The following is a 142,891-nucleotide window of genomic DNA, read 5'->3' on the forward strand; positions in this document are numbered from 1 at the left end:
AGAGTGAAACATGTTTCTTTTCTAAATGTTCTTTAAATATTATGATTAATTAGCTTGATAACAAGACGCGAGAAAGAATAATTGGCGGGGATAATAAAACCATTCTTCAAATAAAGCCATGTTAAAAAAGAAAAACGACTTAATCAATAAACTACTGCAACAAATAAAAGTTACACGGAACACAAAACCTGAACACTGCGAATCCAAACAAGAACGACAAAATTTAATTACATAATCAGTCTCAAAAAGTATCAATTTCCCCAGAGCATCAATAAACACAATTATAGAGAGCATTGGCACGTGTCTTCCTTATAGATGATTGTAAAGCTGTATCAGAGGGTAATAAGCTATAAAATATTTACTACATATACTGTATTGTTCGCTACAATTTTCGCTGCTATTTAATTAGAAAAAAAACATAATCCAAGTTTTAATTGCTTTTGAAGGTAGTGCAAATGAGCAACACGAATTAATTAATGACAAACAACTATACATTTTTTGCACATTTTATTTATGCAATATATCGCATGATCAAATTTTATCGAATCAAAATGAACCAACGCGAACACTTCATATTCTTAGTTTGGCTTTTGTTAAAAAGGAACAGTTGCAATCAGTAGCGACATACCTATGAAAAAAATGCTTTACTTAATAACTGCATTAGTTTGTATAATTTTTACACAATTTACTGCATGTTTTAGTTTAAAATCGCAAATGTTCCACATAGAAACGGAAAACCGATTAATTGAGCCGTCAATGAAAACAATAAAAGTCAGTTCAAGAATCGAATGCGCCTTGGTTTGCTCAAATGATAAGTGCTGCTCTAGTTCTTATGACACAATTCTAGAACATTGTTCATTATTTCGTGATTGCTGCCCTTCTAAGGATTTTTCAAAGGAATCACAAACATTGACGAAGATTTCAGGTAAGGCTTATACCTGCTAGTTTCATTTTTTTTATTTCTTTTTTTTTTAATTTGTTTATAGTTAGCATAATTTTCTTACATTTGCCACATCAAAAATTGATATTTAGTATTTAGTAAAAGTAATAAATTTAAATTAATACAATATCGAAACTTTTGAATTAAAATGCTTTAGACATGCATACAACATTTTCCACAGAAAATCTATGTATCAGAACCTTGATTAAGTATAGCTTTGTTACTCTAAGACGTATACCATAGGTAGCTTGATATGTTCTTTTTGTTTTGCGTATATCTATCGTTTGATATGATTATGATTATTGAATTGGTGTCGCGAAATGATAAGCACCGCGTTTACGTGAAAAAAGACACGTCTACTGTTTATAGATTGTCATCATATCCTGAATACAATGACCTTACAAAACAAATGATAATATTCATCTAAACTTGATGACAACATGGTCATTGTCGGTTGACATATTGACAATTACAGTTAATGTTGTTAAACCACTTATAGTATATATCTTTTTCTGCACAAATAAACATTTCAAGCATGTCATTCTGTTATTCAAATAATCAAATCAGCACCAAAATCTACCATTTTTCACATCTCAGACTGGCTCAAGTATAACAAAATTATTTAACCGCATCAAAGAAAACTTACCACTTTTGTATCTAACAATATATAGCCTCATAGTAAATCAATTATATTTTCATGTCAGGATGGATTGTATTATAATGATGGCAGCAATATTGGAAAACAAAATGACTACAGAATGTTGTCCGAATCAATTTAGAGTGGCAGCATATCCTTTCTGTATCCATAAAAATGGCCCGTCACTAAAGTCAGTAGATCGAGATGGTTTGTATTCAAAACAAAACTATTTAACAGCGTTAGCCATCATCCGACTCTGACATGACTCATTCCATTCGTACTTTATATTGGAAGTATGAAATGTTCTTTTCTAGGAATAGTATACTTTTAGTATATTATGTCGGTTTATTGATTTTTCAAGTTAACTGGAGAGTCTGGCAACATCATTACTAAAGTTAGAGATGAGTTGATACGATCAGATAATGTTCAAGTTTCCTGAAAGGGTTTCCATGCATGTTGACGACTTTTGAAACGCAAATATAGAAAAATCTATTACTTAAATTGATTGGAACTTATTTTGTGCAATGCATAAATGCTATTACTTTGAATAAAAATTGTTTTTAATTTTCTTGGTTTTAAAAACATATACGTAAAATATTAAGATAACAGTCGTTTTAACAAAATAAAATAAATGTACTAATGTACACAAACGTTATTCAATAATAAACACAATCTGTAAACGCGAAAAGAAAACGCGGGTTTACTTTCAAGTGCACGTAAAAATACACTTGTGAAATATATAGCTTTTAAGTGCACGTAAATATAAACTTGTGAAATCTGAAGTAAACGCCCGTTGACACGAGTAGACATTAGCAATTTCCATTTTGACTGCGTTAATGTAATAATCGTTAACGCGGAAATAGAAGATAGCTAACGAATTATGTGCACGCGGCGTTATCGTGCGTTTAAGTAATGTAATATTTGGTCTGTACCCAACTGTACGTAAACATATGAAACATTGATTATTTGGATATTATTTTATTTGTGTCTTTTTGTACGTATTTACTATTGAATTACCAATTGTGTACATTTGGTACTTATTATGGTGTATTCAATGAGGACATCTTTACAAAGTAATTTGATCGTATCATGTAATCCAGAATAAAGTACTTATTTTTTTAAATTTCAAGCCCTCTTGATTCACCAAATATATAGAGTGTTAGTTTCGTACTTGTATATAAGGTATAGTTCAAATAATTATTTCTTCTTAATATCAACACCCTTACAGATATTGATAACTTTTAATCACTATAGTTCTAAATAAAGATGATGCTCTTTCAAGAAGTTTCTTCATAAAGAATACAATACATCTCTGAATATTATTTTCTTTCGATATCAACCAAATTGGTACAATTTTATTCTATCGATAGTTAAGTGTCTACTTCGTAAAACAACAGTATTTGAAAATTATATATTAAACAAACAAATGCAAGCTGACACAGTTGACTATGCATTTCGTTGTTCTTTCCGTTGTAATAAACCCATTGTTTATATGTATGATTACGCTTTATCATGTTTACATTCTACAAAATTTACTATTTGGTATCATTTTAATGTTTAAGAAAAGTGAAACTGATTAATTAAGTAAGAAATAACATATCATTTGTTAATCCAGAAAACATGTTAGAAATGCATTTTAAATCGATTTAAAAGGGAGAATACACTGTTGTTTGTTTTTAATAGCAAAATATAATACACAATCAATACGTTTTTATCTAAATTGGAAACAAACTTTTATGTGAAGTTGTAATCATGATTTCATTGATTTTGCTAGAACAGTTTTCTCAATGTGAAAAGAAGAAACAAATAATTGATATATTTGTCTTGATAAATTTGTTATTTTTTGCACGTACATTTCAAGACTAGAATTGAAAACAAAACAACATAGACAATAATTCAGATAATCCCTGCAGGCAAACGTCTATTCTGGCAGTTTAAAAAGATATCCTAAATAAAGGCAACAGTAGTATACCGCTGTTCAAACTCATAAATCCATGGACAAAAAACAAAATCAGGGTAACAAACTAAAACTGAGGAAAAAGTATTAAATATAAGAGGAGAACAACGACACAACACTACAATGTAACACACACAGAAACGGACCAAGCATCAGACAAAATCCCACGAAAATAACAAATATAACATCAAAACCAAATACATGAATTTGGGATAGACAAGTACCGTGACACGTCTTATCGCAATGTGAATTTACACTCAAAAATAAGAGAAAACAAACGACGCAACGTTAAAATGTAACACACACAGAAACGAACTATAATATAACGATGGCCATATTCCTGACTTGGTACAGGACATTTTTAAAGGAAAAAATGGTGAGTTGAACCTGGTTTTGTGGCATGCCAAACCTCCCTCTTTTATAGCCATGTGAAATATAACATTAAAATGACAACTCAACACCACAGGACTACAATATAAATAAATTGGAGAACACAATTGACAAAGAAACACACGAACAACAGCCAACAAAAGGCAACAGCTTCAAAATTTTAATACGCGTGAAGTGCATTTTGTCCAAACAAGATCTACTAGTGACGCCCAGATACAAAAGTTTGAAAGCCGAAACAAGCACAAAGTGGAACAGCATCGAGGACCAAAAGATCAAAAAAGTTGTGCCAAAAACGGCCAAGGTTTTCTGTTAGTTACCAGAACATCCCTATTATTTAGAATAATTTATACTTTTGCAAACAGTAAATTTATAAAATTATATACAAAAGATGTACATGATAAGACTGAAGTATTAACTAATTACAGGAAACAATTGAAATACATTACATAACCAGACATTTGTAACACAAAACTTCTTTTAACTTATTTTACTACCACCGATGAGTCCCATGTGCATTTACAACATTAATCATAACAAATTGTAAGCTTTATATCTAAGATGAATTTTAGCTGGGTCAATGTATCTGCGGATGGTTTGTAACTCATATATCGTATACAGCGGACTTCTACTGTTACCTTTATAGATGTAATAGTAGCCTGAGAGTCCATTATTTTGTACATATTATATATGTCGCTGGATTATTAATTCATTACCGTTTACTAAACAGCTATAATCATTCATAGAAGTTTTTGATACTTGAGAACTACAAGGGATAGAACAGTAAAATGTGCATTTAGTTTAATGACTATTATTCCAATGTAAAAATATCTCTATGTCTCTTTGCTGCTTTTTTGTGTAATTTTTTTGTTTGTTTTCTAATGAAATGCATCAATTTGATTTTGATATTTATTAGTTTTGTATTAACATATATGGAATATCCGTCTCGTGGTTATATTTGCTGTTGGACTACTGTCTCCTTGACCTATATATACACCACATCTCCTTTGATTTATAGTTATAATACAAGACAATGTTAAGATATTTTAGATTTCGCCTGTTATTTTGTAAGCTTTCATTATTAAGATATAAGAAGATACAACTCTCCCTCACAATTTGTAAAAGTAAACGATAAGGTTTGATTATTTGTTGTGTTAACATTGTTACAGAAGCCAATACATCGGTTTACACTTTTTTAATGTATGGTTAATATTCTTCTTCTTGAATTTGTAAAACAGTTGAGATTATATGTACATGTGTTCAGACTCAATATCTTGGTTTAGAGTAGTCAACTTAATACATGTACACGGACAAAACCCTGAAGGCGTAACATACAATTCCTACAGTTGGTGATCGTTGTTCACGTGTTAATTCGGGTTTTCTTATAAAAGTTTTAAGACATCAATAGCTTTCTCAAACCCTTATACATTTTATAAACATGGACAGATGTAATCAAAAATTAAAAATGATTTTCTAAAACTGTTCTTTAAATTATAGTACATAATCAACAGGGAATTTAAAATATACTAGTATTGATACAATGAGACACCTATTCTTCAATCAAAAGAAACAGACAATTACAGGTCAATGTATGGACCTCACTTTGTGTTCCTGTTCGTTAGAATATCTAAAGATCCCAGTATGACCAAATGTAAAACTGTCCAAAAACGAAAATCATCGTCCCAATTACTTTTATGACTAGGAACACAAAAAAAAGTGTTAATGTTAAACGTCACGTGCAGCTTTGACTAAATCAGGATAGTAAAGTGTTGTACCGCAAGTCGGAGTATCATGTACGGTGACCTTTGACAATCCGTGTCAATTATGATAGGATTATAACACACCTCACCAGGAGTGTGAATCCTTAAACACAACCGCAAAATTGAAACATTAGAAATCACTGTACAATTCCTATGGCTGCTGGTCGCCACCTAAGCCTCAAAAAATTAATATGACAGACAACCTCAGCAACACTCACTGATTTTATAGTTTTCGAGCCCGTCAAACGTGCTTAATGTATATGTGTCATTTTGGTCTCTTGTGGACAGTTGTCTCATTGGCAATCATACCACAACTTCTTTTTTATATTCAATATTGATCAATCTACCAAATAGTTAATAATTTTCCCGATTTTTTTTTTCAATCTTAGGGCTAAATCCTGCACCGAAGGACTGTAGCGAGTTACCAGCTGAATCATGTAGTGGAGTGTATGTCATACAGCCTGAAAACGGACCCAGCATGACAGTTTTCTGTGAAATGGGTATCGATAATGGAGGATGGACTGTAAGTTATATGCTTCGAAACAATGGTTATGTCGTCTCTGCTACGCGCCACTGTTTCGGATTTTGTTTATGTCATACATTTCTATACTAAAATAGGACATATATCATAATTAATTACCGAATAATTTGCTTGAAGCAAATACTGTATAGCGGGTTATTTTGGCGGGGTGCAAATTTTCACTTATTTTCGCGAGTACAACAAAATTTCAAGCCGCACATGCAAAGGTATATAAAAAAAAAATAACCGCCAAAATATTTCGAAAATCGCGAAATTTTCCACCCGCGAAAATAACCTGCTATACGATACATACACTACAAACCATTAAAGTCTGAAATGGCCTATATCTGTACTCGACTGTACTGATTTTTACTCGACCAGTCTGAATTGGTCTGACTGTTACTTGACATTACTCGACCCCAGTCTGAACCTTACTCGACTGTACTGAATCGTACTTGACCCTTATCTTTGTCGTTGAAAATAGTCTGAACTATTACTCGACCAGTCTGAAACAGTCTTAACCCATTCTTGACATGTACTCGACCTATTTTTCCAGTCTAAACCATACTTAACCAAAGGTCTGAACAATACTCGACCAGTCTGAACCATACTAGACCAAAAAACCTCTACTTTTTTAGCTGTTAAAATAAATTTCTTTTTAACTGACATATATAACAACAGACAACAAAATTTATAAAAGATTTTAACCTTATAAAAGAAATATATCTCTGATTATATTAAGGATAACAAATATATATTATATATAACTTATATCAAAAAGGGATAAAATTAAATAAATAAATGAAATTGTTTTTCTGATTAGTGGTGAAATATAAAGTATAACCTCTGCTTGGGGGCAAACTCATAAATAAGATCACACCTGGTCAGAGGTATTAAATTCTAAATAACATTGATTCAAAATTGCAACATCCTGTTTAAATTAAATAACAAGGCCTTTCGAATATACATGTATGTACTAGATAAGTAATACACGAATTTAAGAAAATAGGGCTTTCTTTTTACCTGTAAAACAGACATGTACTGAGACAATTAGAACATATTAAAGTGCTTTATGTATGCCATGTTATTTGACAAAAAAATGCTTAAATTAATTGAAATTTTTTTTTACTGTTACTTTGGAATACATTTCCTTTCTTAAAAAGTTTATCAAGGATTGCTATGGAAATTCTATTATAATGATTATATTAAATTTTTGGTTTAATAAAACAAAACAATTAAGCTCTCATTTTTTTTAAATTTATTAAGTTGTTTTATATACTATTTTATATATATCTTATAAAAAACAGTGCATTATTACCTGAACTCAACTGACACCATAAATCTATACTAGGCTTAAGTTAATGGTGAAAATAGTCCAGTTACCATAAAATGCTTCCGAAATATTAATAAAATTTTGAATAATATTGAAAATATTAGTCACAATTCATTTTGTTAGATTATTTGATTAGCTTGTTTTATTTATATTTTAAAAGTTGATATATATTATTATGTAAGTGCTGATTAATATTGAGTTCAAGTTATATTATGATTGATTATTGTGAAATTTTAATTTCAATACTGTATTGAATACATTTTTAATTTCAAGTTGTTGTTCAAATTTCATTTTTATTAAAAACAATTCCTAAATTGATAAAACTCAGTTGATAGATACAAAGAATAGGTCTAGTTTGGTTAAGACTTGGTCGAGTATGGTTCAGACTAGGTCGAGTATGGTTCAGACTATGTCGAGTACGGTTCAGACTAGGTCGAGTATGGTTCAGACTAGGTCGAGTACGGTTCAGACTCGTATAAAACGGTTAAGTACTGGTCAAGTACACATTCAGACTGTTAAGTATGGTTCAGACTTCAGTCGAGTATTATCAAGTAAATCTCAGACGAATTCAGACTGGTCGAGTAAAAATCAGTACAGTCGAGTACAGATATAGGCCATTTCAGACTTTTAATGGTTTGTAGTGATATAAAAGGCATTTTGAAGTCTTTTTAAATACTAGTTTTCTAGACAATGATCAATTAAAAAAAAATTAAAATTCTTTTAGTTATATGCACCACTATATGTCTATTTGCAATTGGTGGGAAAGTTATGCTTGTACAGCATGATATGCTACTGTACATGACCTGTCAACGGTGGTAGCACTATTGTATGAGACAAAAATAGTTGGGAGGTTATGCGATTCGATTTGGTTTTACTCCCGTCTTCTCTTTATACCTTACTGGATAAGACAAATGTAATACCCTTCAATGTGTTCAGAGGATCTGAAAAGGCCATACCCATTTAGTTCGTTCCAGAAAGTTACTGCAACTCTGTTCTGGCAATACAAATGCTTATTAGATTAAAGCTAAAAAGAACATTAGGACATAAAAAAAAATATCTTCATAAGTGTTTACCATACTCTTTGTCTGGCTTTTTTACAACTATTCTAACTGTGTTTGTCGTATAGGATATCTATGTAATCAATATTTTCCATACATTTTATTTTCAATAATTAAAATGTTGAAACATGATCTCTAAATAGCTATGTATCCAAAGCAATATTTTGCATGTATTAGCCACTAAATATTGCAAAACGGGTCATAAAAAGTCAAATACGTCCCACATTTAGATGAAAAATAGAATTTCATTACCTTAAAATCACATCTTTTCTGAACCGTTGACCTTTGTCTATCAAAAATTAAGGTTTTTTTCCCTCTTTCTTTTTTATAAAAGTGCATCAGAAAAAGGTGGAATAACTTTAAGACCTATGTGGGGTAAGACCAACACTTATCTAAAGTATACATCATGGTCTCGATCGATATCAATTCAGAGTATTACTCCATTAGGTACGAATCGTTAATTTATATCAGTAAATAAAATATCGGGTTGTTGATTTGTACAATGCTACAATAGTAATATAGTTTTCTTTATATTTATACTAACATTACTATTGTATCTTATTAGACTGTCCAAAGAAGATATGATGGAACTGTTGATTTCTATAGGTTATGGGATGATTACAAAACCGGATTCGGGAACATTGCTGGAGAACATTGGCTTGGTAAGTTTATACAAGCAAAACATTTTGTCATGCAAATGGGTGTTTTTTGTCCTTTTTAACATTTTTCAACAAGTTCGGAATTTGTTTGACTTTTCATTTTTTATATGTGATATGTTAAATGAAATTAAATACATGCATTTCAAAACTAGTAAATAAAAACACTTCTTAATAAAACAAGATAAAAACGTATGCTTTGTCAGTATTTGATTGATTAACAAAAACAAATAATATTGTTTTAACACTTCGCATAAAATGCCAAACTGCTATCTAAAAAATATAAGTTATAGTGTAAGTTATTCGTCTTAAAGAATTTGTTGTATTACGGGTTTACATAATTCAAAGGCGCACACTAAAACTAAGAATCATTCTAGTCATTATATATGTAATCTGACTAGCGTAGAAAATATGAACATATATTATTCCACTGCATGTGGATTTTGATAGCGAAAGAAACATCTGATTGGTTAAAACTATTCCACGTGACGTCGAACCAAACTTAAATTCCCTTCTGAGTATCATATTCCCCTCTGAACGTCGGGATTTCCTTAAGCGACGTTACCCACAGTTAATGTTTTAAACTTTGTTAATGATAGTAAAGTTATTTCGTTTTTAAAACTATTTCAGCTCTAAATCAGACATGAAGGAATAATTCAAAACGTTTAATCGGTTCTTGTTATCATTTTGTATGTTGTGTTTAGTTATAGAAAAACAAACGGATAAGAAAATAATTATGTAAACTAATATTTTATGTTCAGAAGTAAAAAAAAAGTATGAAAGTATAGGCAATGGAGAAAAAACATGCATTTTCCTTTGCTTCGGGAGATATGAAGATTTCCTCACCCTCGCAAATCTTCATATCTCCCTCAGGCACGGGAAATAAATGTATATAATTACAAAAGCAAGGGTCCGTAGTTAAGCCAAACTAATAACGTTACACGCATAACTTCAAAACATTGAATAATAGTTTATATAAAATGCATGCAACGTACATGTACTTAAGATTTGATGAACAGAAATATTTTGTGACCAAGAAATTAAAATAATAAATACTGGAAAAGATTTGTCCAAACTTACTTATTAGCGTTTGAAAACAAAAAATGTTAATCAATACGATAAAACTGATTTAAGCTGTTGAAAATTCTCTTTGTCCTCGAATATAAACCCGTATGTCAATTGCATATTTGTCTTTATTTTATACCAATGTTTATCAATAATACGAGATCCCTTCTGTGAATGCAATCTGAAGGGTTGTTAAACTTTAACAAATATATGTCCTGTTAATATTCAACACATATTAATTACCAATCTTACAGGGAATGATAATCTACATTTCATACTTCGACAAAGATCCTACCAAGTCCGATTTGACCTTGAAGATTTTACAGGGGTTACAGCGTATGCTGTATATAGTAGAATGTATGTTGGCGACGAGAGTGCTAACTATAAACTCAATCTGACCGGTTACAATGGAACAGCAGGTAATCATTATGTAACAAATAGTTACCAAGTTTCTTTTATGATATTTGCGATTTCTTAAATCCTTGGGTCATAGTTTAAGTTTTATTAAGATCATATATCAGTATCCAATCGGCTGCTAGCAGTCACTTCAATATTTAAATTTAAATGAAAATTATAAAAAAAAAAAAAAATTGATAACATTAAAAGCATGATTTTTATAGTTTAGAGGAGTAAAAGACACATAGGAAATCGTTTTATGACCCTTTCAAGCTGTTGAAAATTCTCTTTGTCCTCGAATATAAACCCGTATGTCAGTTGCATATTTGTCTTTATTTTATACCAATATTTATTAATAAAACGACATCAAAGAATTAATTTTATATATAACATATATAACAAATCACTGTAAAAACATTTAAAGATAGAAATAGAAATATGTATGGAAAGCCCCTCTACCCCCAAAAATGTACAGTGAAAACCTATCGGAGACCGCTTAAATGACTATGAGACCCCCTGGTCTTTCATTGTCCATAAAATTAGATAAAACCGTAGGCTCTATATATATATATATATATATATATATATATATATAAAGGTTGTATCAAAAGGATTTCCCAGAAAAATGTCATCTTCAATATCTACGAAGGGCTTAGATTGTCATTTTTCAAATAAAAATTGTCAAAATTACAGGACACAAGGCACGGGGCAATGGAGAGAACCCCTGATGTCTCAATCTCCCTCATATTTTGCACACAGTTAGGTAATATGTAGATACAAACTTGATTTTAAGGACTTTGGGTACACTTCATGTCTCCTATGTTTAAGGAGGGCCCAAATTACCAGTTGGATATTCAAAATTAATAGTGAAAACCTACCGGAGACGGCTTAAATTACGATGAGACCCCCAGTCTCTCAATGTCCATAAAATTCGACAGAATCATAGGCTCTGGATATATAAAGGTTGTATCAAAAGGATTTATGTTTGAACAGGTGGTCTCACCGTCTCACATTCATGTAAGCGGTCTTAGGTAGGTTTTCACTATATATTTAGAATATCCAACTTGCACTTTGGGCCCTCCGTAAACATGGAAGACAGGAAGTGTACCCAAATTCCTTTGAGCCATGTTTGTATCTGCATATTAACAAACTGTCTGTTTGATATTAGGCAGAGTGAGAGATCAGAGGGCTCTCACCATGGCCCTGTTTTCAATCACTATATTACTGGAAACTGAACGTGTTTCTTTCAACTAGATTCCTATTGATCTTGCTAGAATTTTTACGGTTCACTGACTTAGGTAAAACGTACACATAATAATGTTGTATCATGTCGTACATGCTTTACAGGTAATGGTATGTTGAATTATAGAGGATTAAGTGGTATGATGTTTAGTACTCGTGACAGGGACAACGATAAAGGTACAAAAAATTGTGCTGTCAGTAGAAAAGGCGCCTGGTGGTATCGCGCATGTGCTGCGGTCAATATTAATGGTGTATACCAGTACTCAAAAGAGAATTCTTACTCGGCAGTTTATTGGAAGCCGTGGAGAGATATGTCTGGACTCAAAAAGACAATGATGATGATCAAACCAAAACCTTGACATAAACAGTTATCAGCGGTCAACATCACGGAATATTGATCGATACAATATATAGGTGTCTCAACTCTCTGTGGTCTCAGATCTTTATATACCAGTTTCGTTGACTGACCTTTAATTTTATTTCTTTTATCGAAACTCTACTACGAGATTTTGAAATTTGGACATGGATTTACATGTTATGTGACTCGTGTATAGCGAGAGAAACTTACCTTGACGACGCACCCGGTATGGCTCCTTTTACATTTCCTGATATTCTCTGTGATTGTTTGCTTACCTTGATTCGTCTCTCTGTATCCTATTTACGTGATTAGAATATTGGTAAACTACTGCTAACTGAATTACAAATATGACTGACAACCAATCAAACAGTTTACATGGAAAGATTATATTTTACTTATGTTAGTTTTCGTTTGAAAACACGACTTAAACTGTTTATGACGCTTAACACTAAACCACTTGCATGTGTACTGATTGATATGTTTTCTTGGAAAACATAATCGTTGTATAAATTGTAATTGGCTTATCTGACTTTCGATAACTTCGACTTCTATTTGATAGGTACTTTATGTCGTTTTTTGTGAACGGATTTTTGGGTTTTGTGCTGACCTCATGAGTCAACCTCTATCTTATTTATATGTGCATTTTTATAATTATGAAACTCTGTTTCACAAATTACTGTAGATTCGAGTTAGAATAGAGTTTATCGCTTAAAATCATGCTTCAGTCCTCCAGATTCTTTACTGGCTTTTCCCAAGTTGGAAGCCTATTCATCGATTGTTATTGGGTTGTTTTACTATCTGCCATTTCATTTCTTTCGTTTATTATTCTAGTATAGAACATGCCATTGGTTTCATTGGTAAAATACATTTGTTTTGCTGGTATGTTTTTTGTTAGCTTATTTTACGGTATAAGTTTTTGTTAACGTCGACGTACGGTAATCTATTGCTACACACATCCATGGCCTAACGTCGACGTACGGTAATCTATTGCTACACACATCCATGGCCTAACGTCGACGTACGGTAATCTATTGCTACACACATCCATGGCCTAACGTCGACGTACGGTAATCTATTGCTACACACATCCATGGCCTAACGTTGACGTACGGTAATCTATTGCTACACACATCCATGGCCTAACGTCGACGTACGGTAATCTATTGCTACACACATCCATGGCCTAACGTCGACGTACGGTAATCTATTGCTACAAACATCCATGGCCTTTTGTTTCTGGTGGATGGTTGTCACATTTGTAATCATACCACTTATCTTTGTTGATTAAGTTATAAATGTAGTAGTGCATCTGAATAAATATACGAGTCACATCGTATTGCAGGAATTGTATATCAGAATATTTATGCTTTTAATGTCATTAGTTATCAAAGGTACCAGGATTATAATTTAGTACGCCAGACGCGCGTTTCCTCTACATAAGACTCGTCAATGACGATCATATCAAAATATTTATAAAGCCAGACAAGTACAAAGTTGAAGAGCATTGAGCATCCAAAATTCCAAAAAGTTGTGCGAAATACGGCTAAGTTAATCTATATAGTTATCAAAAGTACCAGGATTATAATTTAGTACGCCAGACGCGCGTTTCGTCTTCATAAGACTCATCAGTGACGCTCATTAATCTGTGCCTGGGATAAGAAAATCCTTAGTTTTTCGAAAAATTCAAAGTTAATACGATACAGTTTTGATCCCACTGGATTTTTTGACGTAAAATTGTATACAAACTATTTTTCTCGTAGACAATCCATATATGTAATACAACAATGTATCTTGACATGCTTCTTTTTTTTATGTTTATAGGGTACAAAAAAAAAAAAAAAAACAGACATACCCCAACTTTTGTTATCATTATTTTCCTTGAAATAGATGTTATTATTTGGTAAAGTTTATTTTATTATATTGATTATTGTGAATTATGGGGTTTCGTTAATTTGAAATTTCATTTGTAGATGTCTATACATTTTTATATATAACTTACTAAAATATACCTTGATATGTGCCATATGATTAACTGATGATAGATGGCAAGTATTTCACTTTAACAGAATTTCCTGTCATATAAAAAAGGAGATGCAGTATGATTGGAAAGGAGATAACAATCAAATAGAGTCCACACAACGTTTATTTAACAATTTTAAGTCATCGTACGGCCTCCAATAATGAGCAAAACTCATTCCGCGTAGACAAATATAAATGGCCCAGCAGACATAACAAAATGCGAAACAATTGAACAATAAACCAACAGTCTAATCTCTTACAAAACAATAAAAGTAAAACCGATTAGATTAAAAACCAATTGTTCAGAGAACACTTCAATGGCTTTCCACCAAAACATTTTTTTTTAAATGAAAATATCCGCTTTGTCAAACCTTTATTGTTGTTATAAATGTCGCTTAACTTCAAGCACCTTTAAAAACTGTTTTAGTTGGTATATTACGTAGAAATCATTAATTTATGGGCATTCAATATCTTAAATAAAACTATTCTAATAAGATATATTTTCATCTGCTATTGAACGGAAGATGTTGGCCTTTTATGTAATATAAGTTACGATTATTTTGAAAAGTGTTTAACGCTTATTAAACAGCCAAATAGAAGCACAAAAGTAAAGATAGGAGTCACGAATTCAATTGCATACAATATATGCCCAATTTTATTGATTTTGTAACATTTGTTTCAAATATGACCAACTTTTTATCCCAAATCAATAGCACAATGACAGGACCCACCAGCACAATGACAGGACCCACCAGCACAGTATCAGGACATGAATAAACTGAGAAAACGCATTTTTTTTATAAATTACACTGGTTTTTCACAAAACAATTTTGTCTTGATGATTTGGGTATATAAAGCGGACTCCAAAAGCATTTTTGCTTTATTTTTTCAGTTCTCGATTTTCTGAAAATGAGCATGTTAATTTGTGTTATGCTAACTGAAACAGTTTAGAGGGTCACAATTTAAATAATTTGCATATGAACCCATAAAAAACATTATCAAAAAATCTCAACTGTTTCCTCCCATTTTTTATGAGAGAAAACGTCAAAAATCATATTTTTTTTCTTTGTTTACATTTTTTGAACTATCACCATCACCCGTCAGGACCGAATCACCAGCACAGAACGTTCTCTCGCAGGACAACCTTACCCACCGTGGTTTACAAATGCGTTTAAAATCAATAGTCATTAAAAAAAAATGGAAATGTACAGTTGTTAATTCTATTAATTGAAAAATTTAAATTTTCTAATGCCAAAATACAATTGACTAATTGATTCAACATTTTTTCAGTGATAAACATTCTAATTGGTACACGTAATTTTTAAGACAAGAATTTAAAAATCAACATAAACCAGAATTCAGAGTAACTCTGAATGAATTCCTTTATTCTGGCAGTCTTACATTACGATCTTCACATATGGGTCAACATTTTTAATTAATTCTCCATAGGCGACAATGGTAACGTTTTCCTCCATTGCTCAGTCCATATCGTTTACTTGAACATGTAGGATGGCTCATATCGAAGCTGATACATTTATACATGTTTGGTTAAATTTTCGGGGTGGCAAGTGAGATTACTTTTTTCGCAAATTGCTGGACCCCGGAAGATGGTGAAAAATGTCACTCTCCACATGAAATAATCCCAAAATTCTGATCATAAAACTCAATAAAAAATTGTCCTTTCTAATAATTTATTCCAGGTCAAATCTACATATTTCTTTTCGCATCACATCAGCTCTATAAAACAGTTCTTATTGTTCATTTATGTCCATTTTTAAAATCACAGCATCCACAATTGTATCGCGGACTAATATTGTTTTTTAATTACGTCATCTGAGTTCCTCATCTCAAGGTCTATTAGGGACCCTGACCCATATTAGATCAGCAAATGTCAGATTCCACTTGTATTGCAGAATGAATTTCTTCGGTACACCTTTTCGAACAATTCTGTGAAGTTTTTTTCCGCATCTGAAATAAAATAAGTTAATTTTTAAGTAAGCATGCTTATTACTGTTCCTTATATCTTTTAGTAGAAAAAAAGCACAAAATCCATATGTTATCAATTCACAATTTAGACATTGATTAAGACTCTTCATAGCTTAAAGTGCCATTTAACAAACCTTCATTACCTAACTGACTTTATAAAAATCATCATGTTTAGATGATGAATCATGAAAATATTGTGTTTTTTACTGTAAATAAGGTAGATTTAAGGATTTTTTCACTCAGAAAATAATGTTTTTGATATTTATTTCTTTCATAGAAGGAATAGAACATTTTTATTTTTTAATAACTGTTAAGATCATTCACAGACAATTCTAAAACAGGTTTTAGTTTTAAAATCCATCAAGTAATAACCATTTTAGAGTTCTTTTTGTGTGAGTGTTCAAATAGGGAAAAATGGTGCTTTTCTTTAGTGAAGATAACATTGTGACGTCATCGCTTTTGTGACGTCATGACTTTATGATGTCATAATTTAGAATTATACAAACATAACAGAGTGTGTATTTATTCAATAATGAAAGGGAAAAGGAAAAGAAACCAATATAAGGTTGGTAAGCAAGCCCATCTATTGCGTTGTGTATCCCTAACAACAGATCAAGGTTGTAGTGTTATTAATGGTGTTGCTCCATCTACAGCTCCATCTACACAGGTTTTAAAAAATTTATCTATGCAAGTTTTACCTGCACCACCTAAACTTAAAATTTTCTAATTCCACTACAGATTTGACTCCTAAAAGCACCACAGAATCTGTCTGGTTACCCCGCCTTACAGAAAAGGAATTTAAGCTGTACTCAAAAGAGAGTTACGATAAAAAATCTTATGTAGCTCCCCAAACTGAAAAATGTGCGACTACAGTCAAACTACTCAGACCGCATAAATTGTCAGATGATTATTTAGATGAATATTTAGAGGAGAAAAGTACTGAAAATAGAACAGTAGATAGAGATCTTAATATTTTAATGATCAATAGTCTTATAATATGTCATTTAAATAAAAGTCCAAAGTGTGTTGTTCCACATTTTGAACTGGTACAAGAGACTCAATGGGGTCTTGGTTGGATTTGGAAAATGAAGTGTACCAAGTGTAAATTTATTTCAGAAAAATATAAACTATTTAGAGAAATTGACACAGGACGTGCTGGTCGCAAGAGTGCTACAATTAACTATGGGTTTCAGACTGGCGTGATAAACTGTAATATTGGTAATGATAGCGCGCGACTACTTTTAACTAGATCATGTATTCCTCCTATGTCAAAAGGAACAATGCAGAGAATAAAAAATACTGTTTGTGACAAGGTTGTAAAACTTGCGGAAAATGAAACCGAACAAGTGGTTGAGAGTTTCAGAAAGAGAAATGAAACCTTAGGGTTAAATAAAAATAGTCCTGTAAAATTACAAATGGATGGTACCTATCAGAGCGTGCATATAAAAAGTAGGCATAAAATGGGACAAAATGCATCACAAGTCATTGGTATTGCCTGTGAAAATGAAACTGACAATCATGATATCATTGGTTTTCACCTTGTAAACAAACTTTGCTGGGTTGGTGCATGGTTACGCGGTAAAGGTTATGACATTGAATGTCCTAATCACGAGTACTGCACATCAAATACAAATAGGTATGATCCTTTGAGCGAGAAGGATCTTGGGTATGAAATAGGTAAAAAAATTGCTAAACTTGATTTACTTGTGGACTATTGTACTACTGATGGGGATGCAAAAAGTGTACAAGGTCTACAAGAAGCAATGCAGGAAATATTTGACCCTTTATGGTCAGTAAATAGACTGGCAGATACTATTCACCGGGGTCAAAGTCAGTTCCATGAGGTATTGCGAGCAAAATTTAGTGTCGGTATGTTCCCTGGAGCTACAAAGGCCCAGAGGAATGATATTAAAATAGCTTTTGCCAATGATTTAAAATTACGTTCACATGGTATAATGAAATGTTTATTTGCAAAATATAATGGTGACCGACAACAAGTTTCAAAATGTTTGCCACGCATTGTTAAGTCTGTTGTGAATTGTTATAGTGGTAATTGTAGCGATACGTGTAGATGGAGCATAACACTATGTAATGGTGGTATAAAACTAGTTGGTGGTACAAATCTATTAACCTTAGCAGTCATGGTTTACAAAATAGGTCTTTGAAACCAAATAAGACTGACAAATTATTAATAGAATCATTGTTAGAAATGAAACTGTCTCAGACCGCATTAAATCAGATGCAATTTTTCAGCAATACAAATAAGTGTGAGTCCGTCAATAGGACAATTTCTACATACCTACCGAAGAATAAGAATTTTTCTCGCAATGCCTTAGGCCGTGCATCTGCAGCAGTCTTGAAAGTCAATAATAAACGGGATGTTGCATTGGCTAAGACCCTAAAAGCTGTAGGTTGTGGTCTGGGTAGAAAGTCTCGTGCTGTAGTGGCTCTGAAAAAAATACGTAAACGTGAAATATATGATTGTGCATATCAAAAAAGTTTACGTGTCAAATTAAACAGGTTAAAAGCTCGTAAAAAACAGGCTATCGATTTTTTGTTAAACAAGAGAGTGCGAAACAGGTTGATTAGTGGATATAAAAAACATCAGTTAGAACCAAAGCTATGTCAGAATTCAAGTCCGAAAGAATTCGTTCCACAGCCAGGTTGTAGTTCATGGCCAGATTAACATTTATATTAAAAGGTTACACAATATGGTTTTCTTTCAGCCTTTCAGGAAGCATATGTAGTTATTTATTTATTTACAGAGAATACTAAACATCTTATATTATATTAAAACAAACACTTTTCAGGAATATATGAGCATGATATGAGTTAGTTGTGTTTTTCTTTAAATTAAAAAGTTTGTTTATTTTAAGTTTGTTATGAAAATGGGATAATGGTCCAAGACACTGAAATAAACCTTGTATCAGACAAAAAGACCACTTCATATTTCCCAATGCATGCATGCATGCATGCATGCATACAGCCACAGTACATGCATTTCTTGGAAAACACATACCTTGAAACAAAATTATAAACAAAATAAAACCATGTAAAATGAATATTACAACATTAGGTCATTCACAGTTTGCCTTTGTAACTCGATGTCATATTTGGATTTTTTCCTTTCTGTTATTTTTTCTTTTGTTTTTTGTTAACTTATTTAATTAATGACTGTCATACTTTGTTCATTGATTTGTCTCTATGTTTCACTTTCATTTAGTTCTCTACCGCATGTTTACTGCCTGTGATCACCTGTTGATTGAATGACCCAGTTTTCTGACACAGTAATGAAACCATCAAGAGTTACTCCCCTTGCACTGTAAAAATTAGTAAACACTGGCGAAAAAAACCATATAAATGTTTGACTGAGCTTATAATCTTGCATAAACATGTTTGCCATGTTTGTTTCAGTGTCTTGGGGGTATGAGGGTGGGCTTTTTTCCCATTTTCGTTTTTTACTTGTGTTAAAAACTTGTATTTTCAGAGATGATTAATGTGGAGGTAAAATGTGCAAGATGCATATGTTTACTACAAAATCATAACAAACCACAATTTCAGATTCAGCATGCAGTTAGTATAGTTTGTGCCATGCACAATATGTGTGGTGCATTGGTGTGCAGCTACACATATTTTTCTTTGATTGTTAATCTCCCGAGGTTCTAAAACAATATGGTCTGTATTTACACACAATGCATTATGACAAAGGTGTGAAGCATCTAAATTTTTGGCTAAATCAGTAGATTTCAATTGCAAAATTTTTGCTAAACGTGCAACATTCATTTTAGTACGTTTGGCATTTGGGTATGTGACATTGATCATCCCTACAATATAATTATTTCTCCTCTGAGTGGCCCCCGTCCAAATAATGCATGCCCCATTTCCTGCCTCTTCACTGTTTATAAGTATAAAATTGGTATATTTTTGAAAAAAATCTAAATTATTGGTAGCCATTTTGTATTCTTTTTAATCAAATAGCACTAAAAGAGTGTAACTGACCTCGATTTCAGCAGCTCCCATCCGAAATTGTGATCATTGAACCATGAAACACTCCAACACCTTTGAAATAATAGTTCACAATTTGGGTCAACATTTTTAATTAATTCTCCATAGGCGACAATGGTAACGTTTTCCTCCATTGCTCAGTCCATATCGTTTACTTGAACATGTAGGATGGCTCATATCGAAGCTGATACATTTATACATGTTTGGTTAAATTTTCGGGGTGGCAAGTGAGATTACTTTTTTCGCAAATTGCTGGACCCCGGAAGATGGTGAAAAATGTCACTCTCCACATGAAATAATCCCAAAATTCTGATCATAAAACTCAATAAAAAAATTGTCCTTTCTAATAATTTATTTCAGGTCAAATCTACATATTTCTTTTCTCATCACATCAGCTCTATAAAACAGTTCTTATTGTTCATTTATGTCCATTTTTAAAATCACAGCATCCACAATTGTATCGCGGACTAATATTGTTTTTTAATTACGTCATCTGAGTTCCTCAGCTCAAGGTCTATTAGGGACCCTGACCCATATAATTCAGACACCTCTTTATTTTTGTAGACCGTTTGTTGTCCTTTATGTCTCATTGTTGTTGGATTTCTGTCTCCATGACCGATACACCACATCTACTTTTATTGATAGTTATATTATAAGACACTGTTTTGGTGATACACAGAACTGATATTATAGTGTTAGAACTGCTATAATAGTGTTATTATTTCTAAATGTTTTGGTTTCCATCTTCTAAACCAAAGAACAAAACACTTTTTTGTCAATGTAATATGTCACTTTCAGTTACTTTGACTATATCCGGTCGGCCTTCGAACGAAAAAAATATGACAGACACAACAGCAGTAAGCACTGACTTTAAAGTTTTCGGTGCCTTTGGACATGCTTAAATCGGATTCAAACTTCCAAATAATTAATAACTGTTCCTCTTCTTTATAATCTAAGGGTTAAATCCACCACCGAAGGACTGTAGCGAGTTACCAGCTGACTCATGTAGTGGAGTGTATGTCATTCAGCCTTAAAACGGACAAAGCATGACTGTGGTCTGTGAAATGGACACTGATAATGGGGGATGGACTGAAGTTACAAACTCCGAAACAATGGTGACGTTGTATCTGCTACGTGCCACTGTTTCGGAGTTTGTATATGTCATAAATGTCTATACAAAAATGGGACATAAATGAATATCATAATTAATTTCAGAATAATTTGCTTGAAGCATATACTGTATAGCGGATTATTTTGGCGGGATGCAAATTTTCACTTATTTTCGCCAGTAGAACAAAATTGCCATACTAAATTCCGTCAATTTCAAACTGCACAAGCAAAGTATAAAAAAGTTTTTAATCCGCTAAAAATAATAACTGCCAAAATATTTCAAAAATCGCGAAATTTTACACCCGCGAAAATAACACGCTATACGGTATACATGAAAGGCGTTACATTATTTTGAAGTCTTTGTAAATACTAGTTTTCTAGACAATGATTAATTTAACTAAATGCCTACTTTAAGTTATTGGTTGTGATAGGCACCACTATATATCTTAGTGGGATATTATTATGGAAATAATTGTGCAAATCGTGATACAAACAAGAAATTTGATATATAGGTTGGCTAAACGATAATTTAAAAACATCCGCTGTATCTGTTTGTAATTGGTGGGCAAGTTATGCTTGTATAGCATAATACGTTAATATGCATGACCTCTCAACGGTGGTAGCACTATTATATACGACAAAAATAGTTGGGAGAATATGCGATTCGATTTGGTTTTACTCCCGTCTTCGCTTTAGACCTTTCTGGATAAGACAACTGTAATACCCTTTCACTTATTCATAGGATCTGAAAAGGCCATACCCATTTAGTTTGATTCCGTTCGTACCAGAAAGTTACTGCAACTTTGTTCTGGCTACACAAATGCTTATTAGATTAAAGCTCTATAGAAGTTTAGGAAAACGAAGATATCTTAAAATGTTTTAAACACACTCTTTGCCTGGCTTTCTAAAAATAATCTAACTGTTTTTGTCTTATTATATGATATCTATGTCAACCATATTTTCCATACACTTTATTTTCAATTATCGAAATGTTGAAACATGATCTCTAAATAGCTATGTATCCAAAGCAATATTTTGCAGTCAATAGCAAATAAATATTACAAAAAGCGCATAAAAATGTCAAATAGGTCCCACATATAGATAAAAAGTAGAATTTCATTACCTTAAAATCAGATCTTAGCCTAACCGTTAACATTTACTTATGAAACATTAAGGTTTCTTTGCCTCTTTTTGTTATAAAATTGCATCAGAGAAAAAAGTAAAAACACAAAAATACTGAACTCCGAGGAAAATTAACAAAGGAAAGTCCCAAATCAAATGTCAAAATTAAAAGTCCAAACACATCAAACGAATGGACAACAACTGTCATATTCCTGACTAGGTACAGGCATTTTTCTTATGTAGAAAATGGTGGATTGAACCTGGTTTTATAGCTAACTAAACCTCTCACTTGTATGACAGTTGCATCAAATTCCATTATATTGTCAACGATGCGTGAACAAAACAAACAGACACAATATGAAAAAATGTTAAAAATAGAGGTACAGCAGTCAACATTGTGTTATTATCTTAATCACTATAAACACAACAAATGTAACGAAGAAACACAAAAAGGCATACATCAAATTTAACATTCTCATTTTGCTTATATTATACGATTTTATTTATCTATGTAAAATCCACCCATAAAGAATGGAAGGTTTAAAAGTACTGGTGTAAAATTGCGCGTTTGAAATTCGCACAGGTAGACATAAAATAATTTTGTCGTTCAAAGTATGACGGGATACATAAATACAAAGTCACGTAAAATAGATATAACAAAAACAGACTTAACAATAATAAATAAAATAATTTTCTAGTTCAAAGTATAACGGGATACATAAGTACAGAGTCACGTCAAATGTATATCACAAGAAACAGACTTAACAGTAAAAGTAGTATTAATAAATAAATGTGGAATAACTTTAAGACCTATGTCAGGTAAGACCAAAACAAATCTAAAGTATATACCATATTCTCGATCGATATCAATTCAGAGTATTACTTTATTAGTTAATTTAAATCAGTATATAAAATATCGGGTTGTTGGTTTGTACAATGCTACAATAGAAATATAACTTTGCTGATAATATGAGGCAGGCATTACCTGTGAATGGGGACGAAGTTTGTTTAAATTATTTTTTTTGTAACTTTAATATTTGTTAAAAAAAAGAAACGGAAATACCGTAACGTTTCCGATTTTGGTTCTGTTGTTAGGGATTTTACTTGTGACGTTATTTAAGTTATGACGTCATGTTCAATGTAAACATATTTTACTAGACTAATCAAAGTCTCACGACACCAAGACCGGAAGAAGGAAGTAGATTTATGTGTTCTGCGCAGATCCGGAAATTAAAAAACGCGACAAAAAATATTGAACGATTTTGAGTTCATTAGTACAATGAAAAATTCGGGAAATTTTCCCGATTTTTTTTTTTTTTTTATTATTGAATTTTCTACTGTAATAGGGGACTTCGTCCCCATATTAACACTAACATGACTAATGTATCTTATTAGACTATCCAAAGAAGATATGATGGAACTGTTGATTTCTATAAGTTCTGGAATGATTACAAAACCGGATTCGGGAACATTGCTGGAGAACATTGGCTTGGTAAGATTATGACTTTCCGAATTGATTTTCTTCTGAGTTCAGTATTTTTGTGATTTTACTTTATAATACAAGCAAAACATTTTTTCATGCAAGTGGGTGGTTTGGTATGCAAAAAAAAATGTTTTACGCACCATTATGTTCGGATTATACCTGTACTAAGTCGGGAGTATGGCAGTTGTTTACCATTCCTTCTTTTGGTTGATATAGTCTTACATTTGATTTTTTTTTAAATTTAATGGACTTCCTTCTTTTTAAAACTACCTTGGAAATCGGAATTTTTTCCTTTCCAGTTAGACGTCTCGTCTTGCATCTAATCAACCGTTCCATAATTGTTTTACCTTTTCTTATTTGGATAGGTGATCTTCTAAATGAAACTTTAACTAATGTATTTCAAAACTAGTAAATAAAAGACACTTCAAAATAAAAAAAAAAAATAAGCCATTGTTATACTGACCTATGTTTTATTAGTACTTTATTGAATAGCAAAAAGAAATATGTCTTTACACTTTGCAAAACTGCATTTGTTAAAGTGTAAATAGTTATCAACGTTACTAGGCTTATAATTTGATATATCAGACGCGCGTTTCGTCTACATAATACCGGCGTCACTCATCAACACTGCCAATACGCTTATAATTTTGACGCATTTAACTTGTCAATCATATCTGTCTCGTGTGAACAACGAGCTTTAAGCTAGTTAATGGCGTACTAGAAGCGTACACAAGCGTTTATCGGGAGTTCAAATAACGTATGTAGGCGTTTGTTTGCGCTTGTGTAGCGTAGATGAAATGCACGCAACGAAGGAAAACGTCACATGAACGTATTTGAGAAGCATACAAGGACGATTATCCGTACTTTCGGCGTGTCTGGAACATAGAACTATTTAAAACAATTCATTTGCCACCCAAAGGACGAGGCAGAGGTAAAACAGTTCTTAGTCGTTGCCTGGGCGGTGGGGTGATGTGAACGTCAGGAATAATTTTTTTTAAAGAGAGTGCAAAGACACTGATACATGCAACTGTAAATGTTAGAGCAAGTTTCGTTGTATGTTAGAATACGTTTTTGATACGCCACAAGTGTGGTTTATACCTTCGTGGAGCGATGAAAATAGGCCAGTCCTATGTTACAAACACATACGTCCAAAAAAATAACTGAACGATCTTGATGCGTATGCAACGTGCCCTACACGTGTCGCAAACTTAATTTTCTTTTAGTGTTTTTCGCTTGTAACGTATGCATTACGTGCGTGTAGCGACCAGGTATATGCTTGACAAGCGCTAGAGCTGGATGAGAAATTGATGCTGCATCCAAATTTCCTGGATTTATAGTGTTCACCAAGCGTAAACTTTTGCATTTCGACGAACTTAAAACAATTTAGCCTGTACATCTGGTGCACGTCGGTCTATACGGCAATGTGTGACGCCGGCATAAGACTCATCAGTGACGCTCAGATCTAAATAGTCAGACAGCCAGCCTAACTTAAAATTGAAGAGCATTGAGAATTCAAATGTTGTACCGAATACACTGTAGAATCATTGATAAGAAATGCATACAACGTACTTTGGATTTGATAAATAAACATGTTGATACAAGGCAATAATGAAAATTAAGATTACTGGAAAAGACTTGTTCTAACTTGATTATTGAAACGATAACACTGGAGGTGTATGAAATGTTCAATTTTAACTGCTCATATTCTACACATAGTTACTAATCTTACAGGGAATGATAATCTACATTTCATACTTCGACAAAGATCATACCAAGTCCGATTTGACCTTGAAGATTTTACAGGGGATACAGCGTATGCTGTATACAGTACAATGTATGTTGGTGATGAGAGTGATAACTATAAACTCAATCTGAAAGGTTACTATGGAACAGCAGGTAATCATTATGTAAACAAATAAGTAGTGTAAGATCTAGGAGCCAGTTTAATATAAAAAAGAAGATGTGGTATGATTGCCAAGGAGACAACGCTCCACGACACAAAAATTAACAACTATAGATCACCGTACGGCCTTGAACAATGAGCACATACTGCGTAGTCAGCTTTAAAAGGCGCCGAAATAACAATGTAAAACAATTCAAACGAGAAAACCAACGGCCTAATTTTTTTGATAGCATTATTTGTATATAAAATTTCCTGAAATCGTAATTATTAATCTTGCTTATTTGTCCATTGCTTCAATAAATTATTTGGAATATGCCAAGGGGACATCACAAAACCCATTAAACATTAAACTGACAACAACAAGGAAACACACAAATAACGATGTACATGTATCACCATGATCACATGACGACTGGTACGTTCCAGTTGTCATAACCTTTATTCCGTCCTCTTTTCATCGAATGAGAATAATCACCCGTTCGTCAATCCTCGATAGAATCCGCTACTCTCCTTCTAGGAACGGAATCGGACGAGTTGAGACGAATGAATAATCACCGAGTTTGTACTTACATGAGCAACACAATATGCCAAATTTGAAGGAATAATTTATCTTCTTATTCTTACAGAGCACCTGGCCTTGCGGTCATTAAACTTTCGAGCACGATTTTTGTACTCAGAATCAAGAATCAACCTATCAAAATACTGGATGTTGTGTTTCGAGCATGATTTTTGTGCTCCAAGCACTGAGCAAAGTTTTATGACTTCAACCCCTGATATCACCCCAAATTTCTGGTGGGGTTCGTTTATACTAAATTTAGTCCTGGTATCTATGATGAGTTTATTTGCTAAGTCTATAGATTTCTTTGCTGTGTTTAGAAGATTATTTTATTGGTCGTTTGCGCTTTTTGCCATGTCGTTGTCAGTTGTGAGTTTGGATGCTCCTTCGATACCTATTGCCTCTCCATAGACGAAGCAAAAACATAGAAGTACACAATTCATTATTAATTTAAGACTGATCAACACTAACCCCACCAAAAACAAGGATTGTTCTCATTACAAAATCCTGTTTTATCAGTGACACCCGTCGTGACAAAAAGTACAATCTCTATGCCTAATGACCGTACAATTTGCTCAAAATGACATAACATGTAAATTACTAATTTTTAAATGCGTTTTTAAAGTTATAAAATGTTGACCTTACCGTGTCAAATAATTCTAAAACCAGTAACAATATTGTACCCACATAATAGTAACTTTACAAACATGACACATTTTTAATTGGAAATACTTTTTTTCTTTGTTCAAAAAACGAAAATTTGTTTTACTTTTAACTGTTTTCTGTCACTAGGATCATACATGTATTCATTCACCTTGTCCAAAACATTACCGGTTCACTGACTGATGGTCAACATCACGCTTAATATTGTTATGTAATGTATATCATGCTTTACAGGTAATGGTATGGTGTCTGGGTCTGGAATTTCATTGGATGGTATGATGTTTAGTACTCCTGACAGGGACAACGATGTAATGGTAAACTATAAGTGTGCACTCAGAAAGAAGAGTGGCTGGTGGCATGGTTCGTGTTCGTATGCCAACATCAACGGTGTATTCTCAGAACAATATTCTGGGCAGTCAGTTTTGTGGAAGTCGTGGAAACTTTCTGGACTTAAGAAGACAATTATGATGATCAAGCCTAACAATAATGATGATTAAACCAAAGCATGAACAAACACAATTGCCATTTGAATGATGTGATGTCATACACTTATCAGAGAACAACCTTCATGCCGATAATTTACTCTTACGAAACACCCTTATCGTGGAAATGTGTAGGTGTCTCAATATGTTTTGGCTATCTTAAATCTTGAAATACCATTATAAAAGTCTCAAATTTTACTAATTGTTCGTCTTTTTCCCAATGTTAATACTTTGATTTGGAAAAGATTCACAGAGAGGGTGAATTGGTCATAGAAGGAGACGCTTATCATTGGTTTCGCACCTTTTGGGATTTATGCTATTCCTTCTGTTTTAATTTTTTTTTTTTTTTGGTTCAAGTAAGACTGTTTATGAATTTTTTTTTAAACTTTATCGTTTGTAAAAAAATTCAAACGAGAAAACTAACGGCCTTATTTATGTAGCCTATATATCAATGTTTTTGTTGGGTCTTTCATATTTATTTTTCGCTTATTGTTTAAAAATAGACCAGGAAATTGGTTTTCTTGTTTTCTTGTTTAATTGTTTGTCATGCTTATGTGTGTTTTAGCTTATACGGTATACATGGGTTTGTTGGTGTCGTACAGTAACGTAGAGCTGCTTTACACCCTTGTTGTTTTTGGTTTCAGAGAAACAGATGTGTCTTTCTTTTTATATGAAGTTGTATATGTAATAGTGCGTTCAGCCCCGCTCCCCTCTAAAACAAATACGAAAAACTAGAATATCAAAATATTTATGCTTCTGATACCAGAACATTAGGGTTAAGGAATTTGTATATGAATAACCATGTACTGATTTGATAAATTTTACTAAATTTTTGCTTATTGTGTTGATTAATTGTACATGTAGTTGTGACGTGTCGTTTAATGGAAATTACAGAAGATTTCTATACATTATTATATATATATATATCGAATTAAAATTATACATTTGTTCCATATTTAAGGTGGCAAGAATTTCATTTTGATAGTCCAAATAACGTATATTTAAACAATTTTATGTCACTTTACGGCCGTCAACAATGAGCAAAACCCATATCGTCAGCTATTAATTACCCGACATTACCAAATGCGTAACAAACAGATATCAGTAAGTAGGTTTTCTTTCCTCTTTATGGACCATGGTCTAAATAGTCGAACTACTGTATCATTAGCCTGTCAACGCTGTGGCGAGTTAGAATGCCGGACGTGACAGGTTCGCTCGATCCAATCTTAAGTGACTAGGATTGTTAGTTTCCCTACCGAGGATCAGTTATTTTCTCTGGGTACTCCGGATTCTTTTATTAATAATAACTGACCACTAAGAAACAGCACAAGAATGCTTAAAGTGGTCTAAAACTTTGGTAGATATTTGAATTGTGTCATTGGCAATCACACCACAACCCCTTATCATATTGAAACTAATCAATCAACCAATCTTTTTTAAATGATAACGTCATTTGGTGAGTTTACAATTTATGAAAGACATTGTGACACTGTGTTGACTGCTGTACCCCATATTTTGATAATTTAACCTATTATGTCTGCTTGTTTTGGTTGCCAATATAATGGACTTTGATTAGGCTGTCATAAAAGTGAGAGGTTTAGCACATTAAAACCAAGTTGAATCAACCGTTTTTTACATAAGACAATGCGTGTACCAAGTCAGGAATATGACAGTTGTTGTCCATTTGTTTGATGTGTTTGTGCTTCTGATTTTGCCATTTGATTAGGGTCTTTCCGTTTTGAGTTTTCCTCGGAATTCAGTATTTTTGTGATTTTTTTTTTGTAGGAGGCACACCACTAATTCTTGGTCACATCATTCCTTTCTGTTAAAGATTATTCAATTTCAAGCATTCATAAAATTGAGAATGAAAATGGGGAATGTGTCAAAGAGACAACAACCCCACAAAAGAGCAGAAAACAGCCCAAGGCCACCAATGAGTCTTCAACACAGCGAGAATATCCTGCACCCAGAAAACGGGCTTTAGCTGGTTCCTCAACAAAATGTGTAGTAGTTCAAGGGAAATGAACGTCTCACTTAACTCCGAAACATAACTGAATTAAAATTAAAAAAAAACCATACAAGACTATCAAAGGCCAGAGGCTTATGACTTGGGACTGGCGCAAAAATGCGGCGGGTTAAACATGTTGTGTGAGATCTCAACCATCTCCCTATACCTCTAGCCAATGTAGAATAAACCAACAAAAAGCAATACGCACATTTTAACTCAGTTTTAAAGAAGTTTGAGTGCGATGTCTGAATAGGTAACAGAAGAAACTAAGCAAAATGACAATGATGCATACATTAACAAAGGGTTACTAGCAGTTACTGACATGCCAGCTCTAGAAATCAATTAAACTGATTGAAAGATTATGTCTTCATCATATACAATCCCTCTCGTTTGGGGTTTAGTATCAAACCATCTTAAAATATGTGAGAAGAACACAACCCGTATCATGCCAACAACTGGTATTAGAATATGTTTATTTCCGATGCAAAGACCCTATGAGTGAATCACTATTAATTCTAAAACACACCAAATTTAATGACCTGACAACAGTATCGGAACTATATCCCTTCTGAAGTATGTTTATAGGTTTGGTTAGGGTTTGAGGCGAATGAAGACATCTTTGTGCTTTGTATAGAATATTACCATAAAAGATTGGATGTAAAATACCTGAACGTATATAAGATGTCTGCATGATGATTTACATTTACGACTGATGTCCTTGTACCGATGATAAGATTTAGTAAATGTTTTGACTAGTTTATGATATCGAAAACCCTGGTGCAATATTTTTTTTCGTAATACAGACATTTCTTTTGTTATAATCAAATACGTTGTTACATACACGAGCGAATCAAACAAGTTGAAAGATATAAACACCATAAGATGATGACAAGAGAACATCTAAAGATGGAAAACTAACAATGGGAAACGAAAAAGCATCTCTTTTGTCTTAAGGTGAAAGGTACGTAAATCAGTGCTTCTAACGGATATCGGCAAAAATTACGTTTGCTGTTATGAGAGTTATTTTCCTTGGAAAAAATATTTATTTCTGCCTCGTCGGAAAAATAGACAATTACGGTGGAACTGTACTCAATGCACTTCATCAACACTTATCAAAAGTGTAGTTATTGTAAATGAAATTCGTTGTCCTAGTGAAACAAATCTTCTCTCTCAAGAAAATGAAAATAATTTAGCATGACGTGGTAGATAAAGAAAGATGTTGTATGATTACCAATGAGACAACTCTCTATCCAAGTACGCGGTCTCGGAAAAATATATATTTAAAAAAGGTTTCGGACGTATCTTATATATTATACCGCAACTGTCCCTACACTAACTTATAAACACTGAAAACGGATTAGGGACTTAAAAAAATAATTCCATTTTGATATGGGCCGTGAACACAAAATGCATGAAGTTTAATTATAAACACAAGCATATCAAACACATGCATGTACACACGCAATATAATAAATTAAAGCATATACTATAAATAAGGTTGGGTATGTTTTATATTTTCATTTCATATATTCAAATTCCGCAAGGCAAATACAATTGCATAATAAGAAAGGAATTCATCTCTCAAAACAACTGACACGCTTTTAAATTTTTGACATTAAAAAGAAAAAAAAAAACTTTTATGGCATGCTTATTTCTGATATTCTTAATATTAAATTTATGCTAGATAATCACTTTCCAACTTACATTTGGAAGTTCAAATTTTCAAAACCGTTGTTTACACCCCCCCCCTTTTTCCCACCACCCCGGTCGTACTTTCTTTCACAGCCGGAATGCGGTCTTTAATTAGAAGGAGAAAGTACTAAGCGTAAAATAAATTCAATTTAAGTTTTGAAACTTTTTTGCGGGCTTGGCATAAACTCTGATAACATTAAGTCGAAATAACTAGATTAGTGTAAGATAGGAAAGGAGAAAAGAAACCTAAGTCAGGAATCTGATGTTCAGTATCTGTCGTCTGTTTATGTGGTTCCTAAGCAAGGTTGTATCGTTTCTCGTTTTTTATATGGATTAGACCGTTGGCTTTCCCGATTGAATGGTTTTACACTAGTTATTTTTTGGGGCCCTTTATAGCTTGCTGTTCGATGTGAGCCTAGGCTTAGTGTTGAAGACCGTATCTTGCCCTATAATGGTTATAACTTTTATAATTGTAACTTGGACGGAGAGTTGTCTCCATGGCACTAATACGACATCTTCCTATATCTATCATAAAAGAGGAGAAGGGGCCTTAAAACTGTAGTAAAATGACATGTTCAAGATGGATAACAAATATTGATGTTTTTTACCAATCTATACGAAATATGGCCAATACTAATCTTCAAGCAATAAACGATAGATTATTATGAACAAATCAATTGTTAATGATATGTCAGTCATTGTAATATAAACAAAAGATTGTACTATTTTTTTGCAAAAGTAAAGCTTTTTCAAATAATTAATTAAAACTGACACCATAAACATACTATCATATATATATACGTTTACTGGTTGGTAGATTCTTATAGACTCTATATATATATATAGAGAGAGAGCCCAGGTGGTCGTGTGGTCTAGCGGGACGGCTGCAGTGCAGGCGATTTGGTGTCACGATATCACAGTAGCATGGGTTCGAATCCCGGCGAGGGAAGAACCAAAAATTTGCGAAAGCAAATTTACAGATCTAACATTGTTGGGTTGATGTTTAGACGAGTTGTATATATATATATATATATACTTATCATATATTTAGAAGTGAATACAGTAGTTATTAATATTTGATAAATAGCCTTCTGTTTAATCCATATCGCGCAACTTTGATGTGCACCCTTTACCATACCCTTTATCACACCCCTACCCTTTATTACACTCTTTATCACACTCCTACTATTATCATTTTTCATTTTTACATTAAGTCCGTTTTCACTGATGCAAGCTTCCCAAGAAATATTTTTCCTCAAAATGGGTCCTAAATGAACTGTCATTCGGACGTGACTCAATTTTTTGAATGACGTCAGTGTTAGGCATGTAACGTCAGAAACGTCGAGTTTTTATATTTTCTGGCACATGAAATGGAACTATAAAAAAGAACGCAATGAAATACTATACAAAACACACATAAAAATTACAATAAACAAAATATTTTAAAAACAACAGCACGCAAATTGCTTCGGATAAGTAATTGAGCAGTTCTTTTAAAGATTTTAAAACAAGACAAAAGTAGACGTGAAGGTAACCCAGGTGCTAGGGATCAGACAGTATTTCATATATACTCTCCTGTTGAAATATATTATAAAGCGTATAAAACATGGCAAAATCCGTCTCACATGCCGTATCACCCTCGACCAATATCATCCCTCGGGCCTAAAGGCCCTCTGGCTGAAATTGGTATCTCGGGATGATACGGCATATAATACGTATTTTGCCATGTATTATTCTCTATATAACAGACAAGAGTCTGAGCTTGTTTCGCTATATGTTTAAAAAGAAGATTGACGAAAAAAAGTCATCTATTAAAAATCATTAAACGCAAAAAAATACAACCCTGAGGGTTCACGCATATTAGTTAGTTAGAAATATAGTCTATGGAGGAATATTCAGAACATTAATTATTGCTCATTCGGAACATTTATTCTTCTTATCTGTATTAGTTTCCTGCAATTAAGAGCATCTCCATACGGAACATTTAAGATATCTTAAACTTGGCAATAAAGAATTTTAGACAGATCGCTTACTCACTTGTATGCTTTATGGTGATAACACATATAGGTGATAATCTATATAGAGAAAAAGAAATAGAAGCAATACTTATAATTCTTAAAGAATAAAAAGGATTCAAAACATCGACACATGTACCTCTATCAGTCTTTCAAAAACCCATTAAACTTATCTAAAAAATGATTAATGACTGATCATCAATAAGTGTAAAAGAGGGACGAAAGATACCAAAGGGACAGTCAAACTAATAAATCGACAACGCCATGGCTAAAAATGCAAAGGACCAACAGACAAACAATAGTGCATATGCCACAACATCGAAAACTAAAGAATAAACAACACGAACCCCACCAAAAACTAGGGGTGATCTCATGTGCTCCGGAAGGGTAAGCAGATCCTGCTCCACATGTGGCACCCGTCGTGTTGCTTATGAGCTAACAAATCCGGTTAATAGTCAAATTCGGTAGATCACATGTATGAAAGGGAAGGGGGTTGTAGTTACGACGTAAGAAACATATCCGATATCATTTGTGAAACGGTTATTCCATAACGGTCAACCAACTCGTGATGGCGTCCATAAAATTTACGAAGAGATGATTTCAACTTCACCATTTGGAACTTTTGATTTAATAGTTTCCCTGTGAGCAACAACCTTCTATTAAGAAAATCATGATAGGAAATGCAAGCAGGGGAATATCGTATCAATTGGGAGATATATACACCGTATGCAGGTGCTGCTGGAATGTTGCTACTTAGAAATGGAAAGTTCACAATTGGAAAGCTGAAATCATCTCTTTTGTCTTAAAGTTTTGTTTTCAATCGACCCTCATTGTCAATTTCGAGATGTAAGTCAAGATATGAGGCCGACTTAACTGTATCTGTTGTATCCTTTATCTCTAGTTCAATGGGATAGATGCGTTCGACATAGTCAACAAATTTTGAATTATTTAATGAAAGAACATCATCTATATAGCAGAAAGTAGAGTTAAAGGTTATTGCATACTTCTTATCTTCCTAAGAAGTTCCTGTATGAAGTCAGCCTCATAGTAATAAAGAAACAAGTCGGCAAGAAGAGGGGCACAATTCGTTCCCTTGGAATACCGATAGTCTGTTGAAAAACACGTCCTCCGAACGTAACAAATATGGTGTCAATCAAGAATTAATAAACTTGTCCTGTGGTCCGAAAAAACCTTCAAGGGGGCCTTCAAATGCATTTTAATGTTGTTGTTTTTTTTAGGCTTCTGCATACTTTTATAGCCTAGAGCATTAACGAAATCAAGCATCTTAATAATGTCAGTTTCAGAGAATTTTATGTTTGAATCAGAGTGATCCTTTACAAAGTAGGATTTATCCCTTCCTAAGACAAGATACTTGTATCTTCGTTGGCCATTCTTTTTAATGAAACAAAGCAATACCAGCTCTTTCAATTTGTCTCTCAGTTTGGAATGTGGAATACTTGTATCAAGTGTAGAAAAGTCAAGTGTTTTAATACTTTTACAAGATGAAAGAGAGTTAAATTGTATATACTCTAAAAGATCTTTGGAATTTTTAAGTATCCACATCCGATTCACGCCACCTCTAGAATAGGCAGTTTCACAATAACTTTGAAGCCCGACTTTGATTGCTGATAAATTAGATGTTAATAATTTAGAAAGAGGTTTCGTGGAGCACTTGGAAGACCCAGCATTATACCGTTATTTGTAAGGACACTTATGGAGTTTAGGTTTCGTATACAGTGATGAAAGATCCAGTTCATCATCTTTGGTTGAAATTCCAAAGGAACAAAGCACAGACCTATGATTACCCAGGATTTCCTCTTTGGTAAGTGTCGTGAAGGTATATGTTGGGTTTCCAAGTGAATTGATAGACCCATTCAGTTTCTTAATTCTGATTTGTATCAACGACCTCACTGCCTTGATTCAATCAGAAAGAGTGTCTACGTCTTCCTTCTCACGCTTAGCCCATTGCCTGGCATAATCTTCGACTAAATCCATTAAAATTTTAAAGTTGTATTTCCAATTGATGGATTTCGGCTCACGATATTTTGGAACTTTCGATAACACATTTCGTAGGGAAGTGTTATTAACAATGTGGTCAACGGTAATAAATGCATAACATGGCCCGCCGGATTATCTTTGAATTGGGAAATAGCACAATCAATGCATTTGAGTGGGGGCATGTAGTCGGATCCCCCACCTTTTTAAAATGGATGGATCCGCCACTGAAAATGTACACAAATATGATTATTGATCATTTAAAAGAAACAGTTATCAATGAAAAAGAATTAATTGACACAAAAGAACATCCTTTCAAATATTTTGGCCACGAGCATCATTGAAGAGACATGTATTGTCGAAATGCGCATCTGGTGCAGGAAAATTGGTACCGTTAATGTTATTAAACATTGTAAAAGATTCTTAACAAAAAAGATGAAACTGCATTTGTTTAATTGATTCTAAGAAACAATAAATTTGAATTCAATGAAAAGTTATACAAACAAGTTATAAAAGAGCCCCCTCCATATGTGGTATATTTTCACCATCATGCAATGGTTTATTCCTTGAATGCCAACATCCTTTGATCTACCAACAATTTACCTGTAAAATTATGCTTGCGTTCGAGGAATAGATGCAAGTAGTTATCAAAACAAAAGTGCATGCTTATCAAAACAATCATACTAATTGAACAGATAGGTAATTTCGAGGTAATTCATCATGTTGTGAAGTTGTATAAAATCACTTTTTCATGTTTCTACTATAATTTTCTCTTAAAATAAAACTTTGAAAGTTGTTGCATCACAAAGTCAAAAAAGAGAGACGAAAGATATCAGAGGGACAGAAGGACAAACAATAAAACATATGACACAACATAGAAAACTAAAGAATAAGCAACACGAACCCCAACAAAATCGAGGAGTTATCTCAGGTGCTCCGAAAGGGTAAGCAGATCATGCTCCACCTGTGGCATCCGTCGTGTTGCTCATGTTATAACAAATCCGGTAAATAGTCTTAATTCGGTAGGTCACATTCATGAAAGCAACATGTGCAATTCAGGAATTCCAGTTTGCACAAATTCTTCAATAAACTCAATGAACTCTGGACTTCGATGGTTTTTTTCCAATATTTCTCTAGTTGTGTGTGCTGTTATATCCTCATATATTACTTGGTGAAATTTCTCAAAACTTTGGTCAATTGAAAAGTTCAAAAAGATATTAACTAATAAACTATTCAAAATAATATGGAAGTAAATAAATCTTTAATATCCTTTAATTATTTTAAACAAATTGTATTTAACTAGTATTTCATTAAGATTTCTGATGTGTCTCATGTTAATAAATAATTCCATTCTCAAAAACATTTTTTTTTTAAGAAAGTATTACAATTGTTTTAATTTTATTTATTTCTTTAAAATTCATAATAGTTTTAACCCGAAAAGTCAACACGTGCATGTTGTCAGGAATGCCATGCTATAATACATACTCCTATATTACTTGATACAATTTCTCAAAATTTTGTTTCTCGTACACGTGTTATATAAAAATATTTAATTTTTATCAGTTGTTTCGGATATTTTTCTTGTTTATAATATTATAATATCCTTTTTTATTGTAAGTGTTTCATAATAAATTTTTAAAGGGTTTGCTGTGTTGGCAACTCATCATTCTTGTGTCCCTTTATCATGGATTTCTTGAAATTTTGTGGAGTTTATGAAACAAACTCACTACATATGTGATCTGATAGTAATTGTTGAATATTTTATACCATCGATTTTCACATTGAACAACACTATATTACTAACGTAAAGTTTAATTAATTGTTGATCATTGTTCTATTGAAAAAAATCAGATAAATCATATTAACTAACAAAATATTCAAATCATATGGGAATTTAAATCGAAAATCAATGTAAAAAAAAATGTTAGTTTTTTTTCATTAACAGCACAAACAATATACATAATTAAAAACCAATTGTTCAGAGAACAATTGAAGGTCTTTCCACAAAAAACAATGTATTTTAATATGAAAGTAGTAAAGTTAAGTTTAAAATGTCATTTCAATCGTCAAATGAAAGCTTATTGTACGCTGATTTAAAAAAATATATGGTTTCTATATTTTTTAAATAAGGGAGATAATTTGTTACTTCCGGTTTGAAAAATGTTACTTCCGATAATATTTGAATATTTACTTGACACTGATTACAAACATATCTGGTGTTATATACTTTTATATTAATAAAGTACAAAAAAAAGCTACTTCCGGTTTACACAAGGTCACTTCCGGTTTTTTTTTCAAGGTTAAATGGTTTGATACCTATTACCAAAAGTCTCATGGCTTTATCATGTATACATATGAGGTAAGAGCAAAGGTCAAAATATATAACATCAAATTAAGCTATGACCTTGAGATCAATTTCAAGGTCATAAACCAAGGATCTCAAATCAAAAGACCATAGGTCTGAATTATATTTGGTTAATCAGTTATATCACCATACGCATATTTTTAAATACAAGAGGGGAGAAAACTCCCTTTTACGTTCAACGTATCCTTGCAATCAACATTAACTTGTTACGACATGTCGCAACTAACAATTTAGTAAAAATAATTTGTTGAGGGAATAAGTGAAAATAAGCCAAACTCAAAAATAAGAATATGACCTTGACCTTTGACCTTGACCTAATTATCATTTTTTTGGACCAAGGACCTCAAATCAATAGATCCTAGGTCTCTATCACTTTACAAGTTAGAAATGCATAAGGGGAAATAATGGAGTGTTCATATTGCTTCGGTAAAAATAGACAAATCATGCGAAGGATATAACGAGCAATTTTATAAAATAAATTTGTCGTAATCTTTTACGGTTGTGAAGGAGTAGTGGACATAAGGAAAACAGTGTTTGGGGAGATAACTCCTACAAAGTAAAGTTTTCGGTTACGCAGGGTAAATTTCAAAGGCGCACAAACTGTTTGATATCATATACCAAATATCTAAGCGACATATTGCGAAACAAATATTTATGGCAAGAACAAAATTAGGCGGAAGAAAAAAAATAATCAGAAGAAAAACAATAGGTCTTTCCACAGAAAAGTGGAAAGACCTAATTAATTGCAGGATTGGCTCGAAACAGTCGTAATAGCTCGCTAGTACTCGCAATACATCTGTTTCTTAGCCTCGTACTAATACAGCTGATATTTGAAGACACTAAACAGGTATTGTCTATGTATATGTGTATGTCAACAGATTTACATGACTTTTTGTATACTAAGTATGTTGCAGGTTTCTTATACTGTAATAGATATTCAAAATCTATTTGATGTCTGTAAAGGATTCGACAATTAATAGTTACCAATAATGAATTTTAAAAAGGAAAGGGATTTAAGAAACTTTAATCCCCCCCCTTTTCGTCTCTCTCCCACCAATAGTCGTTATTTTGTTTTGTCTCTACATCTTACCTCTAACATAGATACCATGTATCTAATATAGTGTATCAGTGCATTAAAATCAACAATTGTTCCGAACATCATAACCCAAGAAAAGGAATAAATATAATATTTATTACTAGACACACCGCACATGTCGCTATGCAATTCCAAAGCTAATCAGAGTCTTCCTGAGTGATATTGATATTTTATTTATATGTAAATAGGTATTTTTTTTAGCAACAGCTATTCATATTTTATACATTCTAGGAATATCACAGTCGGATTTGCATGACCTTTTTCGGTGTTTTTTTGTAATGCGATGGTAATTTATCCCGAGCTCTGTGTGTAACCTGCAAAATATGAAAAACACATCTTAAAATACATTTTAAATGTGTACATACATATTTTGAATAATGATTATAACTGTTGGGGTTTTACATATGTTTGTAGGTACACTGCTCATTTTAGATATGCATTACCCTTCTTAGAATCGAAATGATACGCGTACACAAAAATTATTTCTGAAAGCGAGACCCAATAACCGTATTTGAAAATACTACCATTACTTTAACAGAATCTGAACACATAATTGTGGATTATTATGCTATTTTTAACATATAATAACCTATGATAACGTCGTCTTTTATCAACATCACTCATAATATCAATTGATATATGTTCCATTGTACTTTGATATTCTCTTTCAGAGCGAACGGTTTTACTATCTGCAGTCATTAAATACAAGACAGCTAGCATTTTGCGAGAGTGTTGAAATTGATGCAACGATTTTTCTGATATTGTATAGACAGAATGAATGTCAACATTTTTTTCATTTGTTGTCTTGTACAAAAATCATGCATTTAGTTTTCTTGTCCTAATTGTTATACAATTTGTTATTCCGGATCTTTTATTGAGTGCTATGCAATATGTGATGGTTATTGTGTGAAGGCTGTAGAGTGACCTCAAGTTGTTAACTTTCTACATCATTTGATCGCCGATGGCGAGTTGTCGCATTTGCATTTAAACAACATCTTATGTAGTATGACATGAATAAACAAAAGCATGTGATATACTGAATAATTTGTAAATTACATCTTAAGTGATATTTTTTATTTCTTATAGCAGTATATATCAGTTTCCTAATATTACATAATGATATACTTGGACAAACAACACAATTTGACAAATCACGAAAAAAATGATCATTCTCTTTCAACCATAATACATCATCATGAACATGTTTCGATGATTGCATTTCAAAACAATGTTATAGAATCATGATTCAAGTTAAGTTGATCTGTTTACATAATGCATATCCCTTATTTTCTGTGATCCATAAACTATTTTCTTATATGTATTGTTTGACTGAACCGTAACAAGATGTCCATTGCCGAGAAAAATCATTTACACAGTGTTATATATTGTCGGGTATATCCATTGTTGAGAAACCAATTCGAGGCTCACAAATGTGTTTTGCCGCGCTTTCATACGTAAGATACATGCATGAGCTTACGTTATTGATATGTAAAAGATGTAGAATAAAAAAAATGAACAACCAGAGAGGGGAGTCCGAAGTAAAACAATTTTATCAGATAAAAAGATCAAGAACAACTTTTTTGTTTAACTTTTGTAGGATACATGTAAAGAAATAAGTTTATGTCGGTATACGTCTCGCTGATGATTCGTATATCATCACACATTTCAAATTTATACGGGTGGCTAAACGGTATACATGGTAAGTCACATTAAAATATATTGTCACGTTTGTTGACTGATAAAATAAAACAAATACAGTATAAACATGATAAATGAAGAATATATAAACTTTAATTTTGATTTTGATACCGTGAATTTGTAAAGATAGTGGTGTTGAAAAATACCTGAAATTTGAGTAGTGTATTATGATCATTGTTTTGAATGGGCAATCAATGAAATAATGGATACATGTTAAGCAGATTCACTACTAGAAGTTTGATTCGGTAACTTAGACCACTTAGTCAAAATGATTGATACCCATTAAACAAATATTATAATTGCGAAGACAAAGGATGTAAAATGGAGGCGATATATACCAAAAAAAAAGTTTTTTGTTTTATAAACTGGTCCTCACACTGACAAAACAAAATAAATAATTTGACTATTTTTCATATTTGGTATATGAAACTTTTTAGTTGCTTTGACCCTGAAACACATCAAGTATGAAACATGTACTGTTAAAAGTTCACAAATATGTCTATGTTAATAAACATCATCAGTAAAAATGCGAGGTAATTCTTAAAATCAATGTTGACAATATGGGGAAGGGGAATGGTATTTCCAATAAAATCGTGTGAAAAGATTGGTTTATTGGATTCATCATTTATTTAACAAAGTTTATCATACAATGTACAGTGGAGATTAGTCTTCAACAAAATATGTCTTGACCCAATGTAGGCAGTGTTTAGGTGTAACTGTAAGCCTAATCAAAATAAAGCACTCTTATGTGAAAAGACGAACGTTACCACAGAGATATTCAACCTTAATTAGCCGCTAATGCCAATTAAAAAAAGATAGTTCAAAAATGTTTTTGGTGTTGTAATATGTGTAAGTTCTAAAAGGTACATATCTTTGTAATGCAAGTTGTTTGATATTGTAAAAGCTTTACTTTTAATAGGTGGCATTTCTATTGATAGTTCATTACCCAATGATTTAATAATTAAGAATTGAATACTTCTTTTTGTAAATTCATTGGGGTGTAAAATGAAGAATGAAGTCCGGAAGCGCTTCATTCTAAAAACATACGCACGGTCAACGCTTTTACAACCCTATGAAATTACTAAAAGAAGCATTCAATACTAATAATTACATCTTTTAGCTATGATCATGAAAACACGATTATTATCAAGCTTTTCTTTTTTTATACCTGTGCACGTTATTGTGGAAACGAGTGTCATCATGTATGTTACAATTCATGCAATTTATTTTGAAATGAAGAATGACGCGAGATTGATGTTTGCCAATCAAAAATACGTATAACAATGAAACATACATCTAATGTAATTATTTAAAAATACCTGCAGCTTACACGTTTGTCAGATTCAGATATTTAAAGATCTTATGTGCAAGTTGCAATCTCATTTAATGACACAATCATCGGCAGATAAACTTCAAATTGTATTAGTATATATATAAATCATTTTATGTCAGTCATCTTACCGTTAATTTTTTTTCTCACCCAACAAACAACAACCAAAATAAACATCATGAAGACTGACATGAACGTCGCAAGGATTATGGTATGCTCTAAAATAATGGAGAAAAAAAAACTATTCTTATAAAAGCATACAGCTGTTTTGGTGGTCTTTGATGTTAAATCATACAGGATTAGAATAAAATTGTCTCTTGTTTGCATCCGAATCCATGTCTGTCTAATAAAATATCAGCATGCAGTATATCGATCGGTGTCACATACACCTCAGGACCCACCACATTCTTATGTAGCTGTGTTCGGTGGTCATGTCGATTGATAACACAACTCTAAGTTTGGAGTCTTGTTCCAAAATACGCACTAAATATTGATATTTTGCAAGATTTTATGGATTGCAAATTATTTTGTATCAAACCTTCTAATATAATAATGATGGAAATAGCAAACATTGAAAACATAGAAAATATATAATATCAAGAAAATAAAATTTAAACAGCGTTTCTTGCATCCAAACAGTTTCTTAAGTTGTACTTATTGTCAGATTGTAAGTATTTACTTGTTCGTGCCAGCTGTACTATCATTGACTCTTTTGAAAGCGATTGCTCATTAAGTAGTACTTACCATTGTTACCTATTTCTGGTTTTACCGTTTCTGGGAATTCCATACTTTGCAAATAAGAATGAGTATCCATTATAACTGATAAAGATAAATAATGATAATAAGTGTTTGTATATAATCTGATATTGTGTCTTTATTTTCAATGTTTGCTTAAAAAAGAATAAAATAAGGTCAGCTATAAACAAACATGTATCTTAACCTAATAATCATCTAAAGAAGATTCCATAAGACTGTAACGATCACCTTGATGTTTTGACAAAATAGATTGATAAAATGCAACTGAATTTTGTGTCTAAAATGGCAGCTTTGTAGACAAAAAAAATGTCTAGTCGATACTTTCAAATTGACCAAGTTTCTATAAACTCATTGTTCCTAAATGGTTATAAACAAAAATAAAAACTTTTCGAACTCAAATAAAAAAAGAGGAATGGGTCAAAATTGTGTGAAGCTTCTGCGATACTTGTGTAACACATTTGTTATTCGTTCATTATAATTTTTATTAACTATGTATTTACATTCAGGTATCACAGATCAATGAATTTATTCGTTCATTGTGTGTTAATATGGGTTTTTTGATTGAGTTAAGCCTTCCAATTGATATGTTATAGTGTGTCATTCTATGTTGTGATGTTATACTATTGTTTCAGAAAAGGGAGAAGGTTTGGTACCATTAAAACGTTTAATCCCCCTGCAATTGCGTGCACCTGCCCTAAGTCAGGAATCTGATGTTCAGTGGTTGTCGTTTGTTCATGTGGTTTATAAGTGTTTCTCGTTTCTCGTATTTGATATAGATTAGACCGTTGGTTTTCCCGTTTGAATGGTTTTACACTTGTAATTTTAAGGCCCTTTATAGCTTGCTGTTCGATGTGAGCCTAGGCTCCGTGTTGAAGACCGTACCTTAACCTATAATGGTTTACTTTTATAAATTGTGACTTGGATGGAGAGTTGTCTCATTGGAACTCATACCACATCTTCCTATATCTACAATGTTGTAAGTAGGTCAGGCCATTAGTTGTTTCATTCGAAATTGTTTTACTATTATAATTTTTCGGTATTTTTATAGCTGACTATGGGGTATTGGCTTTGGTTATTGTAGATGGCCGTACGGTGAACTATAGTTGTTATGTGTCATTTGGTCTCTTGTTGAAAGTTTTCTCCTTATCAATCATACATAATCTTCTATTTATATTTAATATACAATATACTACTGCATCTATCTACGGTAATAACGTTAACGTCTTTATTTTATTTATGATATGTTCGTTGAGTATTTAGAACGTTTTTAACAGCATTTTATACCCTGAATCTCCTATCATTTTTAACATTTATGCAAATTTAGCCGGAAACATACATCACTCAAGGGCAATAAAAAAACATGGATTATTTTCAAGTCTCAATTGTGTTGATGTATGTTTACTAGCTATGTGATTAATTTGTTTCCCTGTATGCTATTGTGTCAGCAAAAAAGATTTTACGTCAAGGGTAAGTCCTTTTTTGGAAAATAATTCGATAAATTCCGCCTATTAATGGTTGAGTTAATTCTTGATGTCGACGTGCAGGAAATCTTTGTTGTTTACTGTTTTGTCTCCAATTATAATTCTTAGAGAAAACGAACCAATAATCAATTAAAATCGTCCTTTAAAGGCAAAAAATCCTAATAGGGGTCGATGAACAAATAAGGCATTGTTGACTTGTGTGTGGATATTATTTTGCTGAACACGATGACATTGTTTTGTTCCGTTTTACTATGTTACGTTTTTTCAACTTTGTTACCAACATCAGTTAAATTATAAAAAAAACATGTCACGTATCTTTGAGGGGCAATAACATCGATATGGGTTTGTCGAATTTTTCCAAAATTATACCATACCTTGACCTATAATGGTTTACTTTTATGAATTGTGACTTGGATGAAGAGTTGACTCACTCATACCACATCTTCCTATATCTATTTACCATGTTGACCTGTTGAACATTTCTTATTCGTATCATATATCATGAATGATTTCCTAATTGAAATGAATTATTAGATTATCTAAGAAGACTCATTTCTTACCTGTGTTATTATATGTTCGTGCTAATACGCATTTAAATTTTCCGAATCGGTTGGTTTTAAATTTCATGTCCACTTCAAATGTTTTCAAAACATTTGATTCACTACCTATATGCCACCATGTAAAAGAGTAGTCAGTATATGAACATGAGCATTTGTCGGATGTGCATTTGGAATCCTTATTGTGGCACATCTTATTACTAAAGCGCAGAATATCTATACTTTTTTGATTCAAATAAAACTGCAGGATACCACCAACAGGTAATTTGTACATAGTACATGTAAAGTTATACAAAGTTGTTTTATCTGATGCAGTGACAGCACTGTTGAATTTAGGCATAAGTAATCTTTCATCTAAAATTACAAATAATATAAATTAGAATGTGTTGATGTCATCACCAAGTATTATTATGGTTTTTGTAGAAAACATTGCCTGCAGTAAAAAAAAACTAGTTTTAATTAATTAAGTAATTAAGATACCGGTATATGCCTAAACCTTTTACATATTCCTTTCAACTATCCTATAAATCTAAAATGTCCCTTGCTAGAAATCACTGGATTCTTAATTCAACATCAGTTTCACTAGACAACAAAACATTTGGAAGTATTATACGTCAAGAGTTCTAAGGCATCAGAAGCAAAATAAAAAACAAAACCAACCAAACAAACAAACAAACAACAAAATGTTTAGTTCATCTTTCTATCCACTACTTACTGATGAACAATACTAAAAACAATTTAAATAATTTGAATTTGAAAACCTGAAGCGAGGCTCGTATCATGTATATAGAATAGTTATCAAAGGTACCAGGATTATAATTTAGTACGCCAGACGCGCGTTTCGTCTACATAAGACTCACCAGTGACGCTTATATCAAAATATTTATAAAGCCAAACAAGTACAAAGTTGAAGAGCATTGAGGATCAAAGCTCCAAAAAGTTGTGCCAAATACGGCTAAGGTAATCTATGCCTCGGATAAGAAAATCCTTAGTTTTTCGAAAATTCTAAGTTTTGTTAACAGGAAATTTATAAAAATGACAGTGTACATTGAGTAACAATAGGTTTCTGTATCTGTATATGTACAACTAGTGATGATAAAAATGTGAAAAACAGTTTCGAATGCATGTACACATTTTCATTATAAATGTGATATACACACATGTATGACTTGTCAATTTCAATTCGTACATCTAGTTTCCTTTTTTGCAATCAGTTTCAAACTGACAGCAATTACAGTATTCTATTGTCAAAGCAGAGAAAAGCAAAACTATTTGATTTTGCAGATGTCAGTACTTCATTGAATATGAAGGTCAGATCATTCCATATAAAGGTAAAATCATCACCTTTAAATGTATCGTAAAATCTTAAATGAAAATAGATAAAAGCCTTCCTGTTATCGTCAAAGATACCAGATGTAAGTAAACTAGGTACGTAAATATCTGCAATGGTAGATATTCTAGAGGGGTAGATCCTATAAGAAGGTTTTTTATTGTAATATCTATTGACGAAAACCATCGCCTTGTTTTGTATTTGTGCCTGTTAGCTATTCGATTAAAATTAAGAAAAAAATGATGCAAGCTATACTTTATGGTAGTTTTAACATGGGTAGGCATTATATTCGTGATTATATTCGCCCGAGCGTTAGTGAGGGCTAAAATAACACGAATGTAATGCCTTCCCATGTTAAAATTACAATAAAGTATAGATTGCATCATGTATGTCGATTCTGATTAGGACAATTAAGGTAATTTCTATGTCCGATGTGTATAAGGGTAGAGCGTTTGTATAAGCTCTTCCATGAACCTCAATTTTTTGTTTGTAAATGAACAAATGACTGGCAATATGATTTTTCAGAGGGAGGAGTTTTGAACAGCCAGGATGAACGGTTGTCGTATCTAGGTCAAATATGTCAATTTCGAACTGCAACACATTACAGTCATGATAAATGAACTAGTAACAACATGTGCACCATATAAGAGGTTGGCAGTGTTTAAAGTTAATCAAAAATACTAAATGCATGCCTATTTGATAAAATTCATTGTTCTACAGTAGTCAATATACGCATGTGCAAACAAATTTTATTTGATTTAGAGCATGGGTTTATTCACAGAGCGAATGAAGCACGTCATATTAGAATAGTATATATGTATTGTCCTCCGTTCTTTTCTGATTCACAAGTATCATTAGGTTCTACGACCACTCGTTCAATCCATGCATGTAGCACGTGGATAATTTCAGACTTGGAACTCAAATGTATATACATGGCGCATCTTATATTGTAAATACAAAGTCATAACTATATCTTTATCGCAGAATACTCGTCTCTGCATTTCATGTGTTGGCATACAAATAAGTGAAAATGGTCGAAATTAAAAGCATTCATTAAATTAAGAAACTAAGGTTTCAACTCCCTCAGGCAAAGTTGGCTTTAGATGAATTTGGCTATTTATGTTTGGTATTTTTGACACATAGCTCTTCAACGGTTTCGGTGCTTATACATCTTCGGATTTCAAATGTTTGGCTTTGAGCGTTCCTGATGAAGGTAAATCCAGAAAAGCGCTTCGGACGCAAAAATTATTAAACGTGTTGTTTTCATTTTTTAATTATATAATTGTAAACCTAATGCAATATATGATCTTAAATGCGATACATGCTTTTTGATGTTCGGTTTGTGGTTTATTTGTTTATGTGAATATGAAACTTCACAATTAAAAAATATATTTATCATGTTTGTATAAATTACTCATTGTGTATAACATTTTCCATAGAAATTTATCAACTTATGTTGATATATAAGTCCACGATAACCTAAACAATGTAAATCAACTGCAGATCAAAATGATTTTAGAAAATAAATGTTTGGATAGAAATCGGATTGTTATGATCAAAGATATCAGTTAATAATTTTGTACGCCATACACACGTTTTACAAAATTTATTAACCAGGGGTAATTTAATACTTATTATAACATGTATAACTAAATGTTTACTGTGAAGATAACTAACTTGACTTTTGACATATTTTTGTTCGGAAGTTTTGTTTAAAGAACAGTGTGTGTTTGGAAGTTCTTGATTTATGTTCCTTATAGTTAACCATATTTAATTTAAGAGTACCAGAGGGAGAAAATCTCATTTTATTTAATTCTTGAAAATTGTTTTATGTTCGTCGTTACCTTTGATTATGATTAAAAAAGCGCATCAAATGAGTAAACCTGAATTAAGTGTACAATTGAACAAATGTCGCTTGTTTATACACAAATATTAAGTAATATTTATAGCTATACAAAAACACAAGGATATCAGAGAATTTGGTTTCTATGATACACCAGAAGTTTAAATGGCATGAGACAAAATAAAATAGATATTTTGGATGGATAATGATTCATCTTAAAAATCAGAATGTGTGCTAAACAATTCCAATTCTGTCGATTATATATACGGGTTTTATTGTTATATAAATTGGGAACACGACGGATATTATTTAAAAAGTAAACATAGTGACCATACTTACTGTTCAGGCCTAGTACACATTTTGTCAATATGAAACATAGCAATAACATCTTTCTGCTTAAGAAATCATTGGTCCTGAACAGAAAATGCAAGGTGATCTATTAACCTGTCAATATACAATTGTTAGACAACTTGCGATCTTATATATCTTACTTGAAATACAGTATCTTCATTTAGTACATAATTATCTAAATTAAGCAATAATACGAATACGACCAAAACAATTACATGTATATATATATATATATACGAGTGATAAAAATAATAAATCACATACGAAAGACTTGATTATTAATTGAGCATAGCAGATGATAAGAATACCTATAGTCATACGAAATGATATAAAAACAAGATGTGATATTATTACATTTCGACATCTACTCACAAGACACCATGTGGTACTTGTAGACATAAGTAACGGTAGGTCACTATATAGTCGTCAAAAATAGTCACACCATCTATTTCCTACATGACATATATAATGCATTTCAAACGAGAAAGCCAAAGACTTATGATACAAATAGAAAACGAAAAACAAGTATACCAATTAAAATGAAAATCACTGAATCACCGGCTTCTGACTTGGGATAGACGCAAACACTTGCATATAGTATAGTACAGTATAAGTGAAGGATATTATGGGAGACGTACGGTGACCTATAGTGGTAAACTTCTGCAAACATTTGATCTGTGGTAGAGAGTTGACTTATCGGCAATAATTCCACATCTTCTTATTTTCAAATTACGAAGACGTGAAGTCCGTACTTCCCCATTTAATTTCTGAACGTTCAAATATGATATTATCATTCAATATAACAACAGGTCGAAATCTTTGAGGGTATGCTATTAGTCCTTTAGAATATCATCCGCACAAATGGTAGTGATTTGGTGCTGTAACGATTTTTATAACGTTTCTTTTCTAAAATTATCCGTTGGTAAACTAAAAAAAGTATTAAAAAACTAAGTCACAAACTCCCTTAGGCAAAAGGACCTTAGGTTTCCGTCATTATACATGTGCATTTCTTATTTTAAACTCCGATTTTTTTTTTTATGTAATCGCTTCACATGAAGATAAATAAAAAATGAGCACTTCTGACACATACACTTTTAAAGGAGATCTTTTTTTCTTTTTCTATGCCTGGTTCTATATCACTGAACAGATGTACTTTTATTTCTTGATGATGTTATCAGCTTAGTAGTCAGTGATTTGATACCGTTTAAATATCTTCCGTCAATATTCGAAGGTACATTTTAGTTATTCAGTTCTTAAGCTGGTACGGGTGTCTTTAAACTAATTCTAATTTAAAAAAAAACGGAGAACCTAAGTTCCAGATTTCAAATTGTTAGCAAATTTGATGCAGGGATGCAGATAGCGAATGTGAATTTTCATTTAAAAGAACAAATTTATAAAATTGTAACTTATAAATATTAATAGTTCTACAAGTGAATATTTTTTTGCTTTATTTTTAATGTTTTTAAATTTGCATTTTAAGGAAAAGTCACTCTAAAACAGTGCATATCTGAAGGAATCAACATATCAAACATATTATGCATTTTAGCCAGAAAAAACGTACGATGATCGTATCTTTTCTTTTGATATTCTCTAACCCTTTTCTAAATGCTATCTCCTCGGTTTTTTTTTATTTTACAACTCTGTCATTAAGTTTAGCTTCTAATCACATAGTGATGTTTTTATCCTGTATAATCCATACAAAATGTTTCATTTTGTCCCAACCTGTAGCTTGAGAAAATACGTGATGGCTTACCATATTTATTAAATTTTTGACCATATATTAATACATACTACGTTTTGGCAAAGTGTGAACAAATTCTATAATTCTTTATTTATACTCCCGTACCACCTTAAGATGTTTCGGTACTTTAACATATTTGGCTGTCAATGATTTGGCTTTGAGCATTCCTGATAAAGTTTAATTCAGGATTGTTACAAAGAAGGCATGCAAGTATATAAAAAGTAAAATCACAAAAATACTGAAGTGCGAGGAAAACTCAAAACGGAAAGGCCCTCATCCATAATGGCAAAATCAAAATCTCAAACACTTCAAACGTATGGATAACGACTATTATACTCCTGACTAGGTACATGCATTTTCTAATGTAGAAATGGTGGATTGAACCTGGTTGTATAGCTAGCTATTTGATAAACCTCTCACTTGTATGACAGTCGACAAATTCTATTATATCGACATGACGAGTGAATAAAACAAACACACATAATAAGTTAAAATATTAATAATAGGGGTACAGCAGTCAATATTGTGTTATAATCTTAATTACTACAAAGGCAAACAAAGTAATGTGTTCGTATTCATAATTCTGTGATTTATACAAATATTTTAATAAAACATTTTACCAAACTACCGATAAAACTATATATATATAGTGCATAATACCAATGTAAGTGCGTTACTGCTACATTTAGGTTTCCAAATATCCAAATATAATCATGCATTTAAAAAAGAATATAACATAGTATTTTGTCCTTAAAACGTCAAGGTAGCGTATACACAAGCAATATATTATTCTTTACACATCATATATAACTTTAACAAATAGTTTCGAATTTCGCATTATTCATGTTCAATGAAAATCATTGTGATTTTCTAGATGTCTTTTAGATTTTTCATTTTGTCAGATTTATGCTTAAATACAATGTTATTTTTCTTTTATATAAATTCTTACCGTATTGTGTTTCTTTGCGACAACATGTTCGACATTCAAACAAATTCCACGAATTTGTACCACTTTAAATTCTTTGAAAAGGCCTTTGTTAATTTTGTCAGTCATGTATCTATTAATAGTCCTGTATTTTGTGTTCATACACATACCTGGGGGAAAACGGGGATTACCCTTTTACGTCTTATAAAGTAGAAACGGGTAGTATCTTATTGCTGCACATGCGCAGATAACACAAACACATACATATATATATATAGATATCTTTATTTATATATAAATATGTATTCTATGTTTTGAAATTGGATAGAGAAGCAATAAAGGTATATAGTTTATATAATGATTGCTTAACATTTGTTTATATTTACAATAAGGTTTCATTTTAGGTATACTAATTATATATCACAGTTGATTAATACCATTACTTTATGTAAAACTATCGACTTCTCAAACAATTATGATTCATTCGAAAAAGTAACGATAGAATAACTACAATTTATTTAAGCTTTCTAAAAATACCAAACCCGTTTGAATTGTTGTATATTATAATTGAATGCGTATCGTTACTCAATTTTCGCATTTAAAAACTAACGACGACTTAATAAAGATAGTTCAGCCTTAACATCTTGATTTGTTCTATATTTAAAGAAAACAGAAATTGTAAGCTAAACTACTGATAGTTGAGAGAAAGTAATTACAATTGATCGTGCAAAACGTATTATAGTATAACTAGTTAATTATAAAAAGAAGATGTGGTACGATTGCAAATGAGACAACTCTCCACAAGAGACCAAAATGACACAGAAATTAACAACTATAGGTCACCGTACGGTCTTCAACAATGAGCAAAACCCATACCGTACAGTATTATCGTTCGGAAAATAATTATAGGGTTTATAAAAAATGAACCAGCTAACAATAGTAAAATATGAGGGAACGGTACCAAAAAACATCTTACGTAAACACCGAGTTTCTTGTTTCAGCTTCATAAGTGTTGTAGAATACTACTACATGAATTTAAACTAATCTATTCACAAACGCCCACACTACAACTTGGTACAGCATATAAAAGTGTGTTAAAAAATGTGCAATAAGCCATTTATTTGCCCTCTTCGACAAAAAATCCAATAGTACAATTTATTTGTCAAACAACATCCTAGTTGTATATCAGACAGTGGTCTGTGAGAAATCAGAATTCATATTCTCGAAATGTGTCTTCATATCATCTCCATTGAAATTTTCTTTTGAAATATCAGTAATTAGATAGCAGCTCGTAAATAACCTCAATTTCAAGGGGACGGCTTAAGTTTCAAAGCATTGTAAAACCCAATTTTTGGAAGGATTGGTGTTGCTCAAATTTTGGTTGCCAGTGATAAGTTTAGAAATTGATGTTTGGCTTTTCGTCGTTTTTAATTTTGGCCATGGTATTTTCTGTTTTTGACTTATTATTTTGATTGCCCACTCGCTCGGTATAGTTTCTCTTTCTGAGCTGCATGAGCCAATGTTTGAGATACTGTAATTGACATTTTCATATGACAAATGTTGTTTTCGCATTAGGTTGTGACAAACAGAACAATGAACTTATAACTACGAAATGACAGATCAGGAAAATAAAAACGGTTATAGTATTCATCTACTTGAAACTGACATTCAAATTCATATAAGACAGTCACCAAGAAATATGTTTAAGCATACCGAAAGGTTAATGTTATCTTAATATTTTTTTAACATTTTTGGAAATCAATAAAAAAAACATTGATTTTCACTAATTCTATTGATAAAATCCTTGAAATTATAAAAGTTTGATAAAATTAAAAATTCTTGATCAGCTATGATAGTCCTAAATTTAAGGATGATTTGATTATTCTACAATATACAAACTGCTTGAATTATGTATTTGTCCTTATTAATATCAGATGTCAATGCCATTAGAGAGTACTAAAAGTGTAATAATGTATCCCGAAAACTTTCAAGTTATCTTTAACTAATAAATGACACATATTATAGATAAATTAAAAGAACAGTCTTGAAACTAAATGACTGATATGTAATTTACACTCAAAATTCGTATAAAAAAGTTAGTACCAACTACATAATTTTAAGTTTTGTCATCGGAATAGAAATTTGGAAAACAATAACTGCAGCTCATAAATATTACTAGTGTGTTCAAATGAGGTGTACCTTAAAGTTTATTTTTTAACGAAATATTAAATGTTTAATCATAACTCCTCTCACACACTTCAATTCCGTTATTTAAGGTGGAACATATCACAGTAAAAATCAGCTGAACGTTTCAATCACATGCTATTGTTAAGAAATTATTAATCTTTCCAATGATCAAAATGATTGTTACATACAACGCATCAGACACGTCTGGCAAAACTAATATTTTTTGCATGTTAGTCAATCAATGTCCATAATACAAGCGAAGTCTAGCTGGCCGTATACGTTACAATAAGAATGTTGTTTTATGAAGAACATACGAGTAAAAGAAATGTTTATTATAGATAATATAATTTGAGATTACTAAATGAAAGTTACTCACCAGGTTTAGAATCTATTATTTATCATTTGTCTTCATTTGAATCAAATCAGAATCACTGCTTTGCAAAATAAATGTTGTACTGTTAAATCACTGTCATAGGTTAGAGGAGGGTTGGGAGCTCAAACACATGTTTTAACCCGCCACATAATGTGTGTGTCTGTCCCAAGTCAGGAGCCTGTAGTTTAGTAAAGTCGTTGGTTAATGTCTGTTATATTTGCTTTTGAAAATTTCATACATTGTTTTTTTTATAAATAAGGCCGTTAGTTTCCTCAATTGAATTAGTATTTCATATGTTTCATGTCAGGGCGTTATATAGCTATACAGTTAGGGCTTTCCTCATTTTTGAAGGCCGTACGGTTGCCTATAGTTGATTACATCCACTGCATGTAAACTTTGGTGAATAGATGTCTAATTGGCAATGTCGCAACGTCACCTTATATTTATTTTGAAGTTATATAAGATACTGTATCTACATATGTGCTGCTTGCTTAATGTTAACGTATATTTTTAAATCTTTTTCAATCAATACTATGTGTTTACGTTTTCATTGGTGCTTTGATATCACAGTATTATAATTAATTATTGTGCGAAATGATTCCTTTATCAATGTATTATTAATAAGTACTCTTCAACAAAGCTCCTTGTCATGAATAGTTGGCTCGCTAATCGATTATATTATTCATTAAATGTTCAATTATTGAACACACTGTACCTTATATATATATATATATTGCTGTCTCCGAGGACGCTGATATCCCTTCTTTCGAGTATTAGCTTACGGTTAAAGTCATACGCAACGGTCAAAAAGGAAACTGGAGAAATATTTTGTGTTTTTTTTTTATTTTGGTTTTAAACACGCCAAATTAACCACAGCGTTGTATAAGGCTCCTCTGATGTTTAATTTACAATGATATGACAAAATCAACAATGTTTTATCCATATGATCGAAAATTGAGTTTCATTTTAGACTTTCTAAGATGAACTTGGCTGTCAATAGAAGTCCCTGTTGGTCATATAGACGGGTTTATCTGTAATTGACCTAGAAAACATGGGCGCATCCATTAACCTCTCACGTGACCGATCCGCCATTACAACCGTGAAAAATAACGCACGTGTATTGATCAAAACATTATCGATTTTCTGATTACATTTGTATTTCCTTTATTTTCCTATTTATTTCACTATGGATACTGCCGAAAGTTATAAAAAAGGTGGAGGCATTTCTTGTGCAGTTAATAGTTCTACGAAAAATCGTAGAAAATTTCAGATGTGGAAAAAATCAATAAATAAGTTGTGCCGACTGCACACAATCCGTTTTTTTTTTTTAAATAAAATTTGTTATAAAAGTAAAATTACACTGGCAGACGAATGTTGATACGTCGTCACAGGACTGTAAAAAAAACTTAAATTATCTATGAAAATTAATCCGATGACTACAGTGCATCTGCCTCTGTTTGTATAGAAGATCTACACATCAGAATGCGGATCCAGGATTTTGAAAAAAGGGGGGCCGCGGGTCCCCAAACAGAACACAATTTGTAGAGGAAGCGGTTAAACAGTCTGGATTAACCACGAATGAAGCTTCATAAGGGAGCCCAGGCACCACCCCCCGCCCCCTAAACACGTTCCTGCAAATTTCTTTAGATAATAACAATGAAACCTACCCCGATGCTACATGCATGTAGTTAGAAAAAGGAAGCAAATCAACCAAGTATGAAGATCCGAACGTTTTTTAATACATGACGACTATCTTTATGCTGCAAAATGGACAGACGTTCCGACAAAATTAACTCGGACAAACAAACATATTGTTAACAGAGGAGAAAGGAGTTCAAAATTGAATAAAATGGGGAAACCACGCCAGCGTATAGACATATTATGAATAACAGTTACGCCTTATTGTATACTTATGTAACTAAGTTTGCTTTACTTTAGTGGAATTACCGGTCATCCCGGCATTGCAGATCAGCTGTTGATCGATCGTACTAGCTGATGATGTTAACACTTAGTTTGATTATTTGGATGGCGCTTTCATATTTCGAAAAGTAAGGCTTGAAGTTGTAAACTATTTTATTCCTGGTTGCCAGTTCTTGCTGAAAAACTTAAAGGTTTTACAAACAGCTGTATCCATAGACAATTCCCAACAATACTTACAATTAAGGGCACTTCTCTATAAACCTCGTCTTGTTGGTCCATATATGAAGGCATGTGTGCTTAAAGTAAATATTCACTTTGCTGTTTTTATACGACGTATACAGTATTTTCTGTTGAAACTTGATTTGAACTTTCCTCAGTTGATTATTCTGTGCATTAATTAGAAAATCATATTAGAATTTTTTTTCAAAGGTCTTGGTAATCAAATAGTTTACTAGAACCTATGGCAGCGTAGCCATAATCCGACAACCCGAAATTTCGACATTTCAGTAGTCCGTTGGTCCAATGTACATCCCTAATGTAATACTGTAATACTGTATTTCACTGTATTGTAGAGGAAGCGGTTAAAAAGTCTGGATTAACCATGAATGAAGCTTCATAAGGGAGCCCAGGCACCCCCCCCCCCCTAAACACGTTCCTGCAAATTTTTTAGATAATAACAATGAAACCTACCCCGATGCTACATGCATGCAGTTATAATAGGAAGCAAATCAACCAAGTATGAAGATTATACATCGGGGACTTATAAAGGAGTCTAATACAGATTCAGGATGAAAATATACCGAGACCTCTTTTTTGGGGTGGTGGGAAGGGGGAGTTGGCATAACACTAAATGACGCTTTTAAAACATAACTAAGCATTGCTTTTAATTACACGTTTGCGTCTTTTGTGGTTTGATGACATTCATTTATTTTAAGCACGGGCCGCAGCTTGGTGTTATACTACGCATACTAGTTGTTTTATGTCAAGTAATTTTTCTGCAAAAGAAATTGGAATCGAACACCTATATGATAACATGGGCCGTGAAAGTTCAAAACTTCTTCGAAAAGTTAAGTCTACATATGGCCCGACGCACTGATAGCATATAGCGCAATTCATGCGGATACAAAAGTGATACGAAAACGTCACTCAATTTTGCACCTGGTTTTTCTGATATATCACATTCGACCCGGCAAGACAATTTATTTTTATTTATGTATGTGTTTAATGATCAATAATATGATTACCAAATGATTATAATCGATATGTAACCTGGAATTAGTATTCGTATATATTACTGATGTCTCGGGTGTAACGTATCAAATACCGTGAGCTATATTTTAAGGACACATCACTTGGCCGGCAATACACTTATAATTGTAATGTCAATTCCTTATCTAATTATTTTAATATTTATTCTGTAATTTTGCCGAGGTCAAGTACGCTTGACATTCGTGTGTTTACGTTAATTGTATGCGGTCTGGGAAATAGATGTATATCTTGTTTACATTTTTTTCACGGTTGTAATGGCGGCCGTTATTACGACGACGCCTAGGAGTCGCACCATAAACCAAGGCAGATAATTGGAAAAACCTGTCTATAGTTCCTCAAGTATTGGCGTACATTCTAAGTTTTCAAATTCGTAATTTTTCATATTACGAAATATGTACCTGGGTACAATTATCAAGCCCAATGATTACACCTATTGTACCAATTGTCACATACATTTTGTAATACTTTAGAATACATAGGTTTGAACATAATCATTCATTGTTTTTCAGTATATGAAAGATCGGTGATGTTTGTAATAGCAATACATTTTTGTCTATTAGTGTTTATCAATCTTGCGAAAGGTAAGAAATCATTATTATAATTAGATACTACTTTGATCAATGAACAATGAAGAGTTCAATAAACATAAAACATTTTTAATACTAACACTATGTTTTATCAAGTCATACTTATAATGTTTAGATTGCTCAAGTCCACCATCCCCATACAAACAACGTCCCCCAAGTAAGTTTTACTTGGGACCTTGGCACTAAAATGATACAAAACATAAGGAGTAGTTTGCAACAATGTGATGATTTCAAATTCCTGCCATTTTAAACAAATTAAATATATCGAAAAAGAGCTCCGTGACCTATAAATATGTCTAACCCATTGTGTTCTCTATATAATGCTCTCCTGACTTTTAGTATCAATTTTAAATTCTAGACTTTTTTTATGCCCCACCTACGATAGTAGAGGGGCATTATGTTTTCTGGTCTGTGCGTCCGTTCGTCCGTCCGTCTGTCCGTTCGTCCGTCTGTCCCGCTTCAGGTTAAAGTTTTTGATGAAGTTGAAGTCCAATCAACTTGAAACTTAGTACACATGTTCCTTATGATATGATCTTTCTAATTTTAAAGCCAAATTAAACTTTTGACCCCAATTTCACGGTCCAGTGAACATAGAAAATGAAAGTGCATGTTTCAGGTTAAAGTTTTTGGTCAAGGTAGTTTTTGATGGAGTTGAAGTCCAATCAACTTGAAACTTAGTACACATGTTCCCTATGATATTATCTTTCTAATTTTAATGCCTAATTATATTTTTATCCAATTTCACGGTCCATTGAACATGGAAAATGATAGTGCGAGTGGGGCATTCGTGTACTTTGGACACATTCTTGTTTTAATTTAATCTAAGTACACTCTCTCTATAGCGATCGTTGACAGGAATTGGACAGCAGATATATTTCCTTTTATCATTGGATCCATGTTGAATATCACTTGTATTTGAATGTTTTAAATTTAATGCCTATCTTATGATTTTTTGTTTAGGAGATGATTCTGTCAATTTCGATATAAGGCTGATGAAATGTGTCGATGGATTGGGTACTTTAAGCCTTACTTGCACTGTGCAGCATCTGAATGTAATGAAAATACTTAAAAATGGCATCGAAGTTTCACAGTGTTTAACGTTCCCCGAATATCCATATACATATTGTGAGCACAGCTCTCCACAAGATGGAAACGCCAAGACAAATTTATATAACTTTTCTATGACTTACACGATTGAAACAGCAAAAACTGATCTTCTCCCAGGAAACTGGGCTTGTCAGAATGGAGGAGAAAATGATCCAAGAACAAATATGAAAATCTCAATATTCACTTGTAAGTATAAAATCGAATATATGTGTTTTACTTTACGCTTCAAAGAAGTTCTTAAGTCAAAACTATTGTTTCATCTTTTATGGTGCTGAGCTGCAATGTTAGACGATATCATTTGTGGATTAAGACCGTTTGTGTTACGTTAGTAAATACCAATTCGGTGAATTCTCAATCGATTGAACATTGATACATAACCGAGGTCAAAGCCTAATATGCCAAAGATAGTTCATACCTGTCGACCTACATTGTACTAACAATGGCGTTCGTAAACTTTCAATTGGATGACTTAATTTTGAGCATTTGGAAAGCTTGGAGTTTGTGCTTTTTTTAAAACAGAAACTTTATCTCGAGAAAATCAAGATAAGAAACGCTACTTCTTTGACGACTTTTTCTGCTTGTTTAATTTTGTTGAAATATTTACCATGCGTGTTTCCTCAAAAACGCAGGCAATCGGCACATTCAGTTGGCGATTGCATTTATTTCACTAAGTTTACAGTTTGATGCTAACGCATATAGATATTCGAAACAACTTGGTATTTAGCGGTGAAAAGGTCTACTGTTATGACAAATACTAGTAATAAGCGTTTTTACATTTGCAACGCAAAAGGTAAAATTAAAAAAAATATCGAATTCACAGGAAAATGCAAGTGCATATTAAATGCTCGAAAAAAAAAAAAAAACGAATAGCTTATTCCGAAAAAGTTAAAAAAAACTAATGTATAACATATTTCAAAAGAGTAGACAAAAACCTCGAATTATATATGACAAATAAGTGCATGTACCTAATGTTCTGATATTTCAGATTAATGTTGTTTTACGACGAGGGTGTCAGTGTACTTATTTGTGAACATTGGAAATCTTGCCGTGATTTCTAATTACATTTTTGATATATGGGTTTTGAACATCTAGAAATATCATAAAATCTAATATAGCGATCATAATTCACTTCAGATCGTTTTTAAACTACAGAACCATACCAAGACAGGTAACGAAATCCAACACATATCTCCTCTTTTCCTTTTTATCCTTTTTTATATTGTCCAAACAGTTCACTATGATATCATATATCTAGAGAATAGAGTTGAAATAATACATGTAAAAAGGAAGTCAGACTAACACATGTGACTAAATTCTAGTATGCTCTCTCTGAAACACATTATCAAAATCTGGGAAAAATTCTTGAACTATTTGTACATGTTGTATTCATACTTTGTTATAATTCTATTGCTCGAGGGTATCAAGTACTCTTATCTAAAAGAAACATTAAAGATTTGATGAAAAAGAAATGATATCTAAAGATTGTGGCATATTGAAGAGAGAGTTCTTAAATAATAATACTACAACATAAGACATTTGAAATTAACTTAGCACTAATCGATTAATCAAATCAAACTTATTAAAACTAGTATATCTTCAAAGATTTTTAACAAGAGATATAGAAGAGGGGCGAAAGATACCAGAGGGACAGTCAAACTCATAGATCGAAAATAATATATAGACATATATGATCAAATATTATATGCATTTACATTATTGTCATTTATTTAATAATGATAATACAGAGAAGTGTGATGTCCAGTAATGGGTCCAGAGTACTACACAATGGACCATAATTTGTCTTTTTATTATTATTACAAATTATTTAATATCTAATTTACTTTGATATTTTAAATTTTAATTAATCAAAACTAATCATATTGTATTTTGTTTAAGGTATTAAATTTTCTATTTTTCTTTGATTCTTTGTTTGAAAATTATGTGACAGTTACTCGGCTCATTTTGGACGTCATGATTGGCAAATTTTAAACGTATTTGTTTGTTTGTATATGGCTATTAAGAACATTTTTAAATATCATCTATGAAATAAGTATAATGTTGATGAAAAACAACATCGAAATAGGGAGGCTCTTATGTTTCTACCTTGTGTTTATGACATCCCGTTACATAATTTCTTTAAGAAGAAATATCAAACGATTTCAAACTGAACAGCCAAATATCTCCGGTAGTGGAGGACTGTAACATTTTCTAAATATGATGCATACATTTTCACTGAACGTATGGTAAAATATGAAAATATACATAACATTGCCGGTTTAAAATTTAAAAAAAAATTACGTGTCATTAACTGTTCCTGTTAATTTCAAGTTGAAAACCTAATCAATCACATATAATTATTGTTTGTATTCTTTTTGTTGTAGGTATATCGAAAACTCCTTCCTTTAGTGGTAAGTATTGGTTTTTTTTATTCAGCAGGTACAATAATTAACAGAGTGTTATTAATGGGTGAACATCCACATCCACTACATGGCAAGTGGTTTGCTGTCATTTTGTTCATTTTTATAGTATAAGCATTTTGTTATTCATTATTCATTTTATTATCATAGAATAGATATATGAATGTTTTGGCGCTTTTAATAAGAATATAAACTGTAAATGGTTTTTAACTTTAAATGATGAAGGCCATGGTTATTATCTTATGTACAAAAGTATATATATTTGACATAACAATTTTGAAAAAATATTTGATTTTTATATACATTTGTATTACTACTCGACCAAACAGCCTATATGAAAATATAGCTTTCGCTGGTCGAGTAATGCCTTCGCTCATTGGCTTTATCTAGCGTTGTAACACAGTGTATGATGTTTAGTTTGCGTTTAATCACATATTTTCATATAGCCTCGATATAGTTCGAGTGGTTTAGGGTGCTTTACACGGTGCCGGTGGTGTTGTCATGATGTCATTAAAGCAAGGGTTTGAATTCCGCAGAGGGCTATATAATATAGGGTTATTGCATGAATATTGAGGAATATTGTCCCGAGTAGAATTTTATATTGCACGAGCCTGCGAGTGCAATATATGTTCTACGAGGGACAATATTCCCCAATATTCATGCAATAACCCTTTTATTGTATAGCAATATAATATTTAAAAGTAAAAATTGGTTTAAACTAAGATTTTGTCGTTGATGACGTCATGAATTTTGAAGATTTATTGCACTAGTGCAATATTAGAATTTATTGCACGCTAATTTTTGGTTACTTTCTGTGGGAAATATTATATTGATATACAATAATATCTAACATTGTTAGACTAAATTTGAGAATAATGCTTTTTGATCTCTTTCATAGTGTTAGCCATACTGTATAACCTATGCGTTATCTGATGCAGAATGTCTGTCACGAAGTTGTCACATATTTAGATGCATATATTCATATATCACATTCATCGTATATCTGTATATGCAAGGAATGTGTTCCAAAACTTATCAATATTATTGCACAATATGTACCGTATATTGTATTATAGCAGTAACCAGTACTTAGTTTATAATATGATAGCTGCATTTCAGAACTAACACCTTTCTTAGCCTATTAAACTCTTACAGTGTGTTACAATTGATAAACTATTTTTGCTTTGATAATAATAAATACTAAACACTAATAATTGATTACAACACTGCGCTATATTTCTTAAGTATTTTTTCTTTTTTGAAATCTAGAAATTTTTTATATTTTTTTTTTCATTTTCGCAAACATGTCTGCACGTTTTGTCAATTTATATTTAGAATACTTATTAAGATATTGTTTTTTTTTCCTCAAAAAATTTACTAGTACAAAATGTATATCCAAATTGTAATAAGGACCAAAATAAACAATCAACAATGCATGTGATCGTTATATTTTCATTGCAGATAAACAACTGAATATTTTCATGAATGTATCGTTGATAGTGGTTCCTTTGGTTGCTTTCTGTTTAACAGCCATATATCGACGTCAAACAGGTACCTTCAATGTACATAAAAATAATGTCAATTAATTCATGTAATTTGTTAACTTGAAAAAAAAATCGAAAATCATTCTTCGGACCCAGATGACATATTGTAAGTTCACATTAAATTTCCCAGCATTAAACCCCGCTCTATATATTCAGTAAAATTCTTCAATTTTTCACACATTTCCTTTCAGTATCCAAACTTTGAAAATGTATATCGGCGAAATTAGCAAATTTTAGTCGAATTTTTCAGAAAAGGTTTGTAGCTTTTATATCTCTTGTTTCTAAGCTGGTAAAAAATCTTTCAAAATTTACAGTGTTTACAGACAATTGTGTCTGAACGAAGTTATCTTTCCTGATTTCAGCAGACGACCATAATACTTTTTGTAAGAAGAAATTCCTATTGGTATGTTGTCATGAAAGAAAAAATCAAATCCATGGTAATTGTAGTTATACATTTAATATCATTATTCCTATTTCATTCTAAAGTGTTTTTTTTTTTATTTCATTTTATCAAACATTTATTTTAACTATCGGTTCAATATAACGGGGTCTTACAAAACTTATTTCAAACAAAAACTGTTTATTCCAAACTCTCCTCAAGAGACCAAATGACATAGAAATTAACAACTTTAGGTCACCGTACGGCCTTCAACAATGAACAAAGCAAAGCAAACAGCGTATAGTAAGCTACAAAAGGTCACGAAATCACAAATGTTAATCAATTCAAACGAGAAAACTAACGGCCTAATTAATGTATACAAAAAAATGAACGAAAAACAAATAGTAATGTAACACAGCAACAAAAACAACAACTGAATTACAGGCTCTTGACTTGGAACAGGCACATACATACATGATGTTGGCGGAGTTTAACATTTTAGCGGGATCCCAACATTCCCCCTAACCTGAGACAAAGATGTAACAGTACAACATTGAATTTAACAATGAACATTGATTTGACTATAGTAGTAACATTTATGATTTAGGGTTGAATAAGTACATGCCTATACTTTGATTTTTATTACCGCATTAATCATGATAAAACTATTTGATCAAGTTATTTTTTAATTTCATTAACATTGTTTTTACTACAGAAACTGTTAAGATTGATTCAGAATGAAAACTTATCATTTGAATTTAGACTGGTACATTAAACTGTTTTTTTTCTGATAGTTGCTCAAATCATCTTTTTCATATTCTTAATAACCACATTTTTTTTTATTTATGTATAAAAGCACAATAGGTTGTATTAAATCAGATTTTTTTTATTTTGTCGTAAACATAGACATCATTTCTGATTTTAGAAGAAAACAATGTGAATACCAGTTGTAAGGAAGCAATCCCACTTCAAAATTGTACTGATGTTCATAAAACCTGGGAACTACCAAAGAAAATAAGAACAGGTAATCAGAGAGAGAGAGAGAGAGAGAGAGATCATGTCTTGTCAACTTTTTTTACACTTCAATAACGATACTTAAGTTTTCTTTGTTGGATCGAGCTTCACTATTGAGTCTTTTGTTTTTACTTGAAACCCTCGACTGGCATTAACAAAAGACGACTTGTATCTTTCTTAGGGGCCGATCTCTGGTCTTTTTTGCACTCTTTAAGAGAACAATTAAACTCCTTTTATCTTATCTTTTCCAGTGTTTCTATTCATATCATCAAGTTATTGGATACTTATTTGGAACACCTCCAAATCCGGTCGTTATAACAAATTTAGAAAAAATTACTAATGTTGCAAAAGCTGCCTATACAAATTACTCTTCGGTATGAACAAAAACAAAGCTAAACTATCCCTTCGACATGATTTTAACCTGATGAATAAATGCATGTTTTGGTGCTACTTTTTTCGAATCGCATACTACGGAAAAAAACTAATGTAGTTTTAGTAATAAATGGACAGTGCAAGCAAACAAAAAAATACAAATGATTTCTAATGAAAGGAACTTTCGAGACCGTCATTTTGATATTTCACAGAAGTAAGATATCATTAAAGGGTGATGAAAAGAATTATTCACCCGCTACGTATACATAGATTGGAAAATGGCAATAATTTAAAAAATTATCATAAACTCTAAATCATAATCAAAAAAGGAAGAGTCCATAAAAGCTGACAAAATAAAATAAAATCAATCAACAGAACAAGTGAAAAAATACTGCCATATTCTAGACTAACTGTATATACTTTCTGAACCCCAGCGGCACCCCCTCATCAGTCAAGTATTTAAGTTGCCCTTCGAAAACCCCATTTGAGAATGTATCGTACATTAGGGTCCACTTGCCAAAGGCATGCTTAAAGTTGAAAAGTAAAAAACATGATACCGAGAGGTATAGATACAGTGTCACGATTAAAAGGAGCAAAATACCACCTAGGAAAATAACTAAAAAAAAAATAAACACAACTTAGAATTTATTTATTAACGAGACGTTCTTTAATAAAATGCTGGCTCATTAAATGTTTACTCAGCCACCGATTTAAATAAGAACATTTACAATAGATAGGGTTACATTGTAAAATATTCTTGTGTGTTTAACCAATTGACGATGCAAACTTACCTAATAATTGTTTAGCCACATTAGAAAATACCTGAATACCTGATGGGAATTTGTGTCTCAACATTTTAGTTGGAGTCTTTGTTGCATACTTTATTAACTAATAATACATAAAAAAAAACAATATAGTTACACAATGTATTATTTATATGTCCAACCTAAGTTCTCTCTTAACTCATTTAGTCAGTAATGATATTTCGAATTTACACCATTGTGCTACGACGAAGATATTTTGGAACGTGCATTTGTCTTGACATTTTTTATTGGAAGTAAATATTGCAAGGATATTTAGTGCATAAAGACGTACACGCATGGGACGGTATAGTTACATGACAATCTGTACTACTGTTATCATTGCAGACTACAAGCTTATGCATTATCATATAAAGACGACTTACACAACGCGAGTTTAGGATTAATTTTAGTTAAACAACTGTTTGTGTAACTATGAAGTCTCAGATCTGTTCTTTGTGTTTTTTGTTGTTTTTGTGATTGATGTTTAAATTCCCTTACATATAGAGAGCAATATGCTTGCACCGTCTTAAAAAAAAAGACAAAATCCATACAAAATACCATGCACTCAAGCGTTCATAAAAGTTGAAGATATATTTAACAGAAACAATCAAATCAAAATAATCACATTTGTAAACTCCTGTAGAGGTTCATGGCTTATAAGAGGAATGCAGAAGTGTGCATTTCTTTTTGTTGGAAACTATTTGCAGAATAAACATCACTTTTGAAAAAAAACAATACGGTAACATCTTGTTGCATGTAATTTTTACTGGTTCATCTTTCATATGGATCGTCAGAAATAAAGATTGGACAACTATGCCGAAGGCAATGGGTTCCATGTCAAAACATCTGTATATAGTATATTTTAACTAATTGACCCTCACTTAAACAACAACACATTTTGTACCCACATTTTTGCTTTCTTATTTAGCATTGCCGTGGACTTTTTGCATTTGAAATAATGTATTGTTTCTTCATATTTCAGTGTGTGGAATAACGTTTTGTTTAATCATGGTCGTTGTATACGTTGTAATCGCAACATGTATTTCTGTGATTACATTTGACAAAGGTAAGTTTAAACTCATTTTCTTTTCAATTCCGTACATTAATTCTGAGTAACATACTATATGCACTTAGTGCTAAGTTATGCAAATTATGTTTTAAACTAATGCTGTTTGCTGTAAAAACAATACTAAAAAATTGTAAGAAAGTATTATAAAATGATTTGAATTAGGTTAGATTTCGACCGAGGAACAAACATTTGAATCATAAAAATCAGAATTCTATGAACCAAAACAATGCGTGTGATATAGTTGCTTGGTATTGATCTACCGAATTCAATTTCTACGAGATATATTTAGTAGTTATAACAGGGTGTTTGTTTAAACAATTAATAGTTTCAAATAAGCAATTTGGGATGTGTAGATTCTGCTCAAAAGTAAGAATTAAAAATACAATTTCGTCTACCATATTTGCATAGACTAGCTGAACTAGGATTCATGAAACGTTTTGATATAACGTTTTTCGTGGTCTTTAAAATCACTTTTGATTTTCCCTTCCAACTATATTGATTCGTTCACTGATACGTCTTATGTAAAATAAGCACATGTCTAGTGTACTATATAATAAACCTGCTGCCGATGTTGAACAGTCTATCAACCATTCGGATGTATAGATACGCTGCCACGCCCAGTCTATGAATTCATTCAATGATGTCTGTTTCGTATAGATCTAATGGGTTAAGCACTTTTCAACTGATTGGTGTAGCTTACTTATGTTGTACTGCTACACCACTGTCCCAGGTAATGGGGAGGGTTTGACGTCATGATAGAGAATGAAACGCAATTGTCTTATTTCTGGATAATTTTATATTAGAATACCCCCTGGGAAAAAGAAATGGTCGCCAAAATTCTCCCATAAATAAGAATCAGTTTTCGGACATCTGTTGCTATTCTTGATCTTACAACTGTATATATACTTGATATTTCATATAAAAAATATAAATTTTCATTTAGGAAGTGATTATAAATTCTTTCACATAATGACCATGTACGTTACGGTGCATTATAGCTCTAAATATTTACCTAAACCTGGGGCTGTGCAAAAAAAACATATCCCAACTTTTATCCTGGAGACTTATAGTCAGTTTCATTACAATTTTATCATAACTGCAAATCAGAACTTTTCTTTTTTAATAAAAAATTAAATACTTTTTTTTATCGTCAGCAAAATTATTTATAAAAATGTCAATAGCATTTTAATTGTAATTGTTATTATTACGATGATTATTATTATTATTATTATTATTATTATTATTATTATTATTATTATTATTATTGTTATAATAATTAATATTATTATTATTATTGTTATTATTATTATTATTATTATTATTATTATTATTATTATTATTATTATTATTATTATTATTATTATTATTATTGTTAATATTCTTCTTATTATTACAATAGTTTCTATCGTTATTATAAAGTCTTGTTGTGCTTTCCTTGCAATAATATATATATTACTGTTGAATAAACACATTTTGATAACTTTCAGATCTAAAGGCTGGTATTTTTGTTGTGTGTTTGGTAACGGGAACAACAATATTCAGCTCTTTTCCTGTAATATGGACTTCAAAAAAGCGTAAGTGCTAACAAAAAACAGTCTCTGCAAATTTCTGCACATACACACAATTTCAAGTTAGATATAAATGACAAATTCAGTTCCGTCGATAGCAATCCGTTCGATAACAAATGTCAGTTTTGTACACAAGAACAAATTTAATTCGAAAATACATCTACCATTACATTATGGCATTGTTGATTTTTTTTAAGGGGGTACAGAACACCTAAGAAAAGATAACTCTTACTCATGGTCTGGTTCATTGCTACGTTTTAAAATTATGTGCAATATGCAAGCTTTTAAAAGATCATGATTAAAATGTTTACATTATTGCTAAGAGCAGCTGTACACCTATTGTTATTCATTTAATATTTTAATCCATTTAAAGTGACTTATTTTCCATGAATGAATTTTCAAAGAGACATAATAGGGAAATGTCAGAGTGAAATAAATTTACCAAAAGTAAACCAGGACATTAGAAAAGGAGGGAAACAGAAAGGTCAAAGGACCATGCATAACTGTTTTCGTTTTTTATCTGCCAATGCCTATGTCTTACATAAAATGAAATAAAGTACAAAAAGTCAAAAGTCTAAGGATGCTACCATTTGATTTTATGGGGGGGAGGGCTAGAATTAAAAATGTTGTCCTGCATTTTTTTTTTGTAATCATTGGGGAGGGGGGATTGAACCGGGATCTTTTTTTTTAAGCTCTGGGCCTGGGATTTCGGGATCCCGCAATTCTTTTTTCGAATTTCGGGATGTCGGGATTTAAATTTATTTGAACTCAGGATTTCGTGTTTTTAAGTCCTGGATTTCGGGATCAGGACCTTTTCTACCCTCCCGTATCTGCATTTTTATTTTTCATTCCTTAGGGACCTGCAATTTTCATTAGTTTATTCTGAAATTGTTTACACAAATTGTAATCTGCTTGTTATGCCAAATTACGGTTCCTGCCTTTGTTTGCTTAAAAGCCTGTCGTGCCCTTTTCTAAATTTCATTCAAGCCTACCTCCTCAAATGGTAGCTCCCTCCGACAATAAAATTTTAACCAAAAAAATAAATAAACCATGGACAATTATACAATGCTTCTGTTCGTAGATCTTTGTACCAAATTGATTAAAATCAAAACTGAATTGACTCCACAATACTTTTTTTTTTAAACCATACATGTTGTTTTTAATGACATACACTATATATATGGGCTAGGTAAAACACGTAGTAGAATAAATGTTAAATAGGTTATGAATAATTTATAATTTTAAAATTTCTGGCATATGTTTTTTGAAGTGCAATTGAATATTTTATTACATGATTTTTATTTATGTAAAAAGTAAGAAGATACCGAGGGGGATAATCAACCACGTCAACCACCAGTGCATTGTTTACATGTCACGGAAGAAAGACAAACATGGAAAACAATGTTAACATCCGGTTCAGTCCACAAAACACTTCACATATTTCTGCACTCTCACATTCATCTGAATAAAAAATACTACATCTTTCTAGTATCTTTTTTCAACCTTTATCCGGACAGGTGACAATAAACGAGTGTCTTCTATTCAGTCCGCAATTTTAGGGAAAGTAAAGTCTATATTTAGAATTATGGTTGAAACTGAAACTACACATGTATGATATAAATAGAACATGTTAGTTTTGCTTTATCAAATTTAAATTTCGAAGGGATAGCAAAATTTGTTATTTTTCTTTTGTTTTGCTTTTGTAATGTTTGTGTATCTTTAAAAAAAATATTTTGAAATAAATATAAAAAAGAAAGTGTGGTGTTATTGCAAGTGACAAGTGAAAATGTTTCTTTTCAAGTCTCAATTCAAGATTATTACTGAATAGAGTAATCATTCTCTATAATAATAAGGGGCCCAAAAAATAACGGAAACTTGTAACTGTCGTGCTTTCATCTAAAAACCAGTTGTAATTTTCATAACCTCTGTGAAAATGAGGGGGGGGCCTTTATTGGGACTCCGGGATCGTGTGTTTTTAAACTCGGGATTTGGTATTGACCCCTTCTGGATCCGGTAATTCTTTTTTCGAATTTCGGGATGTCGGAATTTATATTTGGGACCTCAGTGTTTTTATGCCTGGGGTTTTGTGATTATGACCCCTCCTCCCCCAGAAATACTAAAAAAAATCTATGTTTAACGAACTTGATTTCACAGTATAAGGATTTTTCACAGTCAGCTCTATTTCTTCTCATGAGCCGTGGTTCTTTGCATGAATAGTTTTGTTCTTAAATTTTGAATTGTATATTTTTGATTCTGTGGACCAATAAAATGAAATTCTTGATCATGTAAAGCAACTGCCAACTTTAAAGCTTCTCCCTATGTATCATATGTATTTTTGGCATGTCATGCTTTTAATTTCAACAGCTCGTTTCTCAATCAGAAATCAATTACATCCTTTTTTGGGGGTGGGGGTGGGGGTGGTATCGTTTTACCCCTGTACTTCCGTCCGTCCCATTATTGGTATATAGTTATTTTGCATAACTCCTCCAACTGTTTGATTCCTAGAAAGTTTTCACTTTGCTGTCTGTTGAGTACACTGCGCTTTAATAGAAACTATTCCTTTTTCAAACAATTTTATGTGACTACATGTCCATTATGTATTCCGTGTGCAAGGAATGGTTTGAAATGTCATAAAATGTGTCTATAGTGTTGTATGGTCGATTGAAGCTTGTGTAGTATGATTTTTTAAAATAAATATGAATTCATAACTTCATAAAAGTCATGGCCCGTACAAGTGTTTCTTACCAAAAACACGATTATCTTCCTTGAGGTCAAAGTTCAAGGTCACATGAAGGTCTAAATTTTAAAAGGGCACACCACCTCATGATGATACATCCATATGCCAAAGATTTAAGGCCCAGGTCAAAAGGCAAAGAAGTTATGGCATAGTTACATGGTTGCGTTTTTCACGAAAAAACATTATTAAGTTGACCTTGAGGTCATATTTGAAGGTCACAAAAAGGTCATCATGTTGCAAGACACTTAACCCTGTGATGATACATCCACATGCCGAATATATCTAAGGCCTAGTTCAAAAGACGAAAAAAATATGGCCATTACGTACTTTTTAAATAGACTTTGCTCTTATCTAATGAACCAATTTGAGGGTGGGGCGTATTTTAAACTTAAATACCCAAAAATCTAACGGTTAAATTTTAAAAAGATTTTGCAAGAACATCCGACTAGTATAGCACTCCAAAGACTTTTTTTTTTAAATTAAACGACACTTTTTTTTTCAAAAAAAAAAATTGTTCTTCAAATACTAGTAGCATAGCATTCCCTTTTCGGGGCTGATTCTGATACCCCCTATTAAAGTTTGGGCAAAATTTGAAATCCGGAATAAAAAACTTACAAGAAAAGTGTATCAGTGACCTAATATTCACCTCAGCTATCATTATTAGCTATGATATTGTCAATGTAGGATTAAATTTTAAAATTTTTAACATATTTAACCCTATACCCATATTTCAGAAACTTCCAATTTTGACCGATACTAATATGTAAAAGATGCCATATTTGAGTTGCCAAATCTTTTAAACCTATGGTTCAAATCTTTTAAAATTTTTATGTTTAGGTTGGCCTAGTTAATCAATGAAAAAAATTAAGAAAAATTAAACGACAGGATTTTTTTGGGGTATAGTGTTGGGTACCCCTTAAGTGGTCAGATTATCTAATCGACAGTGATTGCTAGTGAACAGTTGCCGTTTTAAATTAAAGTAATTGCCACAAATCCGTCATTGACAGCGTGTGTCTACGCCAATCTCGATTAACTAGGATAACCAGTTCTCAAGCCGAAGGTCAGGAGTCCTCTGCGGGAATTTCGGGTTCCTTTATAAGAAAACTTTTGTTTAAAAAGGTGGGTTTTTTTCCTACCTAGGCAATGATTTCCTGACAGTGTTTTGTACATTTGTCTTTGCTAAATCCTCTTCACGAGATATTTGATTCGCCACATAACTGTCTTGATTTGAGCACCATTGATTAGTCTTATGAAAAAGAAACGCGCGTCTGATGTACTAAATTATATGCTTGGTATCACTGATGAGGTTTATATTTCCATTAACAATGTATTCAATTACGGGTATATAGTAACAAGAACAATAACATTAAGTTCTGTGGTCTTGTATCCGATAGGAATTTTGACAATATTTTGTGGATGTCGTGTCATAAATCAGCTCCTTATAGGTATCTATAAATATTTCCTCCAAGAATTATTTTCATAAAATAGTTGTTTTGTTTTGCTAACATCTAGATGTAGGAAATTTAATTGATAATTTGGGGATCAAATCGTGAAATTATGTAGAGACCATTTTTTAAATATCAACCTTTGTAAAGTATACAAGAAAAACAAAGATTTGCCTTCTTTGTGAAATATTATTTTTTTTAGAAATAAAATAAATGTCAGGAAACATTAGCAAATCCACAAAACAGTGTTTAACAAAATCTTAAGTTTATCAAAGATAGTATTAGTTGTAGCAAGCAGTTGTGTTATTGTGTCATAAACAATAAATAAATACTATCTGCATATAGCAATGAAACATGGCATATAAAATAAATATCTCAATATCATCTCAGTAGTTATAATAATTTCATGAATTTATTTGGTATATGTTTTAAACATTATTTTACATACCTACAAGTGAAAGATGTTAAGTTAATATTTTCATCTCTTAGTATTTTTGATATTTATTTCTAAGAAACTCTTACAAAACGATGCTTGTTGATTTTCCATCAATTTCCAATTCCATTAGCGCAAATGTTCAAATATTTCAGATCTTTTAATAGTTTGTGTTGATAACTTGAAATCGCTAACTCAAAGATGTAAAAGCTCATCTCAATTTTTCAAATTAACCAATCAATATGAAAAGTGAAATAAATGATACAGAATTTGTAATTTTTCTTTCGTGTTTTCATTTCCACTTGTATGTAACGTGAATTGTAAATCAAAGTATTACAGATTTGACTGAAACACTTGTTTTTCAAAATCTTATAAATGCTCCTTTTGTAGATAACGATTACACATCTGCGAAGAAAACAACTAAACCTAATGACGAACCAACGGCAGGTACAGATATCATAATTGTCGACGAAATAAGACCGTAAAGTTTGATTGGAAAAAGATTAAGAAAGATTAGGAATTCATTTTGAATGAAATAAAACATGGCGTAAACATTGATAAGACGGATATCAAACGCCATTTAAATTTTAGGGTTTTAGAGGCCATGTTTAGGTGGCACGGTAGTATTTGCATTCCAGAATTTAGGTTGCTCTTTTGTGTACCCTACTTAAGTTAATATATCTAAACAGTGTGATTGGACAAAAAATACAATATCAACTGAACATACTTTCCCAAACTGAGGGATGAATCAGGTGTAGAAAAATATGAAATAATTTTACATACAAATGAAAATGAATTTTTGAGAATTTTTTTTTAATTTTTTATTCAGTGCACCATAAAAGACCTAAAGGTACTAGTGGCCTTGGGTTTTTAAAAATAGCAAAAAAGGAAACGGTCATGATACATATTCAAATTCATTTCTGAATAGTAAAATGAAAGTACTTCAGTTAACTGTGAATGTAGATTTTTTTGCAGTGTTAGAAAGTGGTGAACATTCTAAAAAGGCTATCATTATCCCTTATGGGCCAGGAAATACTACCGTGCCACCTTAAGGGGGATATACATTTTTACACTAATCAATAAAGGAATTTATTTTACCTATGCAATTTGTAAGTTTATCAATAAAAAGTTGATTAAGAGCAACTATGATAAAAACAAGCCTTAAATTCCACCCCTGAGAGTAAAAGTTGCTGATTCAGCAAATTTTGCCTGATCTGTGGGTAATAATGTAAAAATTTACCTAGAAAGTAGAACTTCATTATTTTTATGTAACTTGCAATACATTTTTAATTATAAGTGCTAGCTTTAACTTTTCGCATTGTCTGACGCATGTGCAACTACTGAAATTTGAGACGCCACATTCTTCGGTTGCATGTACATCCTACTGACTTCATGCAGGAACTTCTTAGGAAGAAAGATAAGAAGTTAGCAATATCCTTTAACTCTACTTTCCGCTATATAGATGATGTTCTTTCACTAAACAATTCAAAATTTGGTGACTATGTGGAACGCATCTATCCAATCGAACTAGAGATAAAGGATACTACAGATACAGTTAAGTCGGCTTCATATCTTGACTTACATCTAGAAATTGACAATGAGGGTCGGTTGAAAACAAAACTTTACAACAAAAGAGATGATTTCAGCTTTCCAATTGTGAACTTTCCATTTCTAAGTAGCAACATTCCAGCAGCACCTGCATACGGGGTATATATCTCCAAATTGATACGATATTCTCGTGCTTGCATTTCCTATCATGATTTTCTTGAGAGAGGTTTGCTGCTCATAAGGAAGCTATTAAACCAAGAGTTCCAAATGGTGAAGTTGAAATCATCCCTTCGTAAATTTTACGGACGCCATCACGAGTTGGTTGACCGTTATGGAATAACCGTTTAACAAATGATATTGGATATGTTCCTTACGTCGTAACTACAATCCCCTTCCCTTTCATGAATATAACCTACCGAATTAGACTATTTACCGGATTTGTAATCACATAAGCAACACGACGGGTGCCACATGTGGAGCAGGATCTGCTTACCCTTCCGGAGCACCTGAGATCACCCCTAGTTTTTGGTGGGGTTCGTGTTGTTTATTCTTTAGTTTTCTATGTTGTGTCGTGTGTACTATTGTTTTTCTGTTTGTCTTCTTCATTTTTAACCATGGCGTTGTCAGTTTGTTTTGGATTTATGTGTTTGACTGTCCCTTTGGTATCTTTCGTCCCTCTTCTACTATTTTCACCGAAATAAATAAATTGCTTAATTTCTTATTTTTTTCAACACAAGTACAGCTATTCTAGTTTTCTTCATGTTTAATTTGTAGTTCTGATGTAACATGACACCAGTAGCAGTTTTTGGGGAACCAGTAAGTGGTTAAGGGGTCCTTACTTATTCATTTAGCTCTCATATTGGTCTGAAATAAAGATAGAAATAGGGGTTTCTTTACATTGACTAGACATTATTTTTGTCAAAGAATGTTTTTATGATGTTATATCAGCAAGATTGAATGGTTTATTCATTTTCCATGCAAATACCATTAATTGTTAAGATTTTCTGACAGTGAAAAACACAATAAAGGCAAATTGATTATGTAAGGGGACATAATTTAACTAGACAAACAGTCAACTAGTACATGTATTGTGAAAAAGACTTTAGAATAATAGTTAAGTGCAATCTAAAGACTCTTGTTGTATAGCCCTCATAATCTGGAAATGTTTAAAGTAGTATAAGGCATGCTGTAAAATATGGAATGGACTTTAATCTCATTTTTCATGATTTGGTGCTTAAACTGTTTCTTTCAGTCAGATTAACCATAAATAGAGTTGGCAATCCAATAATTCCTCCTGAATCACCATGTTTGACTTCTGTGTTGATTTGAACCATCATATATTTGGGTTTTGTTCACTCCTTAAGTAAAAATGGTAAGATGAAAAAAAAGTGAAAATCTGCCGGATGGGGTAGGGATGTAATGTTTCATTTTTCTTTGTAAGAAATAAGTGCAGACTAGTATTCTTTATTGTAATATGTTCCAAAGTAAGAAGTCTATGCATCATAGGTGTCATGACTGGTTTCAAGTTTGTTATGTCTTGGTTAAGGTGGCACGGTAGTATTTGCATTCCAGAATTTAGGTTGCTCTTTTGTGTACCCTACTTAGGTTAATGTATTTAAACAGTGTGATTGGACAAAAAATACAGTATCAACTGAACATACTTTCCCAAACTGAGGGATGAATCAGGTGTAGAAAAATATGAAATAATTTTACATACAGATGAAAATGAATTTTTGAGAATTTTTTTTAATTTTTTATTCACTGCACCATAAAAGACCTAAAAGTACTAGTGGCCTTGGGTTTTTAAAAATAGCAAAAAAAGTAAACGGTCATGATACATATTCAAATTCATTTCTGAATAGTAAAATGAAAGTACTTCAGTTAACTGTGAATGTAGATTTTGTTGCAGTGTTAGAAAGTGGTGAAAATTCTAAAAAGGCTATCATTATCCCTTATGGGCCAGGAAATTCTACCGTGCCACCTTTAACAAACATCTTTAAAAAAGATGTCAGGAACTATGTCAAGTTTTAATTTTAAAATTACCAATTTTATTAAAAACACTGTTATTGTTCGACAATCGTCATTCCTTGACAGTCACAATTCATCATTTCCTTATTTCAAATCTTAGTAAGAAGATCAACATTTAACGTTCTATCCCGGCTTATATGGGCTGATTAAGAGCCGTTGAGACTAAATTTACAGGTCTAGAATGAGTCAAAACAGGTCGAGATAGATCGGCTATTTGTTGAAACCATATTCAGACTATACCAAGATATTCAAGTACTAAATCAGACTTATTGAGTAAAGTCGAGACCAACGTCGAGTACAGTTAAATATAGTTAATTGTTGTCAGAAGATTCTTGCGAGTCTTTTCAAGTAGAAATTGAACTCGACCTTACTTGTCGAGCACAAAATATGGTATGATTATACTCTGGTCTGTTTATAGTGTAGTCTGAATGTATTCGTCTATTTTTTTATGCTATAAATATCTTGAATTCAAAATTTTATTAATAATTACAATTTTAACAATGAAGTCTTCATAGTTTTTTTTATAAATGTTATCTAAAACAAACTATTTGAATAACGTTATATATTCAGATCTGGTTCCAAAAATTGAAACACCGACAGCGGATTCGTCTGCATTATTGATTGCAGACAATCATTAAAATTAGAGGAAAGAGGAATCATAGACCAATACAGGTAATTTCATCATAGAATATAAAACATTAAACCTCTTTTAAATCTTTCAAACGCTCTTCGGTTTAGGAAGAAATGCTTGGTGATGCAGTAGTGGTAGGTAACAAATCTAATAGCAGAGGGATATCTTATCATGTTCATCGGAATACCATCACTTTTATCGAAAACCACTAAAATTAAATCAAGCCAAAAGCTTTATACTTTCATTACTTCTTCCAAATGTCCTTTTTTGTGTTTTTTTTTCGTGTCTTTATTGTACACGGGAAATTGGTGTTTGTTTTATGGGCACAGAACGGAATGGGACTATCGTTTTCTTTAATACGTTCTATTTCTTTACTCAGAAACTGTAGCAAATTGTTTTAGGTGAGTCAGTAAGTGTTAACATACACTTATTATACAAACATTACAAACATTTTCGGCAACATACCTGCATTCTATACTTCATAGAGAGGTCTAACATAGGCTTTGCCTGTTGCCCAATCCAATTCAATTAATGTATGTATAATACTGTTCAAACTAAACTTATTATCAACTTAACATTTACAATGCATAAAATTCATTCAGTAAATGGATCACATATTAAAGATATGAAAACCATTGCATCAAAATTAATTTCACGCTATAAAATGACTCTTCCGTCTTATCAAAAGTCAGATCGGTAGTCATATCGTTCAGTAATAAGTGTTTAGATGAAAATTGGGACATGTGGTATGAATAAAATAGACATCTATCAAACAGCACCTAAATATTTTGATATACTTACATGTAGATTTTTATTATTGTGAAGATTGACCAAGCAAATGAATGATTATGCTTTTGTAATGTAATGTGAAGTATGCAAATTATTTCTTTCGCAAAACCATATGTAACGGTCCAGATGCTGATGGTTAAAACTAACAGATACAACGTTTATGAGCGCAATATGCACATTAGATATGACAGCAAAAAGTTATAATAAACCAAGCAGTCAAAACAAAACATTTAGATTTAAAAGCAAAAGCTTTAAGCACTACATGTTTGTATTGGAACGACATGAGCTGTTTTGGTTTTATTTTTGTATATGTTTTTTTTTATTGGTCGATGGATGTTTCAATACGACATGTTTCCATGCGAAAGTGGTAATGGACTATTGCCAAAAATTTAAATGTGAAACCTAATGAGTATTATAAAGATGTTCGTGAAATCTATAACTCGAATCAATTTGTCGATTGATAAATAATCAAGATTATATATCATGCTGATGTTAATGTGGAATTAATCCCGAAAGTGACCTAACGATTAAAACTTAACCTTCACCACAAACACAAGATAACCGTGACATTAATTAATTTCACTACTAATCCCATTTTGATCTGAACAGGTCTTACAACATTGAACAATCATTAGAGAAGTTATGTTCAGTCTTTTCGTCGATTCAAAACGTATCAACTGCAGTAAACTCAGTACTGGTTAGACACATCCAGCTTTAAATAAAGAAATGTTAAATCTATAGGCATACTGTTCAGTAGTTGGTGTTTAACCTGTACAAATAATCAAAGTACTGAATTGTCTGAAGGGTTATAGACAGTACTGGCTTGTGTGTTACTCAAATATCTAAACAGCACCGAATTGACAATAAAAATATATCTGACAAATAAAGTATACTCTTAGCGAACATTTAAATGTATTGTCTTTTCAGATAATGTTAAGATGATAATGGGAATTGCAAACTACAGTTACATTGTTAGTGTCAATATTCAAGCCATTTTTTTCAGTAAAAGCATACTTGCTTATTGATTATAATTTAAAATAAATTATTTTCAGATGTTGCACTTGCACGCAAGCTTCTTCGATGTGTAATTCCACACTTGTTAATGTTTTATTGATACATAATAATGGTTGCACTTCATTAAATACAGACAATGCAATTCCAACAGGAACTCCTTTTAAGGCTTAATTTGTGCCACTTTTACCAAGAAGGTTCGTAAAAACATATATCCTAGCATGGAAAGTTTATATGTACAACAAATAATTTCAAAGGTCAAAACATAGGGCTGTGTGGCATATTTTCAACATTTATCTACCTCGAACTGCTTAGTGGTAACCGTTATACTATATTTCCACTTTATGTAATAATGCTGAATTTTGTTTGGATGAGAAACATTGTATTTTTCACAAATTCTCTGTATATTGAGAGTTTCTTTTCTCTACCGGTGTATTAGTCATAAGGGAATTTCACGTGCCGGTATATTTGCTGGCAAATACCACGGCATATGGGAAATAGCATATCTTAACACCACATGAATTATCTAATCCAATAGGACAAATGTATGGTTATTATATCTTCTAAAACTGTTCAAAATGAAATATTAAAGGTAATAACCATCTTTTTTTTTAATTTGGAGCAAATAACGTAAAAATTACGAGAACCTGTACTTATAATGAGGTCATAAATAATACTCTACAGAAACGCATAAATAAGGCGAAATACGCTCAGTGACTGTAAGCATACATCAGCAATAATTATACGATCAATGCAAATAGCACAGTTGCAGAATATACAAAAAGTATGCAGTCAAGCAGAAACTCTATAAGATACCTGATTACAAAAAAAAATCTGAGGTCAAGATGGAAACAAAAAAACATACGGTGGAAATAAACAATTATATCATGCTAACAAGTGGTATTTTTGACAAATATCCCTTGTTAGCATGATGTTATCAAGATTGATACATTTGTACAAATTTCTGTACTTCCCCTCCCTTCACTTTAGGCCTTCCTAATAGTTAAATTTGGCTGCAATCCATGTGTTTTTATTCTGGCAACATTTTCAATTTGTGTCTCTACGAAACGAAGCATAAAAATGATATCTGGGAACTAGTAGGTGAATTAAGCAAAATATCTTTGTATATTAGATTTTTCCTCACAATAGGCGTGGTTTGTGAAACAGCTGTAATTAGAAAGTGCAACATTGTAATACCTTAATATTATACTAATATTCATTAGAAATATATATTCAATCATTTTAACAATGGGGATGCAATGGTAAATATATATATATATATATATATTTATGATTCTTAAACAGATTTTTTGAACATTGGTAATACAAATGTTTTAATCAGTCTTGAAGTGAAGAGCATACGGTGTTTCTCAATTTTCACACATAGTCCGCAGTTGTCGTTTTTTTTTTTTTTTTTGGTTTTGATATTCTTAAATATTTTAAACCATTGGCTTTACAAATGTTTGATACCTTTGGTTTCTCTTCATAAATATTCGGAAAATGTGGCGAAGACCGTACTTTGAACTATAATGGTTTTTTTTTACAAATTGTGATTTGGATGGAGAGTTGTCTCAATGGCACTCATACATGTCATACCACATCTTCTTATATCTACGTACACGTTTTATATTGCGAATTACTGTTTAAGTTCGCGTTATAGTAATTTCTGTTACTCAACTCTGTAGAAAATGTTAAATGTATGATAATCTTGATTTTTTTCTTGTCATGTTTTTTTATTTGAAAAAAATAACTCATCATATTTCTTTGTTTTCAGATATAAATCAGTTCTGATTATTATACAATTGTTTATAGAGTATAAAACGATTTATGTTGATGTTCTCGCTAAACGACTTTGAGATGCTTAGTATTGATGACAAGTGTCATGAAAATAGGACTTTTGGCTACATATAGAACAGTTTAAACCACCATTTAAGTCGAAAAATGCTTCTTAACCAAGCCAGGAAAATGACAGTTTTTCTTTTCATTCGTTCCGTTGGTGTTGGTGTTTTTACAATATGCAATGCTTGGTATGCGAAAAGACTATGAAATGCTTATTATTGATGTTATAGCCAATTAAAGGACTATAAGATGCTTAGTATGGATGTTCTTGAAAGATAATTTGCTTACTAATGATGTTCTGGCAAACTGTAATACATGAACAGATTAAAATTGCTGAAATACATTACCCAAAAAGATCAATATATGAGTATAATAAAACGCATTAAATAAAAAATAAAACCTATATTTTATTTTAAGATTGCTCAGGAGATTGTTGACACTAACAACGAGACAACATATATGTATGTATTTACACATATGGAAGATATGTTACATTGGTTTTTAAAACAATTCAGAATTGCTAGATATCTTAATCTGTCAGGATTGTAGTAGTTAGGTTTTTTTTAACAGTTGCTGTGATATTACCTAATACAATATCTGCTGGAAGGTCGGAAATCAGTCTCTACGGGTCGACATGTTTCCTGTACAGATATTGTAGTATTTATTTTGGGCAGATGCAAGATAAAATTGTAACGTCTTTGAGGAAAACTAACTATTGGAAATCGAAAACAATCTGGCATATAATTTTTGGAACTCTTGATCTGGCTATATATATTAATTTACAAAATGACGATTTTGACATTTTTTTTTTGCCCTAAATATTTTCATGATATTCGAGAAATTTTGTTTAGAGGGCAATTTTAAAATGATGTTCACTCGGATCAGGACTATGGACTTTAATAGGGGTTTGTATGACGTCCATTATCACTGAACTAGTATATATACTAGTCAACAAAAGAAACGATACAAGACTTTTTTTCAAATTTAAGATAAAGTTTTCCGTTTATAGGACCAATATAGAAGGTAGTAATACTTAATCATTACGGAAATATAAATCCGTTTAAAAAAAATATTTTTTTGCTTTCGTGATGTTTTTTGACGATTTTCTTTGTTTTTTACAAAATTTACATAAAACGACAATCTGAAAAACAAAAGTTTCAACTAATGATGCCAACCTCTCATTTAAAGGTAAAGACAATGTTTGCCATCAATTTGTTTTTAAAAATCATACAGTTTGTTCGTTTATTTGTTTACCAAAGTTCGGCCCCACGAGAAATCGTTAAAATGTATACATTATCAACTGATTTACCATAGACAGTATGTGTAAAGTGATATTCAAAAAGCGGTCACAATCTTAAAACTAATCCGAAATGTTCCAAATTTACTGTGAGTTGTTTTCATATCCAAAGCATTGATTTGAGACAAAAAAAAATAATTTTTTTTGCATTTTTTGAGATTTCAAAAAAACTTTTTTTTCCCAAAAATTTTAAAAAACAATATTTCAACCCATTAGTTACAACATGAAACACAACTTGATTAGCATATTAAATATTTTTAAACAAAGTTGAAATTTTATTTAGTACTTAGAAAATTACGTGTCGATTTTCTATTCAACTTTCCGCAAAACTTATTTGCACCCTATAGTCGTTTACAGGGAATTTAGATACTTTCCGACAAGTTTTGATTTTCATTATCACATGTGCATACATTGCAAATGAAAGCTTTTTAAAGTAGTGTATTTCATTTTGTTTTATATTTAATACTTTTTGATGAATTTTATTTCAAAGTCGTGTATCGTTTCTTTTGTTGACTAGTATATATTTGTTTAGGGCTATCCGAAAGACGCCTCCGGATGCGGGAGTTTCTCGCTGCATTGAAGATCTATTGGTGACCTTCCGCTGTTCTATGGTCGGGTTGCTGTCTCTTTGACCCATTCCCCATTTCAATTCTCCATTTTGTTTGTGGAAGCTTCTGTTTGTTTTGCTCACACATTGTTGTCAATAAAATGAAAATATATGCAACTGTCATACAAGTGAGATGTTTTGCTAGCTATAACATCAGGTTTTATCTATCATTTTCAGGAAATCAGGAAATGCCTTTACCTGTGACTGTACCTAGTCGGGTATATTACATTTGTTTTCCATTCGTTTGATGTGATTGATCTTTTGATTTTGACATTTGACAACTTTCCGATTTTTATTTTCCTTTAAGTATTTTATTTATCAGCCTGTCAGTAATTGAAGAACATAAAGTTGAAAAAATTAAAGGTCGTTCTGTATAAATCCTTGCACAAGCCCACAATTTTTGATTTTTTTCTAGTAAATATCTGTACTACTATGAAATTTAAAGCTACTTATATATAAGTTTTAGAATAATTAAATAGATAACACCATCCCAATAGCACGCCTAACTGAAAGGTTGAGAAGGGTAAACAACTACAGTACTCTTTTTTTTTAAATATAATGTGTATGTGTTTAGTTTTTATGTTATATTTGTTATTCTCATCGGATTTTGTCAAATGTCTTATCATTTGTAGTTGTAAATCTTATTGTTTTCTGTTGTATTCGTGTGTTATGGTAAAGATAATTTATCACCCAGTTCATTTATTAGATTTTATATTTGGTCAACTAAATTTATACGATATCCATGTATTTGGTTTACAGTTTGATTAAGACTAAACACCGGCAAAGCTAGATAATACAATTAATTATCTAATTACTACCACAATGTTATATTAATAAGTATTGTAATTTGCATTGTTATTAATAAATGTTATATCAGTATTAAAACCTAATCTTGAGTTCTATCCTAATTCTATCCTATTTTTTTGGTAATTTTTAGAACTTCAAATGTGACGTCACTTTGTGCGTCGATCTCTTCGACTAACTTGGCTGTGACTTTTTATGTGCTATTTTATGTTGTTTTATGTATTCGTTTTTATTCTGTAGTTAGGCACCACTTCGTTGTTATCATGTATATCTATTGTGTATTAGTAATTTTTATAAATTTTCTGTTTGCAAAAGTATGAATTATTATAAACAATAATGATGTTCTTATCCCAGGCAGAACACCTTAACCGTATTGAGCACAAATTTGTTGGTCCTCAATGCTCTTTAACCTTGTACTTGTTTTGGATTTCGAATTGTTTTATATGAGCGTCACTGGTTAGTCTTGTGTAGACGAAACAAATTATAAACCTGGTATCGTATAGCTATTATTCGTGTGTTTCTCTGTCCTATATGTTCTCCCATGTATTTGTATTGTAGTCCTGTCATGTAATGTTGTCATTTTATTGTTATATTTAACATTGCCATACACGCAGAGGGTTGTGCTAGCCACAAAACCATGTTCAATCCACCATTTTTTTTCTTAGAATGTCCTGTACTAAGTCAGGAAAATGACCATTGTTATATTATAGTTCGTTTCTGTGTGTTTTACATTTTGGTGCTGTGTTTCAGTTGTATCGTAGTTCTCCTCTTATATTTGAGGTGTTTCCCTCAGTTTTAGTTTGTAACCTGGATTTACCTTTTTTTCTCAATCGATTGATGAATTTCAAACAGCGGTATACTACTGTTGTCTTTATTTTATGTAGGAAAGACACACAGTTGATATCCAATGATTAGTTAAATAATGAGTAATTGAAGTATTAAAGCTGAATAAATTATCCATATCAAAGTTTATTTAGAACATTACTGTAGATCAATTAAAGTATAACTAATAAAATTGTTTCTTTTACATCAAAATATATATACACCGAGTATGGCTTGCTCTGTCTACTGAGAAATATGAAATAGTCCTATGTCAAGTCAATTTTCTCTTTAAATATGTTTTTTTCAGATTCAATCTACTAGGAATATTTATTTTTTTAAATATTTCACTTACATAGCATGACATTTTTGACAACTGACAGTATACATAAGATATAAGGTGTATATTCAGCTTCCCATATTTAGAGTAATACTACCATTCGTGTGCATCTATTAGTCCATGTTACATTTGCACAATTAACAAATGATGTAGAATTTGTCTTCATTGCAAATAAAGAAATAATTGACATGTGTAAAGTTTTATCCTGTCTATACTACAGACAAAATGTCACGTAACATTTCACATTTCATTGCATATAGGATTATAACCATCATGATAAGTTAACCAATCACATTTTCACCGTTTTAATATGTGTAAAATCTTAAATAACCATGTATTTTAAGTTTAAAAAAAAGTTCTATAAAAACATCAAATAAAATAAAAGAATAGTGCTTTGAACATGTTGAAAAACCCAAGATAAATGCGTTCAACTCAAAAAAGGTTTACTGCAATGAAATGTATGATTAATGTCCTACAACTGACGAATTCAATCAAGGGGATATTTTTCTACCCTTTTTTGTGTCTGCAACCGCAGTGGCGTACATTAATTTGGTGTTGTTACACCTGAAGTGTAAAGTGGAGACAGTGAAGCTGAACGTTCATGATTTTGAATGAATGAGATCGAAGATCAAATTAAGAACCGTTCGTACTTGGATCTGTGGTGTATTTACCTGAATAACTACCTTGTCCAAGTCTTAAATTAATAGGGTATCCATACTTGAACTATAATATTTCACAATGTTTTATGTTTTATGTTATATACGCCTTACATATCATTGGCTGTTTATTGCATATATCGAAAGCAATGCGACTGGAACTAGAAACCAGAAACATATAAAACACAATAACAAAACAAAGCAAATGAGAACGTTCACCGAAACATGAATCTTTAAAAAAAAAAGTTGGGTCGTAATCCAATTTCGTCTTGAGTTAATTGTAATGCATATGCTGTATCACAATATATCCTATTTAGAAAGTGAAATTCGTGAATGATCCATCTACTTACTTTGTGAAAACTATCATTGACCATGATTTATTTACTATATTCCCCTAATACACTAAGTGGGATACCTAACATATTTTCTCAATATAAAAGAAATAGAAAATATTGGATATCCATTCATGAAACACAATAAGTACATCCACAGTAAAAAAAAAACCACACACACACACACAAAGGAGCAAATGGCCACATGATCAAGTACCAATTTTCGTTTAATTTAAATACTGTGCTTATGATCATAATGGTTTATTGTGTAAGATCCAATATACCATGTGATTACACAATAAAGAACCGTTAACATTTTTCAAAGTACTTAAACAATGTCTCCAACATATTCAAGATGTCAAGTATGTTCACAGACGAACTCATTGAATGTTCTGACAGATGAGAATGAAAACAGACACATGTATGCAACAGTAGTTTATAGAAGATCAGAAATCATTAAAAGATTTAGTAGACAAAGCAAGGTAACAAACACTGGAAAATCAAACGAACTAAGGAAGAAACGAAAACGTCGAATCTACCGGTTAAGCCAGACATGTATTACATACTATTCGAACATATACCAATTATAGATGTCACAATTGGGAAACAAGAAATAGTTGATAGAATTACAAATTAAATGTGTTTCTGATATCTCAAAATTTAATACTGCTCAAACATATAGGTAGCTTACCGTTTTGTGACGATGTCTGTACAAATTATGTATTGTCTATTTTTAAGTTATACGAATTGATTACTGTGTTAGAGCAGCGTTTGAATACATATCTATTTTTATCACTTTCTGACAAAGATAGGTAAAGATTTTCACGAAAGCGTAGAGTGTAAAGACAAATTCAGATACTGTATAAACCATATGCAATGTGTAAAGGATTATCCTGTATCAATATATTTCTAGAATGCATTTAGACACACGAAAATAATATTATCATTTCCCATCATAACAGTTTGGTAAAGGTTGAATGAAACATTAACTCTCTGAGCGTGATATCCGGAAGTTTGGTTACGGTCTCACTTTTTTACTTCCTTATTCTTGAATAGAATCATACAGCATAGTGTCTTTCCTCAAATCTAGGCAAAGTCAATTCTACTCGACATAGAATTTCTATTGTCACACTAGTAGCGTGATATTAAATTGATCACCAAAACAAATAAAAACAATTGTAATAATTATCTTAAAATTTGTTTTTCATGAATGATGTTTGTATATTCCTGTAAACGAATCACATTACTGTTCCGTAATCCTTCGAAAAACAAAGTCAATCTATTTCCTGAATTTCCCTAGTTTTGTTTGTCCCAGGTCTACACATGGTCTCAATCTATTGTAATGGTTTTAAACGAAATATTTGAAAGCTTAAGGTTGCATTTCTGTAAATATTGACAATGCAATTTCCCATAGGAACTCCTTTTACGGCTAGAACTGTACCACTTTTACTAAGAAGTTTTGAAAAAAATGTTATCCTATAATTGAAAGTTCATATGCACTACAATTTTTTCAAAGGTCAAAATACAGGGCTGTGCGGCATATTTTCAACGTTTATATGCCCTAAACATATCATAGTTTAAACTAACACAATTTTTTTTAACTACCCCTATCTCAAATGAAGGGTAAACGCGCGTCTGGCGTACTTAATTATAATCCTGGTACCTTTGATAACTATTACCACAGATTTCAATGTAAACAATATGCACAGGTATACTTACTGGTAACATTCGCAAGTTATGTCTCTATGAGATGGATCACAGAGAGCATAACTGGGAACCAGTATGTAAACAAAATTAATTTTCTATTAATATTCTAGAATAAAAGAGGCGTGGTTTGAGAAACAGCTGCATTTACAAAGTGCAACCTTAAGATAACATTCAGACTTAATTAAAACTGGATAAACTATAAGTACATTTTGTTGCTTTATATTGAAAATATCTTCATCAATCATATCATGTTTGTTGTATCTTCAAATGTTTCCCATTTGTACATTCCAAATGATGATGATCTATCAACTTAATTGTGACAGCTCAAAGTTCTTTCTATGTTGGTTTTACCTGATACCTGTACGTTACATTGATGTCCTTTAACTTAAAACTTGAACAACTATCTGTGTCGTACATTTGTATATTTAATTCCAATGATTTAATTTTCAACAGTTAAAATGGTGAAATTTTATTCTTTTTTTGTGTATTACTCAAGTTATTTCACTTGACTGGGCGGAGTCTAGCCGGTTCGCTCATAATAAACCAGTCAATCTTAACATAGGTGTTTTAGGATAAACTCATCAATAAAGTGTGCAATCATTGTTTTGTAAATTCATTTGATGACACTGATAGGTGATTAGAAATCAGTAATAATTATAACGGCAATCATCGTTATCACACACATCTTCAAATAGACTGTCCTTATGCAAATTAAAACATAAACTCCGCCAGATCAGTTGAAATAACATTGGTAATATTCATGACACAATTATGCATTTGATAACCATGCTATCTTTGTTAAAGGGTCATGAAAATGTCCTATGCTCTCTCGAAATTGATTTCAAAGTGGAATTTCAATCACTTTCAAACCCTTCCTCAGACTATCTAACAATGGATAAAAAAAATGGGTGCCTTTGACAAAATTAAGTAACAAAGTTCATAAGTTGAAATACAATACAATATTTTCTGTCCAACTGATCGATATGGATAGTAAAATACGGACTGTCATACAAAAACCTACTTTGAAGGCTATATTAATCTTCAGCTATCCAAAATCAATTTATTGCAAACTTAATTTTCTTTTTTACAAAAAGAACGGGTTAAAAATGCAAAACAGTCTGACTGTGGATTGTTTTCATAAATTGATACTTTTTATTATATTGAGGTATATGCATTTGTTTTGGTATTCAGAATATAATACGCGACTGTTACGGAAAATGACAGAATTTGTCTTATGTATACGTATGCATGACATAAAATATAATCATTTGGGTCAAATCAGTGTACATGAACTTGACAGTAAATGTCCATTTACAATATGTCCTTTAAAACCTATTACATCAACTGTAGGTAACAAATACAATATATAATATACTAGTCAACAAAAGAAACGATACACGACTTTGAAATAAAATTTATTAAAAAGTATTAAATATAAAACAAAATGAGATATATTATTTTAAAAAGCTTTCATTTGCAATGTATGCACATGTGATAATATAAATCAAAACTTGTCGGAAAGTATCTAAATTCCGTGTAAACGAGCATAGGGTGCAAATTAGTTATGCGGAAAGTTGAATAAAAAATTGACAGATAATTTTCTAAGTACTAAATAAAATTTCAAGTTTGTTTAAAAATATTCAATATGCTAATCAAGTTATGTTCATATTGTAATTAATGGGTTGAAATATTGTTTTTTTTTAATATTTGGGAAAAAAGTGTTTTTTGAAATCTCAAAAAATGCAAAAAAATGTTTTTTTTATTTTCGTCTCAAATCAATGCTTCAGATATGAAAACAACACACAGTAAATTTGGAACCTTTCGGATAAGTTTTAAGATTTTTACCGCTTTTTGAAATCACTTTACACATACTGTCTATGGTAAATCAGTTGATAAGTACCGATTATCAGGTTGTCTGCATTTTGATATCGTAAAATATGAGCTGCGAGACATAATATGAAGCTTTTTGTCGAGTAAGCGCAGCGAACGAGATCAAAAAGCCTTCATATTATGTCGAACAGCTGATATTTTACAATATTAATATGCCGATAACCTGATAATCGATTTATCGGACTGTATTTGCGTCTTTTGGAAGTATTGTCTTAGTTTCACCAGCAACCGGAAGTTGACTTGATAAATTCGGGTCAAACTTATCAACGTCGGTTCAAACATTATGACGTCGCTGATATGTCCAGGTCAAAGTTATTAAGGCCAGGTCAACGTATTTGACGTCACAAAGTCGTGATATGGAGTTTTATTAAAAGCTGAGCCGATTGATATAGACAGTTGGACGACCAATAATGTATACATTTTAACGATTTCTCGTGGGGCCGAACTTTGCTTAACAAATAAACAAAGAAACTGTATGATTTTTAAAAACAAATTGATGGCAAACATTGTCTTTACTTTTAAATGAGAGGTTAGCATCATTATTTGGAACTTCTGTTTTTTTAAATTGTCGTTTTATGTAAATTTTGTAAAAAAAAAAATCGCGAAAAAACGTCACGAAAGCAAAAAAAAAATATTTCTTAAACGGATTTATATTTCCATAATGATTGAGTATTACTACCTTCAATATTGGTCCAATGAACGGAAAACTTTATCTTTAATTTGAAAAAAGTCTTGTTTCGTTTCTTTTGTTGACTAGTATATAGAGAATAATACATGGCAAAATCCGTATCATATGTCGTATCATCCCGAGACATCAATATCAGCCCAAGGGCCTTTAGGCCCGAGGGATGATATTGGTCGAGGGTGATACGGCATGTGATACGGATTTTGCCATGTATTATACACTTTATCATATATTTCAACAGAAGAGTATTATATTATATGAACTGTTTACTGGGTTACCTTCAGTTCTACTTTTGTCTTGTTTCAAAGGCCTTACAAGAACTGCTCAATTTGAAAATGCCTGTACCAAGTCAGGAATATGACAGTTCTTGTCCATTCGTTTTTGATGCGTTTTGTTATTTGATTTTGCCATGTGATTATGGACTTTCCGAATTGATTTTCCTCTGAGTTCAGTATTTTTGTGATTTTACTTTTTACTTATCCGAAGCACCTGGGTTACCTTACAATTTGCGTGCTGTTGTTTTAAAAATATTTTGTTTATTATTGTATTAATTTGTGTGTTTTGTATTTTTCATAGTTGCATTAAGTGTGCCAAAAAATCTGAAAACTTGACGTTCGTGACGTCACATACAATATGAAAACTCGACGTTCGTGACGTCACATACCAAACGATGACGTCATTCAAAAAATTTACCTATTTTGAGGAAAATTTTTCTTAAGCAAAAAAAAAACCAAAACTGACTTTATGTAAAAAAAAAAAAAAAAAAAAAAAAAGTAGGGGTGTGATAAAGGGTATGCGATAAAGGGTGCGCATCAAAGTTGCGCGATATGGATTAAACAGCAGGCTATTTATCACATATGCAAAACTACTGTATTTACTACTAAACATATGATAAATAAATATAAATTTTGTGTCAGTAATGCAATGGTTAAATCACCTAACACAGTCCCTGGCAGTTTTATATAATATACTCTTTGTGTAATAGGGGTAAATATTTATAAGTTATAAGTTTTTATTCTTATGTGATATTGTTTTAACAGAATGTGTATTTGACCAAATTAATGTACATGATGTATCCAGTTCATGTATTTGAATTTTATGCGACTGTCATACAAGTGAGAGGTTTAAATGTCTATATAAAACCAGGTTCAATCCACCATTTGCTTAGGAATGTGTCAGTTGTTATCTATTTGTTAATGTGTTTGAGCTTTTGATTTTGCCTTTCGATTAAGGACTTTCCGTTTGGAATTTTTCGCGGAGTATTTTTTTGATTTTACTTATATATATTCAGCAGGTTTGAATAATTTCTATGTTATATATTCTTCTATGTGATACACGAAAGTGTAATTTCCATTTTTACGATGATTAAAAGAAAGTCCAGAAATCTATTGTCTTTAAGAAAGTAATCAATTTAAAAGTCTTGGACATGTTAAAAAAAAACTGATAAAAACAGGAAAAGAGGACTCTATATATAAGTGTCAACATGCTTAAAAAACCAACAACATAATAATATCCCTAAATGAGTATAAGTGGTATTGAAAAGGATACGGAAGTATCAACCATTTATATACATAATATAGGTTACTAATACTTCAACGTAGTTTGCCCCTGTAACATGTAATTGAATAGGACTTAATTGTAATGAAGGGGTATCGTTTTAATTTTAGAGGCGTCTAAAAAACTGTGTTGGTGGAAAGGATAAAGGGGAAAGAGTTGTAAATGGTTTTATTTTCCTTTTCCGCAACAATTAAAATTAGTTTACACTGCTTTTATTTCGTTCTCTCTGAATAATCTAATTGGCAAAGTAAAATTATAAGCCTTTGATAACTTTGGCTTATTCCAAGCACCATTATACAGGTTATTACTGTAACAATTGTAGGCAATCAATATAAACTTGAATACCTGTTCTATTTAACCCTATAATTGTTCAATGACTCTCATTTACATTCACAATTTTAACATGAACCCATCATTGTTTGAACAAAACAATTATAAACGGAAGGGAACTCATCAAAACAAGTTTAATTGATGATGTACATACTTCATTAACAAAATAACACGGGAAATTATGCTAAATAAAACAATACGATCATAAACACGGAAATATTTAATGAAAATATTATCAAATAATATTATAAGATAGGTAAACCGATTGTGAAAACAAAATGGATAAAATAATGTCTTATCTTATAATTAATGCCATTATGATATGTAAGTATAATTTACATAACTCTCATTCGTTTAACAGAAAAACAAAAGTGATTTTTTTTTAAAGATGGTACTACTATATATAAGGGAAAAGGAAAATAATGACAGGAAGTTTTTACTATACTCAATACATCCATACTTCATCTGATTTAATTATGATTGCTTTGCCGTAGAAAATACGTTTTGTGTTGTATTTCGTACATGTCATGGAATTAGAATTCAGCGGATGCGTTCCCCCAATAATCCAGCGAATACGGGAACTTTACTCATATAAAAACTTGGCCTTGCAAAAGAAAATATTATTCATACGATCAAGTATTAGTTATATAATTGTGAACGATTTCTAGGACTTCTATATTTGTTTTACTCCTTCATGATTTAGGCCAAATTTTGAAACAATTATTATTGGGTTTCTTTTTTCATCTTTCTCGTTGGGTATACATTTTTCTGTTATATGATACACTTTTCAATAGTGATTCTGATGAAGAAAAATTTCGCATTGTATCAAATAAGAAAAGTGTCTTCAATTGAGTTTTTGATAAAATTATATTAATGTTGTTCCTTCTTTAAATAACATATCTTTGTCTTCCATATTTATTTACTTTTTAGAATAGTTGTTGAAGTGTTTGACCGATAACGTTTTCCATGAGACTAAGAGTCTTATTTTTTTTAGGTTTTAACATTATCATATTCTATGTATTATTTCAATAATGTTTCTGTTAGATGGTCTGTTGTTTCCACAAAATGGTTTTAAAAAGTTGAGAACCATTAAAATTGTTTAAATTGAACCCACATTTATAGGACTTACAAATAGTAAAGCGATGTTGTATGATTGACAATGAGACAACTTACCACTAGAGTCTAAATCACGTGATTGTCCATTTATAAATGAATATATAAATTAGTTGGGTTTTTTTTCTTTTTTGTTTTAAATTAGTTACTACAGTAAGATCCTTTATGTTAAATATGTCGCAGTCGTCCATTTTAATCATTGTTTTGTTGTTTATAAAGTGGATTGCTTATTTCAGATATGTATTTTTGTATATTGTTTTAACTATACTTTATTTTAGTTTTTACAGCGGAAGGTTCAGTTTTACTCACAGCGAAGCAACATGTAAAGCGTTATGAAAACGTAGGACTTAACTGTTCGTCAGACACCATACCTCTTGGAAAAACTGCCAATTTAGAAGTAAACGGAAAATCATTTACTGCAATAACGTTATTAAGTACTGGGGAATGTTTCTCTAGCATCTTACGAAATCAATGTACACCTGATGTATGCGCCTGCTCAAGCAGAGGTTTGTGGTTCAGTCATATATATGACGTAGTTCAACATGTTGGTAAAATTAATATAACGTGTTCGATGATATTGAAAGAACATGGATCATCGTCAGACAGCGTTCAAGTGAATGTAATTGGTAAGCCGACAAGCTATATTTGGTTTTCAACAAGATCAAGATATCAAAAACCCTGCTTGAGTTATCATTGATATGTTCATGATAATAAATTAACTGTTAACACAACTTTGATTTTTTAAAATACTAAGGCTTTTCTACCTCAGGAATAGATTAAGCTGTATTTTGCAAAACTTTTAGGAATTTTTGGTCACAATGCTCTTCAACTTCGTACTTTATATGGCCTTTTAAACATTTTTTTGATTCGAGCGTCACTAATGAGTCTTTTATAGACGAAACGCGCGTCTGGCGTATATATACAATTTTAATCCTGGTATCTATGATGAGTTTATTTGCGTAGCAATTTTAAAGTAATACAGAGATTTCTTTCAGTGAAATCAAATACGTTGGTATATACACGAGCGAATCGAACAAGTTGCGATATATAAAAACCATCAGATGTTGATAAGGGAACGTCATCATCTAAAAATGATTAACAATAGGAAATGAAAATCATCTCTTTTATCATAAATTTTGGTATTAAGCTTCCCGTTTGTATTAGCTTTATTTTAATTCAGTTCGGCAGGATAAATCTCTTTATTGTACATGTACATACTGAAGTCGTCATTATTGAGAGCCAATATATCATCTTAATATTTAAAAGTTTTACCTTTTTAATCAGATAAATGTATGGGTTTAGGTTTTCTCAATGCAGGTAACTGAGAGTATATTTCGTTTGCAACAATTTTATTAACTATAATCTTCTTTTTAACAAAAGATAATTTGGAGATTCCTGCAACATTGAAAAAGACAATTAGACAAACAACCACCATTCACCAAATACCTGGCCATTCCGACTTTTCTATAAAGCATGATTTACTCCGTTACAGTTATGTAGGCGTTCTATAGGCACGGAAACAAAGAAATAAAATATTCACTAAAATACATGTTTTCCTTGATCCAAGAACATGTTTGTAGGTTTTTTTAAATATTGCTAAGGTGAAGAAAAATATCTTTGAAAGATCGTTGTTTTTGGTATTTAAAAAAATATATATAAATTACCATCAATTTTGTTTTTTTAACATACTTCCTGTTAAGCAATTCTGATGTGTGTTTGCAGTCCTTCGATTATAAACTTACCTGATCGTATTCGTTCCTCCTGATCCTTCCGTTTGAATTGGACTGTTTGTATTGTTTTGTACTAAATTGTCTAACAGATGCATCCAGTCTACAAAGTAGCCAGTATATCTATTTAACCAAATTTATCAATAGGCGTATTTAAAAAATACTTTTTTTTAACAAATTTTTTAATTGAACTTGTACAATTTTCATTCTTTAGACTTTACAGGCCCTACACTTAGCACAGACCCAGAGTTACCTTTCCGAACTGACATCAAAGCTTCGTTTATCTGTATGACTGATACTTTGTCTACGAATATACAATTCAAATGGGAATGTCTTGGAAACAACGAAACTATGAGTGTAAAGGCTGGTTTATTAAATTCGACAAAATATTCTTCAGCCATTATGAACGATATAAATATGAACCACGATGGCAACATCTGTAGATGTTTTATAAATGTAGATGGAATCACAGCAAAATCGGAAATTTCAGTTAGCATCATTAGTGAGTATATGTTATTAAATATACACATGGAAAAAAGTATTGCAAAACCAAATTGAAATTCAAATTAAAAGAAACACTTTAAATTTTTTTGTTAAATAATTTTTTGAAATAGAACTAATTAAACATTATTCAAATATCACCTGAGTTTAATCAATAAATATCGACTCTATCAGTTCTTATCTGCACATGCAGGTACTGTACTCGTAAACACTAAAACACACTAAAACAGCTGTTTTTATCCTCATTGTTTTCAACACTTAAAATAACCAAGTTTATAAATTTATGTGATTGAGACCTTGTAATTGGTCATCCACAACTCATAACTGCAGCAAGATGGCAGATAATCAGCATGAGGGAAGCAGGTATGTCGCTGTGACAATTGCACGTATTGTTGGTCATCACCATTCCACTATAAGTCGTTTTGAGAATAAAAATCAGTCAAGAAACGATGTTAAAGACCTTCCGAGGTCAAGAAGACCCCCTATAACATCTGCTAGTGAAAATCAAGCATAATGAAGGTTGGTCAGAAGGAAACCCATTGCAAAGAATACAATCCTAAAAGAGAGTGATGACCATACAGGAGCCTTTAAACAAGAACTGTTCGAGATTGGCTCATCGCTACTGGTTATCGTGCGATAACACCATTTCGGGGACCTTTGCCTACGAACAGACACACAGATTCGCGTATCCAATATAGTGCAGAGTTCGCCAAAGTTGGAAATTGGCGTCGTGGAGGAAGATTCATTGTTCCAATGGAATTCGGTTTATCTTCCTTGGCCCAATCGTAGTCCGAATTTGAACCATATCGAGCATATATGGTACACTATTGGGCGTAAAGTGCACGAAAGGACATCCCAGTTCAAACACGTCATGAAATAAACAATACCCTTCGTCAAGAATGGTTACTGCTACCTTAGCAACAAATTAGTCGACTTATGGCAGGAATCAGAAGACGTTAAGATGCGGTTATCCGTTTGAATGGAGGCTGCGCACAAATTACTAATTCTTTGGCGTATAACGATCAACCATGATATGAACAATCATCTAAAGATTAATTTTGAAATGTCTGACACTATAAAGTTCGACTACAGCAAAAGTTGTAAAATGCATTTTTTTTGTACCAAAAACACTTCATTTTGTTATAAAAATTTTGGTTAGGTAAAACTTTTTTTTTCATTAATTTTTTGTTCGTTTTAATGCCAATGTCATCATTAACTACGTTTCTACAAATATTTTATCATATTCCATCCAAAATAAGAGACTGATTTTTCAAGTTTTAAAAAATCAAGGTGTTGCAATACTTTTTTCCATGTGTATATATAGATTAATTTCTTAAATGCATATGCTATTACTGCAATAACAGTTGATTTGTAAGGAATCGTAATAAAATGGATGATCGACAATTAGAAGAATGAATAATGTTTGAAAACTGTGTGCAAACATGTTACAGACACATTTCAATTTTGTTTGGATAAAACGACTACTTTACCTGCGTTTAAGATAAAATTCATTTCAAATCATCTTTATTGAAGGGAGTGCATTACTTTAAGTAATTTATTCATAATGCAAATTATCACTGGCAATACTATTGTCCTACGTGCCTGTTATTTGCACTCTCTTTTCGTTGTCGGAGCACTGGCTAATTATCAGAGGAGACAATAGTGTGAGTCTGCGTTTGATAGATGCACGACCTGTAGTTTTGTTTTGCATGATTAAATGTGTAAGGTCCTTTTTGCTAAGGTTAGAATTTAACATATTTGTTTTTCGTGTTGACATCAGCTGTCTTTTTTACTAAATAACCGCTAAACTGTTATATTTATATGATTTTTGTATATTGTAATATGAAACGAGTTGTTTTGAAAATATAATGTCATCGAAATAAATTAATCAATGCATACAAAAAATATACTAAACTAAGTTTCGCATGCACGATACATATTTGTTTTTCGTGTTGACATCAGCTGTCTTTTTTACTAAATAACCGCTAGACTGTTATATTTATATGATTTTTGTATATTGTAATATGAAACGAGTTGTTTTGAAAATATAATGTCATCGAAATAAATTAATCAATGCATGCAAAATATATACTAAACTAAGTTTTGCATGCACGATTTTCTATAAGTATTATTGACGCATAATATTTCATTCAGTCGCAGACACTTTAACCCGAAATAGGTTAGCAGAAGATGTAGTGATATGCAATTGAATAAGGTCGATTTCATTTCTGTCCGACGCAGCTCTTACCGGTATGTCACTTGTCATATGACAGTGATATACAAGTTCAAATATGATTCGGGTACAGATATACTAAGATAAATCTACTGCTTTATATTTTTGAATCGTAAATTTTTGTTTTCCATTTAAGAGTTATAATCCTAAATTCATTGGTCAAATTTTCTGTTTACAGGTACACCGATCATACAGTCTACAGAAATAGTAACATGCAACAGCTCTGCGGTTAATCTGTCTTGTATCATTAAAACAGGACTCCCTTCATACGGGTTTAACTTATGGACGCATTCTGTAAATGGTATACATATTCGCACTCTGAATGGATCCATGAATGGTAGGGAATCCATTTTGGAAGTTGAAACTTGTAGCTACCAGGAAGCAGGAGAGTACACATGTAATGCATGGAATGCACATGGTGAAACATCCCTGGTTGTGAATAAGAACATTTCGCTTCAAGTTAACAGTAGATATACATTTTTGCTTTTATACTCTTTTTATTTTGTCAGTTTTACATGTGTAAGCTAAAACAAGCTATATAAACATTGATGCTAATGAATAATGTTGAAGCTTTTGTTTTCAACTGAACCGAATCGTACATGGCTAGTTTGATTTAAGGATTCCTCTAATGTTTTCAAATTTTCCTTAATTTGACATGCCTTATTGGTTGTTTCATGCACTATGGTTTACAATGATATCCGAACTTAGAAATCACAATAAAACCTACCATTCAAGTACACAACCTATCGAATGCTCAACTATTTTTTTTTTATATTTCCGGTTTAAATACATTTTGACTTTTAACTTTCTTTTTTATATTTAAGCTTCCCCAGTGATTATCTCAATGGCAGTGTTTCCTGGACGAAAAACCATTCTTTCTGCCTCAATTTATTCTTCAACAGAAATCATTCCTGTTTGGCAACAATCAAACGAAACAATAGTCAATTCGACAGATCTGATGCAAACACTAGACAGGAGAAATATTAAAATTTCAGTTTACAACAAAAGCATCGAGTGCGATGGATATATTGCTAACCTGTCAATCAGTTCATCTTTGAATATGGAATACGTTTTATTCGTCCGAAATGCATTTGGTGAAACAAAGCTCTTATTTGACACAGATGAGTTAATAACACAAGGTGAGACATGATGTATTTCGTAAATTAACAACACTTTTTTAATATTCTATCTTTCAGATACCGATAATTGTAATTCACGCATGAGCGTGTTTAAATTTCGTGATTTAAATTAAAATACTGGTTTCCACTGGAAGAATCAATACATCGGCATTATCGTCTGCAAATGTCTTTGAATACCGTCCCTGCAAAATTTATTGAAAAATATAGTCATCACCTTACTGGTATCTATGATGATTTTATTTACATCCAAGATTTAACATTAAATCTAAATGATTACAGACCAAAAGGCATCACCAAATGAGACTTAACATTCGATTCACAACTACAATGTCCATGAAGAACACGATACTCATAACCATCTGAAAGGGAGATGTAGTATGAGTTCCTTACGTTTCCCGTTTTTAAAGTGTTTTTTGAACTATAGCCTGTCTATTTGTCACTTTTTTGTATTTTATGTGGCCGGTCACTTAATGTCATAACGTCAATCTTCATAGAACGTTTGCATTATGCTTGCTATACAGCATGAATGTGTTGATTGCTAAAAGAATTCAGATAACCGGTTTCTATTATGTACGTTATTTTTGTTCTCTGTTGGATTAATGTCTTTTTGGTAATCATCTCACAATTCCTTATTTTAGAATAATTTTAGACTGAATGATGTATTAATAAAATTTATTAATAAAATAGCACACAGAAAACCAATGATTGAGTGAAATACACAGTACGGAAAATGGAGGTGTAGTCATATTCGACGCGTGGATTAACAGCTTAAGGAGGCTCGAGGGTATAAAAATTTCAGAAAAAAATCAAACATTCGTTTTTCATTACAAATTTTATTTATTTCCTTTTGTAGTTATTACTTTATCATATGGTACAAAACTCATTCAAAACAATCAATTCGTGTTGGCCCCAGATGACTTTCAAAATGTATACATCATTGAAAAAGTTCCAAATTATCTCCCTTTGGTGGAAAAATGCCATTTTTTGTCTCTAAAATTGAAATATCTTTTTCAACTCATCGGTGACCTATCTTTTTGAATATAATTTCCATATAAGCTGTACTTAAACTAAATTATTGTAAAATTTTAGCAATTTCTGTAATAAATTTCTTTTTTTTATTTCGATATTACCTTTATTTCTCCTATTACTTCAACAGAAAAAAAACGCCTTTACAAAAATGTATGCTTCTTTCGAAGGCAGATTGTGAGCGCAAATGAACGGTGACCCCACTTTTTTATTTTATTTTTCTATTAACTATAAGATAAAGTTCATTTATAGAAAAATATAGAGAAATCCTATATAAATGATTTAGACCCGCGAACCCCCTTAATCTGAATAACAGCTAGTCTTTACTAGAGGTTTACTGCTTTTTGGTAAAGGAAAGTAAATATCTAGTAATAGGTAACATTTGGTGATGTCATAAACGAAGAAAGTTATTGGTGGAAACAGCAATTATCACATATCAAATTAAAACCCAAAACTATGTCGATCTGAAAACCAACTTGAAGACTATTATTGATTATTGTATAGTTATAAAATTTATTTTTATTTGGTTTAGATTTGGATTCGACAGCTTCCTTTGATTTGCGGGTATTGGTTTTAAGCATTGTTGCCCTTGGAATATTTATTTTCACCGCAACTGGAGCAGTTATCATGTCAAAAGGGACAAAACACCCAAGTATGTTTGTATTAGCGTTCGACATTACTCTAATGTTATGCTTATTTCTTTCTTTAACAATTGTCAGGCAGACAAGCATAAACAGACAAGTTTGTCTAAAATATTGTTATATGTTGCTTCAGTACATATAGACATTTCAAACACTGAGCATTTCTGCACATTATAAATAGTGCCAGTACCGAACAGCCTGTGTATCAATATCATTGGTATTGAAGCAGTGATTAGAGGAAAATAGAATATTGCATATAAGTATGCTGAAAAGATTTTATTTGGAATTATAACGTTACAAACAATATAATATGACTGAAAGATTGTTAAAATTAGATTAGAATTTCATTTTATATTTTTCTATAAAATTAAAATCAATCGTCAAATTAAAAATTATTAAAAGATAAATATAAACATGCATGTAGCAGAAAACTAATTGTGTCAATTTGTATAATACATAAACGAATATTCTATTTTGATTGTAATGGAACTTATTTACGTCATTCAGCATAAGAGTTGAACTAAAAACGTTTCAATTTATACTTTTAGTTTATGATAAAAATACGGGAAAATGCAAGCACAAAAAAGGTGTTAAACAATAAAATGAATTAAAGATTGAACATGATTAATATTTTTTTCAGATGCAAACTTTTGTGTATTTATGAGTACATTTTTGAAAGTCTTCATTACTGAAACCATAGCAGAACTAGTGATTCCAGCGTCTCTAATGAGTCTCGTATAGCAAACAAAACGTTGTCTAGCATGTAGAATTATATGCTTATTTGGTAATATTAATAACTTACGAAATGATTATATTACAGATGTTATACATATCATTGGTCCACATGAAAGATGCCCTTCAATTCCAATGTAAGTAATATTTATAGGCTTTAAACTAATAATATGGATTTTTTTAACAAGATACATGTAGGTTGCATCTATCCAAATGAACCTGACATTGGAATACCACAGGCATAGTGGCATCTGATTTTTGTTTTGACTTGTATTTGGAAACTGTCAACATGTGCAGGTTGTGAAAATAGCTTTACGACAAAAGAGTTTTAAATTTCCTCCTGCAATTTTCATTTCTGTAAAGCAATTTTTGTGTGTCGCCTGTATTTGTAGTATTTGCTTCACAGTTGGTGATATATTCAAGGAATTGCATTTCATCAAATGATTTTCTTCATATATGATTGTTTCTCACAAAGAAGCCGTTGAACTAAAGGTTAACAAAGCAATCAATTCTAAACTTTTATGTCTGGTGTTTTGATAACGAAATATTTTTTATCAGTCATTTGGAACAATAATTGTATCGAAACTGATTGGTTATCCATTCCAAACGTCGACAGTCGCCAGCAGTATACAATTAAGACGCGATTAACAAGATTTAACTGCTGTGTTATGACATTTTTTTCTTTTTCCTTTTTTTCTTTGGTTTACTTTCCTTTCTTTTATTCGCCAGAATCTGGTCCAGAAAGTACTTGGTATTAATTATGTTTCAATCCTTTATACTTTATAATTTAAGATCAGTGTTTTGTATTTTTATATATTTTTAAAAACCATTTTCAGATACCATTCAGCTCCAGCTTCAGGCAATACGCCGAATGTGTATGACCTTCCAAACCCAGGATATTTGGAGGTTATCGACGATGCGTCGAGTTGCATTAGCACCGACCATTATGCTGAAATAGAATAAGGATGTTCGCTTGTCATGTTTTGGGATGTTTGTCAGATTTTCAAATCCTCCATTTTAATCCATTTGAATGCCTTAGCTATTTTTTTTTTGCACATTGACCCCATTTTTTCTGTTTATAAATCTTTTACTTGTATTATTATAAGCCATCTGTAAGGGGTTTTATAAAATCCTTGTTATTTCTTAATAGTTTTTGTGGACTTAAACTTGCCAAAGATAAATCTATAAAAAAAAATCAAGAGAGAACATTTTCCCGCCAAAATTCCAATGCCTAATATCTCAAAAACAAGGATATTGACCTATATATATTTTTGGTTCTTTTAGGTTTCTGTATTAATCCCCTATCAATATAATACACTAGTGTTATACAAAGCTTGTTATTTTGTAACTGAGTAGCAAACTTGCTTAACAGTTGTTTTTTTTTTTTAATAAAATACTTGTTTTTTGCATGTGCATTCAATTTGTTTGTTTATTGTATGTATTGTCAAAATATGAATCAAGTTGCACACTGAAAGGATACTTTTATTGGACATTTATAAAAGCTAGGATTAATAAAAAGACAATAAACAAATGTTATATTCGTAGCTATTATTCAGTGTATTCCTATCCAGAATGCCTGCGTTTAGCTTTAAAGAATCTAATAACTTAAAGTTATATAATTGATTAAGTTATATTAGGCCGTTAGTTTTCTCGTTTGAATTGTTTTACATTGTCATTTCGAGGCCTTTTTTTAGCTGACTATGCGGTATGGGCTTTGCTCATTGTTGAAGGCCGTTCGATGACCTACAATTATTACTTTATGTGTTATTTTGGTCTCGTGTGGAGAGTTGTCTTATTGGCAATCATACCATATCTTCTTTTTCATATTAGACATAATAATGTAAAGCAAAGAGTACCATAACTTTTAAATGGCCGAAAAACTACTTTTCATACAGGTGTATAACTGAGGAACGTGCAATGTTTTCTCATTGTGATCTGGTGGCAATATATTTAGAATGAAATTCAAAACAGTGTGGCTGTGGCCATTTATTGACACATTAAATTCATCCATTGACTGGGACAATTTACGTGAACGTTTGTCTGTAACGACCACTGTTCACGACGTACCTACGATAGACATTTAAACAGTGGGGTCACCAAAGGTTTCTTAACGCCTTTAATTATAAAATAATTCGAAAAATTAATCAGGAATAACCTTTATGTTTTGATTTATATAATTGATATAAATCAACACATCGTGTTATTTCTGATTAATTTTTCGAATTACTTTATTAAGGTGTTGAGAACCTTTGGTGACCCCATAGTTTAAGTGTCTTTAAAAAGTACATAGTGAGCAGTGGTTGTTACATACAAACGTTCTCCTAAATTGTCCCAGTCAATGGATGCATTTAATGTGTCAATCAATGGCCACAGCCACACTGTTTTGAATTTCATTCTATAGTATTTCATTCCCCCTCTACACCTACTTGTCGTATCTAAATATGTTAAAGAACCTTCATGTTTTCTAAAAATTTATAAAACTATCGAATTAAATTGTTGTGACTAAAGTCAAAATATTGTCTTCTCTTCGTACTAAATTATTGATGGAACTTAATATATTTTACGAAATTCATGTTTTCTGATGAGTGGAATATGATATATCTAGTGCAAAATTGAAAACAACACGATTAATAATTTCTATGCGTCCGATCAGATCAACTCGAAGATCCCGATTGTCCAAATTTCCACGACCAAGCTCAACCATATTCTTGATCGGGCCTGTTTACGACTTCTACCCGACCGCCATCCGACTGAACACGATCTTAACTCGACCATTCACGACTCCTTAATGACTCCACCACGACTCCATCCCGACAACAAAAAGAATACTTATTTGATAATTCCGATCAATTCACGATCTTTACACGATCTTTACTCGACTAGCTAGATCAAATCAATTATTCACGATCTCAGTCTGATCTCGACCAGTCCAGAATTATGAGAGTTAATCATATCTACAAACACTTTTCAAGAATCGTGTAGCAGTCATGTGTTCTCGTGTATGGCCGCGTAGAGATCGAAGAGTGGTCGAATGTGGTCGCATAGAGATCCGGTATTGGTCGAGTTGGTCTGGGATTAAAAAAATATAGAAGTCGCAGTGATCTGGAAGCGATCGTGCATTGGTCGAGTTAATCTGGAAATGATCGGACATTAGTCGAGCAAAGGTTGAAATGATCGAGTACTGATCGGTACATTTTTTTGTTCCGACCAAACTCGATCTCTGCACGATCCTTTCACGATTAATTCGACCGCTACTCGACGAATTCTCGATCTCTTCTCGAGTAACTTGCTTCTCGATCCTTACTCGAATGTTTTTGACATGTCAAAAACTCTCGGGTAGAAAGTCAGATCGATGAAGAGCAAGATAGACTATCCCGAACATTCTTGTCGATTGAGTCAGACCAGTCTCCCGATCACGTAATTTGTCTTGATCGGGCTTGATCGAGTTGATCTGATCGGCAGTGTGAACTTAGCTTCAGTTTCTTAATAATTTCAAAATTTATTAACGGACAATTAATTTTAGAAAGTACAATTATACCCATGCTATCATATTTATTCATTTTAATAAAGAGAAAGAAGCTTGTCAATTCGTTTTCTTGTAAAGTTATTATCAAATTTGAATTTTATTAACTTTAGGTTGTATGAAAAGATTTTCTGGTACATACATATTTTATGTTAAGGAAATTATGTTATGTTAAAAATAATATTGAACAAATCCATGCATAAGTTAAGTCTTGAAGATCAACAGCGTATAATCGACAAAAAACTTTTCATTCGGTGGTTGTTGATCGAAATTTATAGGTACTTATTAACTTTCATTCTTGTTGTCGAAGTTTATCAAATCGTGATCTTGATATTCAACACCACAGAATCCTGAAGCATACGAGTTTTTATTGGGGGAGGTTTGATTGATTGTTTATTTATCTTACATCCGGTCATATTTGTTTATTAAACTTTGTCATAACAGTCGTTATTTGATTAATAATTATTTATTTCTTAAATATTTCTTACTTATACTAAATTTCTTTCATGAATCGTTTACTTTCTCTTTCTTCGAGGTTTTTTTTTTTTTTTGCACTTGCACTGTTATTGTCCTATTTCAAAAGGTGCCATGTTGAGGGTCACGGCATACAATTTTTGTACCTATATAGTGTACATAATATATTCTCAGGATCATTTCATTTTAATAATTTTTCACGAACGCAAGATTGAATTACAGGCTCCTAAACTAGGACAGACCCACACATACAAAATGTGGTGTGTTTGAACAAGTTAGCGGGGCCCCAAAATTAACCTCTCCCTAACAATGGTGTAACAGTACAACATAAGAACAAACTATAAAACCAGTTAAAAAAGGCTCAACTCATCAGATGGATACAAATAGAAACAAAAATAGAATCTAACAAAAACACAGAGTGAACGTGGCCGGGTAGTTGTATATCTCAACAACAATAGCCATTGAGTACATATCTGAGAGTACTTGCAGTTGCTACATGTAACAGCTAGTTCAAAGCCACTAACAGCTTATTAAAAAAAACATGCATCTAAGACTAAATCATCAATCAGTACACATCCAACATAGAGGATTTAGTGTAAAGACGTCATAAACAGTCCGAGAAATTATAAAAAAGATGTGGTATGATTGCCAATGAGACAACCGTCTACAAGAGACCAAAATGACACAGAAATTAACAACTATAGGTCACCGTACGGCCTTCAACAACGAACAAAGCCCATACCGCATAGTCAGCTATAAAAGGCCCCGAAATGAAATTGTACTGTATTGTTCTGAAAATGCATGAAATATTGAGGTACATGTAAGTATCGAAAAGCTATGAGTGCACCCAGTTATGACGAAAACTGCATTTGCGACCGTCAAATCGCCAATTGACGGTGGAAACTACAGTACTGGTATTCCTTAATTGTACCTCTCGGCGGCTGTCGTAGATGTTCATTGATGTTATTTGGCAACGTAAACGGGTTTTTCTATGTAAACAGATATTCCGTGCATATTTTGTCTCATGGAATAACACCCCAGCAGATCAACAGAGGGTTCGGCCTGTGCTTTCACACTAAGTCTTCGGACAGTATACTGACAATCTTAAGAGCCAACACAGCACACTATATTACAGGTGTCAGAAACATAGAAACGACTAGAGGTAGTTTCACCGTATCTGAAGCACGTTTATGGTAAATTTAAGATTGAAGTTATTATTTCAACGAAAGAAATTTTCTAAAAATGTTCAAAAATCAGATCTATCAAACTCTTATAACAATAATGCAACGATGTACAATATGCAATAAATCTTTCAAATAATACTGCACTCTGAATTTTTTTAAGATCAATTTGAATGATCAATATGGTAATACTACTATTGATTTTACTGCACATCGTAAAGGGATTGGCAACATTATTGCTTTCGTAAAAATTGATAGATCTTATCTATGAATATTTTTAGACAATTTCTTTATGATGATAGATGACATAAGTTTAACGTCTGTCCGTACGTTTAGTAACTCGGAATTTTTTATATCATCAAATTTAATTTTACAAAACTATCATCATAATGATTTAAACAAATATCTAAGAGACAGAAAAAAGGCAATTTTATTAATTGATTTATCGTATTAAAACATGTGAGTTTGTTTTTTTCACTTTGACCGGATCATCATACTAGCAGTCTCTAACGAATACATCGAATCCTTCCAAGTTTCCCATTTAATGAGTTGTTCCCCTTTTTTACCATTTCGTCTATGATAAAGAGTGAAACAAACAAGGTCACAACCACTGAACCACCAACCACTCGACTGCGCACAGTTACCGTGACTAATTCTGTCATTGTCACTATCCTTCGTCGAGAAAGCAAGTCCATTATGATATTTCATAGCATCTCCTGTAATATTGACAATGTATTATTTTCAATCTTAGTTTCTTGTGGATAATTCGGAGTTTAGGATGTCGTTTATTATCACCGTACTAGTAGAGATATTTGTTTAGGTGTCAGTTGAAGCACGCCTCCTGGTGAGGGAATTTCTCGCTGCATTGAAGACCTATTGGTGACCTTCTGTTGTTGTCTTTTCTATTGTCGGGTTGTTATCTCTTTGACACATTCCCCATTTCCATTCTCAATTTTATTAATATCTATTTATTTAACCAGATACACATTTGTTCTATGCTGAATTCGTTGAATATGAATATGGGTGTTTTACAGTAGTCATCCGGTAAATGACGGTGACCGAATTAAAATTTCAAAACATCATGATAGCACGAATTAAGTTAACACCGTTTATCATGATTTGATTTGTAGTAACGCTTGTAACTTTTTGATATAAATTACAAAAGAATGAAGAAATTAAAAAGTTAAAATCAAATCCAATTAAAAAGACAAACAAAATCAACATGCTTTGGAAAATCAAGAGAGAACATTTTCCCGCCAAAATCCCAATGGGTAAAATCTCGAAAACAGGCGCATTAACCCCTATATTTTTTTGGCTTTTTGATTCCTCAACTAATCCCCTATCAATACATACTAGTTTTTTGGAAAGTTATTTATTTTGAAACTGAGCAACAAACAAGTCCTTAATTAATATAATATATTCTATAAATTCAAACCCAGGATCAATGTCGCTGTCATACTAGGTTTAATAATGCTTAGAAGTCTGTTCGTAACAATTTGGATTGGAAATTATCATATTGTTTTTAGTTTTTACCATTTTATGTTATCCCTTAACCGAATCACCTTTCTTACTTAGAAACTTTTATGCTCAGAGAATAATAATTATGCATACATCAGTTAAGAGCTGGTGTACTAATTGTAAGGTTAAAACGTCATACATGTAGTTATCCCATGAGGATGTGGTGTGTCAGTGTAAGATCACCCCGATGGCCGTATACCGAAGGGCGATCTTACACTGACATACCAAGTCCGAGTGGGATAACTGTTTACATACCAGATTTTCTAGGCCAGATGAATAACATGAAGTTCAGAATTCCATAAAATAATTAAAAATATAATTTGTTACTATATACATGTAGTATGTAACCTTCATGAGCCCCGGAAACAATGTTTAAAATGTTAAATTAACCTTGAGTTAGTCTGAAGTCGTGCTGGTTTAACGGTGTGAACTATGTGTTCGATTCCCCGCATTGCCACTAGAAATTCAGTGGATTTTTTTACATAAGTTTTGAGAGGTACAAGTTGTCCTTACTTCGCATTAATATAAATAGTTAACAGTTTTATTGTTTGTTAAACATAGCTGCTAAAATGTTACAGAACAAGGAAACATGCAAAGAGATTCAAAGCTGTGTGATCTGGTAGGAGTGGTCCCTCTTTTTTTTTTTATCACCCCTGTTAAAACATAGGAGTTGGGATGTAACAATAATTCTCACCTGCATTTCCGGTGAAGCCCTTTACTGTCAATTTGTATTTAGAAGCAGTATTTCCGACTTTGAACATGGAATACTTAGCATATCTCTTTTCTCCTTTAAAGTTTTTCATATCAACCCGCATTTCTGTGTTGACCCTTGATGTCAGTCGATGGAGATTCATATTTCCTAGGAAAAACATATCTTGTTAATATAAAAAAGAAGATGTGGTATGATTGCCCTTAAGTCTGTGTCATACATGCATTTATATATACGTTTTTAATAGTAAATTGTTCGATAAATAGATACCAAACAAAAAATAAAATAACAAAACTACCGAACTTTTAGAAAATTCAAAACGGAAAGTCAAAAAACCAATGGCCAAATAAAATGCTCAAACACATCAAACGAATGATTACAACTGCCATATTCCTGACTTAATGTTACAGGCATTTTCTTATGAGGATGCAAGGAATGAATTGAAAAGAAGTCAAAGACTAATATATAATAATTTTGTAAAAACACACTAAACTAACGCTTAAAGTTTGAAGAACACGAAGACATACTAAACCAGGGCGAGTTTAGGTTCTTTGGAAGGGAAACCCATTATTTGTGATACTTGTCGCGTTACTGTAAAACTCTTATGTGATGTCATAATTGATTATAAGGCTTTAAATGATAGAATTGAAAGAGAGGCTAAAGATACCAAAGGAAATGCAAACTTGTTAGTCAAAAACAATGTCATCGCAAAATACATGAAAAGACGAAAAGACAACCAACAGTCAGAGTTCACAACATACAAAAAAAAATTAGTAACACGAATCAATTCGCCGTTTCAGAATCTAATGCATCCTGGGTAATATTTTCAAAAGCGTACACCAAAGCGTTTTGATTGGTTTAAAACGTTATAAACAATGGAAATTCAACCAATGACGTAACGTTATTTTCACTTTCGGGTACGAACAATGAAATTACCCATGATGCTTTAGATTCTGAAACGGCCAATTGTAATTCTATTTTTCCAAATTAAAGATGTATCCTGTTTTATATATTCGGGTTGCTGTCCAATAGACCACTTTCGAGTTCATCCGTCACCGGAAAAAACTCGTCAATTATACGCGTCTTTGTGACGTCATTAACCAGATAGAGGGGCCTGCCTGTATTCCTGCACTATAAACGTTTATCAAGCGTCGTAGTGATCGTCATTTTGCAGGATAAACTAGAAATAAGGTTTGTTCAGTGGGTACTTAATCACAATTCCCTAATGACAGCGGTGCAGAGTGTCAATTATGATAATTTAATTTGCCGAATAACTCGTGCAATATAGCTTTATAGTTTTTCAACTACTCGCTCAACATTGAAACGGAAGTCACGACGCACCTAAACGCACTAGTGACGTTCACTAAAACCAAAGTGTTTGACGGAAATGCATCGAACTCGAAAGTTGTCTATTGAAACATACCCAGATTCTGTCCCAAGTCATGCAGGAACCTGTTATTCAGTGCGTTTTTTGTTCATTAGTTTGTATATAAATAAGGCCGTTAGTTTTCTCCATTGAATGGTTACATATGTCATTTGGGGGCTTTTTATAGCTGACTCTGCAGTATGGTCTTTGCTAATTGTTGATGGCTGTACGGTAACCTATAGCTGTTAATTGCTGTGTTATTTGGTCTCCTGTGAAGAGTTGTCTCTTTGGCAATCATACTACTTCTCCTTTTTATATATCCTATATACCAACATATTTTTTTTATCCATAATATAAAGCGACACTGCATATCATACCATATCCAACCTGAAACATGACATTTTTTAAGGAAATAAAAACCCATTTGACCGTTACGGTTATCGATATATTAACGAAAAACCATTTGTTTTACAGGCACTATCGGATATCGGTCAAATGAATAATCTGTTGTTGTTTTTTTTAATATTACTTAAAAATTCGATAATAAAAACGTTACCATTTTTGATGCACCAGATGCGTATCTTGACAGTAAATGTCTCTTCAGTGATGCATACACATAAAAAAACATACCGAGCCAAAACTCTTTCTTCAAATTCCCAAAACCATTTTCATATTCCTTCCATTTTCTATCAAAACTTTCGGATCCATCCATTCGGTTTACAAAAACCTGTGAATTTAGACAAACACAACGTCATGACCTTATACTATTATATACCGTTATACCTATATATATAATTACAAATGTCATATGTTATTAAACTCATTGCACAATGGTAATAGAAATAAGAAGAAACCCACTTTAATCAATTTGTCAATGATCTACAAAATGTAACAAGAAAGTCATGTTAATAAATTTGTCTATTTGTCAAGGATTAACCAAATATTATAACTCGAGATATTTATTTTAAAGGTAGTTCAGGGGTATAGAAAAAAATGACAGAATTTTCTTTTACTTTTCCAAATGAAAATTTTACTATTCTTTTTTTTTCAAAAAATGATAAAAAGTATGGGTCATCGCGCTATTTTTCAAGGTACGAGTTATTCAAAATTGCCAAAAATTGCCTAGATTGATCATGAAAAAAAACATCTTTTGTGCATAAAAAGAAAAAAAAATGAGACAGAATTGTGAAAAAAAAAATAAAATATGAGTAAAAATAGGTTTCTAATTTATATCAAGAAAATAAAAAGAAAAAATGGTGTCACTAATCTTGCTTTCTTACTACAAGTAAAACATGAATATTTCCCTATATATCCAGTATAAATTTTTTTCTAAATAAGTTATCTCCCCTTAAATGGATTATTTGAAAAACTAATTCTAAAGTACAAATATTTGGTATGTGTTAAAACAATTTCGAAAAATAACCAAGTTTTTTTAATAGTTCTAAATAAACAGTGTAACCAAAAAACTGCAAATCTGTGTCCAAATTTGCAGATTTCGGCAAAGAACTAGACCGATTATTTTCTGTAATTGTACAATTCAAGATGGCAGTATACCCCTGAAATACCTTAAATTTACTAACATTGACTCTTAGGGGCACATAAAACAGTGATACGAATCATTCTAATACCGTTGTATGTCTTACTCTAAGTACATATATTAGAGCCAACAAATCATATCATGATAATTTTTTGTTTTAGATAAGTTAGATAAATCTGAAGAAGCTTACCGTCCAGCCCCCACCGTCAACTTCCATTTCACAGAAAACGTCAAATCCTGGTCCGTTATCAGGGTATATTTTGTATACACCACTTTTATCCAGTTGTTTATTTAGATCCGAGCAGTCCTTTGGTTTCGATACTACATGCATTATAAAATGATAATGAAATAATGTGTTAGTTGTCTTCAAATCCGTAAATGGACGTTAAGCAACCAACAATCAATCAATAAAATCCATAAATTGGTTTGACTGATAACCATCACGAGGCGTTCCAATATCGTTTAATATTTGCATGTAAAATAAAACAGCTATGACTGCTTAGCTTGTTCAATTCATGATAAAATAATGAACGAAAACACGAGAAGCTTCAATTGATGTAACTATTGATTTCATAATAATCTTTATTTGTCATATAAGTAACATTATACTTGTGACATAAACAAAAGTAACAACAACAATAAAATAACTGAATTAAACACACACATATCAATATATATACAAGTAAAACTAACTAAGAGTCCCCTGTCCTCAGCTCTAAAGACTGTTTTATAAAGGAACCTGTTTTTTTCACTTGGTTTATATTAGAAGGATTTAGTAGGACTACTAGTTTTTCAGTATCAGATAGATTTGGAAACATAGGATTATCTATTGTCATGTCTTTAAAAAGTTTTATACGTAAAACATTATTAATTTGACAGTGGAGGAGAAAGTGATTTTCAACTTCTAAGGTTTTACAAGTTGGACATGTTCTATTGTCTCGAGGTATTTTTAGATATCTGCCCTTCTCAATGAGCAAATTATGGTCACTAATTCCAATTTTTGTAAATAAACGTCTAGTTTCAAAATTGTGATATTTTAGATAAAATTCTTGGTCTTGTTTGACTTTATTATTTTTGTAAAGAAAAAGTTTGTTATTTTCGTTCAAACTATTAATTTTATTTTCCAGTAGTTCTGAATAAAATTTACTTGTAATATTCTTAATCCAACTAGTCTTTAGTTTGTTAACTTGTTCTATATTTTGACAAGACATTACTTTTTGTATATCAATATTCATTTTTTGTGTTGAATCTTTTATAAAAGTGGACCAAGTATAAACTCCTTGTGAATCAAGGTGTTTACTTAATGTATAACTTTCTTTTAGCAATGGGTTTATGTTTTCAGTATTTAATCTAGCCCAATAAAGAATTGCTTGTGTTTTTATATATTTTTCTATTGGTTGTCTACCAAGTTCAGCTTTAACACCTAAATTAGCAGATGTTTTTTTAGTACCTAAAATATATTTACAGAAATTAACATGAACCTTTTCGAAGGGAGTCTTATCCAAATATTGGAAATTATCTATATCTTTGTTTTGAGATTTTAATCTGCCTTTTGCTCTATGATACGATTGATATGTATCCATGTATGATATTTCAGCATTATATGTTAAAATTGGTTTTATAAGAGATCAAAAAGATTACAGGATACATTAACAGGAAAATTTCCCAAAAAGGCTGCATGTGTTTTTAATGAAAACAGAGCTTTCCTAGCTTTTTTGGCTAAATCTGTTAAACTTGCATTTAGATTTCCATTATTTTTTATCAGAGTGCCCAGAAATTTATACTCAGTAACGTTATCATTTTTTTCATTATTGAACCTTACAATGTATGGTTCCAGTTTTGTAGTTCTTTGTTCAATGATCATTGTTTTTGTTTTTTAGTATTTAGACATAACTGCCATTTTTCACAGTAATTTCATAATTGTAGCATACACAAAAGATTTATAAGAATTGAATGCTTCTTTTAACAATTTCATAGGGTTGTAAAAGTGTTGATCATGAGAACTTTCAAATGTCCTTCGGTCAACGATTTCACATCCCAATAGAATTATAAAAAGAGGCATTCAGTTCTTTAATAAAGCATATAAATTATTTAGATGTCTTAAGTTTGTATCTCGTTAGGTTGCTGTCTCACTGACGAATACCCTGTATGCCCTTTTATTCAAATTTTACCTACAATTGTTTCGAGCTCACATTAGGGAGCTACCATTTGATTTTTATGGGGGGGCTAGGATGAAAAATGTTGTCCTGCTTTTTTTTTAGTTGTAATCTCTGTCCTGCCTTTTTATTTTTTACTCTATTCGGTCCTGCCTTTTTTTTTACTAGTTATCCTGACTTTTTTTACACAAATTGTCATCCCCCCCATAAAAATCAAATGGAAGCTCCCTTAGGAATTATATTTTTGATAATCTATGAATACATAACATCAAGAAAATAGGCTTTTGACAATTTTACTAAATATCCTAGCTGAAACAAAAAATCAAATGAGTTATACATGTTTTTAAAAAAAAATCAGTATCTCTATCACCGCATACCTGATGGTAAAAAAGTTCTCTGGTTACCCTTCAACAAGATGTTCATGACTTTTTCTGCTATTTTTCCATAAAAATACACACCTACATATACAGAAAGCATAGATTTAAGGTGGTACCTAACACTACAGGGAGATAACTCTGTAAAATCAGCTAAACGTTTTAATTACGTTGTGTTGTTAAGGGATTATTAAGCTTCTCAATGATCAAAATAAGTGTTTGTGAAACTGCTATATAACCAGTGTAATTTTTCTGATAAAACGGTTGTTCAAATTTTTTAAATTTTTATATTTTTGTAAAAGGGTCAAAGTAAATACTTTGTCAAAATTTTAAGAAAATTAAACGAGCCAAATAAATTTTAGCTAAAGTGTTGAGTACCACCTTAAGTACGTTCAACTTCTACAGTAAAAATAACGATTTTATTTGAAATGCATAGAAATATGTTGCATGGTTAAATGTAACATGGATGGTATATTTTTAGTCATCGGGGTGTAATCAGGGATGTACGTAGTTTTAATTTCGCTCAGGGTATATGAAATTTTAACACCGAACACTTCAGGTTATACCAATATAACTATAATTGATTTTTTTAATCAATTTATTCTGTCAACACCGATATTACTGCGCATTGTTAATTATAACATTCTAACAATGTTTTGGAATTTTATTTTCATTTTTTATTTTTAATTTCGACCATACCAATTTTTCAATGCCAAGCCTTTAATTAGCACTTTTTTTCTATCCTTGGTTGAACAAGAGTATGACGTCTTATTTACATAGCGGTAATCAACAAAATCTTGCTCAATAAGAATAAATATTTAATGACAGCATAAATTATAAATATTTTATGTCTGAATAACGCATGGAAATTTTACCTGATTCAGAAGCGGATGTGAGAACATTTTTCTCTGCCAATATTGCCTTATCCAGTACACAAATCCAACAGAGAACTACATGTATCTGCATGCTATAATTATTTCAAGAGTCTGCATTGAGTTAGATAAAAAAAAATTGCATTTATATAATATACATCCTTTATAAGGTTTCGTGAACAGCTTGAATATATAGCGTGACAGAAATTGTACATTAAAGACTTATATATCATTAGTTGTTTTTTTTTTAAATGTCAGAGTGTAAATGTGAAACAGAATAGTTAAAATATATTTGATGAGAGATGCAAAAAGAAAATGGAATACAAATATACAAGTCTGCTTTTCTAAACGTCCAAGAGAGTGGCAAAAGTGCCGAGGAAAAGGGACATTTATACTCGAACTCGAAAAGTCGAAAATAAACTGATGCCTAACGCCAAGGCATTGGCGGATCCAAGAGGGGGGGGGGTCCGGGGGTTAGAACCCCCCTTTTTTGGGGGTCGATCAATGCATTTGAATGGGAGCATATAGTTGGAACCTCCCTTTACTCTGGGTTGGGACCCCCCCCCCCCTTTTATCAAATGGCTGGATCCGCCCCTGCATGGCGCTAACAGAACAATTCCAAGTTGAAAAACAATTGTTCACAAGACACCACATAAACAACTAAGACTGAAAAATACGAACCGCATCTATAACAGGGGTGGTCTCAGGTGCCCCGGAAGGGTAGACAGATCTTGCTCCGCAAGTTCTAAATATTCGTGTAAGTTTATGCAACGGTCACAGAATGTACAAAAAACCTTATATACAACGGAGAATTACGGAATCATTACGGAGAAAAGACAGTTGTATGAGTGTGTGTTGGGTTTGTAAAGTTCTCAGTCATATTAGTTGGGGAGTCTACTTTCAACTAGTTTTTTTTTATTGCTTTATTTGGTCGACCTTCTTGGAACTTTTATCTGAATTTGAATTTAAAGGAATTGTTCAATCCCTGCAATGACTTTTCTAAATACTTTATTAGAAGTGTTGTCTCCCTTACACTAGACGAAACATCTCAGAATTTGTATGAACATGTAAGCTCTATATTAAGAAGCGTAGTTATGTAACCTTGTATGTCCGTTATCATGTTGCAATGATAACCAGGTGTGTTGCACTTACCCAACTTTTCGATAACAGTAGAAATATCTGAATCAAGAACACGACATGAAAACAATTATAATTTGTTCGCTCTTTCTGGTCTTTGGTAAGAAGCTTTTTATTCATAATATTCTTTTCAGCAAATTATTTTATGGCATGTGTACGTTTTTTTAAAAGTAGGAGTGGGGTTCAGAAGTTACAAAGAAAAACTTATAAACATACTAGGCTTTATTAAAAAAAAAAAGGAACTCGCATGCTTTAAAAGGGAAAGCAATATACCAACTTTTGAACAAGAGATGAAGCTTACAAACAACAAACTCGGCAACCAGTGTTTGCGTTTTCCAGTCGCACTCTTCGTATAACGTGTTATTCCAAGTTATTGAAACCCATCAACATATTTTAAACATGATTACATAAGTTCAACTCATGGTTTTCTATACAGATTTTGACTTCGACTGATTAAAAAGAAGCTACTGAACCGGTAAATTTGGATTCATCCATTCGAAAGTAATTTTGGCGCCATGACGGTGGGTTGACTGTTACGCAATATAATTATATCTCAAATGAGGATATATTCCAATTGTCCTAACCACTACCGTCTATGGCAATCCGTTCTTGTCAAAACTATGTTTAACCCATTTTTCGAAAAATGTACACACTGAGAATTACAACAAAGCACACTGAGATTTAAAAACTTCAAAACATACACTGAGAATTAAAAATTACACACTGAGAATTAAAAATTACACACTGAGATTTCATAAAGACGCACTGAGATTACAAAAATGAAAAACTCACACTGAGAATTTAAAATTACACACTGAGAATTTAAAATTACACACTGAAAATTGAAAATTACACACTGAGAGTTTAAAAGACACACTGAGAATAAATAAACTGATAACACACGCTGAGAATTGAAAATTACACACTAAGAATTTAAAATTACACACTGAGGTTTAAGCTTAAAACAACTAGGGGACAGGAGTCGTTAGTCCTTCGATTTGGTTTAAATTAATTTTTTTTAAAAACTTTAGAAATACAAGAACAAGGAAAATACACACTTACTCTTATTACAAAAAATAACCAAATGGTGAAAAACTTTATTAAAATTATAAGAAAAATATTGGAACAATCTGCAGAAAAAAGAATGCAGTGAAATTTTTACTCAAACGTCTATTATAGCATATAAACATATTAACAAATTTGATTTACCTTGCAAAACAGTTGGAAGACTTTTGAAAAGGGACCCATGCTTAAACGGTTTTAAGTTATAAAAAAATCCCGATACACTGGTAGTAATGATCTGAATTATAGGCAACAGACTTATAAATATGGGCGATGTTAAGTCTTGAAATTTATTACGAATGTTGGTTGAAGGAATCACATTTCATTATAATGACAAGAGTTCTTATTAATCTGTTGAATTATTCTTCTCATGAATATTCATTAGTAATTTGCATATTAATCTCAGTGTGTATTTTTGAAATCTCAGTGTGTAATTAACAATTCTCAGGGTGTGTTTTTCAATTTATTTCATCTCAGTGTGTCTTTTTAAAATCTCAGTGTGTAATTTTGAAATCTCAGTGTGTGTTTTTTATTTTTATAAATCTCAGTGTGTAATTTCGATTTCTCAGCGTGTTATTTTAGGTTTTTAAATCTCAGTGTGTATTTTTTTTCGAAAAAAAGGTTTACACATAGTTTTGACGAGAACGGCTTGCTATGACCGTCCCTCTTTAAAACCCTGAACTGGGACTTCACACACGGCTCAAGAGACTAATCACCGATTTTTAATGTATAATGGTAACACGACCGATGCCGCCTTTATAAAATGCTCACATCGTGCACTTTCGATTAAAGTACATACGAACACCACTATTTTTATTTTAAATTATATCATATTGCTCCTCTTTTATGTAACAGTGTTGTGGTGTGTAATTTGTATATAAGTGTGTTGTTTCTCCTGATACAAGTTGTGTCTATCATTTGTCCTAGAAAAAAGGATTTACCGTACGATCAGGTTTAATGGATAGCATATTTTATTTTAACGTGACGAATGGTTAAGGAAATTTGTAATGACTAATTGTTAGATACGAAACGTTATTTATAGGAATCACGTGACAGGTGACACTAGTGGAGCAGGAAATGCTTACCCTTACGGAGCACCTAAGATAATATACGGACATGCATAGAATACTTCACATTTTAGAAAAAATATAAATCATTAAAAGAAACATATTTTCTCCGGAAACTTGGACATTTAAGTTATGATGATGATGATGATGAACAAGGATGCTGGCTGTCCTTCGACAAATCAAAATAATGGAAATTCAGGACGAGAGCATGTTAATGTCATAAGAATACTTATTCTATTTTGAAAGACTTTATTTTGACTCCGAATGTTAGAATTGACATCCCACTGTGGATTCAGTAGAATGTATCCCCGTGTCTGTAGTGTATGCCTTTATATTTTTACAGTTAGGGGTTTTTTGCTTGTGAGAGATATGCGGTGTGGGCTTTGCTCATTGTTGAAGGCCGTACGGTGACCTATAGTTGTTAATGTCTGTCATTTTGGTCTTTTGTGGATAGTTGTCTCATTGGCAATCATACCACATCTTCTTTTTTATATCCCACACTAGAGGCGAACACGTTACCACAAAACCTCCATGGCGGTAACACCAAGGTTAAGTACCAATTGTTGGTGCACAGAATTTCGAAAATATATATAAGTAAGAAATGCAAAACTCTTGATGTAACATGATTTTATGGTTTCAGTGACGACGGTGAATGGCGTGTGTGACACAGACGTCACTTCCTGTTTTGTTGACCCCTGTCTTGTAACTACTTGCGATACTCATCCATATGCAATATGCAAGTAAGTTACCGTATTTCGTCACTAGAATGAACTTTGGCTATCATATTTTAAAATCTGCCATTCTCTGAACTAATATTTTCGATTGTGTCTTTTTTTTCGCGCTCCTCATCCCTTTCTTCAAACGTGGCTTTCATTGCATAGAAGATTTTAACCAACGCGGTTCACTGATATCACCATTTTCCAACTTCAAAGTAAAGCTCATCACAAGGTTTTACGTATGCCATGCTCATATTACTGTTTTACTCGGTTGTGTTGAGATCTGTTAATTATCATGATTTGTTGTTTCTGTTCAATTCAAAACTGAATACTTCTTTTTGTAGTTTCATTTGGAAACAACAGCGTTTGAACTTAAATGTTTCTAGCCATAGGGTCAATGCAATCATAGCCTTGGTGAAATACTAGAAATAACTTGAAGTTTCCGTAATCAAATGGCGCTAAAGAGAAAGAAAATACGAGTAAACTAGTCATTCCGTTTCCAAAATATAGATTTGTCAAGGAGAGCACATATTATCATATATATACTGCCTGATATTCATATGATAAAGACATAACTTTTCAATCGGTTTAATTGAAGTCTGGGGCTGGCATGTCAGTTATCTGCTAGTAGTCTGATGTTATTTAATATGTATTATTGTCATACTGTTTATTTTCTTTGGTTACATCTTCTGACATCAGACTCGGACTTCTCTTGAACCGAATTTTAATGTGCGTATTGCTATGCGTTAACTTTTCTGAATTGGCTAGAGGTATAGGGCGAGGGTTGATATCTCACAAACATGTTTAACCCCGCCGCATTTTTGCGCCTGTCCCAAGTCAGGAGCCTCTGGCCTTTGTTAGTCTTGTATTATTTTAACTTTTAGTTTCTTGTGTACAATTTTGGAGTTTAGTATAGCGTTCATTATCACTGAACTAGTATGTATATTTGTTTAGGGTCAGCTGGAGGACGTCTCCGGGTGTGGGAATTTCTCGCTGCGTTGAAGACCTGTTGGTGACCTTCTGCTGGTGTCTGGTCTATGGTCGGGTTGTTGTCTCCTTGACACATTCCCCATTTCCATTCTTAATTTTATACTGTGTTTTAATGAATTAATCAACATTTCAGTAGAGAGTATGGATATTTTGTGATTAATAGGTTTATACGAGAAAAAATTCAGCTTCGTGGGTAGGGTGCACACGGGCACTACACGCCAACAGAAATCGCCAATAATTATAATGGGGTACTTACAATGTACTAGTAGTATACCAATTTATTTCAGAGCAAATTACTGTAACGGTTGTAAGGCGGAGTTCTATGAAGGAAAAACGAAAGTTCAATGGTATGTTCATTTATTTGTTCAATTTTTAAGTAATGAAATACCATGCAATGATTATGACATCTTTCGTTAGTTTTAGTTTAATTAGTTTGGATGCAACGCGTCTTCTGATTGGCTGACGTTATTTTGTTATTAGCCAATAAACATAATTAAGTCATGTGACTGTGACGTCATCAACGTTTTTGCATGGTTTTCTACGGTTCAAAATGGAATTTAGAATTAAATTATAAGAAAGGACTGTAATATTTTTCTATCTATTCGAAATAACATAAAAAATGTGGTTCATTATTAAATAACCCGCTACGCTCGTTATTCAGTGTGCACCAAATTTTTTATGTTATTTCTTCATAGACAGAACAAATATTACAGTCATTCCTTAAATAAAACAGAAGATGAGGTATGATTGCCTTTGAGGCAACTATCCACGAGAGACTAAATAAAACAGAAATGAATAACTATAGGTCTTCAACAATGAGCAAAGCCCATACCGCATTGTCAGCTATAAAAGGATTCAAAATTACAAATATAAAACAGTTCAAACGAGAAGTTGCATGTACTTAATTATTATAATTGCATACAAATTGATATCGACTTTGTCAAATTGTCGCTTTAAGTAACAGAACTAAAACTAACTGTAACATTTTAACATCTGTTCAATGATATGGAATCATTTTCGTGGTGCAGAACGCAAAATGAAAGTCCTGCATCATATTGTAATTGACAGGTAACAATGTGTCGTATGCCGACAGCTACTGTTGAAATGGTTGCAAATCTCAAGAGATCATTTAATGCATGATTTTTATAGATTATCGTTGATAATCTCAACGAGATTGATTTTCTCGCTTGAGCCGGTACGGCAAAAGCGAGAAAGCAATCCAGTTGAGATGACCAATGATAATTTGTTTATCGCTATTTTACCTATGACGATGATATATCGATGTAAATTTCATGTGAATTTTCCTTAGCAACACCACATGCCTCCTTAGTTTCTAGCGGAAACTTTCCATCTCAAGCGAGTAGCATGATATGAAAAATTATCACAAAAAAAAGATCAAAGGAAAAATGCACAAAATAGCGATACATCGCATTATAGTATAATTATTTTTATTATTTTTTTCAGCTAAGGATGGTAGCCAATCACAGAACATTGTTTGCTAATAAAACCAGCTTTAAATATGAATATTGGTAGCTTCTTTACTGTGCAACAGTTTTTTTAATAATGCAAACTTACGCTCTCCCATACCACACAGATACAATGTATGCATCTGAGCCATTAAAGCTAATGCGCTATAGAAAATATTAAATGAATGTGGGATCTTTCGAATCAGTATCAAAGGTTTTACATGTTCAATGTAAGCACAATGACCATAGTATATTCTGATTTGTTTTATCGGTGGTACATGTACATTTAGTTCAATACGCCTCAAAAATCAAAAGAAACAGTGCTGTTATTGTCTTTCTTCATCTCAACATTACAGTAAGGTATTCAATATGAATCAAAATTTCATATCGCACACCTTTTTTTTTCCTTGAAATAATAATTGTATGCATGATCTCGTGTACCGGTTACTGTTCGACTTATTTTAACCAAAGAAAATGGACAAGGTTAACAACAATATACTTATAAACAGTACGATTTGCAAACGTCGTCAGTGGCAGTGTTTCGTTTTAAGACCCCGCTGTAAGCAATTTGGGGATTAAATGTTATTCTGGACCGCCTTTTCGTCTTAATTTTTGTTCGTCCGTTCCATTTCCTTTGTAAAGAGTAATAATGCATTTGCGGGCATTTGTTTTTTCAGACACATTCTTCCAATATTTTTTTTTTGTTTTGGTGGTTTGTGTTTCGTGAGATTTAGTCAGGGGTTGTCTCAATAAGGAAAACAGAGCCCTTTCACTAAAGTATGTGTCTGATGCTATAGAGTTGTTTTTTTGTTTTATTGAGTTGGTGTGTTGCTGTTTTATTAGCGTAGTATTACTTCTATGTCGATTATTCATATCCCTCCCGATGCCGCATCTGTTCTTTATTCGTCAAGTAAATGTGTAAAAGCAACCAAACAGTAATAATGAAATGCAACACGCCCATATTAACATGCCATACATATATCCACCATTTTCATATAACAATTACCACCCTATCCAATCCCGCGCTCTTTTCCGAAAACCTTATTAACGTCCCCTTACATCGTTGTTTTTATATGTGTTTGTTCTTTCATGAATGAGGTCGTCTGTTCTTCTAATGTCTGTCTTATAACAGTCTGGAACATAAGATATACAAGATTCAAGATTTCAATATTTTATTGATCACCAGGGCAGCATACAACGCTGACACAAGATACACATTCAGCAAATATACAAAATTAAAATTGCAAAACAAGACTAGATGTATTACGCACATTAACAATCAGAATTTGGTACATACAACGGGAGGGAGATAACTCAGCTGGACGATTTAATTACGATTATTGTTAAGAAATATTAAGCTCCTTAATGATCAAATCTTGAGTTTTTTAAACTGCTGATATATTGAGTCTAATGAAATTTTCCAATAAAATTTAATAAGATTCAATGTTTTGAAATTTGTATATTCTTGTTAGAGGGTCAATATCTTTTTAAATGGTATGTTAATTAAACGAGTAAAATTCATCGCAGTGGAGGTGTTTGGTACCCCTTTATATCCATGTACATAAAATTTATTCTCTGAAATACTTGGAAATATAAAGAGTTCTGCCTTATGTAATCATGTTTTATCATTACAACGATTCCATTAATGTTGAAAATGTCACGAAATAACAGAAATCAGAAATTCGATATATTGTTAAGATTTGACTTTAAAACAGTTCTAAATTATGAAGGACATACATACGTGTACTTTATAGTTATACATCAGATAGTTTGTGATTTGTTTCCAGAAATATTGAATATCATAATCTAACACGATAAAAAAACATAATGAACTATAATTATATATATTTTTTTCAATTTTTGGATTTGAAAAATACAATAACAAGGATTGGTTCGTAAGTTCGTGGAAGACGAAAATATATAGAAAATCTCATCTTCAAAACAAACTGTGTTTCACAATAAATCTACAATGATATGTGCTGTCTCTAACTTATTGTAAACATTCAATCCACTTTGAATTACACATTCTAGAATACGTAGTAATGCATAATACTTAACAATGTTTGGCTACCAAGTTATGATTAATTCGACCAAAAATCCAACAATTTTAATTCTTAAGTGATTTAAGATTGAAACCCACCAATATAAAAACTAGGAGATGTGATATGGTTGCCGATGAGATAACTATCCACCTAAGTTCAAATGAATTGGATTTAAGCAATTACAGATTTAGTATACATATAAATACATGTACATGGCTTCATTTGGGTTAGGTGTTAGATTTATACATGTTATATACATGTACATGTACATGTACCTCAATCATCAGATTCACACAAGTAATTGGTGGTTCATGGTATAAAACTGTCACTCATCTAGGAACACATAGGAATAGTTATAAATATATGATAATTACCCTTTCGCATACATGTAATTGCAGCTAATGTTTACCAATTAATACGCCATTACATGGATGTACGCACATTTTCTTTTGTTTCAATTCTCAGTTAAGACTATACTTATTTTTCATTCTTTAAACGCCAAACAATTGTTATGTGTCACACCTCGCTGCACATGGAGCCACAACTCGACTAATTTAACACGTCAGTGACCGAGTTCACTTAAAACTCAAAGAGTCCACTTTAGAGATTCAAAAGTATCACATGAACGCAGTCGAGTTGCTATTCAGAAAAAAAACTCTAGGGTAGGGTCTTGAATAAGCATAAAAAAGAATTACATCTGATTGGTTTGACGAGGGTTTCTCGAGTTTAACCCTGGCACAGTGAGGTTGGAACCGGGGTAAGCGGGGTTATCTCGAGAGATTCAAATAATCTCGGATTGTTGGAACCCGAGTTAGTAAAAATGTCTAGAGTTTCATGTGAACTCGGCCTATATAATTGGATGAGCCTTTTCGACTTATCTCAATGCTTTATCTTCCTATGAACACTGGTTAATTTAGAAAATAAACCCAACGAAACAATGGAACGCAAGTTACAGTTTGGAATATAATTTTCATTACTTGCATGCATTTATCCAGTATTTCAACTCTATTCGGAAGATGTTATCACAGTATATCACATACAAAGACTATAGGAATATTTTCTTCAACAGGCAATCCTTGAATTGCGCTTAGAACACCGTTGTACATTAGAGGTTCTTTACTAGAAACACTGATTGCGCCTGCGCAACTTCTATAAACAGGTGGATAAACACCGGGGATTATACATCTTGTGTTACACGTATTCCCACACGAATCATATGCAGAAATATATGTTTCCACTGATTTTTTGGAAGGTTTTTTAATTGCGATATAATTCAACTCTGATTCTCTATTTTGATAAACTGCAAAGTCTTTGTATTTTCCATAATAGTTCAGTCCATGAGATTGTACGAAAATCTTCAGAGGACTATCTATCCTTTCCCCACAAGTTTCTGTTTTGTCGCCGAGTATCGTCTGCAGAGCAGTATTACTTCCGGTAAAATTCAATTTGTTTTGGAATGTCGATTCTTTGATATTATTATAAATTATTTTGACAGGAACAAAAGCCCATGCATCAAGGTCAGATTTGCCATTTAAGAAAAAACTATTTTCTAGAGTCGGTTTCCATATTTGATTTCTAGCAGACGTGCTTGTCCTTTCAGTCAGACTTCGTCTTCTTCGCAAATGCAAAACATGATTTCTTGTGCGTATGTCTGTCATATAATGTGGAAAGGGTGTATGTTTCGGACCAGCGTTGTTATAGTGGTGACCTGGAGTATGGATATTGTTGTTTGGATAAACGACAAGTGAATCAAACTGTATCGGACCATAAATAATATCCACTGTTGGCTTGGGCAGAAAATTTAACCCTCTAATTCGAAAATCTGGGGACGGGATTATTTGTATAGGAGGAGCATCATTCATCGGTGTAAATCCTTGTGGAAGTCCATGGTAAATAGTTTCCGTATTAAAAGGCGGAACTCGATTGTATAAGGGTGAACTTCCTGGAAATTCGTTAACAACTCCATTCATTAGATGCCTTTTAAGGTTTCTCAATTTTTCTTTCTTTTTTAATGTTAAGGAGTCACCTCGCACTCGATCATCTCGCATGTATTCCGAAAATACTCTACGTTGCCTTCCCGTTGATGCTTCGATCATTTTATCTGCTATTTCCTGTGCTTCTGCGCGATTTCCCTCATATTCCATTAGATCTCTTATCTTACTTACACACACATGTTTTCTGGTATCGCAATACATATCAGGGCTTCCACAGCATTTTGGACATTCGGGATGAGGTTCATATGAAACCATTTTTGCAATTTTTGAAGAATATCCTTCACGATTATAAAATCCAAATAAACCAACAGAAGGATCACTCCCGCTCTGAAACGTAACATTTTCTGGTGGTTCGGGAATGTCTAGTACGGGGTCAATTCCACGTGCGAATTGAACTTTCCTAAATCCTTCCCATATATAGTCAACAAAAGAATGATGAGTCCAGAAAATTGGATCGTGTGGACTAAACTCCTGTGTGTTCATCTGTCCATCTATCCAATTGTGAATAGAATTGTGTTGTCCCTCTAAGCTTACCCTCTCTTCAGCTGTCGGCTCTGAAATCTTAGATATAAGACTTCTAGTGAAAATAGCATTTAAATCCCTCTTATTAAATAAAGATCCATCACTTCCTATGTTCCGTATCAATGGACCAGAAGGCGTTTGAAATTTAGCAAAGGGTCCAGTTTTGACCATACCGAATCCGTTCCCGAAATATTTCTGTGTAAACATAATTGACTTTGTCGGATGTTCCATCTCGTAATCAATAGAGGAATCCCAATACGGAATTGGCACACCTAATGCAGTTTCCATTCTGTAATTATAAACGTATAAAAATGTGTGTATGTTTATATTATTTCAATTTATTTGGATGCCGATAGAAGGGTTTTATATATTCTATGATAACGTCCAGTAATGACACACTATCCCATGTAGGTTTAAAACTAAGACTTAATATATATATTAGTATGTAAGCTTTTTACTGTGCGTTAATATACATAGTTCAGTGTGTGTAGTAACACATCTCACTTCTCATCCTACAATGTGCATGTTTAGCTTGCATGCCTGCTAACAATCTGCTTTAAATATCGATCTAGTAAAATAGGAAATTCATGATCAAAGTCCAAGTTATCGTTTTAGATTTAACATGTAATATTTGCCACTGGAATTTTATCATATTCTTCCTTTAAAATGATGGACATAATATTTAGAGAAAAAAAACACCGTGGATTAGCTCTTCAATATTTCTATAAGTTATGAGTTCATCTAATTTATTCTGAGGATTACATGGAGGTCCTGAATTTTTCAAATGTACACCTCGTATTTTGTAGTAAATTTGGTACCGTTAAAGTGACCAGAAAGAAACACCATGAAATAATTAAAAACTGCTGTAATCAACTTTAAATGTTTTGTTTTGTTTTGCTATGTTTTGTTATTCTTGTATTTTTAAAATCGGTATGGTCTATTTTATAAACAGCTAAATTCGAGCAAATTCTACTCAACTAAAAATGTATGTAATGTCAGTTTACCAAATACAAAATGTATGCATTAAATTCATTGTTGCTTACGTGTATAATTGTTAGCAATTATATTATTTAATCGGTATGGTCTATTTTATAAACAGCTACATTCAAGCAAATTCTACTCAACTAAAATTGTATGTAATGTCAGTTTACCAAATTCAAAATGTATGCATTAGATTCATTGTTGCTTACGTGTATAATTGTTAGCAATTATATTATTTAATCGGTATGGTCTATTTTATAAACAGCTAAATTCAAGCAAATTCTACTCAACTAAAAATTTATGTAATGTCAGTTTACTAAATATGCATTAGATTCATTGTTGCTAATGTGTATAATTGTTAGCAAATTTTATAAAAAAAAAATATGTATAAATTCATTACCAATCTTTATTTCACTCCGCGTTTGAAAATTCTATTGAAATATTATTAAATGAAAAACACACAACATTTTTTTATTTCATTTTGCATTATATTGCATGGTTTTCTATTGTTAGTAATTGTTTAAGGAATACTTTGTAGCTCAGAGGGCATCTACCTTAGTCGATGATGATTAGCAAATGAACTTTCAACGGTTTCTTTAAGCGCATGTTATAATTTATTCCCTTAACAAAAAGTAATATTAAGTAAAAGAATATCCTGATCACTTACGTTATGAGGTACAATCTGTGCCATGGTAAAAAGTTAGGTCCAAAATGTGATGAATTAATGGCTGTCATGTGAATATCTGCAATTGTATCATACCTGCTTCTACCACTTGGTCCAATCTAAAAGGAGATAAAGTAACAGTTTTACTTAAGTGTTAAAAGGTACTGTAACGGAGGCAATCAAAAACCACGGAACGAAAAATAAAGAAAAACAAACACCATGGCAAAAAAAAAAAAACCAAAGACACAAAGACACAAATTCAAAACACATCACATGAAACCAAATATCAAGTGGTTGGACAAAACATTTTACATGAAAGTTTGTTATATTCCTTGTGTTTCTGTTTTTTTTTTTTTTTTTTTTTTTTTATTAACGAATAATTTTTTCGTTAATAACAGATCAGTAGATACTATGTTCAATTTGTTGAAAAATCGTTAACATTTGGGTCGGTTAACAGATTGACATGTGGTAAATAGAACTAAATGCAAGTTTGTATATTATACTTGAAGATCATATGGTGGTCTTAAAAACTGACTTTTTTGTTTTGTTGTGTTGAAGAGTTGCAGTCTGATTTACTCTTTGTCATAGTTTGTTGTTATACACGCCATATTCAGATGAGGTCATACGAGTCACGCTTTTTCTTTGTACTTATACTTGTGGTAAGTAATCGCAGTCCTAGGAGAACTATAAGTTACAAATAGTAAGGTACCTAAACTTACAATTATTTTAATTTCAAATTGTGAATTTATAAATTATGTTCTTTAACTAGAACTAAGGAGGAAATAAAGACTTGAGAAATACATGTTTTTTTTTCTTTTCCACTTTTGTTTAGACCGTTTTGGTTTTATGGTCCTAAATGTGTATTTCAGCATTGGGTTTACATGCATCTTGCATCTGGATTGCTGCCACTATATATTTCAAGCCCTGCAGCATTATTCATGTACATGTTCCAAGTCAGGAGCATCTAATTCAGAGGTTGTCAATTACTGCTACATGTATATATCATATTTATTATTTGTTTATTGGTGACTTATAGTTTATGTTCATGAGTTTACTAACCTCTTCAAATTTCAAGCGTCTCACGGCCTTGGCGTAGTCATCCCACTGCTTGAATGGGGCTGCTCTTATTTCTCGACGTATCCGTTGAGGGATCAGGACGTTTCTTTTGAAACGATGTCGACCAGAACGTTCTGTCTCCGAAATAACTTTCCGAATGAGGGACCTCATATAGTTTTGTTCCTCTGTCGTCACATTACGAGCCCAGGAATGAGGTGTTTCAAACGACATAAATTTACTAAGACATAAATTTTGGATAACATGTAATGGAACTCCGGAGCCTTTGTTTAAGTCAACTTTATAATTGATACATTCCTCCAAAGATGATGGTAAGGGAATCGGTTCTATCAGTCCAGATGTTGCGCCTATGTAGAGAGATACTACAAAAAACACAAACTGCATCTGAAATCAAAAGCAAAACGTCAATTATTTATGAGGATCAAGATTATGATGCTTCGTTTTTGTATTCTCTAATTTTTTATCGATTGATTGGTGTATTGGTTTCGATGGTGGCACTTTAAACACTATTGAGCTATTGTGGCAGTCAGATTTTATTGGCGGAGGGAACCAGAGAGAACCACTGATCTACGGTATAGGAAAATGATGAATTAAATTGAAGGTGTGTGCATCAGCCACGTGCAGGATTACGACTCACAACTTCAGTGTGACTGTCAATAGGCTAGTGAACAATTATTTGAGTACTGAGACCACTCAGCAACTGATGATACTCTAAAGATATCATGTCCAGTTAACTCGAAGTGCATGTAAAGGGGAAAAAATCAATCAGTAAAATAAAAAATTATTTTAAATATCTTATAAACAATATTAGACCAATATATTGTGTTTAAAACGACTCTAACAAAATTATTTCTAAATGACCTGTAAAAAAATAATATTACTGTTTTCTTTCTATTTTCTCGTTGCATTGTTAATTTCCTTAATTGATATGGTCAATGGTTTTAGGGAGCTACCATTTGATTGTGCCGGGAGGGGGAGGGGTGGTGCTGCATTTTTTTCTGTTTTCTAAGAGTGTCATCCAGTCCTTTTTTTTGAAAAGATGCGCATCCCGATTCTTTTTTTACTCAAAGCTCCTGTCCTGACTTTTTTTCAAATTTCATCCGAGCCCTCCCCCCGTTATATAAAACTATTGGTCGCTCATTTAAAAATTAAAGGTCAAGTTAACCACGGGACTTTTTTTTTTAAGTTATACTAAAAAAAGTAAATCATTTTAGTAAAGTACATTGTAATACACTTTTTGTATCTATGCCTTGCAAATTGGGCTAGCGTTAATTATACAAACATGTTTTACCAACGGTGCAAATATAACAATCCTCATATTAACAGATCAGTTGTCTGTCCCGAATGTGATTGAAATTTGTCACATTAACATGGTCAAAGGTGACAGTCAATACACATATATATACACGATGTATGAGAAAAGCGTTCAACTTGATAAGTGAAAAGTAGATATTATATTATTAATGTGTCGATGGTCAGTAAAGGTGACATTAATGTCCTTATGTATGTCAAGACAATATTAATAATTCTTAACCATCTTGAAGTATTTATCGACAGAAATACAGGTTTTATACAAATATTTAGGTGTAAACTTCGTTGACATACATTTTTGTTGTACCGTCAGTTCTATGTTCTAATTATTCCAATTATCCCTTAAAAAGTTTACATTCATTTGGACACCATTGATCAATACAGTCTCAGTGCTATGTACGTTCTCATAAATATTGTTAAGCTTAAGATATAGTGCAAATTATACCACTTGCCGTCTGTCGTCGGTCCGTCATAACTAAATCAGGCTAAATAGTACCCGACATAAAATCTTTAATGCGTCATGTGTTCAGTTAACTCGGTGTGTTTGGTATTCTTGCATGCAAGATTTTCATTAAATATGAATTACATGTGTCTGGACTAAAACATCAAAACGTTGAATTAAAACAAATAATATACTAATTGATATTGATAGTATTTTTTTAAGAAATGAGGCCTTATTTTACCCAAATCTTGAGGAATTGTCAAAATTGAGAATGGAAATAGAGAAATATGTCAGAGTGACAACAACCCGACCAAAGGGCAGATACCAGCCAAAATGTAACCAACGGGTCTTCAACGCAGCGAGAAAATCCCGCATCCGGAGGTGGCCCTCAGCTTGCCCTTTAATAAACATGTGTTTTTGTAGTCACGCTATTCCAATTGATATTTTATAGTATGTATTTCTATGTTGTGACGTTATATTATTGTTTCAGAAAAAGGAGAAAATTTGGTACCATTAAAACATTTAATCCCGCTGCAGTCGTTTGCACCTGTCCTAAGTCAGAAATCTGTTTCTTGTTTCTCGTTTTTTATATAGATCAGATCGTTGGTTTTTCCGTTTGAATGGTTGTTCACTAGTTATTTTTGGGGCCCTTTATAGCTTGCTGTTTGGTGTCAGCCTAGAATCCGTGTTTAAGACCGTACCTTGACCTAATGGATTATGGTTTACTTTTATAAATTGTGACGTGAATGAAGAGTTGTCTCATTGGCACTAATACCACATCTTCCTATATCTATGTGTACTAGTTCAGTAATAAAGGGCTGCGCTTTAGCGCATGATACGCCCGTTGCTCTTTTAACTTGTCTTTTATGCTTTAAATGAATTTATATGATCAACTAGAAATAGTGTGAGCCCTGTCAAATACCCCCCCCCCCCCAAATAATAAATAAAAATGCACAAAAAATTGGCACTATTAAGGCTACCTAAAATTTAACTAAGTTTGTTGTCTTTAATTTTTCATCCATACATAAAATTTTGTGAAAGTGTTAGTTATTGTCCCAAAATTGGAAAAATCCCCCCTTTTTTAAGCATAAAAATTCATAACACGGAAATGTAAAATCTGAAATTTATAAAAATTGAAAGGGAGCTTACATCAATAGATATAAACAATTCACCAAAGTTTCATGGACATTGGTGAAAGCCTTTTTGAGTTATTGTCCGAAGTGTTAAAAATCACCCTTTTTTTATGAATAAAGCCCCATAAATCCAAAACTTAAAATCTGAAATTTAAAAAAATTGAAAGGGAGCTTACATCAATAGATATAAACAATTCACTAAAGTTTCATGGACATTGGTGAAAGCCTTTTTGAGTTATTGTCCGAAGTGTTAAAAATCACCCTTTTTTTATGAATAAAGCCCCATAAATCCAAAACTTAAAATCTGAAATTTATAAAAATTGAAAGGGAGCTTACATCAATAGATATAAACAATTCACCAAAATTTCATGGACATTGGTGAAAGCCTTTTTGAGTTATTGTCCGAAGTGTTAAAAATCACCCTTTTTTTATGAATAAAGCCCCATAAATCCAAAACTTAAAATCTGAAATTAAAAAAAACGAAAGGGAGCTTACATCAATAGATATAAACAATTCACCAAAGTTTCATGGACATTGGTTAAAGCATTTTTGAGTTATTGTCCGAAGTGTTGGAAATCCCCCCTTTTTTATGAATAAAGCGCCATAAATCCAAAACTTAAAATCTGAAATTAAAAAAAAACGAAAGGGAGCTTACGTCAATAGATATAAACAATTCACTTAAGTTTCATGGAAATTGGTGTAGGTGTTTTTGAGTTATTGTCCGAAGTGTGGACGACGGACGGACAGACGGACGGACGGACGGACGGACGGACGGACAACGGTATACCATAATACGTCCCGTCCCGGGCGTATAAAAATGGACGTCATACGATTAAAACTCAAGAACATATAATTGAACTTTTTATTTTTTCAAATACAAGATTTAAAATGGTCAGAGGCTCCTTGTTTGGGACAGGCCCAAAAATGCGGCGGTGTTAAACATATTTTGTGAGATCTCAACCCTCATTTTAAGGCTGGAATTAATTCATGTCAAATCTGAAAGTAATGATTAAAATGAATATCTAACTAATATGACACATCCATTTCCTTTAACTATTTAGCTTAAACTTAGACAGACAATTTTGTTATTGTTATCATTTATTTAGTAAAAAAATAATAATGAATATCATACAAGGGCCCGTATGAACAAGACTACGGTGGCAGAATGCGGCCATGAAAGAAAAAAAAAATATGTTGTTCCCTCAAGATACTATGTCGTTCCCTCAAGATGCTATGTCGTTCCCACAAGATAGTTATCTCGTTCCCTCAAGATACTATGTCGTTCCCTTAAGATACTATGTCGTTCCCTCAAGATAGTTATCTCGTTCCCTCAAGATAGTTATCTCGTTCCCTCAAGATAGTTATCTCGTTCCCTCAAGATACTATATCGTTCCCTCAAGATGTTATGTTGTTCCCTCAAGATAGTTATCTCGTTCCCTCAAGATGCTATGTCGTTCCCTCAAGATGTTATGTTGTTCCCTCAAGATAGTTATCTCGTTCCCTCAAGATACTATGTCGTTCCCTCAAGATGTTATGTTGTTCCCTCAAGATGCTATGTCGTTCCCTCAAGATACTATTTTGTTCCCTCAAGATAGTTATCTCGTTCCCTCCAGATTTTAAAATTGTATTGATATATGATTCATTTCGCCCTTCGAAGCGGAACTGTAGACGTGGCCAGATCCCAAAAGTAGAATATTTGCATAATAATAATGATATAATAATTCTGTATTTAAAGAGAATAACTGACAGGGGATAGGATGGGTCCTGATCCAGAAATCCCGGGCTTAAAAACACGAAATCTCGAAATCCCGAATTTAAATAAAGTAAATCCCGACGTCCTGTAATCCGAAAAAAAGAATTCACGGATCCGAAAGGGTCAATCCCGAAATCCCGAGCTTAAAAACACCCGATCCCGGAGTCCCAGTAAAGGTAGCACTCCACAGTTAGATGTGTAGTTTCGCATTTTGGCCCTGAGGATTTTTCAAATATAAGAGCTAGTGTACAATAAAATTCATTTTTGGATAGCTGAGTATTAAAATAGCCTTCGTATTGGGTTTATATGAACATCAAGATCATATAATGTATGTAATAAAGGCTGTTTTCTGTATGACAGTCCGTATTTGTATGTCCATACCATACATTGGTCCGGCAATTTTTGTAATGTTTTTTTCCAACTTTTTGTCGCACGAACTTTGTGATTAGATTTTACGAAAAAAATTAGGCGAAAGACACCCATTTTTTATTTAATCATTAGGAAGATTTATGAAAACAGTGTCTAAAAAGGTATCACTCAAAAGCATTGAAATTCTAGTTTGATCCAAATTTTGGGGGATATGTGACATGCATGTTTACCCCTTTTTGCAATATTTCATGGTAAATAAATTGCAGAATATGCCATGGATACACAGAAAAGGAATTATTTTTCACCCTTTTAACATTTGAAAAATAAATCTAAGGAAGATACTGATTACATACATATGCACATGTACAACACAAACAGTTAGGTTAATGTATTAGAAATCCAGGAATAGGAGATGATAAAACATTTTGTGGCTCATTTTTAATTTATTTTTCTAAGAGGGTGGTAAAGGGTTATTTTCGTGCAACGTTTTCGGCCTTTTCATTTTACGTGTTTTCGTGATTTGGTGTTTTATTTCTCGTTTTCTCGTGTTTGGTTCGATGTGCGTGCTTCGTATTTCCCCTTATTTATTTTCCGTGTTTCGTGTCGGTGCTCTTAATTTCTCGTTCTTGCATTGTTCCGCATTTGATTAAAAAGTGAATTGGAAGTAACTCCACGTCTTTACTCCACCGTTTCGAAGTTGGAAATAAAGAATAAATCAATATAATTGTATTGCTATATTGAGGGAACGAGATAACTATCTTGAGGGAACGACATAGTATCTTGAGGAAACAAGATAACTATCTTGAGGGAACGACATAGTATCTTGAGGGAACGAGATAACTATCTTGTGGGAACGACCTATCATCTTGAGGGAACGACAAAGTATCTTGAGGGAACAACATAACATCTTGATGGAACGACATAGTATCTTGAGGGAACGAGATAATTATCTTGAGGGAACGAGATAACTATCTTGAGGGAACGACATAGTATCTTGAGGGAACGAGATAACTATCTTGAGGGAACGAGATAACTATCTTGAAGGAACGACATAGTATCTTGAGGGAACTAGATAACTGTCTTGTGGGAACGACATAGCATCTTGAGGGAACGACATAGTATCTTGAGGGAACAACATATTTTTTTTTCTTTCATGGCCGCATTCTGCCACCGTACAAGACCCCTTAAGTTCACATGGACTTGGGAAGCAGATTCTTGCTCATTGTCACGTGACTTCTACTGTAAGAATGGAAAGCTACTAAAACAGACTGATCGATTCTAAATAACTAGCGCTAAATCGATCATTGACCTATAAGCAAACTTTTCTATTAAATTGAGAGAAAAAGACGGGGAATGTCTATGTTAATATGCTTGTTTTGTAGACGCCCTGTCATATAATGAGGTAATATTAGTAAAGGTAAACATAATAATATATAATGCCATACATTTTACAATCTAGATACGATTTTAGTTTGTTTATGGAAGACCTGTAAAAACCTTATTTTATAGGGTAGACTAGATATGTTGAGACCCCGCCAAACAATTTCTTTATTTTTAGAATAGGAAAAGGACGTATCCCATTACCGGACAGGAAAAAAAGAAAACAGTAAATATGATTTATTCTTCAGGAATTCTGTTGAACGATTCAGTAGTACTATTAAAATTCAAATAAAATTCAGACCAATCTCTCTAGAAAGAAGAATGAGGTTGCCGAACTAAAAATAATTGTTTTTCTACTTCAGATCTTACTTTCGTATCATACATTACATTTTGTACCTTTTAATTTTGGGCAAACTATGAAGAAAGGTTTAGGGTGAATGTCAGGTCTTTGATTGCTCAGTGGCGGATGCAAAAGGGGCGTTTGGGGGCTGTACCCATTTTTTTGACGATCAATGCTTTTGAATAGGGACATATGGTTGAACCCCCTCTTCATTTTCAACAGCCGCATCCGCCCCGACGTTGTATTTCTTCTGTTAAAGCTATTCACAATGTTAATGCACTCGTGTCCATAATTTTGTTTAGAACTTGTCAAAGACATCTGTTTATTGTTAATACATATAGGAAGATGTGGTGTGAGTGCCAATGAGACAACTCTCCATCCAAATAACAATATAAAAAAAGTAAACCATTATAGGTCAATGTACGGCCTTCAACACGGAGCCTTGGCTCACACCGAACAACAAGCTACATTTATAAAGGGCCCCAAAATAACAAGTGTAAAACCATTCAAACGGGGAAACTAGCGGTCTAATCTATATAAAAAAAAAAGAAACGAGAAACACGTATACTGCACATCAGATTCCTGACTTAGGACAGGTGCAAACATTTGCAGCGGGATTAAACGTTTTAATGGTACCTTCTCCCTTTTTCTGAAACAATAGCATAACATCACAACATAGAAAAACACACGATAAAATATCATGTCTTTTTATTGACATTTAGATTTCGTTTGGTTATTTTGTCGTCGGATTGCTGTCTCATTGACGTATATCTACATATCCTTTTATCGTGTAATAATAATCCTCATTGGAACATATAAACGCATGTATCTTTGCACTTCATTAGCATGTCCAAGATAGATTTTACGATTCAAATTATCCGTTAAAAATTATTATCGGGAGATTTTTCTTTGTAGATTCAAAAAGTTCATATTGTCGTTGAATCTCTAGTTCAAAGAGAATATGTTCAGTGTCGCTTACGGTATATATTAACATAATATCCTTAATATACTCACATTAATATACATACAGGTTGTTTGCTTTGTAATCCTTTAACCTTAAATACGAGCACCCATTGATAGAAGTTGTAGATTCTAGTGCAATTGAATACAAAGTACGAGGAACAGTAAAATTTCAATTAGCAAAAAGTTTTAAAAAAAAACTTAACTCTAAGGAAAATTCAAAACGGAAAGTCCCTTATAACACTTAGTAAAATTTATGTTTTATTGCAATTGGTGGACAATTAAGAAAAGCTTAACAATTATACCAGACAAAAATGAAGTATGAAATATAATGTCTTGTTCTCAGAAAAGAACATGACGAAAGTACAATAGAATACATATGTTCCGTGTCTGGTATGAGATAGCCCTTGTTTTTCTATAGTATATTCTAGTACATTGACTTATGTATCATGTATTATTAATAACAATCAGCATATTTGAAATTTATGGCTTTATCACGGAAAACTGACAGGTTTTGGTTTTTTTTTAAAATGCTTAAGGGTTTGGTTGTTAACTTTTTAAAACAAATAATTTAATTTGACGAATTCTGACAGAAAAACCAGTGTTTTGATATGTAACATATTTTTGTTCGTGAATTGATGATAAATACCGACAAAAGAAATTATAGTGTTAAATTTTGTTTGCTTGTTCATCAACTGTTTGATTGACATCTGCAACATACGGTGGCAGAATGTGGCCATGAAAGAAAAAAAAAATTATGTTGTTCCCTCAAGATACTATGTCGTTCCCTCAAGATGCTATGTCGTTCCCACAAGATAGTTATCTCGTTCCCTCAAGATACTATGTCGTTCCCTCAAGATAGTTATCTCGTTCCCTCAAGATGTTATGTTGTTCCCTCAAGATAGTTATCTCGTTCCCTCAAGATACTATGTCGTTCCTTCAAGATGTTATGTTGTTCCCTCAAGATAGTTATCTCGTTCCCTCAAGATGCTATGTCGTTCCCTCAAGATACTATGTCGTTCCCTCAAGATGTTATGTTGTTCCTTCAAGATAGTTATCTCGTTCCCTCAAGATACTATGTCGTTCCCTCAAGATGTTATGTTGTTCCCTCAAGATAGTTATCTCGTTCCCTCAAGATACTATGTCGTTCCCTCAAGATGTTATGTCGTTCCCTCAAGATGCTATGTCGTTCCCTCAAGATACTATGTTGTTCCCTCAAGATAGGTATCTCGTTCCCTCAAGATTTTAAAATTGTATTGATATATGATTCATTTCGCCCTTCGAAGCGGAACTGTAGACGTGGCCAGATTCCAAAAGTAGAATATTTGCACAATAATAATGATATAATAATTCTGTATTTAAAGAGAATAACTGAGAGGGGATAGGAGGGGTCCTGATCCAGAAATCCCGGGCTTAAAAACACGAAATCTCGAAATCCCGAATTTAAATGAGTAAATCCCGACGTCCCGTAATCCGAAAAAAAGAATTCCTGGATCCGAAAGGGTCAATCCCGAAATCCCGAGCTTAAAAACACCCGATCCCGGAGTCCCAGTAAAGGTAGCACTCCACAGTTAGATGTGTAGTTTCGCATTTTGGCCCCTGAGGATTTTTCAAATATAAGAGCTGGTGTGCAATAAAATTCATTTTTGGATAGCTGAGTATTAAAATAGCCTTCGTATTGGGTTTATATGAACACTAAGATCATATAATGTATGTAATATAGGCTGTTTTCTGTATGACAGTCCGTATTTGTATGTCCATACCATACATTGGTCCGGCAATTTTTGTAATGTTTTTTTTCCAACTTTTTGTCGCACGAACTTTGTGATTAGATTTTACGAAAAAATTAGGCGAAAGACACCCATTTTTTATTTGATCATTAGGAAGATTTATGAAAACAGTGTCTAAAAAGGTATCACTCAAAAGCATTGAAATTCTAGTTTGATCCAAATTTTGGGGGGATATGTGACATGCATGTTTATCCCCTTTTTGCAATATTTTATGTAAATAAATGCAGAATGTTGCCATGGATACACAGGAAAAGAATTATTTTTCACCCTTTTAACATTTGAAAATTAAATCTAAGGAAGATACTGATTACATACGTATGCACATGTACAACACAAACAGTTAGGTTAATGTATTAGAAATCCAGGAATAGGAGATGATAAAACATTTTGTGGCTCATTTTTAATTTTATTTTCTAAGAGGTGGTAAAGGGTTATTTTCGTGCAACGTTTTCGGCCTTTTCATTTTACGTGTTTTCGTGATTTGGTGTTTTATTTCTCGTTTTCTCGTGTTTGGTTCGATGTGCGTGCTTAGTATTTTCCCTTATTTAGTTTCCGTGTTTCGTGTCGGTGGTCTTAATTTCTCGTTCTTGCATTGTTTCGCATTTGATTAAAAAGTGAATTGGAAGTAACTTCACGTCTTTACTCCACCGTTTCGAAGTTGGAAATAAAGAATAAATCAATATAATTGTATTGCTATGTTGAGGGAACGAGATAACTATCTTGAGGGATCGACATAGTATCTTGAGGGAACGAGATAACTATCTTGAGGGAACGACATAGTATCTTGAGGGAACGAGATAACTATCTTGTGGGAACGACATATCATCTTGAGGGAACGACATAGTATCTTGAGGGAACAACATAACATCTTGAGGGAACGACATAGTATCTTGAGGGAACGATATAATTATCTTGAGGGAACGAGATAACTATCTTGAGGGAACGACATAGTATCTTGAGGGAACGAGATAACTATCTTGAGGGAACGACATAGTATCTTGAGGGAACGAGATAACTATCTTGTGGGAACGACATAGCATCTTGAGGGAACGACATAGTATCTTGAGGGAACAACATAATTTTTTTTTCTTTCATGGCCGCATTCTGCCACCGTAGCAACAGGCTACATCAAGACAAAAGCTTAATTGACACAAAGGGTGTTTTGTTTTGAGAGGAAAAAAAAGAAGACAAAAACCCTTCATTATACTTAAGTAAGCATTCACAATGAAATAATTTTTGATGGACAAAAAAGGGGGGTTTATGGTTTAACCCTAAAAAAAATAGTTCTGAGAACTTCGATTGCAATTTGATAAATAAAACATTGTGGTCCAGCAGATGACAAAACACATGTGCTCTGAATCCAAATTCTTCACATACCGTATAGTGTTATATTTTAAAGGGGAAAAATGATTTGATTGAATGTATTGATATTTCTTAATGTTACTGTAATCATTGACTGTATTTGGTCCGAGACCACAATTGTCGTTCCTTGATTTTTCGTTGTTCGAATTTCGTTTTTCACGAATATAGTCCCTAGTGTTGACAGTGGGTTACTTGCCATTAATTTTTATACCCCTTCCAAATTTATTTCTCCATGTTTAATGCCTCAAATTGCAAGTAGGGGGGTGAAATTACACTGTTAAAAAAATGGGTCCGGAATTTTAAAGGAAAGTAGTGATTTGGTCCAGCTGAAAAAGGATGAAAATAAGCAATGCGGAAGGTGTCAACAGATTTCAAGACGGCTTAAACATAAAATTATTCATATCTTGAGTTAGATCCGACGAAATTTTCTATAATTTTGATATAATTTGTCCCAAAAGTAGTACAACACACTGTAAAAGTTTCTATGAGAAAGCGCAGGTGGGATTTTTTTATTTTCATTTATGTTCTCAAAGAAATGCACTACGAAATAATTGTGGTCTTGTTCAATTTTGTCAGGGGCGGATCCAGCTATTTTAAAAATGGGGAGGGGGGTTGGTCCTAACCCAGGACAAAGGGAAGGGTTCCAATTTAATGTCCCCTTTCAAATGCATTGATCGTCCAAAAAAAGGGGTTCCAACCCCCGGAACCCCGGAACCCCCCTTCTGGATCCGCGCCTGTTTGTTACATACATATTTGGTTGCTAATCAGCATGTATTCATTCATAGCTTGTAATTTTATTTTTGAATTCAAAGAGACGGATTTACATGTATATAAGCCACTACTCTTGTTTCCTAAATTAAATCCCAATTATTGATCCTTTTGTATATTTCGTAGTTATGTTTGTACCCGTGTTGCATTATATATAACGATTTCTTTTCAATTAATAGAATATATTCATAGTATAGCGTCGAAAAAAAACAACAACATTAAACTGACTCATACAAAAAACCATACCCCCCTTGTTTTAGTTAAATAGTGGCGCCCTTAAACATATAAAATCAAATATTGAATTTACGTTAAAAAATAACAGTATAGTACTACATGTATATATCAAATTACATTTAGATTTTGAGATATGTATTAATATATTTTCATTTGAAAGTAAAGCAATTGTATTGCTTGGTGTATTTACAAGTAAACCACATAATGTGCAATCAATGTTAAAACATTCCTTACGTATTGTGGAAAAAAAAACTAAGTACATTTTCTTTGTAGAATTATCAATTACTGATTTTTTTCTACATTAACGTCAAATTGTTTATATATTAATTTTGTCGTTTATGTCCATTGGAAATGGTCACTTTGGAACGAGAAAGAAAAAAAACCCGAAATAGGAAAATCTGGATTTAAAATATTAACTTTAGCTAAATATATTTGATATTAAATAATGGACAATAAACCTACATAATTAACATACTTATATATACTTGTAACATTTTCCGTGGTACAAATATAAGGCAAAAGATATGTACTAATTATGATTAGTCGCAAGTGTGGTCGAGATATTGATTCAAATAATTAAAAAAAAAAAACACTATTATAATACACAGGATTAGTTTAAAAAAAGGTAAATAAAAATTTACTCATACCTTGAAATTCCGATTACCATTGGACAGTAATAGAAATGCTCTAGATGTGGACATAACAGTACAAACTGACCACGGAATGACCACTCGATATATCATATGTTTTAACGTCTTTATGGTCATCACAATTTTATTTTCTACTCTTTTGACTGATCGATGTTAATCGGTTAATAAAATGATTGTCAACCGCGCATTCTTCACTGTACGGTATGTAGCCGTAGGGTACATAGGATAATAAATATCTAAGATTAATAATAGATTCAGATTCAATATTCTTTTATAGTCTCACTACTTGCAATACATAAATATACAGAACATGCAGAGTATATATAAGCATTACAATATAAGACAGACAATATACAAATATATGCAACCATCATAACAATTAATGTTTTGTAATATATGAGAAAGAATTTAAAAATGAAATATAATAATGGATTTGTTATAAGTTATAAGCTAAAAAAAAAATTTGTTCTTGACCCTGAGAAAAAAAATTGTTTGACACTATTTGTAATGCTAAAATTGAAAGAAAAAAATTTTTTTTCGACTTGTCGCGAAAAAAATAGATTACTTTTAAAAGTTTGTCTGGTAAAAAAATCCATAACCCCCCCCCCCCCCCCCCCGAAAATCAAATGGTTGCTGCCGAACAGATAAAAACGAGGCTCGCATATTTTTTCTTATGTCATAGCGAATGTAACCAAATTGCATACTCTCTTACAAAATTCAAAATTTGTTTTATCTTGCAACGATTTAATTTATTACAGTCATTCCTTAAATAAAACAAGCACGGTTAAAAGATGTTTATTTTCTCAGTTAAATAGTTGCGGATCCAGGATAATGGGTAGAAGGTCCATGTATATTTCTCCCGATTAAATGGTAGATCATCGCTATTATATTCAGATATATTTTTTCTTATACTTTGCCAAAATGATGATTTTACCGTATGCTTTTTTCAAAAATATAATTAAAAAGAATTCAGAATTGCAAAAAAATGCTTATATTGAACATACACATTTGTGTGCATAAAAAGAAATCTATGACACATAATATACTGAACGGCTTTAGAAACGCAACACTCATTTTTTTTATTTTTTTTACCAAATCTTTTTTGATTCTCTTACAACTACTTTTCATGCTTATCATGCTTCTTTCTCCTTACAAAAAATCAAAATCTGACTTACCTGTGGTTATTGAACATAACGAATTTTTGAAGTCGCACGAATTTCTTAAAGCGAAATTTTGGTCCCATGAAAGATTGTTTCAGTTTTTTTGCTTTGTGAAACAGTTCTTTCAATCCTTTGCCTGACTTACTTTTTTTTAAATGTTGCATCTCCATTTTGCCAAGTCTGAGAAATAAAACAAACAAAGAACTGAATTAGCCCTTAAAAATACTGCAAACATGAAAACGTAAATGTGCTGCAACCATACCGTATGACTTCAGAAACTCGTTCTACTGTCCTTCCGACAACGATACAAGTAGACAAGATTTGTTGCTGGCCATCAATGAACAGATCAACGTGTAGTGACAATGAAACATCAACATAATTTGATTATGCAACGTCATTTGCCAATCATGTTTACGGCCACAACGTCAACTGATAACCAAATTGCCAAGTGCCATAGAGTACAGATTCACGCCATAAATGTTTCCCATGAACTGCATTGCCAAAGAATTGACTGAAGAAAAACCTGTAAAGCCCTCAAGTTCCAACCGCATAATTGCCAAAACCAATTAATGGGTTGAACAAATGCAAATGCAGAAGGTGTAAAACAGAACCCAAAAAGTGTCAGACAGAATTTGTTGACCTTTTTGACAATCATTTTGGCGTTAGTAACGGGCATTCATCGCTTTTGACGTTGACACATTCATTCAAAAATAACACAAAAATAATCTAGTGTTGCGTTTCTAAAGCCGTTCAGTATATTAAAAATACAATATGAAATGGTGTCACCGATCTTGAAAAAAATTATTGTTGAATCATAGTTTTATAGATTTTTTCCCGCGGAGAAGGAAGGAAAGGGAAAGAATACCTATGGTGTATATATGCATAATCACCCTAAATATCTGCACGTAATTTAAGCAAGATGTGTCAAAGCGACACGAATGACCCGTCTCAAAAAGTTTTAAAAAATCTGCAATTTCAATAACACAGGTTGACACAAACATGATTGTAGTCTCACATATCAAAAGTCGGCTCAAAATACGGAGGCGTATAGACAACATGCGTATAAATGTGATTTTCAAAGTTGTAAACCCTTAATTTTGGTAAAAATGATCAGAGCGGAACGAAACTTAAACTTTATCTGTAACTCATGACATACCACAAATCAGCCCAATATCTGAAAGCATTTAGAAAAAAGTCCGTATACATGTATATCATATATACATTGTTACTGTGATTTTCAACAATTGATAAAAGTCAATAAAAAAAATATGTTACCTGTAGGATCGTAACTACACCTCTTCTGAATAAATCTGTTTGAAGATTTGGTTAGCTTTTGAGGTGAATTACGACAATTTTGTATTTTGCATAGACTATTACCCTAAAAGATTGGATGTGAAAGATCTAAAAGTATAAGATGTCTGCATGTTGATTTATGTTTACGAATGCTGACTTTATTTCGATGGTAACATTTAGTAAATGTTATTACTAGTGTGTGATATCGAAAACCCTGGTGTACATTAGGTTTGAAGTACCAGCTGAATCCTGCATCCTAGTGCGACATTTTTCTCGCTGAGTTTAAGACCCATTAGAGGTTTTGAACTGTTTTTTTCTTTGCTCTTTAGTCTTAACTATGCCTCTTTGACCCTTGTTCTATTCTCTATTGTAAACATTAGCGCCCTCTTGGCACATTCAGATATTCGTATTAAACCTTGACAGGAAATACTGTTTGAATATTGAGAATGGACTGTGTAACAGTTTTCGATAAAATGTGAAATCACAAAAATACC

The 142,891-nt window shown here is 32.2% G+C and overlaps 8 protein-coding genes and 1 long non-coding RNA gene across 10 annotated transcripts; 5 read left to right on the forward strand and 4 right to left on the reverse strand.

Moving 5' to 3' along the window:
• Window positions 1-521: 521 nt before the first annotated feature.
• Window positions 522-13,640, forward strand: LOC139503180 (fibrinogen-like protein A). Its single transcript, XM_071292924.1, has 5 exons — window positions 522-925; window positions 6,071-6,204; window positions 9,158-9,254; window positions 10,568-10,732; window positions 12,057-13,640. Exons 1-5 carry the CDS (start codon window positions 631-633, stop codon window positions 12,308-12,310), a joined length of 945 nt encoding a protein of 314 aa, XP_071149025.1. The 5' UTR covers window positions 522-630; the 3' UTR covers window positions 12,311-13,640.
• Window positions 13,641-15,748: 2,108 nt separating this feature from the next.
• Window positions 15,749-20,818, reverse strand: LOC139502936 (uncharacterized). Of its 2 annotated transcripts, none has more exons than XM_071292609.1 (3): window positions 20,314-20,818; window positions 18,618-18,763; window positions 15,749-16,296 (listed from the first exon to the last, which is right to left on the reverse strand). In XM_071292609.1, exons 1-3 carry the CDS (start codon window positions 20,451-20,453, stop codon window positions 16,220-16,222), a joined length of 363 nt encoding a protein of 120 aa, XP_071148710.1. In that variant the 5' UTR covers window positions 20,454-20,818; the 3' UTR covers window positions 15,749-16,219. The 2 variants fall into 2 exon arrangements, with proteins under 2 accessions (XP_071148710.1, XP_071148709.1); XM_071292608.1 differs by having other exon boundaries at window positions 18,614-18,763.
• Window positions 20,819-23,520: 2,702 nt separating this feature from the next.
• LOC139504287 (fibroleukin-like) lies at window positions 23,521-27,996 on the forward strand. The gene is made up of 4 exons (XM_071294353.1): window positions 23,521-23,553; window positions 23,947-24,043; window positions 25,766-25,930; window positions 27,391-27,996. Exons 1-4 carry the CDS (start codon window positions 23,521-23,523, stop codon window positions 27,651-27,653), a joined length of 558 nt encoding a protein of 185 aa, XP_071150454.1. The 3' UTR covers window positions 27,654-27,996.
• A 10,895-nt stretch (window positions 27,997-38,891) lies between these two features.
• Window positions 38,892-50,964, reverse strand: LOC139503071 (uncharacterized). Its single transcript, XM_071292743.1, has 6 exons — window positions 50,846-50,964; window positions 48,144-48,248; window positions 44,635-44,985; window positions 42,582-42,656; window positions 41,969-42,055; window positions 38,892-39,123 (listed from the first exon to the last, which is right to left on the reverse strand). Exons 2-6 carry the CDS (start codon window positions 48,190-48,192, stop codon window positions 39,101-39,103), a joined length of 585 nt encoding a protein of 194 aa, XP_071148844.1. The 5' UTR covers window positions 48,193-48,248; window positions 50,846-50,964; the 3' UTR covers window positions 38,892-39,100.
• A 7,160-nt stretch (window positions 50,965-58,124) lies between these two features.
• Window positions 58,125-80,286, forward strand: LOC139502687 (uncharacterized). Its single transcript, XM_071292223.1, has 10 exons — window positions 58,125-58,450; window positions 60,646-60,672; window positions 62,143-62,232; window positions 62,588-62,662; window positions 63,530-63,628; window positions 65,776-65,859; window positions 67,350-67,436; window positions 72,436-72,492; window positions 76,192-76,293; window positions 79,827-80,286. Exons 1-9 carry the CDS (start codon window positions 58,150-58,152, stop codon window positions 76,257-76,259), a joined length of 888 nt encoding a protein of 295 aa, XP_071148324.1. The 5' UTR covers window positions 58,125-58,149; the 3' UTR covers window positions 76,260-76,293; window positions 79,827-80,286.
• A 12,026-nt stretch (window positions 80,287-92,312) lies between these two features.
• Window positions 92,313-101,057, forward strand: LOC139503359 (uncharacterized). Its single transcript, XM_071293129.1, has 7 exons — window positions 92,313-92,654; window positions 93,970-94,257; window positions 96,668-96,955; window positions 97,314-97,628; window positions 99,187-99,306; window positions 100,116-100,164; window positions 100,864-101,057. Exons 1-7 carry the CDS (start codon window positions 92,600-92,602, stop codon window positions 100,988-100,990), a joined length of 1,242 nt encoding a protein of 413 aa, XP_071149230.1. The 5' UTR covers window positions 92,313-92,599; the 3' UTR covers window positions 100,991-101,057.
• A 4,555-nt stretch (window positions 101,058-105,612) lies between these two features.
• On the reverse strand, window positions 105,613-112,946 carry LOC139502922 (angiopoietin-related protein 7-like). The gene is made up of 5 exons (XM_071292590.1): window positions 112,869-112,946; window positions 110,526-110,656; window positions 109,429-109,525; window positions 107,418-107,582; window positions 105,613-105,921 (listed from the first exon to the last, which is right to left on the reverse strand). The coding sequence occupies exons 1-5, from the start codon at window positions 112,912-112,914 to the stop codon at window positions 105,680-105,682; spliced, it is 681 nt and encodes a 226-aa protein (XP_071148691.1). The 5' UTR covers window positions 112,915-112,946; the 3' UTR covers window positions 105,613-105,679.
• Window positions 112,947-114,869: 1,923 nt separating this feature from the next.
• LOC139503715 (uncharacterized) lies at window positions 114,870-120,233 on the forward strand. Its single transcript, XR_011659174.1, has 4 exons — window positions 114,870-114,974; window positions 117,644-117,743; window positions 118,997-119,056; window positions 120,174-120,233. It is a non-coding gene; the product is annotated as an uncharacterized lncRNA (long non-coding RNA).
• Window positions 120,234-121,330: 1,097 nt separating this feature from the next.
• Window positions 121,331-127,828, reverse strand: LOC139502923 (uncharacterized). The gene is made up of 3 exons (XM_071292591.1): window positions 127,438-127,828; window positions 126,382-126,497; window positions 121,331-125,022 (listed from the first exon to the last, which is right to left on the reverse strand). The coding sequence occupies exons 1-3, from the start codon at window positions 127,663-127,665 to the stop codon at window positions 123,240-123,242; spliced, it is 2,127 nt and encodes a 708-aa protein (XP_071148692.1). The 5' UTR covers window positions 127,666-127,828; the 3' UTR covers window positions 121,331-123,239.
• Window positions 127,829-142,891: the final 15,063 nt, after the last annotated feature.

Source organism: Mytilus edulis, chromosome 14 (assembly GCF_963676685.1).
Source record: "Mytilus edulis chromosome 14, xbMytEdul2.2, whole genome shotgun sequence".
Lineage (NCBI taxonomy): Eukaryota > Metazoa > Mollusca > Bivalvia > Mytilida > Mytilidae > Mytilus > Mytilus edulis.

Coding starts and splice junctions, on each gene's coding strand:
- LOC139502687 (XM_071292223.1), top strand. CDS start 58,150: ATGAAATGTGTCGATGGATTGGGTACTTTAAGCCTTACTTGCACTGTG. Junction 62,233..62,587: donor CATATATCGACGTCAAACAG/GTACCTTCAATG, acceptor TCCTGATTTCAG/CAGACGACCATAATACTTTT. Junction 67,437..72,435: donor AATATGGACTTCAAAAAAGC/GTAAGTGCTAAC, acceptor CTCCTTTTGTAG/ATAACGATTACACATCTGCG.
- LOC139502922 (XM_071292590.1), bottom strand. CDS start 112,914: ATGAACATCTTGTTGAAGGGTAACCAGAGAACTTTTTTACCATCAG. Junction 109,526..110,525: donor TTGACGGTGGGGGCTGGACG/GTAAGCTTCTTC, acceptor CTAAATTCACAG/GTTTTTGTAAACCGAATGGA. Junction 107,583..109,428: donor GAAGAAAGAGTTTTGGCTCG/GTATGTTTTTTT, acceptor TGTTTTTCCTAG/GAAATATGAATCTCCATCGA.
- LOC139502923 (XM_071292591.1), bottom strand. CDS start 127,665: ATGTCGTTTGAAACACCTCATTCCTGGGCTCGTAATGTGACGACAGAG. Junction 126,498..127,437: donor GACGCTTGAAATTTGAAGAG/GTTAGTAAACTC, acceptor ATCTCCTTTTAG/ATTGGACCAAGTGGTAGAAG. Junction 125,023..126,381: donor CACAGATTGTACCTCATAAC/GTAAGTGATCAG, acceptor TTATAATTACAG/AATGGAAACTGCATTAGGTG.
- LOC139502936 (XM_071292608.1), bottom strand. CDS start 20,453: ATGGAGGAAAACGTTACCATTGTCGCCTATGGAGAATTAATTAAAAAT. Junction 18,764..20,313: donor TGGGAGCTGCTGAAATCGAG/GTCAGTTACACT, acceptor TATTTTTTTCAG/AGCCACTACAGCACGAGACT. Junction 16,297..18,613: donor AAATTCTTATTCTTCGGTAG/GTATGTAGAAAT, acceptor ATTTTATTTCAG/ATGCGGAAAAAAACTTCACA.
- LOC139503071 (XM_071292743.1), bottom strand. CDS start 48,192: ATGTTATTGCTATGTTTCATATTGACAAAATGTGTACTAGGCCTGAAC. Junction 44,986..48,143: donor ATGTGTACTAGGCCTGAACA/GTAAGTATGGTC, acceptor TTGTAATTTTAG/ATGAAAGATTACTTATGCCT. Junction 42,056..42,581: donor ACCAGAAATAGGTAACAATG/GTAAGTACTACT, acceptor CCATTATTTTAG/AGCATACCATAATCCTTGCG.
- LOC139503359 (XM_071293129.1), top strand. CDS start 92,600: ATGATATTGAAAGAACATGGATCATCGTCAGACAGCGTTCAAGTGAAT. Junction 97,629..99,186: donor AGATGAGTTAATAACACAAG/GTGAGACATGAT, acceptor TATTTGGTTTAG/ATTTGGATTCGACAGCTTCC. Junction 100,165..100,863: donor AGATGCCCTTCAATTCCAAT/GTAAGTAATATT, acceptor AACCATTTTCAG/ATACCATTCAGCTCCAGCTT.
- LOC139504287 (XM_071294353.1), top strand. CDS start 23,521: ATGAGGCAGGCATTACCTGTGAATGGGGACGAA. Junction 23,554..23,946: donor TACCTGTGAATGGGGACGAA/GTTTGTTTAAAT, acceptor GTATCTTATTAG/ACTATCCAAAGAAGATATGA. Junction 24,044..25,765: donor TGCTGGAGAACATTGGCTTG/GTAAGATTATGA, acceptor CTAATCTTACAG/GGAATGATAATCTACATTTC.
- LOC139503180 (XM_071292924.1), top strand. CDS start 631: ATGAAAAAAATGCTTTACTTAATAACTGCATTAGTTTGTATAATTTTT. Junction 926..6,070: donor AACATTGACGAAGATTTCAG/GTAAGGCTTATA, acceptor TTTCAATCTTAG/GGCTAAATCCTGCACCGAAG. Junction 9,255..10,567: donor TGCTGGAGAACATTGGCTTG/GTAAGTTTATAC, acceptor CCAATCTTACAG/GGAATGATAATCTACATTTC.